This window comes from Rutilus rutilus, assembly GCF_951802725.1.
Source record: "Rutilus rutilus genome assembly, chromosome: 11".
Taxonomy (NCBI): Eukaryota; Metazoa; Chordata; class Actinopteri; order Cypriniformes; family Leuciscidae; genus Rutilus; species Rutilus rutilus.
In genome coordinates, this window is record NC_140216.1 from 41,305,279 (window position 1) to 41,449,457 (window position 144,179).

At 38.1% G+C, this 144,179-nt stretch overlaps 2 protein-coding genes and 2 long non-coding RNA genes across 4 annotated transcripts in view; 1 reads left to right on the forward strand and 3 right to left on the reverse strand.

Annotated features, from left to right (window-relative positions):
- The first annotated feature begins 7,705 nt into the window (after positions 1–7,705).
- On the forward strand, positions 7,706–10,440 carry LOC311300367. Its single transcript, XR_014629269.1, has 4 exons — positions 7,706–7,894; positions 7,987–8,079; positions 8,297–8,420; positions 10,030–10,440. It is a non-coding gene; the product is annotated as an uncharacterized lncRNA (long non-coding RNA).
- A 36,318-nt stretch (positions 10,441–46,758) lies between these two features.
- Positions 46,759–98,051, reverse strand: LOC311300373. The gene is made up of 4 exons (XR_014629276.1): positions 97,946–98,051; positions 86,423–86,487; positions 48,712–48,789; positions 46,759–48,306 (listed from the first exon to the last, which is right to left on the reverse strand). It is a non-coding gene; the product is annotated as an uncharacterized lncRNA (long non-coding RNA).
- A 5,679-nt stretch (positions 98,052–103,730) lies between these two features.
- Positions 103,731–110,896, reverse strand: LOC311299351 (G2/M phase-specific E3 ubiquitin-protein ligase-like). Its single transcript, XM_084422868.1, has 11 exons — positions 110,876–110,896; positions 110,725–110,793; positions 110,593–110,640; positions 110,080–110,205; positions 109,787–109,957; positions 108,341–108,867; positions 107,795–108,105; positions 106,892–107,070; positions 106,257–106,423; positions 104,831–105,045; positions 103,731–104,228 (listed from the first exon to the last, which is right to left on the reverse strand). Exons 4-11 carry the CDS (start codon positions 110,179–110,181, stop codon positions 103,984–103,986), a joined length of 1,917 nt encoding a protein of 638 aa, XP_084278994.1. The 5' UTR covers positions 110,182–110,205; positions 110,593–110,640; positions 110,725–110,793; positions 110,876–110,896; the 3' UTR covers positions 103,731–103,983.
- A 31,724-nt stretch (positions 110,897–142,620) lies between these two features.
- Positions 142,621–144,179, reverse strand: part of LOC311300308 (uncharacterized protein) — a 3,284-nt gene continuing 1,725 nt past the window's right edge. The window contains exons 3-4 of the mRNA XM_084424539.1: positions 144,051–144,121; positions 142,621–143,935 (exon numbers count right to left, since the gene is read on the reverse strand). Coding sequence (XP_084280665.1) covers positions 142,966–143,935; positions 144,051–144,121 — 1,041 coding nt within the window. The 3' untranslated portion in view covers positions 142,621–142,965. The remainder of the gene's footprint in view (positions 143,936–144,050; positions 144,122–144,179) is intronic.

Here is a 144,179-nt window from a genome sequence, read left to right on the forward strand (position 1 = left end):
CAAAATAACAATACCAGTAAAAATCTGTAAATAAATAATGATAATAAATACTGTAGGGAAGCACTGGCGAATTAGTTTTCTGGGTTTTGACGTCATAAACCGAGTTAAATGAACATGTAACGCCACATTTAATGATGAGAAACTTCACAGAGACACGGTTGAGTTGTAAATGCAGCAAACGTAAACATTTAAACATTCTCTTAATATTTCATCATAATATTACAAATAATTTGATGGCATGCTTGCTCACTGTTAATACTGTGAATGCATTAAGATTTTTATATATATATATATATATATATATATATATATATATATATATTGATGGATTCAATAGAAACAAAACATGCATTAGACTTGGTCATCTTTCAGTTTACAGCTGATCTTTATAAGTCACTTTAACAGTGAACAAACAGGAGTGCAATCCAGATGTTGTAAATGAAATACATATTGTAGACAGATGAAAGTGAATATGACAGATAGGCAGTGAAATGTTCTGGACTACTGTACAGTATTTTCCAGTAGGATCCTTTGGTCATGATCCGCTTGGGAGGAATTATGTTCTGTTTTCCTGATCAAACATTTGTGTTTCTTGATGACGGCAAATATAATCAGAGCCAGCAGAACGCCAGAAGCACCGGCAGTCCAACAGACACAGTCCAAAACCTCATATCTGGAAAGTGGGAAGAGAAAACAGTGTTTCAATTTTTTTTTTTTTTTTTTTTTTTATCTCACTGTTTAAAGATTATGCAAATCTCTCAATGTCTCCTGATTTACTTACTATGTTGTTCAGTGCCATTAGGTTTAGGATCATCATCTGTTCTCGGTGATTCTGTACCAGATTCTGTAGAGAATATCAGAGGTTACTCACACAGTTTCACATGTGCTGCACTGTAAAAAATTATCGTGATTTTAACGGTAAAAGACTGTAAAAATGCTACAGTGAAAAACTGTTAATTGGTTCTGTACTATATACGGTAAATAACTGTGATAGATCTAATTTAATGTAAAATTTACAGTTTTTGAAAGTGAAAAAGAACAACTCATTGTATAATTTACAGTGAAAAAACGTAAATTGACATTCCCACAATTCCCTGTGTGACACTTCACATTTGATCTATTTTTGTTAAAATAACTATGTTTCTTCATAGTTTTCTTAGTTTGTTCTAATCAGTTATGTACATTAGGGTTTTATGTTACATTTAATGTTGTTAAATGAATGTTTATTGCATTTTTTAAATTTCATGTGTGTTACCATGATGGTGTTTAATGCTTGTGTGAATGACACTGTGCAGCTTCTATTATATTAGTATTATAGTTCTTGTGGAAGGGCTGTTTGTGATGAGCTTTGATTGATCATGTGACTCTCATCACTGCTGTGATTGTTGGTTATCAGTGTATTACAATAGTACAAAACAGATATTAATACTTCAATAGGATGTTAAATTCACATTACTGTATATATATATATATGTATATGTATATATATATGTGCATATATGTATGTATGTATATATATATATGTATGTATATATACAGTGATATGCATAAGTTTAGACACCCATGCTAAAGTTGACTAAAAAGAGAAATAAAAAAACAACTTATGCATAGCACTGTATATGTGTGTATATGTATATGTGTATATGTATACACATATATAGACATATATACATATACACATATATATACATACACATATATATATACATACACATATATATACATACACATATATATATACATACACATATATATACATACATACATATATATACATACATACATATATATATATGTATACATGCAGTGTACTACTGAGCTAATTACTCAGCAGGTGTGCTGCATGCAGTTTTTTCCCCATCACATTGTGGCTAGCATTTAAACCTTTTGTTTGTTTAGTTAATTAGTTATCGGTCTAATTTAAGTGTGTGTAGATAGACCAGAAATGGGAAATGAACCAGAAGATTGTGAATAAATGCATTGTTATAACCACATGAATGTGTGCTGAGTATCTTTCTCATTCAGTGAACCCACCACAGTGGAAAATTGTCAACTAAGTATTGGCATAGCAGCCCCTCCAGTGGTTTATAGGTTTTGTTAAAATCAAGTCACCGAATTCAATGTTGCATTATAAATTTATACAATTTCAAAATAAGCATTTACATTACATCACACATTACATTTCATTACATTGTGCATGGTGATTGGATTTGCACACATTACATGCATTTCTGCATGTATACATTGAAATAAAACCTGTCTACCTTTTCTTTGATGACATCTAACATGTCACGGTCTCTGTAAATTCGTTGAATTAGTACGTCTTCCTCAGCTGAGACAACAAAGTCACACCAATTCATTCCTGTTATTAGCATCTGCCCTTGTACTTGCGAGTAGTAAGCATGTGATCTTTTGAGCTCCAGTTTGCCTGAATTCATTTTGAGATATGGGCAGTCAACATAGCTTTTGACATTCGGACATTTAATTTCAATCAAACCAAAATTACACTGCTCTGAAGGATCAAAAATTACCCCATCGGGAGATGCCCCCAACCAAGGGGCATCAGGGTGGATTACAAATCCACAAGGGTAGTGGTTGACCCTCTTCATCTGGCAGTACTCCCAGATGGCATCTGCCTCCATTTCAAGCCCCCTCTTCATAGCTGCAGTCTGACGGGTTCCCTGCAGTATCCGGACAGCCAGACTGTCTTCAGTACACTCTCTTACCTGACAGATCTCCCTGAAACGTGAGGCAGTCAGTCTTGGCCTCCTTAATATAACTGATGCCATTCACTGCACAAACTTTGTTCTCTAGTAGCACACTCAAATTTGTGTGCCATGTCCCAAGTGATGAATTTATGTAGCTGATGTGTAGTTATCTTCTAGTCATTGATTAGCATATTCTGTCTTTATCATCTATAAATCATGTTCCGGGGGCGGGGTTTATGTAAATTCTAGGGTGGTGATGTCACTAACCCGGGAGGAATGTGGTGTAGTCTCTACCAGCCGTTTGTTGTAGTCCTTAAAGCGATTTCTTTAAAAGTAAATCTCTCCCTTTGCTTTGAACTTTGAGCGTTGTAACTGTGCAGATGTTGTTTATGCTCAAACAGCAACATTACACACTAACTAAAGTTAGACAAGTCAAATCATAATCAACCACCCCTTTAAAAATAAAGAACTAATGCTGAAAAAAACTTTTTTCCCCCTGACTTTGACAGGAGCCACAACATCTAAAATCTCTAAACAAGAAGAGTTAAACTGATCGACCAACTCTTCTAAACCCATACAGAGAGAGTGTGACTCGATCAATGAAAAAAAAGGAGAGACATTAAAAACAGCTGAAAAACTACTAGCTGTGCATGGATTGAGTATGCGAGATGAAACCGAGGCAGAAACAATATTATCCGGCACACCACAAGGAAAGTTAGGATTTAAGATAACAGTCTTATGGTCAGAAAAAACAGTATCAACAATCTTTATGCTATCAACAGAGAAACCCCGAGATAATGCAAGGTCAAGCGTATGACCACGTTCATGAGTTGGACCCGAAACGCATTGTAAAAAATCAAATGACTCTAATAAATTTAAACATTCTTTGACCAGGGGCTTTGAAGGGCAGCACACATGGATATTAAAATCCCCCAAAATTAGAATATTGTCAAAAGAAGGGACAATACCAGATAAAAATTCAGAAAACTCCTGAATAAAATCCCCATGAAAGTTTGGGGGTCTATAAATCAAAACACATAACACAGATTTAAAAGAATTCAGCGTAATTAACTGAGATTCAAAAGTGCAAAAAGACGCAGAAGGTGAAAGTCTACACTTAAATTTGTCTTTAAAAACGACTGCAAGACCCCCGCCACGACCAACAGACCTCGGGGTACTAAAAAAACTACAACCAGGAGGAGAAAGTTCAGAGAGAGAAGACATTTCACCAGCATTAAGCCAAGTCTCAGTAATAAATAAAAAATCAATTTCATAAGAAAGAAAAAGATCGTTTAAAATAAAGGTCTTATTTGCCAGAGATCTCGCGTTAATCAACGCCATTGTTACCGGAGTGGGAGTGGTATCGGAGGAGGATTGCAGAGAGGAATCATAGAATGTTACCGGACTCCCGTCACGTAAAGAGCGAAGATTCCGATGATTAACTCCTCGATCTGCAGACTGTCGCCTTACGTGAACCATCCGTGAAGACCGAGGCATCAACGCCGAAGACGGAAAGACAGGCACAATGTATGAACATCTCAGGTTCACGACCACGGCCTCCGCCATCGAAGAAGCTGGTCCGATGACTGGAAACTTCCTGATCTTCTTCGATCTCACAAGGACTCCAGCACGCTTCCCACGCTTCCTTCGCCGTTTCCTCCACATGCACAGACATCCCGGCAGGTAACACATTTTCCTCAATGCGACTGGCACATAATGCGAGTGCAGATGCCAATCATCTCTGGGATCGCGAAATAAACAATCGGACACAGCCGATCGAATATTATAGCGTCATGCGATCATATACCAGAGGGGAGCAAACAGAGCGCGTGATAAAACAAACAAGAAACGTTACAAATAAAAGAGACAAGGACAGACTGTGGCAAGCCGGCAAACATCCTGGCGCCATCTTGATTCTTGAAAATCACTCACCTCATAAAAGAGTTGAAAAAATGAACCAATCTGTATCGAAAACAAATACTCTCTGATTATGTAATCCAAATGAAAGGTGCATTTCTCTCTATAGGCATGCACACGTTCACTATACTGTGGAGATGACGAGTCAGCAACGTCAACTTCATCTTTGCAGCCACCACTCACTACTTTATTAATAAACATTATTATTATTATTAAACAGTTAAAATGTCTCCTTGCTATTTTTTCCTGACACATTCAAGGCTACTTTTGCCAGTGCTTTGTGGCAAGCTTTATGCGTGCACTTGAGCGCAAAGCATATACTCCACCCCCAGTGAGTGGTCTATATGAGTCTTTGAGTCTGTAAAATATCAACAAACTGAAAAAATAAACCAAAGTTTTTTAGATTTCATAAAATTGGTATCGAAAAATTCAATTTTAGTCTAAATCAAATTTAGAGATGTTAAAATGGTGCTGATGTGATCATATTTCTACACTGTAACGGATTTCTGTAATTTGAACAGTATTTTACTGTAATATGTACAGTAAGATACTGTAAAATATGTATACAGTATGTTACTGTAAACAGCAAAGGATTATGGGAAAATATAGGGTCACTACTGTAATTCTTCACTACTGTAAATCAATTTACAGTAGTGAACTTGCCCGCGAAAAACTGACCAATGGCAAGAGGGATTTCTTTTCAAGTGTTTTTTGAGGGGTGAAGTGGCAGTTAATGCACGGACAAAAGATCATGTAACTCACCAAAAAGGTTAGTATATAATTTCTATTTTATGTAAAACAAACATTTTCAAATGTTTTTACTTATGTTAACAGCAAACTAACATGATGTATCGTTTTGTTTTCGTCTGAATGGTTTTAGTGCCTTTTTTTCCTGACTGTCGTCAGAATGGTTTTTTGGTTCCTTTATTACTGTCTTTTTTCCTGACTGTCGGCCGGGTCGCTGTCACGGTGATAATATTAACTGGTGAGTAAGTTAAGTTCACCTATATTAGCCGAAATATTCTTTAGTTAAAACTATAAAAAAATAATGGTTGTGTGTTCCTCTGCCTCTTTAACGCAAGTTAGCTCATCAGGCGGGCGGAGTCGTCGGTAACGTTAACCGAGCTAACAGCGAACTCAACGTGAAATACTGAGGTAAAGTGAGATAGACGAAACCCTTGTTAAAGTGTGGGTTTTAAACAATATTTTCACGTAGGCCTATATGATTTATTTTCAGGTTTGTGGTCTGGATAATGCCATCTGCAACGATGGAGTGTGTTGGAGCCTTTTCATTGTGATAACATCAACTGGTATGTAACGTTATGGTCAACTTCACCTAAATTAGCCGAAGTAAACTTATTAAACAGAGAAGCATAATACCTTTGGTATGTTCTGTCTCCTCTTTCACAACTTTTTGGCAGATGTACAACGTAAATACTGAGTAAAACTAAGTTAAAGGGATAACGTAGTAACGTTACACCTTAAACAGAAAATTATGTATGTCATCATTTACTCGCCCACAACGTGTTCTAAACCTGCATGAAGTTCTTTCGTCTGAACATAAAATAAGATATTTTGAATAATGTTGGTAAATAGTGGCTGGTCCGCATGGACTTCTATAATAGAAAAAATACTTTGGATGTCAATGGGGACCAGTAACTGTTTGGTTGCTCATGTTCTTTAAAATATCGGTAACACTTTAGAATACTGTATCTTACTTACTGCATAACTAATAAGTAATTATTGAAGAACTAATAGGTAATTATTCATTAACTACTTCTTCACTACTGTTAACTACTAAGGAAGATGTGTTAACTAATCAGTATGTAATATCTTTTTATGATTGTGTTAAGTAACAGTTAGTTAATCAATAAATAATGAATTCTGTCATAACTCTTGAAGAACTACTACTAATTATCTACTAATTAAGGTTCAAGAAAAATAACTAAGAAGTAACTACTAATGAACAGTCATACAAAACTAACCTCAGATTAGTTTTTATATTTTATATACAGTACTGTGTGTGTCTGTTTTCCTCAGCATAGAATGCCATTGAGTAAATTCATGTTTGAGGCAACGACTGAGGGAAACAGAAAATATAGGGAACTTATTAGTAATTCATAAATAATTATCAAATAATTCTGCTGGAATTACTTAGAACCTGGAACAGTATTCTAAAGTGAGAATATAGGGAACTCATTAGTAATTAATAAATAATTATCAAATAATTATCCAGGAATTAGGCTACTTATAACCTGAAACAGTATTCTAAAGTGAACATATAAGGAAATTAATTGGTAATTAACAAATAATTATTAGATAATTCTTCAGGAATTACTTGGAACCTGGAACAGTATTCTAAAGTGAGAATATAGGGAACTCATTAGTAATTAATACAGAATTACCACATACTTCTGACTCAAATCAAACTTACTGTAAAAAACACATTATTAACGGTATTATCTAAACCTTTGTAAAATAGATAAGTTATCATACATTATGATACATTTTGCTAATTAAATAAAAAGTTTGCTTATTTGCAGATCAATATATAGCCTAGTAAATGTCTGCACTTATCTTTCTTATTAGTGCTGAATAATGACTAAAACTGGCTAGAAAATAAAATAAAAAACATTGATCAGTGCTTTTTACTTTTCAAGTAATTACCTTTGTACTTTTAGGTAATTTTGAAAATGAATAGGCCAATAGTTTATCATTTTACTGGAGTAAACCACTGTGTATGACTGTTCATTAGTAGTTACTTCTTAGTTATTTTTCTTGCACATTAATTAATAGATAATTAATAATAGTTCTTCAAGAGTTATGACATAATTCATTAGTTATTGATTAACTAACTGAAACTTAACACAATCATACAATTCTATTACATACTAATTAGTTAACACATCTTCCTTAATAGTTAACAGTAGTGACTTAAGTGTTAATAAATAATTATCTATTAGTTCCTCAATAATTCCTTATTAGTTATGCAGTAAGTAAGATACAGTATTCTAAAGTGTTACCAAAATATCTTCTTTTGTATACAGCACATTAAATAATTTAATGGAAGTTATGAACAAGTTGAGGGTGAGTAAATGGTGACAGAATTTACAATTTTGAGTAAACTAACCCTTTATCCAACACCATTGTTAATTTCATCTTTTGTTTTATTTTCAAGTTTGTGGTCTGAATTATGTCATCTGAAATGTCGGAGGTGTATTTTGGAGTCTTTTTTGTGATTGCCTTCGTAATGGTGATAACATCTACAGGTGAGTAAGATGACATCAACTAAATTAGCTGAAGTATGCATTAGTTAAGCAGGCAAACATGTTCTTTTCTGTTCTTTATTTTGAATTTGCAGCGGCCATTCCCTCCGGACTGTACATCACTGCTGACGCTCTCCACTAATACACAGAACGGGTTGACGTTGGAAGAGGAGAAGGAGGAGGAAAGGGTTAGCAATATACCATTATCAATATAGCAAAGTTTTGCTTACTAATATTTTTTATGTTGTTTAATTGATTAAAAACTATATACACCATACAACATTATATCTTACCTCATCTTCACCCCACATGTTATTGCTGTTAGTAATAAGTTCTGTTATTGTATTTTAGTTTTTTTCTGTAAACTATAACACTAAAAGGCTGCTGTGACTTTGTCTGTTTCAGGAGAGTCTGTTCTCAAAGCAAAAACATGGATGCTGACAATGAAGGGCAGAATCATCATCCAGTTACAACTGCTAACAGACGACTCTTCAGCATTAGCTGTCTATTTTGTTGAATGCAGAATCAGGTAAACCAAAATATATATATATATATATATATATATATATATTTTTTACATTACATTACATTTACATACATGCATTTGGAAGTCACTTTTATCCAAAGCAACTTACATTGTATTAAGTTTAATTTAAATTATCCATTCCCTGGAAATCTAAGCTACAGGAATGTATTGAAAAAGAATGAAGCTTTAATGATTTTAATGTAATGTATTATGGGGTAATACCATCCCTGTAGGTTAGGGGTGGAAATTGGCAAAAATTTGATGATTCGATAGTATTGCGATATTTGGGCCACAATTCAATATTATTGCGCTTCCTAACATTGCGATACAGCAAGTATTGCAATTCGATTCTGCGATATATTGCGATTCATGTCCCCCATATTATTCAAAGACATTACAAAAAATAAGACTGCTTAACTCACTTCAAATGTCACATTAAATCTGTGAACATCTTCTACACATTTACTGGAGGCTAGTGCAAAAACTTTGTCCTTGAACATTCAGGACACAGGACCTTATTACAGAACGTAATTATATGAATGCGTCACCACCGCATTAGCACCAAAAACATGGAGATTTTATTTTAGAGAATAGTTACACAACCTATTCGATATACTATAATTCTATAATTAAATAAACTAATCGAATATCCAAAAATTGTGACTCATCCCTGCATGTAATACCTTGTTTTTTTCCCAAAATCTTCACTTATGTCTCGATTTTCGAAGGGGATTATAAACGTTTCTTCCTTGGTTCGCTTTTATTTAGGCCTATTACATTCACATTCTTTACTGTGGTAAAGTAGAAAAACGTTGTAGGACAGATAGCCTACATTTTTACTTGCACGTCAGATTCATTTCAACACAGTTTTTGCTTGTTATTAGACATGTACGGCGCGTCAAGTTTATTTGATTTTTAGTTTCGCTCTCTTTGGCAGCGCAATTTCAAACATAGCTTAAATGTCTTGCCCTTGTGGAAGATTAAATTCACTTTTCATACCTTTTACAACAAGTAGAAAACATGAAGATATCAGAAAATAGATCGATGGTCTCTTTCCTCCTTGTGTCATCCCTCTCAAAGCACAGAGCGGTATGGCTTCATGTGAAATCACGTGTCTTTGTGTGGAAGTATTAAACGAAAGTTTTTTTTTTATAGATTTATCTTTTCTATTATGTAAGTTTCTAATATTTACTGATATGTATTTGAATGCTTTACAGGCTTTGTGTTGCTTCTTTGACGGAATTGCTCAAATAAAGACTTTTTTGCTCGAATAAACTAAAAAAATGTATTTCAATTTTCATAATAACCCCCCAACCACTGCAGGTAGTTGGTCCATTACCACCGCAGTGGTAAAAAAAACTGCCACCGTCACAGCCTTATAACCTTTATTGGAATACTTTGCGCTACTGTATCAATATAATTGCGTGCGCAAAATATCGCGACACTGAACAGAATCGATTTTTCCCCCACCACTACTGTAGGTGGATTCAGAATCAGATGTAGTGCTTTTATTAACGCCAAAGTACATGCAGCATCAAGTTTGAGGGTTAGGGAAAATTCTGCCAACACCGGTCTGAAAAAATTATATATTTTTCCCTGCTTGTGTTTGCAGGTTCATTCTGAGAGTCAACCCTGATGGCACCAAACACCAAAGGCACAGATCAGATGGAAATCTGGAAAGGTCCAAAGAAAAGCATCAGCCTGAAACCCTCAGTGTTTCTCATCAGAGAGCTTGTCAACTTTGACTGGCAAAATTACTGAAATGTAACAACACAACACTGACTTTGACTGTATTTTATTGTTTTAAGGCCTGTTTTGCTTTTCAGTGTGTGTACGTTTTTGCCATGCTACAGATACAAATGGTCACCAGGAGATTAATTCTATGGACTTTGGAGATGTTGCCTTTTTTTTTTTTCAGCTAGTGGCTCCTAAAGGTCAAGATTTGTAATTTGTACTTCTAAAACAAAATGTTCAACGATTAAAAAGAATATTATAAGGACAAATGTTTGTGAGTTATTTAGATTTTTTGGGGGGTGGGGTAAACATAAATTAAAAAAAGAATTTAAATGAAAAAAAAAAAAAACCCTCAATACTAATACTGTAAATGAAAATACGGTAATAATACTGTAAATGCAATTACAGTAAATGGTACAGTATACTGTAAGTGAAAATACAGTAATAATACTGTAAAACATTTTACAGTAACTTACTGGCATCCAGCTGCCAGTAAGTTACTGTAAAATTTACAGCAACCTCTTTACAGTGTAGGATTTAGTAAGGGAGCTCCTAGAGCCTGCGTGACATCTATCCAACAAAGCATTATCATAATCTAGTATTGAGATCATGAACGAATTATTTCGTTTTTCACCATTAGACAGTATATGTCATAGTTTGGCAACATTTCTAGGTGAAAAAAAGACTGTTAACACTGACAATGGGATTATCAAAAGAAAGATTGCTATCAAACATAACACCCAAGTGCTTAACTTTAGAAGACAATGCAACCGTTTGGAAATACAGGTGAGTGCTGTCAGCAAAACAGTGAAAGCTTCCCAACGCAATCAGCTCTTCTGACTATTTGCAAACATTGCATGTCTCCTGTGTTTCTGTAGTTGGTGTGATTCTGGAGAGTCCTGTTCATCCTGTGACTGAAGGAGATAATCTGACTCTACGCTGTTTTTATCCATATATAAACCCACCAAAACTCAGAGCTGATTTCTATAAAGATGGATCACTCATCCAGAGGAAAACTACAGAGATGATCATCCCTACTGTCTCAAAGTCACATGAGGGTTTCTACTCCTGCAAACACCCGGAGAGAGGAGAGTCTCCCAAGAGCTGGATCTCAGTCAGAGGTGAGAGTCAATGAAACTGTGAGCTGATTTATTTCTTCATATGCCCTCGTTCAGATATAGTGCATGATAAAGTGTTTGTGTGTCTCTTTTTCAGGGTCTCATTCAGACTCTCAGATCTCTGTCCTCCACATACTCAGTTCTGCACTGGCAGCTTGTCCATATCTGATAGTGACAGTCGTGCTGATTTACAAATGCTGCAAAATGAGTGGAAAAACACCTGAGTGATTTATTAGAAATAATAATCAACATTAGGCTCCCCATATTTAATTGGCCAATTGAGACAGCTGTCTTTTGCTTGCTATCTAGAGGTATTGTGACAATACAAATCAATTCATTTGAATCTGTCCTTTAGCATACCTTTGTTGAGAAACCAATACAGTGAAAGATGAACAAACCTAGCTTAAGTAAAATATTTTGTGTGTATTTAACAGTTATATCTGTTGAAGAAGAAGAAACTTCTATCTGATTTTAAACCAAGAAAACTTCCATGCTTCCTGGAATCACTCAATATCTCATTCACAATCTTGGGCAGAGCGTGCTTACTGTAAAAAAAAAAACACACAAAAAAAAACACACTAAACCCGTTTTAGTGACAACATCATGTTTAACTTTTCATGTTTCTTCTTTAAAGGGGTGGTAATGCCCTTTTCACAAGATGTAAAATAAGTCTGTGATGTCCCCAGAGTGTGTGTGTGAAGTTTTAGCTCAAAATACCCAACAGATATTTTATATAGCATGTTAAAATTGTCCATTTTTGAGGGTGAGCAAAAACGCACCGTTTTGTCTGTTGCTTTAAATGCAAATGAGCTGCTGCTCCCGGCACAGGGGGCGGAGCTTCAACAGCTTGCACTCACACACACATGCACTGAAAATGTCTAAAACTTTTAGCCTTTTATGTTCAAACCGGATTCAGACAATGATGGAGAGACTCAAGAAGAAGTGACAACATGTAGAAGCAACAGGACATTTCTGAATGGTTAGTTGATGAATTTATGTAGCTGATGTGTAGTTATCTTCTAGTCATTGATTAGCATATTCTGTCTTGATAATCTATAAATCGTGTTTAGGGGGCGGGGTTTATGTAAATTTTAGGGTTGGTGATGTCACTAACCCGAGAGGAATGTGGTGTAGTCTCTACCAGCCGTTTGTTGTAGTCCTTAAAAAGCGATTTCTGTAAAAGCAAATATCTCCCTTTGCTCTGAACTTTGAGCGTTGTAACTGTGCAGATGTTGTTTATGCTCAAACAGCAACATTACACACTAACTAAAGTTAGAAAAGTCAAATCATAATCAACCACCCCTTTAAAAATAAAGAACTAATGCTGAAAAAAAATGTTTGAGAGCTGTTTGTTGTTAATTCTTGCAGTGTGTTACTTGTACAATCAGATCAAAATAACTATGACCTATGTCATCTGCATAAATTATTACAGTTAGCATATGCAGATAAAAATACTACTCTCACATTAATCAATTCCTGAACATGCATTTTTTTCTATCCAAAGCCAATGACTTCACATGTGATTGTTTTTTTGGTTCTGACTGGTGTGAAATGTTGCCTACTAGTGGTTTCTGAATGTAAATATGAATTTAATGTGTAATATGAGTAATGGCAATATTGATGCTTAGCAAGAACCAACCTCTAATTAAATTTCGAATGTGTTATGTGTTAAGTCTCGTTCTACATTAAAAATGAATAAAACAAAATCTGACCACTGGTGTATGTTTCTTTTCACACTGCATGAGGTTTATTTTGCATCAAAACACCATCAACTAGAAATTTGCCGGGTGTACTCAGTGAAATCAATGTATATGTAATAAGTGATTATAATCAAGGTATTAATCAATGTTTTTTCCTTCTAAATATCAAATAAGTTGAATGACTTCTCTGGAGATTTTACTTGGTTATAGAAGTTACTAGTGTGATCACTGAAATGTTCTTTTCATGTATTCTTTACTGTCAGTATTTGATATCTGAATGCATTAACAGTGCTTGCTTATTTAGCCCGGCTTCCAGGAATGAAATAGGGACTTGTTTTATGTTTTGGTCTTCAAAGTGTTAAGACATATATAGGGGTCATTGAAGCCAATAGTTTAAGGGACCATTTCTCAGTTAAAGCCTTACTTTCCCAACCCCAGGCTCATTGGAAATACGTTACTCTGCCTACATTATGATCAGTCATGTTAAAGCATAGAGTAAATTTACCGAATAAACAAAACACAAAAGAACATGACGTCCTCCATTGTGTCTGTCGCTCGTAATGCTGTTGATCAAACTACAGGTCTCAGATCAGGGCAGAGTCACTGAAACCACACGCTTCACTTCCTCTCATAACTAAAGCTTACACACATTCAACATCATTTACAGTGCTGTGTTTGTTACAGCTGTGCTTTATTACGCTTCAGTTTTATATGCATTGCCATAATTATACATAATATATATAAAATATATAATACCGGTGTATATATATATAATTGGATGTGGTCTATATGATCATGAATGTCTGAAACGATCATCTTCCCTCTCCTGTCAGTGACTGGACATCATTTACCACACATATATATTTTACACAGGCCATGAAACTGTGGATTATTTCATTAATAAAAGGCACAACCAATATCTAATCTATGGCAATTATTATTCTTAATATTTGTATTTATTTTGTTGTTATTTTTTATTTTATTTTTTTATTTGTTGTTTATTTGAATAGGGACAGATACAAAATAAACATAGATTATTACATAAAGAACAATTCGATGCATGTATCACAGTGTTTATAGCCATGGCTAATTCGCAACACCTGTCCCTAGAAGAGCTTTTAACAGTGAACAGATAACAGTTTAACAGATTATTATTTTTAATCAAATAATAATTAAAATGTAAACAAATGAATAAAGAAATATGACTATAATACTATTATACTGTAAACCCATTTATAATGCAAATCATTGTCCAGCAAGAGTTGCAGTCGCTGTATAATTTACAGCTTTCTTTTCGCAAAGAGAAAATAGTGCACAAAAACACTTAAATATATAAATATTAAATATAAATATACATACAGTACAGCATTTTTCACATTATAAAGTGGCAGTGTTACTTTGTGTCAAATTAAGTATAAAAATAGATATGAAATTTGATACAAAAGCATGTAGTTTATAGAGGAATGCTCTAGAACAGTCGATTTAATGCACTTTTGGTCATAATCCTGATAGTTTGGTAATGTTCTGGTGATCTGAGGGCTAAGATGATCATGTGTTGTAATGCTGTGTGTGTATGAAGACACCCATCGTTGACTTGTTCCAGTGGAGCAGAACAGGATTAGTCTGGCACTAGAAGTGTGTGTGTGTGTGTGTGTGTGTGTGTGTGTGTGTGTGTGTGTGTGTGTGTGTGTGTGTGTGTGTGTGTGTGTGTGTGTGTGTGTGAGAGTGTGTGTGAGTGTGTGTGTGTGCGTGCGTGCGTGCGTGCGTGTGTGTGTGTGTGTGTGTGTGTGTGTGTGTGTGAATGTGTGTTATCTCAGTTCCTCACGGTGGGAGAAGATGGAGAAGCAAAGACGCCAGCAGAACCAGGAGTGTGTGAGACACATTCACATCAGGATCTGGAACACACACACAACTCGCATCAAGTCCTGCTCATTCAACACTAACACTGACTGTGTTTACATGTGCACCAATAATTGGATTGTTCGCAGTGGGGTTCTCCGATCACATTAAGAATATATGCTGATGATAACCAGTCGTCGGCTGAGCCGCTCTACGTCAGCGCGGGGTTAACGCCTGGTAAGACTCAGATCATCTCATCAACGCTTGAAGAACTCGCTCACCCTAAACTGAGCAGTTCGTCAGTGTTTACTCGTCTCTACTGTGCTCTAATGTTTCTGTGAGATGTGAATATACAGTCAAACCTAAATATATTATACTCCTTTATTCACTATAGTTTAGAAAATGGTAATAAAATATGAGCAGAACTCAGTTGATATTTGACTGGTTTTGTCCGTCCTTCTGTTAGACTGTCTCACACATGAATTATGTTGAATATCTGTCAGCTGTTCAATTTAACTACACAATTAGATAATACCAGTTTAGCTCAACCAATCACCAAGCAATGCTTCATTGTGTTCAGTCTGTGTGTAAAAAGAGCATTAGCAATTAAAGAAAACACACTTCAGCAAAACATGATCAGCTCAAAGTGTCTGAATCATTTTTGGCCCCAAATGTTTATAAATTGTACGGGTAGTCACTGTTGTTGTGTAATCACATCAAAATAAACGAGAGCACACCGAGTAGCGAACAGGTCTCTTTACTTTTCATTCTCCATCAGCACAACAACCTCTTCCTCTTCACCTTCCTACTTTAATATCTAGAACAATATCCCCATCTAGTGGACATTTATCAATTAGCAACGTAATAAGAGAACACAATATCCCCTGACTTAATTTGTTTTCATCTGCAGTTACAATGAACATTGCTAAACAATATATTCAGTCGTTTTGTTTTCTTACCCAATTTCTTAACTTATATTAGAGAACACAGAACAATGTCTAACAATGTCTCTTGACAAAACACATATAGCATGAATAGTTACATGAACATCCTTTCAGTCCAAACCACAACTTTCCTGAACTAAACTTCTGGGGTTTTCTTTTCCTTCTTTTCCCATTACTTTCTTCTTTGCCTACTTTGGCAGATTAAGTTACATAGTCCTTCAACCATACTGGCTTCCTTCTACAACGTCCCTCCAATTGGTTGTTACCACTTCCCAGTGATGCAGCAGGAGTTGATTGAGTAAAGTCTGTGTGCAATGGTGCCAAATGAGATACTTCCCAAGTTCGTCCATCACCCAGTTCAAAACTATGCGTCCCCTTCCTTCTAGCAATCTAGCTCGGTAAGTTTGCAGAAAATCCACAACGAACGATGTCCAAGGGGCTCTGTCCCTTTCTGCAGTCAGAATAGCCTCCTTCAGTGCCTTATTCCAGCGCTCCACAGCTCCATTTCCTTCCGGGTGGTATATATAAGTACAGATGTGCTTTACATCTCTTTCTTGTAGAAATAGTTTGAACTCCGTTGACAGGAACTGAAGACCATTGTCAGTAACAATCTCCAGAGGATTCCCTTTTTGGCTGAACACTGACCTCAGAAAACAATTAATGGTAGATGCAGTCACACGAGATGCAAAAGCTACCTCTGGCCATTTTTAATGGTAGTCAATCAAAGTGATATCGAATCTACAACTAACAGGACCAATGCCGAAAGGACCCACCACGTCGATGCCCAGTTTCTACCACGGACCGACTGGATAGTCAACTGGGGTAACTGGTGCATGTGTGGCTCTAGCAGTTTCATCATTGAGTTGGCAGGTGACGCAGGTTGCAATTGTGGACTGTACCTGCGAATCCATCTTAGGCCACCAGTATAGCTCCCTAAGCCGTTGCTTGGTCCTCACAACACAGCTGACAGGAGTGCAGTGATAGCAGCAACAGTTTCGGGTTCAGAATCAAAGTCAGAATTAATTTCATTTGGCAATGGAAGACGCGAAAGGCAATCCGCTACCTGGTTGTCAACCCCCCGTCTGCACTGCATAGTATAGTTAAAGCAGAGCAGTCCGGCAGACCATCGTGCTGCTCTCAGTCCAGCTCGTCCCATACCTTTAGTAGTCAAAGGGTGGTTAGGGCTTGGTGATCGGATCTTAATGTGAAGTGTTTGCCCCACAGGTATGTTCTCCAACGCTCAATGACCCAGACACAAGCCAGGGCTTCTTTTTCAACAACAGAATATTTCCTTTCTGCCGATGTCAAGGTTCTGGATGCGAAAGCCACGGTCCTTTCTGACCAATGCAGAGCTCTGTGCAATCAGTTCTTTTACTTCCTGGAAACTTTTGTGTGCTTCATTAGTCCATGCAAAATTTAAATGTCCTCTAAGGACATCTCTCATAGGCTCCACAACAGCTGCGTAGTTAGGAATGAATTTAGCATACCAAGCGGTGAGGCCTAGAAATGATCTTAGTGTGGGCGCATCCGAAGGTGGTGGAGCATTACGTATTGCTTCCAAGTGGCTGTGATCTGGTATCAGTCCCTCTTTGGAGATGGTATGTCCCAGAAATGTGAGCTTCTCCTGGCGAAATGTACATTTCTTCTCATTTAGATGCAGACCTGCTTCTTGTAGTTTGTACAGCACTATTTTTAGGTGAGCATCATGGCTAGTAACAGAGTCACCAAACACAATTATGTCATCCAGATAACACTGGACGCCTGAAACACCCCTGAGAATAGTAGACATCAGTTTTTGAAATGCTGCTGGGGCTGATGCTAATCCATAGCAAACTCACTTGAAACGAAACAAACCATCATGCATCATAAAAGCAGTGAGGTCCCTACTGTCCTCATGTAGTGGTACCTGATGGTAAGCATTTGCCAGGTCGATTGTATAAAACATCACAGCACCTCTCAGCTGTGAAGAGTTCTTCAGTTTCACTAGTTCACACTTACAAATAAGTCAGATAGAATAAATGCGTATTTGGCGTGCTGTCCGAGGAGAGGGCTCCGGGCTCGGTATTCGGCCCGAACCCAGAGTACTCCCCCCGTATTCCTGGCTGTGAAAGAACAAGCCAAGGGTGAGGAGTCGGGGTGGTGGAGGGATGCTGAAACTGTCAAGGAAGTTAGGTGAGTTGACAGAGTGAATATATATATGCTTCCTCTCATGCTGATAGGGTAGACATGGTAATTGTTTGATGAGATGATTGATAGATTGATTATTTGAACGTGCTCCTCCCGAACTTTGTTTATAAAACATCATGTGTGGAAAGGGGTAGCTGTCCACAACGATTGCTTTGTTGGTTCCCTAAGATCCACACACATTCTGATGTCTCCAGATTTTTTTTATTTATTTATTTATTTAACCTTTATTTATCCAGGTAAACTGTTTGAGAACCACTTCTCATTTACAAACATGACCTGGCTTTTGAGTAACTACGATGGGCGAAACCCAAGGCGAAGCATCCACTCTTTCAATAATATCCGCTGCTAGTAGGCGGTTCAGCTCTGCAGTCACAGCATCCCTTACAGAGAAAGGTAGTCTGCGTAGCTTCTGTTGCACAGGAATGAAGTTTTCATGCATTTTCACTTTGTGTACACAGTTCTTTGCATAGCCGAAGGATGGCGTATCAGTATTGAACACTTGTTGCACTGACAGTTTGGGGGTGAGTACTTTATTTCCTGTTATGCACAAGATTAAGGAATATATTAAGTCCATGCCCATAAGTGCGTTTCCACTTTTCACAATATAGATTGTGGCAGGTACTGAATGTTCTCCATGTCGCGCAGACGTCTTAATACATCCCAGCACTGGAAGGTCATCTTTTGAATGTGACAAGACACACATCTGACTGTTCCAAGGGTAGTTCAGAGAAGTATTGCTTATATTTATACCATGGTCCGGGTGAATACTCGATTCTGATTGGCTGCAGGGTGTCCATTAAAAAGTGATAGAGGACACCTAGTAAAGGAGTTCTGGTGAAACTGACTGTTTACCGCTCGAAATTAATAAATAAATGCGCTGGCTACATCAGCTGTGAGTAACCATAGCAACAGGCAGCCTCTCCGTCGTCCATTAATACCTGACAATGGACACCTCGTCGGGCATTAACCCTTACATATATGCTCTGGAAGCAAGGATACGGATGATCCAGTATCAACAATTAGTTCTTGCGTCGTAGTTCCAGAAAATGTGCCCATTTCAATGTCACACACAATGTTGTTTGTAGCAGCAACTGTGTTAGTCATGTACAAAACAGTCAGTTCAGGGACTTCTCTGATGTCCTGTCTTTGTCCAGAGCGGCACACTTTTGCAAAATGTCCCATTTTACCACACAACTTACATGTCTTATTTAAAGCAGGGCACTGCTTGGGATTTGCCCAATGGCAGCTGGAATCACAGCGATAACATTTGTGTGCAGAATGGCTCTGGGTTTTACCTTGTGTGGTTCTACGCATGGTCGTTTCTTTTTTCTGACATATAGCCGTTGAACAGGTAAGTCGGCAGGTTTTGCAAATTCACTCGCATTAGCCATGGCATTTTCCACTTGAACGGCCACTTGTGCTGCTCTGTCTAACGTCAAATCCGCTTCACGTAGTAAGCATTCATGAATTCGACTGCTGTGCACTTTCTCCACAATTTGATCTCTTAGCATTTCATCTTCTTTGTCACCAAATGCACATAATGACACCGTATCACGAAGCGCAGCCACATACTGAAGTATATTTTCGTCATGCCTTTGCTCCCTTTGACGAAATTTATGTCACTCAGCATCAGCATCAGGCCAGTCATCTCCCTCAGCATGAATCGCCAACTAGTAGTTCTCAAACATGTGCGTCCATATCCCAAACAAAACTGCAGGCTCACCAGGACATTGTAAGTATGTAGGAGGAAGATGAACTGCCATCCTCGTCGCCAATTTGTTGTGTAATCACATCAAAATAAACGAGAGCACACCGAGTAGCGAACAGGTCTCTTTACTTTTCCTTCTCCATCAGCACAACTCTTCCTCTGCCCTTCCTACTTTCATATCTAGAACAATATCCCCATATAGTGGACATTTATCAATTAGCAACATAATAAGAGAACACAACTGTATGAAGAATTGCTGGGTATATGTCACAAGTTTACTTTATTCTGCTGTCCTCACTTACAGAAATGAACTAGTGTCCTGCACACACTAGTGAAGAAATATCAAAAATGATATCTGGTGTCTGAATCATTTTTGGTTTGACTGTAAATCGTCTGAATTCACATCAACGATATTCAACACACACTCTGGAATGAATCTGACTCCTCTACAGTTGTGGTGTAAAGGGGTTTGTGATTAGTCTAATGATACTGGTGTGATGAACACACTTCTCTGATGTCCTCAGGTGTGTTGGACAGGTGTGTTGGACACACGCGATAGCGTCCACCAGCCAACGGGATAATCTTTGCTTCGTGACCGGAAGCCCTTTGGTGCGACCACTGAAGCTCACAAAGAGTGTGTCTTTATTTCCCTCTACTGGTTATTATTATACTGCAGATTGAGCTTTTGGAAGATGTTAGTCTGGATTGCTGAGACTCACGGCTGATAACACAGTTCCTGAATTCAGAAGCTCAGACTAGTGTTCAACTCTTACACTTCTGCAGGATCTCTCTATGACAGTAATAGTAGGAGCAGAGGTGTCAAGTAACGAAGTATTTACTGTACTTAAGTAGAGTTTTTAGGTATCTTTACTTTACTTTACTATTTATTTTTTTGCCAACAATTTACTTCTACTCCTTACATTTAAACGTAATTATCTGTACTTTCTACTCCTTACATTTTAAAAACAAGCTCATTACTCTAGTTTCGGATTATTATTATTTTTTTTTTAAACGGAACGGGCGTCACGGTTCGGTGCATGAATATACACGGAGAATACACGGTATAAAAATAAATAAAACTCGCGTGCAAATTAATTAATCTAATGCGGATCTACTGTTAGATACGGGGGTTCTTTAGGGACACCTAATCTGTAGCTCCGAGAGAGAGAGAGAGAGAGATAGAGAGAGAGAGAGAGAGAGAGAGAGAGAGAGAGAGAGAGAGAGAGAGAGAGAGAGAGAGAGAGAGAGAGAGAGAGAGAGAGAGAGAGAGAGAGAGGCACGATCGAAAAGTCGCAGTGTTCACTTAAACTTGTGTGTGTGTGAGGCGCGGGCGCGATCGAACAGTGGAAACATAAGAACATAGGCTACTCCGTCATTACAGGGCATCATTCAAACTGCAAGTGGTTGTTACTGTTAATTAATTTTAAGGAAAACAAATATATTAATCTGAAATGTAGCAAATTAATTTTCAATTCATTCTGGTACAAAATTACATATCTCAAGGTCTTTTTGTCTTATTAATTTAATTAATAAACTATTTATATAAAACTATTGTCAGTGCACTACAAATAAACTGGTTCTATGCCTTTACTTTATTAATAAAACTTATTTAAAAAATACAAGGCTTAAGTAGCCTAATTTAATTTCCTTTGGTGCATCGAGTTTGTTGTCTTTGATAGCATTAAGTTTTTGTTTGATATGTTTCACCGTGTCTTGGGATCCATGTAGCACTAATCAGTTGTTAAATTAAGCTTCTATTTCTAACAGTTGTGTCAATGATACGAGGTCCAACGAGTCTAGTGTTAAGGTTTTTTTTTTTTTTTTTTTTTTTTTTTTCTTAGGGTTACTTATACTTTTTTACTTTAAGTATGTTTTAGAGCCTGTTCTTTTTCACTTTGACTTGAGTAAAGAGGTTGAGTTAATACTTCCACTTTTACCAGATTCTTTTTAAACACCAGTATCTATACTTCTACTTGAGTGACAGAAGTGTGTACTTTTGACACCACTGCGTAGGAGTAACATCATGCTAGTGTGAGCTTCTGAATTCAGCAAGTGTGTAGAACTGAGCTGGGCCGGGTTTCCCGATAACGATGTATCTTAGCTCTTAAGAGCGCTCTGTACGTGCAAGGTTACGAACGCTCGCCGTAATTCCACGCGCGTTTCCCATAAATGCACTTAACATGAACGCGTTCTACGTACTATACTTAAGCATCGCTGTCCATTCGCGAAGTGCTGAAATATAACCTTATATGGAATCGTATTCTGAACGTTTAACCTAAGTGGTGAACATTGGTTACCTTGAGTGTGCTCTTATTATGACTGTTGTCTAAGGGGGTATGAACCTAAGGGGTGTGGTTCATTCATTGTGGCTGTGCAGGTGTTGCAACTTAATAAATGACTGCATGCACCTGTGTGTGTGTGCACGCCAGTCAAACGAAACCCGATGGCTATGTGAGTTTATTCCTCCGTCATGTTTTAGCCGGCTTTCTACCCTTTATGTTACGATGGCAGCTTCAATCGTCATTTGTTGTGGATAAGAAATCAAGACAAGACTATATAAAGCACATATACAGGCGGAGGCACTGACAAAATGGCTGAATAAAAAACAAAACAAGAGAAGATACCTTTCAAAAAATTAATGTCCTTTAGAGGAGATAGAGCAAAACAAAGATTTTATTTTTAACAGATTTAAAGGACACGATACAAATAAGGAAAAACAAAACATCTGGGAGGACATTGCAAACTAATTGCAACCAGGGGTGTTCAAAGATCAGGGAAGGAGGTCCGCAAGAAATGCCCAATACATGGCTGGTTTTCATGCACGTCAGCAAGTCATTGACAGATTTTTTTTAATTCATCCCTATTTTGCCCAGTCTTTAAAGCATATTTCCCACATTACTTCTTTTATGATTATTTTGTTCATTCATTTAATTTTAGATGTGTATTTCTATTTCATTTATAAATTCATTTAAACAAAACACGAGTACAATAAAGTGTACAATAAAGTATAATCAAAACCTTATATTACACTCACGTTGCAGTGTAATCTGTTAAATCTGGATAAAAAGTGTAATCTGCTGGTTGTCCTGCAGGCGACCTCATAAATCTGTCTTCTTATGATGCACTTGGGGATTTACGATTACTCCAGAGCACTCGTAGATCTACGATGATTTTTAAGTGCAACTTAAGTTACGATGCTTTTGGGAAACAGACCGTAATATTAAGATCAGTCGTACGATCGTTTTTACGATCTACTTAGGCTTACGATGCTTTTGGGAAACACAGCCCTGGACGATATAGCGGATATATTTATACATCAACTAAATTAATAACTTTTTACAACTGAAATGAATCATCACTGAACTTACTTCAGCTGGGCTGTGACGCTATTTTCTTCTAGAAACAAACTCGGTTTCATTTTTTTCCTGTTATCTCTGTAAAGCTGCTTTAAAACAATCTGTATTGTAAAAAGCTCTATATTAAAGGAGTCATAACCTGCAATTTTCACTTTTCCACGAGAATCAATGTATGTTATGATCGACTAACGATTATACACTGGCCGGGAAGCCGATATTTAAAAGTGAAGCGTTTGTTTACCTCAGGGTAAATAAACCAGCGCGCGTGCACGCGCACTCAAATACGAGATTTTGATTTCAGCTCCCTCTTGACGTCATGAGGTAGTAGGATATACCATATATGGACACCGCAGCAGGAAGCCTGCCCTTCCCCTCTCCCCCTCATATTCAGTTCAGTCGAGAAAGATGGAGAAACCGAGTGCACACCGGACTTGCTCTGTGGTTGATTGCCATAAAAAACATGTAAATGTGTTTTATCTCCCAAAATCGGACGAAACTATCAGGGACCAGTGGATGAAATTCATTTTTAATGACGCTGTCCCAGCAACACTTTCAACTGGCGTATCGTTATATGTGTGCGCTTTATTGTATATTATATAACTATGACAACATATCATTGTATTGATTTTTTATAGAATAGATAACGATACATAGATAAAATAAAACAAACAGTCAAGTAATAATAAACATAAAGAAAAACAACACGTTACCTGTCTAAAGAAGAAAAATATTGAATGTCTAAATAACGTGAAACAAGGCAAAAACAGCACATGATAGTAAACGTCTCATCTCAATAACCACTGTAAGCTGATAAAATAAGTAGACTACATCTCCGTTAATGTAATCGACATTAAATAAAAGGTAAACCTATGTGGGAGAAAATGGCAACAAACGTTTTAGCTCGTTACCGATGTTAATGTATGTCTCAGTCAAAATGATTGTCTTTACCATTCAGAGACATCTTGATCTCCATCCAACAACTCTACATCTTCCCTTTCCAGCTCTGGTTCAGAGTCCGGCTCAAACATGTAGGGTTGAATCCCGTAGGTCGCGGCCGGGTCGGGTTCATTCACCACTTGCGCCATGATGTCAGTTTGTAATGATGCTGAAGTTACCTGCGTGTCAACCCCACTCCTTCCTTCAACCAATCAACGCGCCCCTCATTTGCATTATTAAAATGAGCGTCCACGACAGCCAAAACATCGCATTGATCTCGCGAGACAATAATGCCTTCAGAAATAAGGGTAAAAGTAGGTCTGTGTTTATTTTTTTTCCACTTTTCTTTTTTAGAAGGGCCTGAAAGACTATAATACAGCAGTAGGTATCCAATGTAATACTAGGTTATGACTCCTTTAATAAAGGTATCTTGACTTGATTTATGAGCCCAAACACAGTCCAATACAGTAAATGAATGAGGACTGATAATAAGACATGAAACTCCATCAAGCGTTGTTCTTCTTCTTCTGTTTAGATCCTCATACGGCTCCACGAGTAAACTATTCACACATCCTCTTCATATTTCATTGTATATTTTACAAAACAGAAAGAAAGATTATTTTCTGCAAAATATTAAAATATTTCTTTTCATACAAAAATACATGCCAACAAAAATGTTTCTTACAAGAGTGGTTTAATTTTGTTTTTTCACAACACATACTTGCAGATTCACAAAGAACAGTGCAGACGAATTAAACACACAAAAACACCATATACATATATATTTACATAGAAAACTGTACAAAATGTATACGCACACACACACACACACACACACTGTTTGTCTTACACAGTTTGACACAGACACTCATTCTCAGTCATCAGTTGACGGATTAAATAGAAACAATAATTGCCAGATTCTGATGTGGTTACTCTGGTACCAGTGCAGATATTTAAGGCTGCTTTACATTAATAGTAAGTGCAGATTCAGTGTCACACAGACTCCTGAGGTATGGAGGTATGGAAGTTTCAAGTTTTGAAAAATACAACAACAAACAGTAATATTGTTAAATATTATGACAATTGAATTTATAAATATATATTAGGGGTGTAGCAGTTCACAAAATTCACAGTTCGGTTCAATACGATACAGTGGTGACACGGTTCGGTACGTTTTCGATACAGCAAAAAGAAAGAAATGCAATTATTTTTATACATAAAAATAAACATAAAAATATGTCATAAAATAACCATAAACACTGTGGCACTTTTTTCACTTTACTTTTAATCACCAAAATATGTCTAAGTAATGAAATGAATATTGGCATCATGGCTCAATAAATGTAAATCATTTCTCACAAGCATTTTAAATGATTATTAATTATTAGATTATTTTTATTCAACAATCAATCCATTTATAGGAATTTATATAAAAAAAATTACATTTATAATTGTATTTATAATTTTCTCTCTGTAGATCCCAACACATTTACACATTTGAACACAATTTTAATAAAAAATTTCAAGAGTCATTCGTCACACTTACAACAATAAATAGGCCAAACCAGCCTGCTTTTATGGGGAAAAAATACTACCTTTTAATGGGAAGCTTGGCATTGCATAACGTTCACAAGTGGCCTATAATCGGGAGTATAACCCGATACTGTAACTCTAATTGAGTCCTCCAAATGTCCATCAGTAAGGTGTGTTCTGTGTTTGTTCTCAATAAAATTCATATCTGAAGATGCAGATTCACACAGGTAAGTTGAGCCAAAAAGACAGGCAACTTTCATCGCTGCTGTGGAAATGTTAATGTATTTCTCTAGGTCAGCGGTGCCCAACCTTTTTCCTATGAAGGGCCAAAAATCAAACTTGACTGTGGGCCGTGGGCCAAAAGTAAATTTTGCATCATAAATCAAACTGTATTATATTAAAGTTGCTATGGGTTTATTTATTTCATAATATTTAAAACAAATATAAAACAACTTTAAACTGATTAGGCAAGGCAAGGCAAGGCAAGGCAAGTTTATTTATATAGCACATTTCATACACAATGGCAATTCAAAGTGCTTTACATAGAAGAAATTAAAATAATAAAAGAAATAATTAAAACAGTTTAGAAAAATAAAATACAGTACAGTACAAACAGTCGGACGAACAGTGGCACAGTGCTCATTCAGTAATGCATAGCTAAACAGATGTGTTTTGAGTCTGGATTTGAAAGTGACTACAGTAGGAGCACATCTGATCTCCTCTGGAAGCTGTTCCAGCATAATAGCTAAAAGCAGACTCGCCATGCTTAGAGTGAACCCTTGGTATTTCTAGCTGATATGATCCTAATGATCTGAGTGATCTGTTGGGTTTATATTCAGTGAGCATATCTGCAATATATTGAGGTCCTAGGCCATTGAATGATTTATATACCAGTAATAATACTTTAAAATCAATCCTAAATCTAACTGGGAGCCAGTGTAAAGACCTGAGGACTGGTGTGATATGTTCATATTTTCTGGTTCTGCTCAGAATCCTGGCGGCAGCGTTCTGTATGAGCTGCAACTGTCTTATGGTCTTTTTGGGAAGGCCAGTGAGGAGTCCATTACAATAATCCACCCTGCTGGTGATGAAAGCATGAACAAGTTTCTCTAAGTCTTGTCTGGAAACAAAGCATCTAATTCTTGCAATATTTTTCAGATGATAGTATGCTGATTTAGTTATTGCTTTGACATGACTACTGAAACTAAGCTCTGACTCTAGTGTCACACCAAGATTCCTGACTTGATGTTTAGTTGTTTGACCCCTAGAGGGAAGGTATGCGTTCACCTTGAGAACTTCATCTTTGTTTCCAAACGCAATGACTTCAGTTTTGTCTTTGTTTAATTGAAGAAAGTTTTGACACATCCAACTATTTACTTCATCAATGCATTGGCACAGGGAGTCAATGGGACTGTAGTCGTTAGGCGATAGGGCTAAGTAGATCTGTGTGTCGTCTGCATAGCTGTGGTAAGAGATTTGGTTCTTTCTCATTATTTGGCTCATTAGGAGTGGTGCAAGAATTGAGCCTTGAGGGACTCCGCATGTCATGGATGTCCACTCAGACTTATGATCTCCTATACTCACATAATAACCTCTCCCATCTAAGTATGACCTGAACCATTTTAGGACTATCCCAGAAAGCCCCACCCAGTTTTCCAGCCTGTCAAGAAGTATGTTATGATCAACAGTGTCAAATGCAGCACTGAGGTCGAGTAGCACCAGCACTGATAATTTGCCTGAATCAGTATTTAGGCGAATATCGTTTATTATCTTTATGAGCGCTGTCTCTGTGCTGTGGTGCGGTCGGAAACCAGATTGAAAATGGTCAAAGGATCCATTCAAGCTCAAGAATTTGTTCAGCTGATTGAAGACAACTTTTTCAATGATCTTGCCTATGAAAGGAAGATTTGAGATCGGTCTATAGTTGCTTAATATGGTCTTATCCAGATTGCTCTTTTTCAGGAGGGGCTTGACAACTGCAGTTTTCAGGGAGTTTGGAAAACTCCCAGAGTGAAGTGAGGCATTTACCACTTCTAGAAGATCTGCTTCTAAACTGTTTAACACACTTTTGAAAAAAGATGTGGGAAGTGTGTCAAGAGGGCATGTTGATGTTTTAAGGTGCTGTACGGTTTCTTCCAAAATTGTGCCATCAATTTCTTTGAAGTCAGACATAGTAACTACTTTCTCAGGTGGTCTGATCTGACTGACCCCAGCGTAACTCAAGGATGTGCTGATCACCTTTCTGATATTATTGATTTTCTCAGAGAAGAAAGAAGCAAACTCACTGCACTTGCTGTCTGAGAGCATTTCACTGGGAATCTGGCTTGGGGGGTTTGTTAGTCTCTCTACAGTAGCAAAAAGAGTGCGTGTGTTGTTTAAATTACTGTTTATAATATTTTGAATATTTGATTAACTAATGTAGTTTTATTTGTAAAGTTTTGCATTTTAATGCACTTATTACAATAAAACCAACAATCCCCAAATGTTCAATGTACAATACAGTTCAATGCCAAATACACAAGCAATAATAAAACCATGTGGTTGAAATGTCAGTGACCTAATGAGAGATATGAAGGTGGTCCTTATTTTTCAGAAGTTTTTCAAGATTGGGCTGTAGCTGACTTACCAGGGCTCGAGACTAATGGCGTCCTATCGTCCTGGGGACGATAGAAAATGTGTTTAGGACGAACAGAAATATTCTCTAGGACGCCTACAGGACGAAAGACATTTTTGTATGTGTGTTCATTTATTACTAGCCTATTAGGGTAACTTACTTAGAAAATGTCAAAATTAACCGACCAAGCGCTGACTACAACGGAGCGCGTCTTCTCATGCTGTTACTAGTTACTATCACTGGCCGGCTACTCACCCAGAGACTTGTTTCGCGGTACATCTATCACATGGCTTATTTTCACAGACAAAAACGAGACGATAACTAAATAAAAACTAGTTTTGAATGACAAAAACCATGACGAAAATCTATTGACATTTTCGTCAACGAATAAAAACTAGACAAAAATGTTAGATAGTGACGATTTGGGAAGCGATCCAGTCAGAACTGATGTCCTGCGTTTGTGGTAGATGCGCACATTTGTACTGTAACGTGCTGATCTACAGCGGCACACGGGTTGACATGCGCTGCATGGCTCATAAAACGTTAAAACATGTAAACGTCTGGGAGAATGAGTAGAGCAGACAGATATAGATCTGAATAAGAGTGACGACGCAAAAAAAGAGCTGTATTCAGTACGGTTTTCTGTGCCCACACACCCGACCCGAAGCGTGCAACCATGCAGACACCTAGGTGTCTGCATGGTTGCACGCTTCGGGTCGGGTGTGTGCGCACAGAAAACCGTACTGAATACAGCTCTTTTTTGTCCTATACAGCGCGTGAGTACTGAATTGAGCTCTCTTTCGTGTCTGAATGGACAAATACACACAACATTATGTCGAAATGTCCGTTTTGGAGAGTATTCACGTAAACTATGATGGTTATGTCTTAAACAGTTTTGAGTGTATCGGATGTGCATCAGCGCACGTCCCTGGACATGATCCGATGTCTTAAAGTGACAGTGGGTAATAAACCTAATGCGGTCTGTGTATTGATCAAGCAACAAAAGAAAAAGAGAAAAGCATTCACTGCTCGTTAATAGCTTTAATAATAATTCATTATATTTAATTCATACAAATAAATATGTCTGCTGCTTGAAAGAATAAAGAATGATGATATTTTTTAGATATGTTGTCACCAGTATTTATTTGTTATTTTTTAATCCAACCAACTCCAAAACGTTTTGAGCTGTATGTATTTTTATCTTAATTTTCGTATATGTAAAAAAAAAAAAAAAAAAAAAAAATTCTGCATGAATACAAAAAAGCATACACTCCTGTTATTTTTTATTAAATCTGTTTTTTACCTGTTTACAGATAATTACTTTGAATGGAGCTAAATAAATATAATACTATATATCATAAACATTTTAATGGTGTTTTTGTTATGCGACTAACAACTAACAACTATAGATGATAATAACAAAGTACAGAAACAACATGTTTATTTTGGGACGGTTGACATTCACTTTAGGACGGTTCAAAACGTTTTTCAGGACGGTTCCAGGACGGAGGTGAAAAAAGTTAGTCTGGAGCCCTGTGACTTACAGACAAAGACAAGATATTATGTAGGTGAGAGTCAGTTATCTTGCTTCTGAGTTTACGCTTGTTCAAGTTCATCAGACTGAAAGTCTGCTCGCAGAGGTAGGTACTGCCAAACAGAGACAGCATCACTTGTGCCTGCTTACACATCTTTGGGGACCTGTTTGCTGGGACACATTTGTAGAAGTCTGTCAAGGGAAGGGATGTGAACTTGTGTTTCAGTTCTGAATCACACTGAAGCTCAATTAGTTCCATCTGAAGATCATCATGACTGCATCCACACTGATGGTGAAGGGTTGAGCAAACAACTCAAAGTCAGCAGTGTTGTGTCTGAAGTCCTCAAAGCGACTGTCAAACTCCTGGATAAGGTTGCTGAGAACAGCATCATACTCATGGACCTTCTCTTTCACCATGCCTACCTCTCCAAGACAGGGAAAATGGGCTAAATTTCCTGCATGTGGGATGAGAAACAGAAAGAACAGTGTGAGACTGGAACAGGCATGTAAAACAGAGGGAGAAAAAATTGAATAAATAACTGAAAAAAGAAGAAAATTATTATTTCATGACAATTTAAGAAACTAGCAAATTTTAAGCAAATTTTATCAGCTTGATGTACAACAAAAATACAAATGCTGACATGACTGAATATAAATGTAAACTCCACATATAATTCTAAATATAATTAATAATAATGTAATTATAATTGCACAAAATATCCTGAATATTCTAACTGTAAATGTTACTGTTACCTGTTGAGAGATGTCTTCTGAGCAGCAGTAGTTTTTGTTTGAAGGCTGTGACGTGATCAAAAAGCTGGGTGATAATCTGGTCCTTTCCCTGGAGCTGAACATTCAAAATATTGAGCATCTCTGTTACATCCACAAGGAAAGCCAGGTCAGAGAGCCATTTCTTATCAGTGGGCACTTGAATATTACCATCCTTGCTAGCAGATTCATCACACTGGATGGAGAACCATTTGCACGAACCCAAGTCTTTCTCCAGCTGCTCCGTTACGTTCGCTGACACAGCCGAGACTCGTCTCGCAATAGTGTTAGCCCCGAGTTGAACATAGGAGACTGAGGACATTATTTCATTTCCATTCTTGTGATCTTTAAACAGAGTGTTGGTTATCACAGTCATTGCTCCCTTGACAATTTCACCATCAGATAAAGGTTTTGTGTGTTTCGTCAAAAAATGAGCAACTCTAAATGAAGCTTCGGTTGCAGCCTGACTTTTTAGCGGGTCTTGTAAAAAATGATTGCTGCCTGCTTAATGTTGTTTTCATCTCACTAACTTTCTCTTTTCTAAGTGATGTACCTTTTGGATAACGGACACTGGAGGTCTTGTGGGTTGTGGTGAAATGTCTCTCCACATTGTGTCTCTGCAATGCTAGCTCCACAGATGAGGCATACAGCTTTATCTTTAACGTTAGTGAAGAGGAATTCTGTCTCCCACTCCTTGTTAAAATAATAAGTCTTTTACTTTTTTGCATGACCTGCATCATCAGCCATAATTAATCTTTTTTTCTTTTTTATAGTTCAATTCATCTTATGTATGCCGTCTGCCCGCGACCGCCTCAACTCACAAAAGTTACTTTTTTCTTTCTTTTTTTTGCACAACGTAACATATGTCAACGTACGTTGACTCGACGTGCAGATTCGAAATATTTTAAATTATTGAATGATTTTATTATGTTTTAATGTTATATGAAATGTTACCATTAGTTATTTTCTCATATTCTCATAAAAAAAAAAAAAAAAAAAAAAAATAAAGATTACAATTCAGGATACAAAACGTGCTCGGCGGGCGACTCAGAGACTTCATGCGGGCACCATGTTGGAGACCACTGGTCTAGATCCTGAACTGGAGAACTACAGCACTAGATTCATCATGATCCACAGATCCTCAGCAGACTTTAGGATTAACCAGATTAAATAAATACACGATTGATAGCAGATGATTTGTCTGATTTCTTCAAGCGGTTATTTACCATGTTTACTATGGTAATGGTTAGCACACAGTCTTTTGGCTCGTGCATAAATATTTCTGCCTTATACGGTGACCAGAATCCACATCGGATCACAGACAGAAGTTCTTCAAGCACTCGCTGCTGTCTCTGAGAGAGAGTCTTGAGGGAAATGCTGTTAAAGTGTTTAATGCTGATGTTTCTGGTACATGGACTCATCCGCCGCTGTCGTCTCCAGACTCAGAGAAACTCCTCTGGTCATGACCACTCCTCAAGCCGCTGTGGACTGAGATAATCGACGGGCCAGAAACCCAGTCCGCTGGCCCAGACGAGGCCCGATCAGGATCCAGAAGTGACAGTGGAAACACGGATATTGTCCTCAACACTTCTGGATCCCTGAACTCAGTGCTTTCATCCTTCGAGTAGTCTCTGTGGAGACATCTGTGTATCACGACACCAGTCAGAACTAGCAGAACCAGCAGAACCACAGTCAGTCCAACCATCAGCATCCAGTGATCTACAGGTGAAGGAAAAAGAGAGTTTTTTAAAAAATTTTATTTTATTCACGGTTTATAGGGGACCTATTATGCCCCTTTTCACAAGATGTCAAATAAGTCTCTGATGTCCCCAGAGTGTGTATGTAAAGTTTTAGCTCAAAATACTCAACAGATCATTTTTTACAGCATGTTTAAATTGTCACTTTTTGGGGCTCAAAAAAACACGCCGTTTTAGTGTGTGCCCTTTAAATGCAAATGAGCTGCTGCTGCCGGCACAGGGGGCGGAGCCTCACGAGCTCGTGCTCAGTCTCTCAGGACAATTTCATCTCACGGAATGATGATAATATCAGAAACTCTCAGTAACGGTGTTCATTTCGAGTCGGATAATAATGCCTACAGAGTCAGAGTGCTGTATAGAGATGGAACAGGTATAGTCTAGTTTAATCATGGTTATAACGTATTTGTCATCTGCTTGTATATATCCACTATTAATAGCCTACAAGTCTACTGTTTCGGACCAGGTCCGAATGATGATCAAAAATATACTGATGAGTTTAATAAAGTTTATTTTACATCACACAAAAGATGAAGCTTCACTTTTACTCCAGATAATCACCGTAAGAACTGAGTATACACAGTAACGTTATAAGAAGTGCTTAAGTACATAAACGAATTTCGGTAGAGTTGAGGAAGCATTTTCTTTGAAAACAAAATAATTCCACCTCGTCTTCAGCGGCTGCCTCAGATTTCGTGAGTAAATAGAGAGATCTATGTGGATTAATACATCCAGCCACACAACACCTACAACACTGGGAGACATTCTCGTCAGTGCAGCAATGGCGGATGTGTACAACTCGCTGTGAACTCGATCAGGGCGGGTCTATGTTAAAACAGCAGTGTCTGTCAACACTCGTGGGCGGGGCCTGTGCTTAGTGACGTCACTAAAACAGCATTCTGACAACAGGTCGTTGGGAGACACTGCTGATGATTTATGGGGATTAATAAAAAAGGAGTGAGTGGATTTTTATCACTATTGGGTGGTTGTGTACACACACTGCCAACACACATTTATGTCCAAACAGCAGCAAAAGTAAATTTTGCATAATAGGTCCCCTTTAAGAATTTTGATTAAGAATGCCTCATGTTTTACTCACTTCGATGTTCAGTGTCATCAGTTTTGTCTTCATCTGTGTCGATCAGATTTCCCTTCCAGTCTAGAACAGATTCAGTTCAGAATATTGAACGGTTAGTCGTGCAGTTTAGGATTAATTTACTGTTTAAACATAATATCTCTCCTCATCCACTGATCTTCTCTCACCTGTGACTGAGACTGTGATCAAGGTTTCTCCTTCATAATCCAGAACTCTGTATGTTCCAGTGTCAGTGACTGTAAACTCATTAATGATCAGAGTCTCGTCACTGACGGTCAGTCGATCACTGTTGACCCCGTGACCTCTCGTCCACACCTCTGTCCAGCCTTCACTAGAGTTTCTCTCCACTTTATCAGCATTGATCAACAGAACATCCAACTTCAGATCCTCTCCTTTCTGCACAGAGATCTCATCTGAGGAGGAACACAGACATTCATCATTAATCATTATTATAAAAGTGTCAATTAATCAAGGCATGAGCACTTTTCCCAGGCGAACAGAACGATTTGGCACCCCCATCCCAAACTATGAGCCCTCCAAGTGTGCCATCGACGGGAGCTTACAGACCTCCCAGCAAGAGTCTTAAACACCATCGGTGAGGCTAGAGCCCCGTCCATGAGACGCCTCTATGCCATTAAGTGGTCCGTCTTCTCCAGCTGGTGCTCAGCCAGGACCCAGCATTATGCGAAGTACCACTGGTACTTTCATTTCTACAAGAGCCCGCATCCAGCACCTCTTGTAGAAATGAAAGTACCAGTGGTACTTGTGGTACCGTACCCCATCCACCCCATCTCAAAGTCTACGTAGCAGCCATCGCAGCCTTCCATGCCCCGGTGGCCAGCCAGTCGTTAGGAAAAAGCGACATGATTGTTCACTTCCTGAGGGGAGTGAGGAGGCTCAACCTGCCATGGCCCCCTACCGTTCCCTCCTGGGACATATCAACAGTCCTCAGAGCCTCAAGGGCCTCCATTCGAACCGCTACAATCGGCCGAATTGAAGCCACTCTCGCTCAAGACTGCAATACTACTACCCTTAGCATCAGTTAAGCGAGTAGGGGACCAGGCGCTCTCTGCTAGCGGGTCCTGTCTGGAGTTTGGTCCAGGCGACTCTAAAGTCGTCCTCAAACCAAGACATGGCTACGTGGCCGAAGTGCTTTCAACTCAGTTCAAAGCACAAGTAATTTTGCTTTCTGCTCTTCCCACGACGCAAGACGAGCAACGATTACACCTGCTCCGCCCAGTTCAGACAGTCAGAAGTGCTCTTTGTGAGCTTCTGTGGTCGAACCAAAGGGCTTCCGGTCACGAACCAAAGCTTATCCTGTTGGCTTATGGACTCTATCGCTCTAGCCTACGATTCTATAGGCCTGCAATCCCCCACAGGCGTCAGAACTCACTCCACCAGAGGCATAGCCTTCTCCTGGGCCTGGTCCAGTGGAGGATCTATCGGCGATATATGTGTAGCGGCCGGCCGGACCTCGCCGTCCACCGTTGCCAGATTCTATAACTTTGAAGTCCCTGCGTTGCAGGCGAATATCCTTTCTGTATAGTTGGAGCGTCCAAGCCCTGGTCCAAGTGTCCCAGACTCGAGGCATAGAACATGTGGGTAATTGAGGGAGTGAATATAGGTGTGAAGACACTAGGGATTCTGGGAAGTGTAGTGCAGACGAACACTGAGTGGTGCAGACAATGACTGTGACAATTAATGGGTTGACCTTTGCCCTTGCCCCTTACATTGCCCTGACCTTGCCCTAGTGTTGACCTGCCCTAGTGGTGACCTTACCCTCTCGCTGACATTGTCACCTTTGACCTTGTATCCTCCGGGGTTGTAAATGACCTATGACCGTTGATTAATGGGGATTATTTATGACCTTGTGTGTATAAGGGATTCATTGATGACTATTTGAACTTTGGCCTAGTTATAAAGGCAGAGAATAAGGGTCTCCAGTGATGAAAATGGGGAATATTTATGACCTTGTGTGTATAAGGGTTACCATTGATTAATATATGGACTTTGATATATATCAGGATGTGTGTCACAGGCATCAGCATCACACTCCCTCCCACCCTCCACATTCCAGAGGGAACAGTGAGAAAGAGGTTTCCTAATAATGCTGCATATTGTAACGGTCACCAGCTGGAGTGCCCATGAGAGCCACCAGAGGGCACTCCTACGGTGGCCGAGCGGTGCAAAACAAATCACAATTACAAAAACGAAACAACAAATCCAAAAACAAAACAACAAATTATAAACACAATGGCAAGTCTAAAATCAAAATAACAATTCAGAAAATGCAACAATTCATACAAAACGGAAAAGGTAGTTATATTTTAGGAATGACATCGCTGAATGGACGAGACACCTGTCAATCAAGCGATACTGGAAGTACCGAGGATAGAAAATCGTACCTGTCAACGTGCCAAAGATAGTTCAGTCAAATGGAGTGATAGGTACACCTAATGAATCTATTACATGTCCTTTGTTCTGTCTCTTGTGGGTTGAGTTCTTGCAGCAGCCGCATAATGTCATCACATTTAACACGCAACTTCTGCAGAACTAACTAACCACATTGTGTTGTGTCTGTATGTCTAGAGCTCTACATCCTCCCTGACCTGTCCAGTGTGCCACAGGGAATTCCGGGCTCGGATTGGCCTCTTCAGCCATCTGCGCACTCATCAAAACTTAAAAAAATGACAAACGTGCCATGGTCATCATCAACTTTGATGGACGAACAAGAAGTCTCAGCCAATTTATACCTTGTACACTCATGAGACCACTCATTGTATTCATCAGACCACAGCCAACACAACTTGCTGTGAAGCCAGTGTTGGAAACTTTTTCCTTCATCGAAGCAAGACCAGGAGACTTTGGGATCGCGTTCAAACAGAAGTTATTCTTTATTGAGGACTTTGCGTTGCGTTGCTGCAGTCATCCAACAGTCTAATCTAATACAGCGTGCATTGTAGTTATATACATTCCAAGGAGGAGGGATTACATAGGGGGAGACGGAGGTGGAGACTCTGAATATGCAGGGAAGCATGCAAAATAAGTAGGAACACACCCTACTCTGAGAGCGCTACCAGTCCCAATTTAATCAACATAACTATTCAAATGCTGATACTGGCCAGGAACTCCATTCCAAGAGCCATCCCAGAGCCATTAAAGACAAAAGATGAAAGTCTCACCTACAGCCAATCCAAGTGTGATTATGTATTCACACCTGCCTTGTTTCGAACTCAAGTTCGTTTTCCTCCTTGGTGCAGGTCTTTTGGGCAGCTGTGAATACAGCAATCACACTTGGGTGCCAAACAAACCAGACACACACCAGACTCAACCCTGATGCACTTCCTGTCACTTCTGTCTGTACTTCTGAACCCATCTGTTCTTCATCTACATTCTATTTCTGCTGTTTTTGCTCTTCCGGCTCTGCACTGCTATTGGTGCTTAAATGCTTGCTGCACTGCTGTGCTTACAGGACTTGCTGTGCTTGCTGTACTTGTAGCTTGCTGTACTTGTTCTGCTTGTGGTGCCTTCAAGGGCATGGCCCTGGATTGCTGCTTGCAGCTATATTTATTATTATTATTATTATTATTATTTTATTTTATATAACAGACAGACATACAGACCAATATAGTGCAGTTACGAACAATCTAGTAATTCCATAATTCCAGAAGTGAAGTAAAAGTGTGTAAATGTATAGGTGTGTGTAGGTGTGTGTGTGTGAGTGTGTGTGTGAGTGTGTGTGTGTGTGTGTGTGTGTTTGTGTGTATGCATAAGCAAAGTAACCATTTATTATTTATTACCATCCTCTTTACCATCACCACCACCACTCCTCACTACCATCATACTGCCAACATTGTCAAACAAAAAATTAGTCTATTTTTATTTTTATTTCTGCATTTAAGACCGTCATGCCAACTATGCTGTTGGGCTACAGGTTGAACCGAAATGTAGGCCTGAAACCACAAAATATCCATGATGGAGAATGCGCAAATTATATAAATCTATAGCACCAGTGCACCCTAATTCTTGGAAAAAAATATGGTTTTAAACATTTGTTTATCAGCCAATGCTGGATAATGATAAACAGATTAAAAAGATTTATTGTCCCTCTTGTGGACAACAGTGGTATTTAAGGCTTCATCTTCAGTTTAAATGTTAGATATTATGTACTGTGAGCCCTCTGAGCATCAGAAATCCTTGAAACCTGGCACTTTTCTTCAAAATCAGTTGTACTCCATATCTATAACGTTTTGTGAAGTTTCTACTTTGTGCACACAACAATATATAGACATGTTACTCACAGTGGGCCATACCAGAAATACATACTATACTGTGAATACAATACAAAATACAATACAATATACAATATACAATACAAGTACTTGAACCAAGTACAAGTACTTGTGCTTGAACCCCTAATAATAATAATAATGATAATAATAATGATGATGATGATGATGGCAATGGTGATAACAATGATGAGAGCAACGACAATAACAACAGCAATTACAACAATAATAAAAATAATAATAGTAATCATAACATTAACAGTAATGAAAATAATGACAATGATGAGAAAAATAACAAAAATGCATTAATATCCGTGGGTTGATTAAAAGTGGGAGGAGTCGGAGTTGAGAGGAGAGAATGGATTCATAGTTGTAAGAGGTCAGAAAGTGTTGGATGGCAGAGGTCGGTTTCAGATGCGTAATTATATATGGGAGATGTGTATTGTAATGAAGTCTGTAATAAGATTTTTCCAGTGGTTAATGTGTATGTTGTTACGAGTTTTCCAGTTCATGAGGATAGTTTTCTTGGCGATGGTTAGAGCTATGAGGAGCATTTTAGAGTTTATAGTTTTATCAGTAATTATTGTGAGGTCCCCCAGCAAGCAAAGAGAGGGCGGTAGTGGGATGCGGCAGCCGACTATAGTGGATAGTGACTGGGTGACCTCTTCCCAAAAGTGTTTGATTGGAGTGCAGTGCCAGGTTGCATGGATGTATGTATCTGTAGAATATTGGTTGCAATGTGTGCAAACTTCTGATGTGAGACCCATTTTAGCTAATCTTTTGCCCGTGTAATGTGTTCTATGAAGTGTTTTGTATTGTATTAATCACAGATTAGCATTTTTGGACATGAGATAGATGTTTTTACAGATTTGGGTCCAGAAGTTGGCATCAGGAGCTATTGAGAGATCGTTTTCCCATTTTATTGTTGGTAAGTATATGGTCTGAAGTTGATTTGAAATGATTTTGTATATTTTAGAGAGAAGTTTCTTTGGAGAGGAAATGTTAACCAAGTCTGATATTGCCGGTGGAAGTTCTAAATTTGTGGCTCTGATGTTTATTTTTGCCAGAACGGAAGATTTGAGTTGTGGGTATTTTAAAAATTCATTGCTCCCGATTGTGGAAATGTTGTTAATGTGTTAGATTTGAAAATATGGTTAATGTGGGTGATACCCCTTTCAGCCCATGTGCAAAAATTCAGTAATTTTTTATTGCTTATGAAGTCACGGTTGTTCCACAGTGGGGTGAGGTTAGATGGAGATAGTATAGAATTTGTGATTTGGTGAAATTTCCACCAGGCTGTCAGAGTGGAAGCTATAGTTACAGCATTAAAACATGTGTGTTGTTTGATTGATTTGGTGAGGAATGGTATGTCAGCTATATTTAATTCTTTGCATAGTGATTGTTCTATATCTAGCCATATAATATCGGATTGGGTGGGGTGGATCCATTTGTATATGTATTGCAGTTGGTTAGCCATTGAGTAATAATGAAAATTTGGTGCTTCTAGTCCTCCTTGAACCGTTTTTTTTGTAGTGTGATGAGTTTTATCCTTGGCGTTTTATTTTTCCAATAGAAGTGAGTGATAATGGAGTCTAGTGATTTGAACCAGGGATGAATGGGAGGATAAAAAAGTTACAATGAGAGAGGAGCAGGGGTATATTGTCTATACATCATTTCACAGTTTCTATAATTAGTAAAGCCAGGGAGTAGTGGCCTTGTCTCTGAACAATTGTCCATCAATATATAGTTTGTCTATATTTATTATTATTAAATATTATTATTATATTTATAGTTATTATTATTTTTATTACTAGTTATTACTTATTATTATTATTATTATTGTGTCAATTATTATTATTATTATTGACAGATTCATATATACATACACTACCGGTCAGAGGTTTTAGATCGGTAAGATTTTTAATGTTTTTTTTTTAAGTCTCTTCTGCTCATCAAGGCTGCATTTATTTGATTAAAAATACAAATAATAATAATAATAATAATAATAATAATAATAATAATAATATTGTGAAATATTATTACAATTTAAAACAGTTATTTTCTATGTAATTTACAGTAAAGTGTAATTTATTCCTGTGATAGCAAAGCTGAATGTTCAGCATCATTACTCCAGTCTTGGAGTCTATGATGATTTGATGCACACCAAACATTTATGATTATTATTAGTGTTGAAAACAGTTTTTTACATTTTTATTCCAGGATTCTTTGATGAATAGAAAGTTCAAAAGAACAGCATTGATCTGAAATCTAAAGCTTTTGTAACATTAAACACTACCGTTCAAAAGTTTGGGGTCAGTAAGAATTTTTTATTTATTTTTTGGGGGGAAAGAAATAAAATAAATCAATACTTTTATTCATCAAGGGTGAGTTAAATTGATCAAAAGTTACAGTAAAGACATTTTTAATGTTAAAAATATTCTATTTTAAATAAATGCTGTTCTTTTGAACTTTATATTCATAAAAAAATTCTGAGAAAAAAATTGTACACAACTGTTTTCAACATTAAAAATAATAATGAATGTTTTTTAAGGATAAAATCCTCATATTAGAGTGATTTCTGAAGGATCATGTGACACTGAAGACTGGAGTAATGATGCTGAAAATTCAGCTTTACTATCATAGGAAAATTAAGATAAATTAAGCTTAAGATATTAAGCTTTAGATTTCAGATAAATTATGTTCTTTTAAACTTTCTATTCATCAAAGAATCCTGGAATAAAAATGTAAAAAAAAACTGTTTTCAACACTAATAATAATCATAAATGTTTGGTGTGCATCAAATCATCATATTAGAATGATTTCTGAAGGATCATGTGACACTGAAGACTGGAGTAATGATGCTGAACATTCAGCTTTGCTATCACAGGAATAAATTACACTTTACTGTATATTACATAGAAAATAACTGTTTTAAATTGTAATAATATTTCACAATATTATTATTATTATTATTATTTGTATTTTTAATCAAATAAATGCAGCCTTGATGAGCAGAAGAGACTTTTAAAACCTTTGACCGGTAGTGTATGTATATATGAATCTGTCAATAATAATAATAATAATAATTGACACATTAATAATAATAAGTAATAACTAGTAATACAAATAATAATAACTATAAATATAATAATAATGTTTAATAATAATAAATATAGACAAACTATATATTTATATATATAAAATATACAAAATCATTTCAAATCAACTTCCATATACTTGAATGAATGAATGAATGAATGATTTTATTTGGTCACAAACCCACAAGTCATATCAACAAATAAACACAATTTACACAATTCACACAATGTACACAATGTATTTTGTGACCAAAAAGGCATAGGCTGAAGCCAAAGGCTTATTTTTTCCCTATCCTAGAGGAAAAAAAACCAAAACAAATTAAATAATAAAATTAAGTATACATTAAATAAATATTAAATAAACACTTCAACCACGTTATATCTCATGAACAAACAATCTTTAAACATTTTTTTAAATTGTACCAATTGTGACGATTCCTTAATAAACCTCGGTAGACTGTTCCACAATTTTACACCACATACAGAGACACAATAACTTTTCCGTTTAGTTCGTGCACAAGCAGGTCTGAATTCAGATTTCTGTCTTCAAACTGTACACATCTTTTTTTATATTAAACAGCTGTTGCACACATTGCAACCAAAATTCTACAGATACATACATCCATGCAACCTGGCACTGCACTCCAATCAAACACTTTTGGGAAGAGGTCACCCAGTCACTATCCACTATAGTCGGCTGCCGCATCCCACTACCGCCCTCTCTTTGCTTGCTGGGGGACCTCACAATAATTACTGATAAAACTATAAACTCTAAAATGCTCCTCATAGCTCTAACCATCGCCAAGAAAACTATCCTCATGAACTGGAAAACTCGTAACAACATACACATTAACCACTGGAAAAATCTTATTACAGACTTCATTACAATACACATCTCCCATATATAATTACGCATCTGAAACCGACCTCTGCCATCCAACACTTTCTGACCTCTTACAACTATGAATCCATTCTCTCCTCTCAACTCCGACTCCTCCCACTTTTAATCAACCCACGGATATTAATGCATTTTTGTTATTTTTGTCATTATTTTCATTACTGTTAATGTTATGATTACTATTATTATTTTTATTATTGTTGTAATTGCTGTTGTTATTGTCGTTGCTCTCATCATTGTTATCACCATTGCCATCATCATCATCATCATCATTATTATCATTATTATTATTAGGGGTTCAAGCACGAAGTGCTTGTATTGTATATTGTATTGTATTTTGTATTGTATTCACAGTATAGTATGTATTTCTGGTATGGCCCACTGTGAGTAACATGTCTATATATTGTTGTGTGCACAAAGTAGAAACTTCACAAAACGTTATAGATATGGAGTACAACTGATTTTGAAGAAAAGTGCCAGGTTTCAAGGATTTCTGATGCTCAGAGGGCTCACAGTACATAATATCTAACATTTAAACTGAAGATGAAGCCTTAAATACCACTGTTGTCCACAAGAGGGACAATAAATCTTTTTAATGTAATGTTTATCATTATCCAGCATTGGCTGATAAACAAATGTTTAAAACCATAATTTTTTTCAAAGAATTAGGGTGCACTGGTGCTATAGATTTATATAATTTGCGCATTCTCCATCATGGATATTTTGTGGTTTCAGGCCTACATTTCGGTTCAACCTGTAGCCCAACAGCATAGTTGGCATGACGGTCTTAAATGCAGAAATAAAAATAAAAATAAAAATTGACTAATACAATGTTGGCAGGTTTATGATAGTAGTGAGGAGTGGTGGTGATGATGGTAAAGAGGATGGTAATAAATAATAAATGGTTACTTTGCTTATGCATACACACAAACACACACACACACACACACACACACACACACACACACACACACACACACACACACACACACACACACACACACACACCTACACACACCTATACATTTACACACTTTTATTTCACTTCTGGAATTATGGAATTACTAGATTGTTCGTAACTGCACTATATTGGTCTGTATGTCTGTCTGTTAAATAAAATAAAATAATAATAATAATAATAATAATAATAATAAATAGCTGCAAGCAGCAATCCAGTGCCAAGCCCTTGAAGGCACCACAAGCAGAAAAAGTACAGCAAGCTACAAGTACAGCAAGCACAGCAAGTCCTGTAAGCACAGCAGTGCAGCAAGCATTTAAGCACCAATAGCAGTGCAGAGCCGGAAGAGCAAAAACAGCAGAAATAGAATGTAGATGAAGAACAGATGGGTTCAGAAGTACAGACAGAAGTGACAGGAAGTGCATCAGGGTTCAGTCTGGTGTGTGTCTGGTCTGTTTGGCACCCAAGTGTGATTGCTGTATTCACAGCTGCCTAAAAGACCTGCACCAAGGAGGAAAACGAACTTGAGTTCGCGTCAATCGAACCAAACAAGGCAGGTGTGAATACATAATCAGACTTGGATTGGCTGTAGGTGAGACTTTCACCTTTTGTCTTTAATGGCTCTGGGATGGCTCTTGGAACGGAGTTCCTGGCCAGTATCAGCATTTGAATAGTTATGTTGATTAAATTGGGACTGCGCTCTCAGAGTAGGGTGTGTTCCTACTTATTTTGCATGCTTTGTTCAGAGTCTCCACCTCCGTCTCCCCCTATGTAATCCCTCCTCCTTGGAATGTATATAACTACAATGCACGCTGTATTAGATTAGACTGTTGGATGACTGCAGCAACGCAACGCAAAGTCCTCAATAAAGAATAACTTCTGTTTGAACGCGATCCCGAAGTCTCCTGGTCTTGCTTCGATGAAGGAAAAAGTTTCCAGCACTGGCTTCACAGCAAGTTGTGTTGGCTGTGGTCTGATGAATACAATGAGTGGTCTCATGAGTGTACAAGGTATAAATAGGCTGAGACTTCTTGTTCGTCCATCAAAGTTGATGATGACCATGGCACGTTTGTCATTTTGTTGGGTTTTGATGAGTGCGCAGATGGCTGAAGAGGCCAATCCGAGCCCGGAATTCCCTGTGGCACACTGGACAGGTCAGGGAGGATGTAGAGCTCTAGACATACAGGTTCTGGGAAATGTAGTTTGTCACAATTACAAAAACAAAATAACAATTCAGAAAACACAACGACAATTCAGAAAAAACAACAACAATTCAGAAAACAAAATAACAATTCAGAAAACACAATGACAATTCAATCAGGGTATCTTCCGTCCATTTCATTTCCTATTTGAAATGAAATAAGCAGAAACGAGAAACGGCGCCTTTATTCGTTTTTTCCAAAAAAACGAAAAAAACGAGATTTCGACTTCATTTTTCGTTTTTTTTTGTTCACAGGCAAAAAACGAATAAATGACTTCAAAATTCGTTTTGCACATGTGGACGGTCATGAGACGCCCCTGTCAACCGATTGGTCAAGAAAATCTGAGCATGTGACGTCATCGGTAGTTCCCCAGGTTTATTCAACAAAAGAATAGTCCAATGGCTCTGCGTACCGCATATTAAACTGTTCAGGGCAGGTCCTGGGCTTACTTATGTGCAACCTAACGCGTTTCAGAGAAATGTTTATATATCAGAAATATTAAATATTAATCTGCACCCAGACCGGTTTTATTAGCTGTGCGGAGTTAAATCTGTCTGGTGCTGCGCTAGCCTAGACAGCAATGTTTCAGTCAAGTGTAGCATATATGCAGCAGTCATAACTCTTCTTTTAGACAATACGCTCAGTTTTGGACAAGGGGTGTATTATTGCAAATACTGTAATGCAAAACTGCTGATGGTGGTGGGTACCGTGATGATGGTAAATAAAATTGTACTGTAACTCTAGCCGCGAGAGTGAGACAGCGAGATGATTGACAGGACGATAGCGGAGGAAAAAGCGCAAGATTTTGTTAGTAAAGAAATATTTATTTGTTTAATATAAAAGTGAGTTTGTATTTGAAAGCAACAACAAAACGGTGAAATAACAGTGTGATCACAAAACTGAGCGTTTTGAGAAATAAAGAAATAATTTTTACCCCCATTGAATTTCTGTTTATAGTGCAATTATATATATATATATATATATATACATATATATATATATATATATATATATATATATATATATATACATACATGCATGCATACACACACACACACACACACACACACACACACACACACACACACACACACACAGTGCTTTAGAAATAGAGTTGAGTTTCTGACTTTTTTTGCATATTCAGTGTGTGTGTGTGTGTGTGTGTGTGTGTGTGTGTAGATCCGTATATATATATATATATATATATATATATATATATATATATATATATATATATATATATATGAGCTCAAATATATTGTTTCACAGCAGCTTCACAATAGTAACAAATTTAAAAAATCACCAGAAGCAGCTTGGCCAACAAGCCAATAGTCAATATTCAGTTAGTCACTTCAGTGATGATTCAGTTCAGTTCAATAACTGTAACATTAATCAAACATCCTGTATAATATATACAGTGTATTTGTGCACATACATACAGTACGTGTGACAAACTCCCATACACTTCCACTGCACACTGAACAAGCAAAAGACACAAGATAGTAGTGTTTTACATAATTCATTTCTGTGTGTACTTTGTTGTGTATGTGGGCTAATCATTTTATGTTTGTGTGTAGAGTTACTACGCAAAAACAACATTTTTGGAATAGTTAAGATAGTTTTGAATGTTGACAATACACATTAATATTTTGTAGTGTGGATCATTCATTGCAATATTTATCCTTTATTTAAGAATCTGTTATCTGCTTGATTTATGCTATGCGGCCCACTAACATGCTTTTAAAGCTATTGTCATCCAATTTTTTGGCTTTCAAACACCTTAAAATACACATTTGTAGGTCTAGGAAATCCAAATTTTCTCGGGGGAGCATGCCCCCGAACCCCCTAAGTTAGCCAACCCAGCCTGGTGTTTTTAAAACAAACGCCCCTGCCTGTAGCACTGTATAGCACCTGAAAATACACACAATGTTGTGTTCTGTACTACTGTCTTTGATTGTTTGTGATAACAATGAATCATTCTTTCGGATATGAAAATTATATTTAATTGACCTATCGGTAAGCCACGGCCTCCTTAGTTACTTTTGCTATCTCAGACAAACAATGGGGGACCTGTGCCCCAGTAGAGCTTTATGTCTAGCAACGCCTCTGGTGCAGATTAATATTTAATATTTCTGATATATAAACATTTCTCTGAAACGCGTTAGGTTGCACATAAGTAAGCCCAGGACCTGCCCTGAACAGTTTAATATGCGGTACGCAGAGCCATAGGACTATTATTTTGTTGAATAAACCTGGGGAACTACCGATGACGTCACATTCACATGCTCAGATTTTCTTGACCAATCGGCTGACAGGGGCGCCTCATGACCGTCCACATGTGCAAAACGAATTTTGAAGTCATTTATCCGTTTTTTGCCTGTGAACTAAAAAATGAAAAATCAAGCCGAAATCTCGTTTTTTTGTTTTTTTCGAAAAAACGAATAAAGGCGCCGTTTCTCGTTTCTGCTTATTTCATTTGAAATAGGAAATGAAATGGACGGAAGATACCCTGATTCTGATTCAATTCAGAAAACACAACGACAATTCATAAAAAAACAAAATGACAATTCAGAAAAAACAAAATAACAATTCAGAAAACACAACGACAATTCATAAAAAAAAAAAACGACAATTCAGAAAAATCAAAACAACAATTCAGAAAACACAATGACAATTCAGAAAACAAAATAACAATTAAGAAAACATGACAATTCATACAAAACGGAAAAGGTAGTGTATATTTTGAGAATTACATACTTATCACCGATTGGACGAGACACCTGTCAATCATGAAATTTGTGATCAACTTTGTTTTGCTATGCGAAAATTGAAGACATTGAACGTTACTTTGAAGAAGGACATTCATGTGCCGTGATTGTGGACATGCTTGCGACATACCACATAATATTTGCTATATTAATAGTGTGTCATGAGTTTAGGATGCCTGAGCACATGGTTCGCATGAGTGTTTCGCGATTAGCGCAATAGTCTGCTATTCATTATAAATGGTCATTATGTCGATGTTATTTGAGTGTAAAAGAGTACATGATTTCGTTTCAGTCTTATTTTGATTGTAAAAAGCATGAGTGTTACTACCAGCTGTAAATGCCACACGTCATTTTGGGGCTAGAGCATGAGAACTGTGTTAAATAGCTTGTTTATCATATTTTTCCTTCTAGTGTATGGAATGTTTAAAGCCACTTATGTCTACAACGAGTCATTACTGTAAAAAAGGTGATATACATGTTGAGAATGTATGTTTTGAGCTTTTGTTATATGCATATTCTCTTATGCTTCATTCTGAATAAATACACCAATAAAGTATCCATCACGGCAGCGCTCTCTTTTATTTCATTTTTCGACATACAACATTAAAAGCTGCCTGGACCAGGACGGTTGTTCGGCTACCAGACAATGTGGTTAGTTAGTTCTGCAGAAGTTGCGTGTTAAATGTGATGACATTATGCGGCTGCTGCAAGAACTCAACCCACAAGGGACAGAACAAAGGACACGTCGTAGATTCATTAGGCGTATCTATCACTCCATTTGACTGAACTATCTTTGGCACGTTGATGGGTACGATTTTCTATCCTCGGTACTTCCAGTATCGCTTGATTGACAGGTGTCATTCCTAAAATATACCTACCTTTTCCATTTTGTATGAATTGTTGTGTTTTCTGAATTGTTATTTTGATTTTAGACTTGCCATTGTGTTAATAATTTGTTGTTTTGTTTTTGGATTTGTTGTTTTGTTTTTGTAATTGTGATTTGTTCTGCACCTCTCGGCCACCGTAGGAGTGCCCTCTGGTGGCTCTCATGGGCACTCCAGCTGGTGACCGTTACAATATGCAGCATTATTAGGAAACCTCTTTCTCACTGTTCCCTCTGGAATGTGGAGGGTGGGAGGGAGTGTGATGCTGATGCCTGTGACACACATCCTGATATATATCAAAGTCCATATATTAATCAATGGTAACTCTTATACACACAAGGTCATAAATATTCCCCATTTTCATCACTGGAGACCCTTATTCTCTGCCTTCATAACCAGGCCAAAGTTCAAATAGTCATCAATAAATCCCTTATACGCACAAGGTCATAAATAATCAATGATCGTAGGTCATTTACAACACCGGAGGATACAAGGTCAAAGGTGACAATGTCAGCGAGAGGGTATAAGGTCACCACTAGGGCAAGGGCAAAGGTCAACCCATTAATCAATTAGAGAGGCCATCAATTATTTTTGACATATGGTGTATCATAATACTACTAGTGTTTCTGCTGTTTCTAGTCCTGCACAGGAAATCCTGAAACACATGATGATGGTTTGATCAGTTTTGACTTAACCATGAATATGAAGATGATACTCCAGGATTAGTCGCTCCACTTCTGTCTGATCATTATTGTAATAAACATGTATAAAGTATTTCCCAGCATCACTGTAGATCAGATCCTTGATGACGACGTCACATGATCCTCGACCACTGCAGTTTTTCTTCTCACACACAGGGATGATTTTAGACAGACTGATTAATCTGATCTCCACAATCTCTCTGTCCTCAGATCCACATGATAGAGTGACGTTTCCTCCCTTTATTCCTGACACAGCTTTAGTGGAGGATCCTGCAAATACACACAGCAATATTCACTCAATACACACTGGAAAAGAAATGTTCTGTCTATTTTCTGTAATCAGTACAATCTCAAATATTCTAGTGGAGTTATTTCAGTGAACTGGATTAAAAAATAAAATAAATGAAGGCAACAACAATATTATAAGTGGCACATTACACAGTTTTAAATGTTGATGACAGTATAAAGCTAGAGATGTGTTGTGCAGTTTTAGTAAAATACTGAACATCATTTATTTATCAATGAACCAGAAGAAACTGCATAAATAAACCAGTGATGTCAGTGTGTGTTACTGATGTAATATGATGGGAAATTTACACCATCAATCCACAAATACCTGCCAAATCACTGAGTGACACAACAGAAAAACAATTGATTAACATAAATGACACTGACCGCTAAAACTGATAAAGCACAGCAGAAAAAGGAGAAGAAGGAGATTCATCCTGATGAGAAAACAGACGAAGATTCATCCTGAGGAGAAAACAGAAGGTTTGTTATGTGACAGATACACACATTATACACTCACTTTCATTTTAGTTAAAGATTTTCATCCACATGTTTAAAAAAAAAATCACTAAAAAAACATTAAACTATAATCTTTTTAATCTTTGTTTCTCCCATCATAAAAAGCACAAAGGACATGTTTGTGTGAGTGTGACAGTGAGAGACTTTGACTTTTTAAAGCAATTTATTATTAACATTCTAGAAAACATAATTTATCACAACATTACCATCTAAAAAAGAGATCTTCTCCTTCTATAAAAATTAAACCTCTATTTACACACCATTTCTTCTCAAATGTTAGAATATTACAATTCATTTTATTAAATTCATATTCTAATCTTATCCTAGATTCAACTAAGGCCTTGAATAAATTAACCATATTGACTTTTTGTCCTTCCATTTCAATTTTATAAGCCTTCCAAATGGCTAATTTTGCTTGACCAACCAAAAAATTTGAAAAAGTACAGATTTCCCACTTATCACGAGAATACTTACACCCAAAAATAAACACTGTTTTTGAAAAAATTATCCCTAAACTACTCAAAATTCTATCCAAAACATTAAAAAGCAGAGTTAATTTACAACATTCGCAAAAAACATGAAAAACTGTGTCAAGTTCATTACACAAAGTACAAAAAGAAGAATCTGAATATTCACATTTAAACAGAAAAACTTTTGTTGGTAATGCACAATGTAAAATGCGCCACTGTAAATCACCAGACCTTTTTGGTAGGGGTTTTTTATACAATAACCGCCATGAAGGTGATTTATGCTCTGTCACTGAAAGATGAGATCTCCATTTTGTATCTCTCCTCTCTCTTAACTGTCCAGCAAAGAAAGACTTTACACAAACATTATATACGTTTTGCTTGTTCATTATAGAAAAAGGAAGGCTCTGTAAACCTTTAAAAGAGAGCAACAAGTTCACGTCATTATCATTCCCATGTTGGTCTACCTGCGATGTTATATACACTTCTGGAAAAAGAACTTCTGAATCATTATTACCAGACATAAAATTAGTTATATATTCCCACAAGGATGTAGGAAAAGATGCTTTCAAATTCTTTAATATATTTCCAACAATTCTCTCTGATCTACTCCCAATATTTGTAGTAAAATGTTGTACTGAAACCCACTCTCTATTTGTCAAATCAATCAAATCTCCAACTCTAGTTACACCGGCTAAACCAAAGCTAGAAATATCAACGCTAGACATCATAAAAGTATGGGAAAACCAGGGATTGTGAAAAAGTAGTTCATTAAAGCCGAAATGTTCTTTTCTCTCCGGCTTAAAATAACTCCAAGCTTCAAACACAGATCCATAAAACTTGATCTTAAACATGTCCTTTACAACATTTTCTGACATCAGAAACATTTGTTTATCAAAACCCATCTTGTTTTTTCCCCGTAGAATGGCAAGACCAAAACTGATCCACGGTACAGAGTCCAAAGAGAAAAGCAGTTTCTGGGCAGTTTGTAACCTCATGGCTTTCACCTTAGAGGCTAGATGAATCAGTCCTTGACTGCCCTCGATAACAGGAAGACAAAGAACCCCTGGAGGAAGCCAATAATGGCCCCCCCAAAAAAAGTCAACAAAGGCTTTTTGAAGTTGCGATAAAAGCTCTTTCGGGGGGTCTAACACTGTTAGACGATGCCACAGCATCGAGGCGGCTAGATTGTTCACTACTAACACTCTGCCTCTGTAAGATAGCTGGGCTTGAATCCATTTCCATCTCTGGAGCTTGCCTGTCACTTTTTCTAGAAGTCCTTCCCAATTCTTTTTCATAAACTGTTCAGTCCCAAAGAACAGTCCAAGTATCTTTATGCCTTCTTGATTCCAAAGGCACTGACGTGGAAGCTGCGGTAAATTCTGATTTGACCAATGACCTAATAATAAAGTGTCTGTTTTTTCCCAATTGACACGTGCTGAAGAAGCACTCTCATAAATGTTGAGGCATGAGATTAGATGTTTAACATCATTTTCAGATCTAATGATCACTGTGATGTCGTCAGCATAAGCTGTTAGTTTCACTGATGAAGTATTTGAGAGGCAAGATGATGGAACCAACAATCTTTGCAGCTTCTCTCTCAACATCCTCAACATTGGTTAAATGGAAATTGTGTACAAGAGGCCAGATAAACTACAGCCTTGTCTCACTCCTCTATGTACAGAAAAAGGTCTCGTCAGACTTCCATTAATTTTCAGCATACTATAAACATCTGTATACAAAAGTCTTATCCATGAAGTAAACTGTTTTCCAAAGCCAAAGCCTTCAAGTATTTTGAACAGATATTCATGGTCAACTTTATCGAAGGCTTTTTCCTGGTCCAGACAAACAAGGCCAAGATCAACCTTATGCAGTTCGGTTAAATACAACATGTCCCGCACAAGAAAAAGATTGTCAAATATAGACCGCTTTGGTACACAATAGGACTGATCTTCGTGAATAATAGATGCTAAAAATTCCTTGAGACGATTTGTCAGAGCTTTAGATAAGATTTTATAATCAGTTCCCAAAAGAGAAACTGGTCGCCAGTTCTTTAATAGGCCAAGATCTCCTTTCTTGGGTAAAAGAGTGATTACAGCTCTTCTACAACTCAGGGGTAAGATCTTTGTATCAAAACTTTCACAAAACACATCATACAGATCCTGTCCAATGAGGGACCAGAAGGCCTTGTAGAAATCAGAAGTCAAACCATCCAACCCTGGTGATTTTCCTGAAGATTGCTGTTGAACGGCCTCAGTTAACTCGTGAAATGACAATGCTTTGTCTAACTCAGCTTTATCTTCTTTCTTAAGGTGTGGAAGTCCATTTAAAAGCTGATTAGTTGTTTCTAGGTCACAAGGTTGTGCTCTATATAAATCTTCATAAAAAAGTAAAGTTTGTGAAATTATTTCTTTTTTTTCCATTATCTCTTTTCCATTTGGCAATTTAAGATGGTTTATATTTTTCTTTTCTCTGATATTCTTCTCCAATGAAAAAAAGTAAGTCGTAGAAGAATCTATACTGTTTAAATGAAGATGTTTTCCCCGTATGGATGCACAACGAGTTCTTTCTTCATACAAATTCTTTAAAATCAGATTATACTCTTTAAGCATTTTGGCAGTTTCTGTCTCTTCACCATCAGTGATGGAGCTGCTTAGCTTGAGAATTTGCTCTTCCAAGAACTGGACCTTTTCTTTCATTTCCATCAAACGACTTCTTGAATATTGCAGACAAAAGAGCTGGATCTGTACTTTTCCAATATCCCACCACTGGCCTAAAGTTTTATACTTTAACTTTCTCTCTCTCCACTCTCTCCAAAAAAGAGTAAAAAATTGTACAAAAGACTTATCTTGCAATAATCTATTGTTAAACCGCCAGATGTTACGGTGGGAAATGCCCTGTGTTATAGTCATAGATACTGCAATATAATGATGATCAGAAAAAGAAGTTGGCAAAATTTTACTATTAAGAAATCTTCCTCTATTGTTCTTTTGAACGTAAAATCTATCAAGTCTTGCGCCAGAGACTGTGTTAGAATTAATTTTCAACCATGTATATTGTTTGTCTCTAGGGAAGGCTTCTCTCCAAACGTCAACAAGATTATGAAACTGAACAACGGTTTTGAGAGTTTCAGACGATTTGTGATTAGGTTCAACATGATTCCGATCCATAGTGTAATCAAGAGTACAATTAAAATCACCAGCTAAAATTATTATTCTATTTTCTGGAATTTTTGAAATAACACTTTTTAATTTTTTTAAAAAAGGAACTCTTTCTACACCATCATTCGGAGCATAAATATTAATAAGAGAAAAAAATAACTCATATAACTTAAATTCTATAATTTGCATTCTGCCAGGTATTATTTCTTCAGCTCTACTATCTTGTATTTGTATATCTGAAGAAATAAGAACTGCTACACCGGCACTAACATTCGAACCATGGCTAAGGAAAGATTTACCTTTCCACTCACTTTGCCATTGCACCTGATTATTCAAATCTGTGTGGGTTTCTTGCAGACAAACGATACCCGATTTTTTCCAATTAAAAAAATCAAACAAAGCACACCTCTTTTCAGCACCACGACACCCATTAACATTCAAAGATCCAAAATGTAAGGATACCATGATGCTGACTATTAATAAAGAGACCAAAGGCGTCTGAACACAGGTTATAAATTCTTTTCTCTCCATCAAAAATGAAAAGAAACTTTCAGACCTTCTTTACATTACGATTTACCGTGTTTTTACCTTTGTTATTATTTTCTTAAGGCGATAACGCTTCTGTCTGCTTAGTTCTTCAAATGTTGCTTTGTTCATTGCCATTTTACACGACACCAAAAAACGCTTCAAATCAGGGAAAAATGTCTCAATTTGTGGTTTGCGAGCTCCTTTAGTACCATCTAGAAAATCATTGATTTGTTTTACTGTATACAATCTAGAGCCCAAAGACTCTGATCTTTCAGCATCATCTACATCAGAAAGACTATCTATGCTCTCAAGGTCATTATCTGAATCATTTTCAGAAATAGCATATCCTGAACTCACAAAGGACATCTGAGTATAGCTTTCTTCTTCAGCTACCTCTCTTTCACCTTCTGCTCTATCATCTTCTATAACTGTCTGCTCTTTTTCTGATTGTTTGTCTTCTTCATTTATTGTCAGTGTAGATTTTTCTCTACTACTTGCCAGATTTACAATCTCTTCAGCCATATCATGATTTTCTACAACTCTTAAGCCTCCATTAGTGTTTTCCTTTGCTATTTCAACAACAGGAACGGGGATTAGAACATTATTTTGTTCAACTTGTTGCTCAATTGTTTGCGAATTAGACGACTTATCGATTTGTTTATTTGGACATGTTTGTCTAACATGCCCGTGTTCCCCGCACGAGAAACACCGCATGTGATCTGAGCTAATAAAGATAATCTTTGCCTTCGTGTGTAAATTTCACAGCTAAATTGAGCGGATCTTGTTGCTCGTTCAATATCATGTACGTAAAGCGTCTAAAAGACATAACGTGCTTGATATTCGGATTCTTTAGACCCAGCGGGATCATTTTTATAGGTGCTGTTAACCTGCCATATCTTTCGAGAACGCCTTGGATACTTTCGTTCTTAATGAACGGCGGAACGTTCGATAGTACAATTTTCTTTGACGGACTCGATAACGGCATTACTGGCACGAACGTGTCATTAATCGTAATCCCGATTTCAACCAAACTATCAACCAACTGAACATCAGCAAGAAAAACAACAACAGCTTTGTTCATCCTTGAAGCTGACTTAATGTTTAACCCACCAACCTGTTCGCTGACTGCAACCACCACATCTTCCACAGATATTGAATCATCAGGTGTGCATTTCAATCCATGCTTAAGAGTCAAGCGTGAGAAATCTCCGCTTGACCCCATTATGTTGTCCGACCTCAGTCGGCACTCAACCAAAGTTTGTTAACTAAATTAAATCCTTTAACGAAATCTTACAAAAAAGAAAGAAACGAAAAAGATTAAAATAAACAAACTCTCAAAAGCGTGCTCCCGAACTCTTTTTCCACTTCCTACTACCCACAATCCCCAGAGAGAGAGAGAGAGAGAGAGAGAGAGAGAGAGAGAGAGAGTGTGTGTGTGTGTGTGTGTGTGTGTGTGTGTGTCTTAAAAAGGCCATTACTAGTTAGAATAATATGCCTTCTGACTTAAAGATTTTTCTTTTGCCGAGATTGATCGACACACAGCATCCAACACAGCAGCCAATCAGCGTTTGCGTATATATATATATATATATATATATATATATATATATATATATATATATATATATATATAATAACTGGAACGCACACCGGACATTCTGAACTGGATGTCTTTATATCTTTTTGCCCTGTGCTTCTGCACAATCTCGCGAGAGTACAGAGATCTTGCCCGAGGGCTACGGTGTCCCTTTTGGGAAATACAGTCAGGATGTTACATATAGGATATTACCTTTATGCTTAGTTGTTTATGTATATTTCATCTGTGTTTGGTGCATCATTTCAATTGTTAAAGTCTGTGGTTGAGGTATTCAGAAGTTGTAAACAACTTAATGCGCGTGCGTGTAACTATGGGGGACCAAACTTGCAGAAATTAAAAATGAATAAATACATAAATAAATATGCAAAGAAATGTAAAAAAAACTAAAATAAATGACTATTTATACTTTTATTTCCCTATTTATGTATAATTATATATTTTTCCACATTTATTTTTTCATTTATTTATTTATGCATTTATTTATTTCCACTTTCATTTATTTTCACATTTATTTATGTATATATGTATTTATGTCTACATTTATTTATTTATTTATTTATTTATTTATTTATTTATACATTTATTTATTCATTCATTGCTCTGTATGCTAATGAGGGGGGCGTGTTTTAGAAATCGAGCTCATGCTGCGTTCACACCAAACGCGAATATGCGTCTGGTGCGAGTGATTTCAATGGTAAGTCATTGGTAAGACGCGTTTACGCGCATCTGGAGGTCTTGCGGCGCGAATGAGGCGTTTAGCTCGGCGCGGTAGACACGAATTCGCCTCATTCGCGCGTCTAGTTTGCATGAATGACGCGAATTGAGCGTTTGGTGCGTTACGTGCGTTAAGCGCGAATTGTGCTTTTTGTGCATTCACGCGTTTGACGCGAATTCGCGTCTGCCGCCCAAGTTGAAAAATCTGAACTTCTGCGTCAATTCACGCTGTGTTAACCAATCAGGAGCCTACTTGCTGCTGTCACATGGTGAAGTGACAGTTTATAATGTTATTTTTTGTTACTTTCGCCTCAATAAATTATTTTGTAATATGACTAAAATGCACAACAAAGCAAATCTTTCACATAAAAACTCGATTTCAATATATGAGATACTCATTCTGTATTGAATGCTATTTATTCCATATATATTCTAGATTATATGAAACATTATTAATCTAATGTAAAGACAACAAACACAATTTAGTGTATAAAAAACAAAAATCACAGGACAGGTTTCACTTTTGGAGGCTGGCTCCATTTATTATCAAAACAAAAATAAATCACAGATTAGGTGCGGTCGAGGGTGAACCTCGCGCCGGGCTGTACAGCGCGGGCTCGTCATGCAGAGACCACTCGAGGCCTAGGCCTTATACGGCCTACGCTGTCCTCGTCAGCGTCCTCACCGTCAGGTCCACCAAACCTACCTCCTGGAGCAAATTGTGAAACTCCTGAAACCCTCCGGAGGGTCTGGTGGACCCGAGTACAGCGACGATGTCCCCTAAGCAGCTGTTTCTGCTCTCCAGAGCATATACGAGACTCTCTCGATTAATGCTAATGCTAATGCTAGATAAACATCTAAAAAAAGATGGCCGCCAACGGGTTTCGAAACTTTCGCCCCTGACTGAATTTTGCTTCAAACTTTTGTTTTTACGCGTGTCGATTTCGCTCTTGACGCGCGAATGAGCATAAAGTGGTCACGCGTATAACTAGACGCATCAGGCGCGAATTTAGAAGCATATTCGTGTTTGGTGTGAACGCAGCACTAGAGTGGCAGTGCTGAAGCTTTGAGGCCACAGTGACACCTTGTGGTGTGACCAAACAATACGCAAGAGGTTTGTGGAGGTGACTTTCGGCTATTCAATTGGCGGCCCGCCAATCATCTCCATCCGGCCCGACGGCACCAACCTACCTCCTCCTCTTTTCCTGGCGGTGCGGCTAATTTAGTTTGATACTCGCTCCGATTGACCTGAGAAACGTTTTACGTGCGAATATTTCAGCAATTATTATATGTGTCCCGAATTTATGTCGACTGAACCAGCGATAGGCAACTAATCATTCGTGAATGAATCATTCTTTTGGTTCGATTCTTTCTAAACGCAGTTGCATAACGGTCTAAAACTAATCAGATTCATTCGGACCGCTCTGTCACTGAATCATCTGAAGCGGTTTCTCGGTCAGTACAGTACATGGGCGGATCTACAGGGGGGCAAGGGGGGCAGGTGCCCCCACTCTAGAGCCTTGCCCCCCCAGCTGCCCCCCTAACTTTGATGATCCAAAAACTGTACTTGTAAAAACAACCTGCCACTATGTCCACAAGCTTCTCAAAACAGTGAACTAAACAATACATTTAAGTGAACAATTTAATTTTTAATTTTAAATGTATCATTAGCCCCTCCCCCCCTGCCCCTCAAGTACTTAGCTATGTCCCCGATTCAAACGTGCAGAGCGGCGTTCGCTCAGTCTGACTCAGCTCACACACAGCGAGTCTGCTGCCGTGCGGTGGCCGTGCAACCCAACTGGAGAGACTAAAGCTGCCCCAAAGCCTCTGAAGGTGAAGTGAGTTTCCCCAGGTGTAGTTTAAACACACGTTTAACTTAAAGTTACATTTGTAATGAATGTATTGTATGCTAAAGAGGATTCAGCATCAGCAAAAATAGCGAGTCTATTACGTTAGCCAAAATCAGCGGTCAAATCGCTCCCTCGTGATTTGTAAGAGCACTCTTCCCTTTGATTAGCCTAATTTTGATTTTAGTAAAGACAAGAACAGCTTAATAAAAAATAAAAAATATTGTTTGTATCCATAACGTTTACTGATGGTCGCCGTTACGCCGACGTACATTACGTTACAACAATAGGCTACAGTGCCAGTTAGGAGATCGATCATTTGATTAGCTAAGCTGTCCTATTAAATCCAATTCCTCTCAGATATCACAGCAATGAAACCAGGTTACAACTGGGGAAATAACAAATACAATAGGATTAAGTATGGGCGTTAATAGTTGGGAGAAAATATGATGCGTAATAATGATTAGATCTGCATTTGGTCTTAAAGAGGCAGCAGTCTAATAATCCTGCTGACGATTGCTCCATTAATGTGAATCAAACAACAAAAGGCAAAGAGAAAATCAGTCGCAGCTCTTGAATGATATAAGCTTTAATCTATCTATGATAAACTATGCAGTGTTATTTTAAATCTGACTTTATTAGATGTCTTTTTAGCCCATATTACTCCTGAACAGTAATGTCAGTAGACATTACTGAAATGAAAGCACTGGGTATATAATTTGTATATTTGTTTAATTGTATACTTTTTTTCTTTGACCATGTGTTTGTACTTTGTTTTTGGTGTCCTGTCTTCTGAATATTAAACACAAAAGCCTGCACCCTTCTGCATAACATAGCCTACATGTTTTATTTGTTTTGTTAAAGCATTGCTTTTTCTTTTGCTATAGATATTTATTTATTTTACATTTCAAAATATAAAGCAATATTAATTGTGTTCTAAATGATTATTTTTCCTTTTTTTAATATAACAAAAAGAACCGATAAGAATACCATTAATGTACCGGATCGATAAGGAGTATTGAGTAGTAATAACGAATGATACCCATCCCTATTGGCAGCAACAAATTAAAAGTTATGGCCAATTTAACTGTGATTAAATTCAGTATATATACATCTGCCATATGTTGCCACCCCTCAAAAAGTCCTGCCCCCCTCTCGCCACCCCATAAATATTTTTCTAGATCCGCCTCTGAGTACAGTAACAACAAATAGCGATGTTTTCAGTTGTTTCACTAGTTGTTTCAACACGGCCCAGCACAGAGTTGCGTTTACTCCCGGTCCCAGACACTAACAATAACATAAGGTATGATCCAGTGAAAACTTTGTGACTTGTGTGAACTTTGATGAGGCCGAGAACAATAGCACTGTTAAACATGCGGTTCAATAACGATGTTCAATAAAAACAAGAATCCAACTCTTATGCGCCTGAGCTTGTTTCACATATAACTGTTGATTGTTAGATATAATAGTTAGATGATTTATCTAACAATTGAAATTTACGATATGTAAAATATTTTTATTTTTATATGTTAAATATTCATTCTGCCGATGAGGCCAAAACTGCTTACACCACATGTTTTCATAAAAAGAAGAGCAATTATTAAGTTATAAAACACAACGTCTGTTTTCTGGATCGGGCCTAAAAGACGGATGCCTAAAACTCTGGTGTGGACAGAGTAAAAAATTAATCACATTAAAATACCACTTATCAACTGTAATTCATTAGCTTAACTGTTGTTTAGCAACACACACAAAATAACTGTGTATCTATGACTGTGCTGCGAAATGCGCCTCTTTAAGTGTAATAGTTAGACGAGTTTGAAGTGTAATAGTTTATAGGTAACAGAAAAACAGCAATACTCATCTTTCACATCAATGTTTCGTAGACATAGCAGAAAGATGTTCTAAAAGAAATATAATTTTAGTCTTAAACACTCTCATACTAGAAGGACTGTCATTTAATTATCTTTATGCAATATTTGTACATGTTTTTCATAAATTCCTACATGAACATGTTTGACCACGCTCTGAGACTATATACTTTTTGCAAACTGTACAAAACGAAAAGAAACAAGATGTAAACGGCGTAATCGACTAGTATGTAAAATGCCAATTACAAACATTCAAAAGCCAAAACTGATCACAAGTGGCTTTTCTGTATTTGTTTTAAATGGCTCATGCTGTAATTACTTTTTAGCAAGTTGACCTAGAATTAAATTTTTGTGCAATTTTATCTGCAGGTTTTACTGGAGTGTGGAACTTTGTTTAACAGCCTCAAGCTTTGATGAATACGCATCTCAGTGTCATCAGTGAAACAGTGTCATCTAGAAACTTTTGTGTATTTATTATAAACAGCGCTTTATAACCCTCTTTTCTTAGTGATTTGGTCTTTTGAATCTTACACAGATGTTTTGGACACGTGTGGTGATTCCTGTATAAAGATTATGTTTTAAAGTTAGTCCATAGGCTTTACAAGAGTGTGGACCTTTGCATCACTATGGTGTGGCAAAATATGTTGCCGTGTAAAATTACACACACAGATTTAAGCACAACTATTTACACACATAAGTAGGAGAATATCTAACTGTATATTGTAGATTGTGAACATTCCATTATCCATTTATTTGGGGTCAGAGAACATCCTTAGCTCATACATATCTTTCATTTTGTGCTAGATGTTGAAGTGTTAGTTAAAATATAAAGGTATTAGTTAATAACAAACAAACAAAAACTTTAAATCAACATGAAGCCATAATATTAATAAATAAAATATGGTTTAATTACAGTTTGAGAAAATTACTTCCATAATATTTTCTTTTAGTAAAGCTATGCCTGGATCAGCCGACACAAAGTTTTGTGTTGTGAGACCTCGGAAAGATTACACCAATATTAGATTTCTTGAACATTGCATGGTTGCACTATGCCTGAAACTTAGTAATCAACATGCATTTATGTAGGACTGTCAACAAATCATCTGTTATCATGGTTTAGTTGTATTTTAAAAAAACTGCTTTTTCTTAAAAACGTTGTGTCAGACGTATTTGGTAGCATGATTACCTTGTTTAATCGCGTATTAAGTCCATATTTATCAGGTTGATATTTATTAACAAAAAGAACAAGTTAATGGCCTTGTGTCAGGGTATGAAGATATGTTTGGTTTTTAACACTTTATTCTAACTTTAAAGATAGATTATCCTTTGGAAAGTGTAATACAGTATTTGATTTTGGGTGAAAATCTGGAAAACTACCTTACACATGTAGTGTTTTCGCCAACTGACCTATGAAGGCCTCTCATGTGTAGATTCACTCGGTTGAAAAATGGTATTTTGTAATTTAAACATCTGAAATTAAAGGTACAGTAGTTTTTTTAAATGTATTTTATTAGCTAAAATCATTGTCTTTATTCATAAATATGTCTTCATTGGTGTAAAATGACCTCTGCCAATGATCTGACTTATGCTCATAAGCGAAGATTTTCTTATCTTTATTTACATGGGACGGGTAAGTCCATGGAGGCTTCCATGTCGTTCCGCCATCTTGAAAAACTATGATAGCAGAGAGGGACAAAAAGCACTAGCTACCTCAACACGTGTCATCAACGCGTTTTCGTTCAGAGCCGGCTGACTGAAACCAGCTGAAGTGGACAAGGAGATCAGTGAGAGGAGCTTGTCACTGCCCCGGCACATTTGAAAGGTTGCACTGCACGGTACAATATAATGCTGGATCATAGTTATGCAGAGCCGCAGGAGAAGGAATCCTCGTAGCCAAAAAGCAAAATTTTAATTTAAAAGGAAACGTGACCGGTGAATTCAAAACGAGGGTAAATATCGGGATAGCTTTTCCCAGGTGGAAAGAGCTAATGATGGAGAAAGACTTTGAAAGGGGGATGCTGAAGTTGCCTGCTTTCTTCTCGACAGGTAAGTCAAAGTTACGGTCTAAATTACAATTTTTTTTTTTTTTCATTGCTTGGTTGTGTAAATCATTACATAGGCAGCATAGCAGTAGAACATGTATAGTTAAACTTGATGAAGTGCTATTGGAAGACATGTTGTCATAGCTTCTTGGCCCATAACGGCTACCGCAGTTGCAACACGCATTTGAAAAAGCGAGGCGCTAGAGAGAACTATTTGTTTAAATGCAAAATACAATTTCACCGCTAGATGGGAGAAATTCCTACACAGTGTACCTTTAAGGACTAACTTGTAGGGTCTTTAACAAAAAAAGCCTCCAAAATCGAGGAGGTCAAAGGGGATGATTCCTGCTATAATATCATCAGCTCTCCCCAAAGTCTATTCATGCGGCCACCAGACAGACAGCCTGTCGCATCAACAAATGCGAACATTTTGAACTTCTACATATATTTTGAGTAGATAACCGATAGTATATTCTCAGTAAAGGGTTTCACCCTGTGTGTTTCCACACTGATTAAGGATAGTTCGGGAGATACAAGAAAAGTAAACATGAACTTATACATCTTATAAGTGCAATAGATCATATGTAGAGTCCTCGGATTTCTTAAAAACAACACAACAACAAAACATCGTGACAAACTTTGACAACATGTTTCATGTTGTATGGACAAAAATACTGTTTGAAATATTTTTCTATAAATAAGATCTAAGACGCCTAAGCATACTTTTTGCTTTATTGTTTATTTTTTATCATTTATAAGTTTTTGAACAGACGCTGTTTAGTAAAAATAATACCTTAGGTTAAATTTAAGCAAATCATTTACATCATACATAAGTCTTCTAAGAAGATAAATTGAAGATATGATTTTAATAAAACTTTAAAGATTTGATTTAAACAGTCTTTTCATTTTAAAATATCTAATGTAAACTTTTAAGGTTATGCTTTTAAATGAATTTCGTATAAACTCTGGATGTAGTGCTCTGGAACGCAGACTAGCTTTGCTGTGCCATTATCCCCCGAGGCTCATCTGGTCTGTAACTCCTCTCGTCTCTGTAAGGGTCTGAAGCTTCATTTCACACTGTAGTTTATCCCTGAAGGATCTGGGGCTGCTTTGTTTATGACAACTTAAACTATTTGCTTTTTGAATTGTTTTTTATCATTGCATAAACAACTACTTTACCACTCTGGAAATGTAAGGTGTTTTTATTTATATATTTATTTAGCTAAAACTTTATTTACATTTTTTAAATAAATTTTAGTAGCATATGCTATTATTCTTTGGTTATATATTTTATTAATAATAATTTAATTTAAAATAGAGATTAGTTCATTTTTTTAGAACTGTGTGTGCGCGCGCAAAACAGCTTAGAAATTATATTAAATTATTTATTTATTTATTTCATTTTTTTAAATGTACAAATGTAGTTTTCTGTGATGGTCGTGTTTAGGTGTACGGGATAGAATATGCAGTTACGGTACAAAAATCATCATGGCTATAGAAAGCCCCCACAATAAAAATTGAAACCCCGCATGGACATAAAAATACTGATTGAATCTTTTCATATAAATGAGATTTAAGATGACTAAGTACAGTTTTTCAACAATCTAAAGTTTTAAAAAGACATTGTTTAATAACAATTATAATTTAGGTCACCGTTAAACAAAATCATTACAGTAATCTTCTAAAAGATAAATAGAAGATATGATTTTAATAAAACTTAAAAGATTTTATTTAAACAGTCTTTTAATTTGAAAATATCTAATGTAAACTTTTAAGGTTATGCTTTTTAAATGAATTTAGTATAAAACTTTGGGTGTAGTGTGCTCTGGAACGCAGACTTTAATGTGACAAGAACAGAATGTTTTATGTAAGATGATTGTGCTGACAAACTGCCTGGGAGCTCCTCAGTGGTGAAACTCCTCCTCCTTCAATCAGTGGAGAACCAGGTGGAACAAATCTGAGGCAGTCTGAGCGTGCCAGTACCTGGCTCTGTTGTTGTCTTTAGACCACAGTGAAAGGAGCATTTATAGCACCACTAGACCAAGGAAACTTCATCTTTGTCATCAAGGTGACTGTGCAAAACCAAGCCCTCCACAAAACAGTGAAGGACAGCCGGTAAGCGCCATATTGGCCATGTTTGGCTAGACTGACTTAAGCAGTGCAGTGCAAATGATACTCTGGAAAACACAGACTCTTAACCCTTGTTGACTTTGTTAGGACTTTTAGATTTGTAACTTCAAATGTTGTTTGGTTTTATCAAACAAGTGGGGTAAAAAGGAAAAGTAAGAAAAGCCAAATTTCATTGTTTGATAAGAATGTGTTTGAAATGGTTAAAAGAAATTAAAACTTTGTAGAAATCTTAATAAACCAAGTTCTTAATTTAGTTAAAAATGTATATTCTAAAGATCTTTGGCTAAAAATATAATGAGATCTATTAATTAACCTAAATATTAAACCAATTGAAGGTAAAAAAGTTATTTGGCTAAAGATACTTGGTTAAAAGATAAGAAAATATACATTTTGGAAATTAAAATACCAACTGATTTGTTTTGGTAAAGCATATCTAGTTGTGTGGCTACAATGATACCTTAGAATAATTCTTTATTATGAAAATACTGCTTAAAACTACTGATTAGAATAAAAATGGAAACCTTGTAATAGCAGTAATGTGTTTATCTGAGGTGAATGTGAATAATTTTGTTTATTTAATTTGGCTGTCAACTCAAATAATAATCTTGTATTTGTCATCTCTCTTTTGAGGTTTTTCACCTGTTTTCTGCCAATCAAAGAATGGTAAATAAAAGACAAACAACTGATCCCATGGCTATTTATTGAGTGAAATCCAGTTAAAATCTTCATGGGGAGGGACTGTCCTTTTCAAGTGGGGAATTGCACAAAAAATAGATCACAACTTGACAGTGAAAAACCGTCACTGAAGACTGGAGAAGGACCAGAAAAGTGACCACACGTGTCCATCGAGACAAATAAAGACTGTTCCCGCCCTGCTGCCGTGATTGAAATGGCTGATTCATTACTGTTGGAGCAGCTAAAGACCGCAAGGACATCAGCGAAGCGTCAGTTTTCCCGTCTGGCCAATAATGTGCTACGAATGCATACAATGATGTCAGAAGAGGAGCTCAGAGACATTTTTAAGAAGCTCACTGCAGAAGCTGGCAAAGTCCTGGAAGCCAACGATGATGTAGAGGGTCAATGTATTGAAGAAAACTCTGATGCAGAGGGGTTGAGCGAGCAGCAAAAGTCTGACTTGGTCAAAACAGTCAATGAGTGTGAGAAAAAACTGCAAGAGCTAAAGGACCTCATACAGAAGACATTGTGGGCCAATTTTGGGGAATATGAACTGACACAAGCAATTACAACAGCAGAGTCGCAAGCAGAAAACGTGGGAGCTGTGGACCCAAGTAAAAACCCAGATGCATATCTCTTCATGATTGGACAACTGGAGAAACTCGTGAAGGCTGCGAAGGAGGTGCATAAACATTGGAAGTGCTGGGCCCCCCCCAGCAGAGCAACAACAGTTCCAGAGTCGTATCAAAGGCCTTGAAACCATCCTGCCAAAACTCACAATAAGACAAGCAGACTTTACAGGGGCACATGTCAGAGAAGGAACCAGCAGATTGAGTACTACTTCAACCAGTTGTGTGGCCACACCAACGATTAAATTAAAGCCAGCTGCCCTCCCAAAGTTTTCTGGCATCCGCCGAGAGTTTCACCGGTGGAAAAAAGATTGGGAAGCACTCCAGATGCAGGGAGAACCTACTGGATCCAAAGAGGTTAAAAAGTTCCAACTTCTCGACAGTGTGGATGAGAAGACAATACGAGACCTCCGCCTTACAACTTACACAACTGCTGAGGAGGTTTTCCGGGTCTTGGAGAACCGCTTTGGAAATAAGACAACTATAGCCCTTGAGATAGTAGAAGAGCTCCAAAGACTCCAAGCAGTTAAAGGTAACCAGCCCAGGAGGATTGTGGAGCTCATTCAATCTGTAGAAAAAGCCCTGGTTGATCTGAACGAGCTTGGCAAGACCGGTGCTATAAAGAACCCTCTTGTAACAAAAACAATAGAGAGTAAACTTCCTGATGGCCTGAAGAAGGAATGGCTTCTTTATGTAGCTGGCAAAGGTGATGAAGCTGAAGAAGACAAGCGATTTGACTACCTCCTCAAGTTTCTTCAAGGTCAAGAAGCCATCTATGAGAAGCTGGACCAACTGAGAGAAGAGGAACCAAAACCAAAATCTGAACCTCGTCAAGCTCGAACCAGAACCTCCACCCAATTAAGCAACCAGGCTCAAGGATGTGTGGTCTGCGGAGATGGCAAGCATAAGAAAAGGCTATATTTCTGCCAAAAGTTTCGCACGCTCAAGCTGTTAGAGAAAAGAGATGCTGTCAGGAAGCTGGGAGCCTGCAAAAAATGCCTGGAGATTCACAATGAAGGTGACTACTGTAAATCAGAGTTTCTGTGCAGGAGGCCAGATTGCATAGAACAGCGTGCTGCAGAACACCACTATTACCTTTGCCTGAGAGCTGATACGTCCAAAGGGAATGTCGTCCAGAGGTCCAACAACAACAGCAAAGTGGGAGGTGACACAAGAGAGCGTTACACCCAAGCCCAAGAAGAGTTTATTAAAAGCCTCTCATCTGAACTTGCAGAGAAGTGTCGCAATGCCTTTTGCAACACTATAGCCAGAACCTCTCTTGTGTCCAACCAACCCAGCCTTCTAGCAGAGAATGGAATAGTGGAGTGGCCAGTCATCATGATGCTCTTAGAGGTCACGGCCAATGCAGGACAAAAAGTTGGGACTTTGATCGACCTGGCATCGGATACAAACTATATAACTCCTGATGCAGCTGATCGCTTGAACCTTAGAAGTGAAGCCATAACCCTTGTTGTCCACGGTGTGGGAGGAATGAAAGTTCAAGTTACCACAAAACGGTACCTCCTAAAGATCCGGGTCCGCACAGAGCAAGGCAACTTCAGATCCCACCAACTCCTCTGCTATGGTTTGGACAGCATTGCAGATATCCACAAACATGTGACAGCCAAAAGACTCCAAAAGTTCTTTCCAGATGTCCCCAAAAATGAACTTGTGAGACCAAGACAGATACAGCTTTTGATAAGCCATAAGGAAGGGCGACTGGTCCCACAGAAAATACGCACCGTTGGGGACCTTGTACTATGGGATGGGCCATTGGGAAAGACAATTGCAGGGACACACCCTGGTCTGTTTGAAGAGGCTACAGTTACAGCACACCAGTCCAGAGCGCACTTCGCCAGGTCTATGAGAACAGCAGCATTGATGTATGAAGAATATATCTGCACCAAACCTACCACCAAGTCTTCTTATTCTGCTATTACCACTCGGGATTTTATTGAGTGGTGGAGATGGGATAGCATTGGCACCCCCTGCACCCCAAAATGTGGAGGATGTCGCTGCGGCAGTTGTCAACCTGGTGGCAAAGAAATGACTCTGGCTGAATAAAGGGAGCTGGAAGTTGTAAAGGGTGGCCTGACTTATGTTGGTGCTGATGACCACAGTGATAGTCCACACTGGCATGCAAGATATCCATGGCTCATGGACCCATCTACATTGCCAAACAACAGAAAAGCAGTGGAGGCAACCTTCCTTAGAACAGAGAGACAGCTCGCCAAAGAACCACAGTGGAAAAAAGCCTATAGTGCTCAAGTCCACGAAATGGTTGACCGCCGGGCTGCAAAAAAGCTGACCAAAGGGATCTAACCAACTGGAGTGGACCTGTCTGGTATATTAGTCATCTTATCGCACCCAACCCCCACTCTGTTACAACTCCGGTAAGACTTGTCTGGAACAGCAGTCAGAAGTACAAAGGCCAAAGTCTCAATGACCTTCTGATGAAAGGCCCTGATGTTCTCAACTCGATCCGAGCTGTCCTCCTCAAGTTCCGCCAAGGCTCCTTCGCCGCTCTAGGAGACGTCAGAAAAATGTACAATTCTGTGTGGCTCGAGGAGAGGGAAGTCCATCTACACCGGTTCTTGTGGCGTGATTCAGAGGGCGATGAGCTAGAACAATACGCCATAACCAGAGTGAATATCGGGGACAAGCCAGCAGGTTGCATAGCACAACTTGCCATGAGGGAGACAGCTAACCTGCCTCAATTCAGCCACCTCACAGATGAATGCCAAGTATTACATGAGCAAAGCTACGTCGATGACATCTTGACATCCCACAACTGCCGTGAAAGACTCGAAGTCATCACAAAGAATGTGGAGCTGATTCTAAAAGCAGGAGGGTTTGCACTGAAGCCTTGGGTCTTCTCAGGCCAAGGTAAAGGAGAAAGAGAAAAGGCATCACCAAATATTGTTGTCCTGCCGAACCAGCTTAAGGAGGAAGACAACAAGGCGCTCGGTCTCGGCTACATTGTGGATGAAGACATGTTGCATGTCATGGTGCATGTCATCAAGACATGTTGCATGTCATCCATGTGCAACTGGATTTTGGACTTCTTGACCAACAGACCCCAGAATGTTCGATCAGGCTCCAACTGCTCCACATCCATCACACTCAACACTGGTGTACCACAGGGCTGTGTGCTAAGCCCGTTCCTCTACTCCCTCTTCACCTCCGACTGCAAGCCTGTGTACGGATCTAATTCCATCGTCAAGTTTGCGGACGACACTACAGTGATTGGTCTCATCAGCAACAACGATGAGACTGCCTATAGGGAGGAGATCAAGCACCTGGCCTCATGGTGCACCGAAAATAACCAGCTCCTCAACACCACCAAAACGAAGGAGCTCATCGTGGACTTCAGGAAAGTGTCAAGAGGCACACACGACACCATCCACATCAATGGAATGGCTGTTGAGCGTGTCTCCAGTTTCAAGTTCCTGAAGACAGACCCCAGAATGTTCGATCAGGCTCCAACTGCTCCACATCCATCACACTCAACACTGGTGTACCACAGGGCTGTGTGCTAAGCCCGTTCCTCTACTCCCTCTTCACCTCCGACTGCAAGCCTGTGTACGGATCTAATTCCATCGTCAAGTTTGCGGACGACACTACAGTGATTGGTCTCATCAGCAACAACGATGAGACTGCCTATAGGGAGGAGATCAAGCACCTGGCCTCATGGTGCACCGAAAATAACCAGCTCCTCAACACCACCAAAACGAAGGAGCTCATCGTGGACTTCAGGAAAGTGTCAAGAGGCACACACGACACCATCCACATCAATGGAATGGCTGTTGAGCGTGTCTCCAGTTTCAAGTTCCTGGGGACCCACATCTCGGCGGACATGACCTGGACAACCAACACCTCCAGCCTGGTCAAGAAGGCTCACCAGCGCCTCTTCTTCCTGAGGACACTGAGGAAGAATCAGCTTTCCTCCACTATCCTGGTGAACTTCTATCGCTGTGCAATAGAAAGCATCCTGACCAACTGTGCTACAGTGTGGTATGGGAGCTGTTCTGTTGCAGAGCGCAAGGCACTGCAGCGGGTGGTGAAAACCGCCCAGCGCATCACTGGGACTCCACTACCTGCCATCGAGCACATCCAGAGGAAACGCTGTCTGCATCGAGCTCGCAGCATCCTTAAGGACTCCTCTCACCCAGCCCACAGACTGTTTTCTCTCCTGCCCTCCGGCAGGCGTTTCAGGTGCCTCCGGACCAGGACCAGCAGACTAAAGAACAGTTTTTTCCCCAGAGCTGTCTCTTTATTAAACTCTAACCCTCATTGATCCCACTCCCCTTATATACTGATTGACTCTCCTCTCCCTCCTCACACCTGCCTCCATTTTGTTATTTGCAATACTATAATGTTCATTTGCACTGCTGACTGTTATTACAGTAACAACTGTTTACATATGCATCTTGCACTACTACCTTGACTGGAATATGCTCATTTGCACTGCCGACTGTTTATTTACAGTACCGACTGTTACATATACATTGCAATATCGTACCTTAACTGTAATATGCAATTACTTTCCACTGCACTCACTCGGATAGCTTCTGTCCAAACTTTATTTGCACTACTTTAAATCCATTGTTATACTGCTCATTAGCCTAACTTATACATATATCTATTTGTAAAATTCTGTTTATAGTAATATCCATCTGTATATTATGCTCACATTCTGTTTATAGTAACAGCCATCTGTATATATATCCATAGTACATATCTATCTGTAAAATTATGTTTATAGTAACAGCCATCTGTATATTATATTCAGTACATATCTATCTGTAAACATTCTGTTTATAGTAATAGCCATCTGTATATTATTATATTCAGTACATATCTAGCTGTAAATTCTGTTCACAGTAATAGTTATCTGTATATTATATTCATAGGACAATCTATCTGTAAATTTTTGTTTATAATAGTATTCAACTCTATATTTATTCAGTACATATCCATGTTCTGCACTTATGAACCACTGTATATCCTGCACTTGCTGCTATTGCACTTCTGGTTAGACCTAAACTGCATTTCGTTGCCTTGTACCTGTACTTGTGTAATGACAATAAAGTTGAATCTAATCTAATCTAATCTAATGGTGAGGGTCAACTTCTCCAGGCGGAAGAAAAAGATGAGACTTGGGCAAGACTTGCTGCTAGAAGAAGTACGACCACAGACACCAGACCCGCTGACAAGACGTGAACTGCTGAGTCAAGTTGCTGGTTTGTACGACCCAGTTGGCCTGACAACGCCATCAAAGCAAAAAGGGGCTATCTTGGTCCGAAGGGCATTTCAAGAGGCAAAACCAAAATGCAGCATGGTCAAGGACACATGGGACCTTCCGCTGTCGGATGAGCTCCGCAAAGATGCAATTGGAATTTTTGAGGAGTACGTCCAGCTAAGCAAAGTAAGGTTCCCAAGAGCCCTTACTCCACCAAAGGCAACAACTGAACCAGTCGCTGTCACTTTTTCAGATGGCAGTGAAATGTCCTATGGTGCTGTCCTCTACCTGCGGTGGAACTGCAACAAACAATTAACAATTCGACTAGTGGAGTCAAAAGCAAAGCTGACACCTCTAGACCAGAAGGGGGATGCGGTCAAAGCAGAACTTTGCGGTGCAGTCTTTGCAAGCCGCCTGAAAAAGTACTTTGAACAGCATACCCAGATCCAGATAAAAAGGTGGTACCATTTGTTAGACAGTCAGACTGTTCTTGGAGCTATCCAGCGTGAAAGCTATGGATTTCAGACTTTCTTCGCTAATAGAATTGGAGAGATCCAAGAGAGCACACGGCTACAGGACTGGTGGTGGATCCCTGGACCACTCAACATAGCCGACATTATCACTCGTGGAGCTGGGCCAAAGGACCTTGATGCCCATTCAGAGTGGCAGCAAGGGTTTTTACATCTTCCAGAGAGCGAGTGGCCAATTATGTCGTCAAAAGATGTGTCTGTGACAGCTCGAGAAAGCATTAACAATATGCAAAAGAAGTCATTCGTGGCAGCACTCACCAGAGCCCAAGCGAAAAGAAGTCTTCCAAGTCTTGTGGGACGACTTCCTGCTGGTGCAGCTGTCCTAAACTTGGTGGATGAGAGGCGCTTTAGTAGCCTAAAGTGTCTAATCAAGACTGTTGCTTTTATCTGGAGAGCCGCCAAAAAGTTTACATCTGCAATAAAGTCCATCGAGACCCCAAAGTGGGAGGCGATTCCCACAAAAGGAGTTATCACTGCTACGGAACGTCAAGAGGCAATAAGAGACATCTATCTTGCTGCTCAAGAGGGGGTGACGTTCCCAGTTACCACTATGGACCGCTTGGTTGTGTACAGAGAGCCAGAATCTGGGTTACTGGTCTGCGGTGGGAGAATCCATGGCTTCAGGGAGGATGGCGCTGCAGTTCCCCTTCTGCCTTTCAATGCATGGGTCTCTACTTTATTGGCACGGGAGGCGCACGATGAGGGTCATGAAGGTGTGGCTGCAACCCTGCTGAAAATGAGGAGGAAAGCCTGGGTCATCCAAGGGAGAAAAATTGCCCAAAAAGTAGTGGAGAACTGCCTTTTCTGCAAAAAGTCAAGAGCAAGAAGGTGCAAACAGGTAATGGCTGACTTACCTCCTGAAAGAGCCACACCTGCAGCCCCGTTCGAGTTCACTACAGTCGACCTCTTCGGACCGTACCTTGTCAAAGATGACATCAAGAAACGGGTCTCAATGAAAGTGTGGGGTGTCGTCTTCAGCTGTATGGCCAGCAGGGCAATTCATGCAGACCTGGTCAACACAATGTCGACAGAGAGCTTCTTGATGGCTTACCAACGCTTTACTGCAATTAGAGGGCACCCAAGAAAGATCTGGTCCGACCCGGGGACAAACTTCATCGGCGCCAAACCTGTCCTAAGAGAGCTGTACCAGTTCCTGGATTCTCAGAATAGAACTTCAATAGAAGAGATGTCAGCTCAAAAAGGTACCAAATGGGAGTGGACAATTCACCCTGCTGACTCACCTCACAGCAATGGGGCTGCTGAAGCCGCTGTCCGCATTCTCAAGAAGGCACTGCAGAGCCTGGGCAACAACACTGGCCTCAGCTACAGCGAGTTTCAGACAACACTACAACTTGCTGCAAACCTTGCCAACGAATGCCCAATAGATGCCAGGGTGCAGAGCCATGAAGAAAGCGTGCAGTATGTGTCACCCAACACACTTCTCCTGGGCCGAGCCTCTCCAAGCGGTGAGATCAGAACATTTGACTTTGCGAACTACCCTTACAAGAGACTCAGAGAGATGCAGAACCAGGTCAACAAGTTCTGGAGGTCTTGGAGCCAGCTTGCCGGCCCAAATTTATTTCTGAGAAGTAAATGGCACACTTTGCATCGCAACGTTGCTGTCGAAGATATTGTCTGGTTGTGCGACCAAAATGCAGTGAGGGGCCAATTTAAGCTAGGACGGGTGGTGAGCGTCAATCCAGATGCTAAGGGCATTGTTTGAGACGTGAACGTCAAAGTGGTCCAAAGCTCCTGCCTTCCTGTCACAAAACTCGCACTAAACCGGCCATCGGCCAAAGTCCTGAAAGACGCTACCCAAACCACGGTCCAAACCAGGTGGAACAAATCTGAGGCAGTCTGAGCGTGCCAGTACCTGGCTCTGTTGTTGTCTTTAGACCACAGTGAAAGGAGCATTTATAGCACCACTAGACCAAGGAAACTTCATCTTTGTCATCAAGGTGACTGTGCAAAACCAAGCCCTCCACAAAACAGTGAAGGATAGCCGGTAAGCGCCATATTGGCCATGTTTGGCTAGACTGACTTAAGCAGTGCAGTGCAAATGATACTCTGGAAAACACAGACTCTTAACCCTTGTTGACTTTGTTAGGACTTTTAGATTTGTAACTTCAAATGTTGTTTGGTTTTATCAAACAAGTGGGGTAAAAAGGAAAAGTAAGAAAAGCCAAATTTCATTGTTTGATAAGAATGTGTTTGAAATGGTTAAAAGAAATTAAAACTTTGTAGAAATCTTAATAAACCAAGTTCTTAATTTAGTTAAAAATGTATATTCTAAAGATCTTTGGCTAAAAATATAATGAGATCTATTAATTAACCTAAATATTAAACCAATTGAAGGTAAAAAAGTTATTTGGCTAAAGATACTTGGTTAAAAGATAAGAAAATATACATTTTGGAAATTAAAATACCAACTGATTTGTTTTGGTAAAGCATATCTAGTTGTGTGGCTACAATGATACCTTAGAATAATTCTTTATTATGAAAATACTGCTTAAAACTACTGATTAGAATAAAAATGGAAACCTTGTAATAGCAGTAATGTGTTTATCTGAGGTGAATGTGAATAATTTTGTTTATTTAATTTGGCTGTCAACTCAAATAATAATCTTGTATTTGTCATCTCTCTTTTGAGGTTTTTCACCTGTTTACTGCCAATCAAAGAATGGTAAATAAAAGACAAACAACTGATCCCATGGCTATTTATTGAGTGAAATCCAGTTAAAATCTTCATGTGGAGGGACTGTCCTTTTCAAGTGGGGAATTGCACAAAAAATAGATCACAACTTGACAATGATTTTATTTGTATTCTTTTGTTTATCTAAAACTGAAACAATTGGATCAATAAGATATTTATATTATATATTTTATAAAATTTTAAAGAACAGTATGTTTTCAACTTTAGTTTAATTAGCAAGATATTATTTTACAGAACTGAATGTTTTTCAAACTATTGCTATTGTGAAAAATGCAACATTATTAGGGAACCTCTTTCTCACTTTCACTGTGCTCTGGAATGTGAATGGGGGTATCATGTTTCAGATGTCAGAGCTCAAATGCAAAAGGTGGGAGACACTCTGGGATCGTTTGTATTACAACTTTAATCTCATTCATAGGGGATGCTTCTTCAACTCTCTAAACATGTCAGATGATTTTATTTTTATTCTTTTGTTTATCTTAACTAAAATACTTGGTTCGGTTTATTTTATAAGTATTTCATTATATACTTTTAAAAGAACAGAATGGTTTATGTAAGATGATTTTATTTATTCAGCTAAAACAATTGGATCAATAAGATAGTTATATTATATATTTTATATACTTTTAAAGAACTGAATGTTTTTCAACTTTTGTGTGAAATATATAACATTTTATAAAATCTCTGTTTCTCACTTTCACCATGCTCTGGAATGCGAACACCGTCTTCAAACAACAAAACTAACTGTCAAAACTACATGATCCAGGGCTGGCACAGCTACAAGGTCAAACTAACTGTCGAAAACACATGATCGACGGCTACCAAGGGCAAAGGTTAATCCCTGACCCCATACCGGAAGGTCAACCTATCAATCAAAAAGACCATCAATCATTTTGACATAATGTCCGTCCTATCACTACTTGCATACTGTTGGGTACCACATTTCAAAGTAAATGCCATACTTGTTTAGGGTTACTTTAACTTATTTATTGAAACTGTTATGTTTCAATAAATAGGCTAAACCCCCAAACCAACCCACCGGCCCAGCTCAACTTTTCGATTTAATAATCCGGCCCTCGAATGAAGCTAATTGAATAGCTCTGCTTTACAGGTCACGCAGGAAATAAATGACTTAGAGATGGGCAATATGGCCAAATTCTTATATCACGGTTTATGTCCTTTAATATCACCCTACCTATAGGTTTACTATACATAGGCCTACTCTTTATTCCGGACATGGCCGTAAAACATCAGCTGGTCGGGATTTCTCAAATGTCTGGGCACACATGAACAGAATCTTTAAGTTCTTTAAGTTCTATCTTAAAAATCATGAAACAACAAAGAAGTGTCTTCATTGAAAGACTTCATTAGCACATCCACTTCATCTGACACCTCCTACTCAAGCTCTCCGTCTCTGCAAGATTCGGAAGGGAATGATTCCTGTCATTTGATCTCGGATGTTTTAAACGCAAAGGGTGATGACTCAAATATTGATTTGATTCAGTTAATAGAAGTTAAACTAACTCAACCCCTGGGGCCCGTTCTTCGTACGTCGCTAACTCACTTAGCTGGATTTGATTGTTGGGGATTTGGCATGATCTTGGATTGTTTGGTTCTTCGACGCTCATCCTGGACTTGCTGTCATAGCAACAGGTGCGCAATCTTAAACCTGCTCGGGAGCAGGCTTATTTCATGTTATCAGGATTAGACTGCGGCTTCATAAGCGGAGTTGATACGGGAAGTCCAGCGCAGCGCGATAGTGCACTTTCTTTCTGAGATAGGCTATATATTTTTTCTCGTGATTCGTGAGATTGTCGTTTACATTATTAATTTGTTGGAAACGCACATTTATTTTCGACTTGTCGGAGTCGGGCTTTAACTAGGCTACAGCACAAACTGTTTGCATTGCCCTAAGATTATTTGCGAGTGGCTTTCCTTTACACTATTGGAGATGCGAAGAACTTGATGGAAAGTGCTGTCTGTCGTGTTATTCGGAGTTTACCTGGCGCTTTTAGGTTTAAGAAACAGTTTTAGGTTGTTTTTTTGTGGAATTTCCAAGCCACTTAAGACCCAATGTTGTAAAGCATTTTTTTTAAAGCATTTTTTTTTTTTTTTTTTTTTTAGGCTATCATAATTTTTTATGAAGATCATGCAATCATGACCATGGTCCATGCCGATTACAGTATATGTCACTCAGGCTTCACTAACGTGATTGGTAGACTATAGGCTATACTATAGACTGCCATCAAGGCCTCAATAAGGGGAGTGAACAGAAAGAGGGTTCACAATGTAAATGTGCAGCCCAGTTACTATTGTGATTCTTAATATTCCAGATTAGTAATATTATATATATATATAAAAAAGAAGGCAATTGACTAAAATCTTCCATATCACAAATGTGAAAGCAAAATGGCCAGGGTCTGTGCATGACTTAAGCATTTTCAGAGATTCACATTTATGCACATTATTTGAAAGTGGTAAGGAAAGTTCCACAATTAAATATCAAGCTCACTGTATTACATACACTTATGCTGATCCTAACAGAACTGCATTTTTTCATAGGTGATTATGACATGTTCCTGCCTGCAGACAGGTGTTTTATGACCCCATTGACCCAAACCAGTTACAATGCAGCTCTTGCCAGGACAAGGGCACACAATGAAATGAACTTTGGCTAAAGGGAAGATTTCAGTGTCTGAAAAGTCTGAGGGTTGCACACCTGACAGGGCCTGTGACATTGTTGCATGTGCCATATTACACAACATTGCCAAAAAAACACACTTTTCATTAAATGTTTAATAAAATACAAATATGCTTAGTTCCTTGAGTTTTATTTAAATTGTTCTTTGTAAAGAAAAGCCAGTGGTCAAGTGCCTGCAACAAGAGATATTAGAGACATGCCTCATGCAACAAATAAAAAGGAAAAGTTGGCTATACGCTGCCCACCTGGTAGGCCTATGTCTCCTCTTTCTGTGCAAACTCTTCTGTAGGCCTTTCTGTAGATGTGGAATCCTGCAACTTATATTGCAGCCATAAAGCATACAAGTATAAATTAAGTAAAGTTATTTATGCACTTGCAGGTAGGCTAGTTCCTTTATATGACAGTTATCTGAGAGGGTTTATTCACTGTCCAGTGCAATGGAAACAAATGGACATTATAAAGTCTTATACTTTATTTATTTTGGAAAGTTAGAAAATGTCCACTTACTGCACATATTTCAGCCACCACTTTCTTGGGAACAGATACAAGTGTTAATATTTTTACATTAACATAAGTTTATCAGTTTTCACTTTCACAAGTCAAAGCAATTCATCACTCAAGATTTAACAGTTGAAATGACTTATGCCTTAATTTAATGCAGCAAAAATTATTTTACAGTGTAGGCTACTAATATCTTTTCTTTTCTCAGCCTTTTTCTTGGTTGCTTTTATAATCAGACAACCATTTATTTAACAGTGCCTTTTATAAAAGAGACTATATAACAAAAAATACCATTATGTAGAATATTTTTGTACTTCACTTTTATTTGTTCCCATGTTCTAGTGTGGTGACTCTGACATTACAATGAACAAAGTAATTATGCAATTATTAAAATACAAAAATATAGGCTAATAAGTGATAAAAACATCTAACATGGCCACTTCTAACGGATTTAAATTGTCTGCTACTTTTTGCCAGCCCTCTCTCCTGGCTTTTGCAGACTTTGAGGTGTTCCCTGGTGTTTTAATTAAACATTAAAATTCCGAATAAACTTTGACTATTAGTTCTTGCTCTGCTAAGGAGAAAAACTGAGCGCGCTCTTTGGCCACGCCCACGCTGAGCAGCCAATAGCAGCGTTGCTGATCAATGTTTCTACTATCGATACATATCCCCTTTTAACCAGCGCATGAACGCGCAATTATCTCAGATGACTCAAACCAGCTATACTAATCATATCCGGCAAGTGTGTTCGAAGAACCGAGTTAGCCAGATCATGATTAGCACAATGATATCATCTTGGATGTCTCATTTGATCTCGGATGTTTTAAGCAACGTACGAAGAACGGGCCCCTGGTCCTAGCCTAACTCTACCCACTGGCAATATTTGAAAAACGCTGGACGAAAGAGCCCAGCGGAGACGGGGGATGAACTGAGGGCAAAAAAAATGGTGTTATCGTTTACAATTACAGTCTTATATTCAGTCATTTTAGAGATTTTAAAATGTTTATAAATAATATTAGTGACACGAATATTCTCACAAAGCAAAACATGTGAATGTTCACGGTGCATTTTATGCAAACAACTCTAATCATAGTTGTAACTATATTTACAGTAGGCATAATTGTCATTGTGTATGTGTATGCAGCTTGAGTCAAATACAATCTTCTGTTCGTGAACAGTTGTATTTCATTCATTAAGCGGCCACGTGCAACTAGCCTATATGAAAATTCAACTGCAGTAGCCACCATTCAACCTGAAGAGGGCAGCACTCAGAAGTTTTTACACCATATTGTAGAGTTAAAACCAGGGGCGGTTTCTTCGTTAGGGCGATTGGGCGACGCACCACCAAAGTGTTGTTCTGCCTCTGGATATAGTCCAATCAGAGTCAAGTCTCGTTCTGTGTGGAGTACCGCCTCTTTTTGGGCGATTTCACTCTGGCCGAGAATCGCCCAGAGTGTTCCCATAAACTTACATACAAAGATTTCTTTTTTCGAACTGCAGGCACTGCAATGCATTCTCTATGGGTTCCGGGACGGCTCGCACTAACGTGCTTTCGTCATCATACGTAAACTTCACTTGTGCAGCGATTGGTGGAAACAAATATACCTCTATTATTAATCTTTAAGCTGAAGTGACATCCAAAAAATTCCTCAGTACATAACTTACATTTCACAGACATATTCTCCATCTGTAAAATTTAGAAAGTCAAGCAAATATTTCCATTTTGCTGTCAGTAGTGATTAGCCTGGACCATGTGTCAAAAATGATTGATTGCTTTGACCTTTGACCTTTTGACAGGTTGACCTTCCGGTATGGGGTCAGGGATTAACCTTTGCCCTTCCTCCCCATCGATCATGAGGTTTGACAGTTAGTTTTGACCTATTGACCTTCCCTATGATATGTCATAGTTTTGACAGGTAGTTTTGACATTTTTAACATTTTTAGCCCTCGATCATGTAGTTTTGACAGGTGTTTGAAGCCGGTGTCAGGTTCGAGTTATATGGGTGTGTGTCTGGTTATATCACGCCCGCCGACAGGGGGGGACAAACGGGTGTGTTGTGACCCTGGTGCTCAGAAAAGAGAAAAGGGGAAGAAGAAAATAGAGGCCTGGGAGATTTTCTAAACAAATATTTAATAAAGGTGTTGACGGTGAAGCTGTAACTAGTAAAGTCAACGTAGAGCAAGGTAAAAAACAGCGCAGCCAATGTTCACGAGCCTTGTCAGCGGTTTTCCTGCATTGACATTGCCCCCTCACGTCTTCAAACAACACGTCGAGCGCTGTCTTGCTCTCTCTCCAGGGGCCCGTTCTTCGTACGTCGCTAACTCAGTTAGCTGGATTTGATTGTTGGCGATTTGGCATGATCTTGGATTGTTTGGTTCTTCGAAGCTCATCCTGGACTTGCTGTCATAGCAACAGGTGCGCAATCTTAAACCTGCTCGGAAGCAGCTTATTTCATGTTAACAGGATTAGACTGCGGCTTTATAAGTGGAGCTGATACGGGAAGTCCAGCGCAGCGCGATAGTGCACTTTCTGAGAGATATATTTTTTTCTCATGACTCGTGAGATTGTCGTTTACATTATTAATTTGTTGGAAACGCACATTTATTTTCGGCTTTAACTACAGCACAAACTGTTTGCATTGCCCTAAAATTATTTGCGAGTGGCTCTTTCCTTTACACTATTGGAGATGCGGAGAACTTGATGGAAAGTGCTGTCTGTCGTGTCATTCGGAGTTTATCTGGCGCTTTTAGGTTTAAAAAACAGTTTTAGTTTTTTTTGTGGCATGTCCAAGCCACTTAAAGGTGGGGTAGGTAGGAATGGTCAAAAAAACTTCTTTTTCAAATTTGTTTAAACTTTATGTATATATATCAATACATAATTAAAATGTAAGTACTCTGAAAAAGAAAGTATAAAAATCGAGTGTATGTAGACCTCTCACGACTGTTTTAAAGACAGCTCATTATTTCCATTCACTCCACCCTCTCCCTTCTGGGCTCCTTCCAAAGCCACGCCCCCAAAACACATGAACGCGCGACTCCGACCGCTGAGCTGAAGACGCATTATTTACCTGAGACAAGCGGAGAGGAAGGAGCGCAGTGCATGCAGTGACATGTCAGAATCACATGTAATAAAATACCTAACTTTATCATTATGAATATAAACAAATAAGATGTATTTTAGTACTCACTATTTATCGATATTGGTAAAGTTTAAAATATATATTTTTTTGATTTGCTAACGAGCTAGTTATAACTATAAGGCAAAGCTAAAAACAGGTTGCATTGATACACGTTTTTTAAAATGTCTTGATTACAGATAAACAGAGTAACATACACTCAAACAACACCTCACAACTGCATTGCAGACACAAAATAATAACACACACAACACAGTGTGTACGACACACACAGATACAAGATAAAGACATCAGTAAACATAGGTAGAGAATATAAAAACAAAACAAAGGCGGAAAAAAAAAAACGTGCAGGTAAAGTTCCCGGTGAACATGGTAAAAGTGTTTAGACAGAGGGTAAATCTAGTTCTAAAAAAGTTCCTGGATGCGGATTAATGTTAGGCCTACCAGCTGTTAAACATGTATTTTGTTATGTAAAGTTCAATTTTGCACAATTCAACTAACAGAGCTAGGCCTATTGATTATTTATCATCTCTACTATGGCTCACTAAGTAATGTTATGTTAGCTATATTAGGCAGCTATGTGTGCTAGTGATACATGCTTCATGAAAACATAAACAAAGCAATTCATCATTACTCAAGATTTAACAGTTGAAATCAGGGCCGTGCACAGGGGGTGGCCCGGTGGCTAGAGCCACTGCCCTTCTGCCCTCATCAGCTGAGGTGCCCCTCTCGCCACCCTCCAGAAAATTCCCATAAAAACGTTCTGTTATCACTCCGCTAAAGATCCACTGATTCCGCTAATCCGCTCCGTGTTTTCCTGCTCGCTCCGCAGCGTCACTCGTAGTCGTAGACAAGCATGTGCCCGCTCTCCGACGACAGTTTCAGAATAGAATGTTGTCCCATTCACAGGTCGATTACAAATTACAATCCACATTACAGACAGTAGTCGATCCACAAAATTAGTATTTTGGTAATATGTTTTGTATTTCTGTCGCAAAATGTTTTGCTCCTGTTCTTCAAATAGTGCTAACAACTCGTGCAACATCCATGTTCTTGGAAGAAAAGCAAATGTGTTTCGTGCCGTTAGCCCCCTTGTAACCTACTATACTAAGGTACTATTCATTTAGATTAGAACACATTTAGATAATATATAGTATATTACCTTTTTATTATGTATAATGTTAATATGGTCTCATTAAAATATCTAGATATATACTAGTATATCAACTAAGGCAACTGATTATAATGGGAAATATATTTACAGGAGTTAAAGTGGGAAAAACTGTCTGCCAAATATTCTATACATAATGATTTACCCTCTGGCTTTCTAGAACTTTGATTACATTTTTGCAAGAATAGGCTTTGTCTTTGCTCTTTCTCACTCTGTTCTTCTAATTTTGTGAAGGCATTGTTTTTTGTTTTTTTTTTGTCTACAAAATCTGCCGACAACAGAAAATGTTATTTATTTATTTATTTGTGATTTATTTATTAGTGTTATTTAGATTAGATCAGGTTAAATAATTTGATTGAACAAGAATTCTAATTTTCACTACTCCGAGTGTATGATTGCAGAACAATATATGTTTGAAAATTGATGGAGCAACAGATTTTGTGTGAAAATAAATCAGAAAGGTGGTTTGTTCAAAAATCGTATTAATGTATGAGGTGGCAAGGAGGTACACACGGGGTAAAACCAGCAAGGTAAAGACACAGTATTGATAAAAATACTTAAGCTAAATTAATATGCTTTTAATAATGTCTAAGTCGATACTTGTTCAAACCAATCATTTTAGCAAAGTTTATAACATTTTTGGAGTTATTTTGATAAATTAAATAATAAATGTTTGTTCAATAAATATAGGCTATCTGCCATAATTTTAATTTTTTATGATAATTTTAAAAATACAAAAACAAGATTCTTGAGATATTTGTATTTAAATTGCTACATAAGTCTAAAACATTAAAAATAAAAATAAAATAGTAGATTAAATTAGCACAGAATCAACTTTGATCAAGTCAATGATCAGCCAAATTTCCAAGTCCATCATCAAAAGCGTTTATGAAAAAAAGTGCTGAGCAGAATTTGTGCCATCGAGTGGTAAAATATAGCCTGGGTTTCCCCATACTGCCTTGCTCGCAGCGCGATTCTATTCACGCTGCTATGGCAGTCTGGACACCATGGGACAATTTTTCCCCTGAAAAAGGGAACCAATCACAGAACGGGGAGGGAGCAGCAAGATGATGACGACACCGAAGCAGTTTGTTTATATCAGACTCGACGTTACCTTCTACCCTCATGTTTATCTTGCACAAACGGTAATATTCGCTAAACGCCATCGTGTACAAATAAATCTTTGACCCATCGTCTTTTTCCTCGTCGAATTTCTCTCACTCTACATACGTCATCTGGTATAATTGAAGCGATTGGCTATGAGCTACATACAGGCGCATTTGATAGACATTCATAGCGCCCAATAAACGGCTCTGGGCATTCGTAAACCACGCCTCAAATACGCGAAAATGCGCACGTAGTTCCCAGACCAAGTCTCAATGAGACTTGGTCTGACGTTAGCCAGGCTAGGTAAAATAGAGAATTAAGTCAAATGCGCATTTCTTCCCCGGTGTGACTTTATAACTGTTGTAACCTGTATATCATTTCAATATATACTTTAACTGTATAATATTAAATTAAATGTCTATACTACTTCCATAGGATGAGGTAGCTCAGAGAGTGAGAGCCCACTGAGCATCAGACAGTTAAACTGGCATTGACATTGAATTATTTAATTGGAGGAGTAATTATAACAACATAAATTGATTTTGCACTAAATCCTAATTGAAATCTTATTGCCCATATAAAAGAGTTGTTTTTAATTTTCTATATTAAGATGATACTGCCTCATTCAAACTCCTTATAGTGCCCCCTTTTTTGGTTTAAGCCACTGCCCCTCAAAATGTCTGTGCACGGCCCTGGTTGAAATGACTATACGGCCTTAATTTAATGCAGCAAAAATTATTTTACAGTGTAGGCTATAAGATCTTTTCTATTTCTCAGCCTTTTTCTTGGTTGCTTTTATAAACAGAACACCATTTATTTAACAGTGCCTTTTATAAAAGAGACTATAATATAACTAAAAATTACCATTATGTAGAATATTTTTGTACTTCACTTTTATTTGTTCCCATGTTCTAGTGTGGTGACTCTGACATTACAATGAACAAAGTAATTATGCAATTATTAAAATACAATAATATAGGCTAATAAGTGATAAAAACATCTAACATGGCCACTTCTAACGGATTTAAATTGTCTGCTACTCTTCTGCTAGCTGGGGTGGTGTGGCGCAATGGATAAGACACATGCCTTTGGTGTGAGAGACCCGGGTTCGAATCCACTGTGAGACACCAATGTGTCCCTGAGCAAGACACTTAACCCCTAGTTGCTCCAGAGGCGTGCGACCTCTGACATATATAGCAATTGTAAGTCGCTTTGGATAAAAGCGTCAGCTAAATGAATAAATGTAAATGTAAATGTGCTAGCCCTCTCTCCTGGCTTTTGCAGACTTTGAGGTGTTCCCTGGCGTTTTGATTAAACATTAAAATTCCGAATAAACTTCGACTATTAGTTTTTGCTCTGCTGAGAAGAAAAACTGAGCGCGCTCTTTGGCCACGCTGAGCAGCCAATAGCAGCGTTGCTGATCAATGTTTCTACTATCGATACATATCCCCTTTTAAACCAGCGCATGAACGCGCAATTATCTCAGATAACTCAATCCAGCTATCATAAACAACAGGTGTGTTCGAAGAACCGAGTTAGCCGGATCATGATTCGCACGATGATATCATCTTGGATGTGTCATTTGATCTTGGATGTTTTAAGCAACGTACGAAGAACGGGCCCCAGGGCCCAGGCAAGACTTATCTCGTCCGGGGCCAGGCAAGACTATCATACTGGTTATATGGTGTGTCACACGCAAGCATCGCGCTCCTTCCCACCCTCCACATTCCTGAACGTGTCCGGACTGTACTGTGAAACTGTGAAGTGTATCTCACACAAACGTTGAAAAAACATTCTGTTCTTTTAAAATAATATAAATGATTATAAAACAAATAGCTTACTAAAAAATCCACTGAACCAAGCATTTCAGTTTAAAGTTGAAGAGACTCTGAGTCAGAGACGCTGGTGTGAGAGAGAACCACTCTGATTTATGTTTAACTCTCTTAAGAGCTTCCACACACACACACACACACACACACACACACGTTTTTTTTTTTTGTGACTCCACTTTAAACTGAAATGCTTGGTTCAGTGGATTTTTTAGTAAGCTATTTGTTTTATAATCATTTATATTCTTTTAAAAGAACAGAATGTTTTTTCAACGTTTGTGTGAGATACACTTCACAGTTTCACAGTACAGTCCGGACACGTTCAGGAATGTGGAGGGTGGGAAGGAGCGCGATGCTTGCGTGTGACACACCATATAACCAGTATGATAGTCTTGCCTGGCCCCCGGACGAGATAAGTCTTGCCTGGGCCCTGGGGCCTGTTCTTTGTACGTTGCTTAAAACATCCGAGATCAAATGAGACATCCAAGATGATATCATCGTGCTAATCATGATCGGCTAATTGGGTTCTTCGCACACCTGCTGGAACGTGATAATATTCTACCTGCAAGTGCATAAATAACTTTACTTAATCTATACTTGTATGCTTTATGGCTGCAATATAAGTTGCAGGATTCCACATCTACAGAAAGGCCTACAGAAGAGTCTGCACAGACAGAGGACACATAGGCCTACAGGTGGGCAGTGGATAGCCAACTTTTCCTTTTTATTTGTTGCATGAGGCATGTGTCTAATATCTCTTGTTGCAGGCACTTGACCACTGGCTTTTCTTTACAAAGAACAATTGAAATAAAACTCAAGGAACTAAGCATATTTGTCTTTTATTAAACATTTAATGAAAAGTGTGTTTGTTTGGTTTTTTTTTTGTTTTTTTGGCAGTGTTGTGTAATATGGCACATGCAGCAATGTCACAGGCCCTGTCAGGTGTGCAACCCTCAGACTTTTCAGACACTGAAATCTTCCCTTTAGCCAAAGTTCATTTCATTGTGTGCCCCTGTCCTGGCTAGAGCTGCATTGTAACTGGTTTGGGTCAGGGAATGGGCTCATAAAACACCTGTCTGCAGACAGGAACATGTCATAATCACCTATGAAAAAATGCAGTTCTGTTAGGATCAGCATAAGTGTATGTAATACAGTGAGCTTGATATTTAATTGTGGAACTTTTCTTACCACTTTCAAATAATGTGCATAAATGTGAATCTCTGAAGATTCTTAAGTCATGCACAGATCCTGGACATTTTGCTTTCACATCTGTGATATGGAAGATTTTAGTCAACTGCCTTTTTATTTGATTTGATATAATAATACTAATCTGGAATATTAAGAATCACAATAGTAACTGGGCTGCACATTTACATTGTGAACCCCCTTTCTGTTCACATAATCCCCTTCATTGAGGCCTTGATGGCAGTCTATGGCCTATAGTCTATATGGTACCAATCACGTTAGTGAAGCCTGAGTGACATATACTGTAACATGGTCATGATTGTATGATCTTCATAAAAAATTATGATAGCCTAAAAAAAAAAACTGCTTTACAACATTGGGTCTTAAGTGGCTTGGACATGCCACAAAAAAACCTAAAACTGTTTTTTAAACCTAAAAGCGCCAGGTAAACTCCGAATGACACGACAGACAGCACTTTCCATCAAGTTCTCCGCATCTCCAATAGTGTAAAGGAAAGAGCCACTCGCAAATAATCTTAGGGCAATGCAAACTGTTTGTGCTGTAGTTAAAGCCGAAAATAAATGTGCGTTTCCAACAAATTAATAATGTAAACGACAATCTCACGAGTCATGAGAAAAAAATATATCTCTCAGAAAGTGCACTATCGCGCTGCGCTGGACTTCCCGTATCAGCTCCACTTATAAAGCCGCAGTCTAATCCTGTTAACATGAAATAAGCTGCTCCCGAGCAGGTTTAAGATTGCGCACCTGTTGCTATGACAGCAAGTCCAGGATGAGCTTCGAAGAACCAAACAATCCAAGATCATGCCAAATCGCCAACAATCAAATCCAGCTAACTGAGTCAGCGACGTACGAAGAACGGGCCCCTGGAGAGAGAGCAAGACAGCGCTCGACGTGTTGTTTGAAGACGTGAGGGGGCAATGTCAATGCAGGAAAACCGCTGACAAGGCTCGTGAACATTGGCTGCGCTGTTTTTTACCTTGCTCTACGTTGACTTTACTAGTTCCAGCTTCACCGTCACCACCTTTATTAAATATTTGTTTAGAAAATCTCCCAGGCCTCTATTTTCTTCTTCCCTTCTTCTCTTTTCTGAGCACCGGACTTGTGCTGACCGGACATTTTGAGCGTACTGAACTTCAAATCAAATGACATCAAATTTTGATCATTGGCCAAACCATTTTTGTGTTTTTTTACCACTATTTCAAGGACAATTAGGAAGAAAACAAATAAAAAGCTTTTATGTAACTCAAATATTACATATTTTTTCCACAAATAGGCCTATTTTAAAATGTTGAAAACAATTATTCCATAATTTAATGAGGGCCCAGGTTAGGTTTCTTAAAATGTCTTGGAGATGTTGCCTCAGTTCTTCTGGATTTACTCTGTCAGTTTTTTCAGTTTCTTCATATAATCACAGATGGACTCGACGATGGTGAGATCAGATCAGACTAAATTAATGTTTGGAAATGTAAACTGTTATTTCCTACTGAAACACTACAGAAAAATATATAAATAACTGTCTTAAAACCATTTCTTTGGGGTGAAAATACTAACGTGCCTAAGACTTTTGCACAGTATTATACAGTATATATATAGACATAAAATGTCTCTCTCTCTCTCTCTCTCTCTCTCTATATATATATATATATATATATATATATTATAGGAGCCATCAATATTAACTGTGGCACATTTTAAATTTTCAAATGTGAATGATAAAAGAACAAAGCTGTAGCAGATGTGTCAGTGCATTAACCTTTTATGAACAAAAATGATACTCGCCTTTTTGATGTAGGCCTACAAAACACAGCAGCAGCAGAAGCAGAAGCAGATCCAGCAATATATACCTGATGAGAGACCAGAAGAGTTGGTTAACGTGACAGACACATGTCAAATAGGTTATACAGCGATAAAACACTTTCCTGAGTGGTATAATATTACTAAACATTTAACATGTTGATCTAACGTAAAACAATCTCCAGCAAGAAACATCAAACAATAAGCTGCATCTTTGCTTTACGAACAAAACGCTTAAGGAATTCAGTAACAATGTAATATTACTTATATTAATAACCCCATTAATAAACATCATCGTCAAAATCATAATCACAATAACAATAAAAATAGGCTAACAGATCATTCGGAACTGTTTCAGTAAAGGTGCGGTAAAGTAGGTTTTATGTTGGACATTCGTTAGACATTCGCCAAGCAAATTAAGGGACTGTCTCAAAACTGCACACACACACACACACACACACACACACACACACACACACACACACACACACACACACACACACACACACACACACACACACACACACACACACACAAATAAACATTCCATTGTGCGAAAACACGCAAAGCATACTAATAAAATGTAAAGATGTGAATTAAGTGGAAAACCAAATTTTTGTCAAATAGGCCCAGATAGTTTTAAGCTGTGAATGGGATATTCACTACGAATGGTTACATGGTTATTACATTGTACTCCAAAATTTCATTTTACCTGGTAGAAACAGGTGATATCACACCACCTGGAATTTGTTCACTAACCCTTGGAACACATCATACACAACTTGGATTTGAAAAATGTAATTTTGTCTATTTTTAATGAATTTTTTAAATACGCAAATCTATATAACTTCCTGATGATGTCACACCACCTGGGATTTATTCACCAACCCTTGGAACATTTTTACAGGTTTTCTAAAGTTTTCTATTTTTTATTTTTCTAATTGATATTAAAAGAGGAATTTGACAAATCTGTGAAATTAGTCCATTATTAATTTGGTTGATTTCACAAGTAATGACCATTCACATTAAGAAATACATGTTTTGTCATATTTTCATAGAGGAAAAAGAAATTAAGTGCACACAGTTAGCTCATGACATCCCTTTATTGAATAAAACATACAGAACTTAAACAATGAAGAGTTTGATTTCATTTTCGTCTATTTCTTTAAATATTAAAGGTTGTATCAGTGATTTCAGGCCCAAACATAAAGGATCACATTCATCTAATCTTTCCTAACGATCCGCTAGCTGCCCACCCCATAATGCCGTCAAAAAAACGTGTCTCTGTAGGCAGCCTAGGCTCTGAGATGTGCACACAAAACAAATGGTTTAGCCAAACACTCAAAACCAAAACAAATAGTGTTCCAACCAATCACAGACAGGGGGAGGGTGTTGTGAGGTTTAGAGCCAGCTTCTTCTTCAGCTCCGACTTTGCGTACAGCCGTGCACGAGCACAAAACCTCACAACACCCTCCCCCTGTCACCCCTGTCCACCCTCCCCAGTGATTGGTTGGAACACTATTTAGTTTAATCTGGTGGAACCCTGACACCATGAGACACTGATATTGAAGCTGATATTGTTTTTTCAAATGTTTTACAATTGATATAGATATTTATGTGTGATTTCATAACTATTATGGCTTATTACTAGGCCTATAACCAAAGTGGATTGAAAAATAAATATTTTTAAACAATTTAAAATTTACAATAACATATATTTGGAAACTATTTATAAAAGTAAAACTTTAAAAGCAATACGAACCATGCAACTGTTTAGGATAATTATGTATGTAATGTATTGGGGAAAAAATCCATTGCCACTATACATTGTTTTGATGTTTTCTAAAAAAGAGAAGAAAAAGTATTTTATACATCAAACAAACAAATAAAATAAATGAATATATAAATAGAAGGACATCTAGATGTGACGATTAGATGTGACGTGATCTATCATTTTGATATCACAATGTTTATGTATAATGCTTCATTTTCTTTCTCTAAAGTAATGACTAAAATTTTGGGAATTTTTTTGATAAAAAAAAAAAAAAAAAAATATATATATATATATATATATATATATATATATATATATATATATATATATATATATATATATATATAACAACAAAAAGTGTTAATGACAGGCAGCAATTAAAAAATTGTGTCAGGAAAAACTTTTCCAGATATTTGGTTGGATAGTGTGTGCCAGATTTCTGAGTAGTGTCTTCATTTACTATATTTTCAGCTATGAATTTTTTTTTATCACCTCTGTTCCTCCAGCAGCTTCCCACAAGTCTTTCCTCAATGCTCCCTTGCCTCTTTTAGATCTTGTTCATCATTGATATCATCAATCTTTTTATGGACAACTTTGTTTTTTGTAATGGTAAGACTTATGTAGGCCTTTATATATTTCTAAGTAGCAGTAACTTCCAATCACAGAAAATTAGCAAATGTGTGTGGCTGGTTTGTGTGTATGCATCACAGCTGGCCATTGCTGTGATTTCAACAAATTAATAAGAAAATTGAGAACTATGTTAAAGCAATGAGAATGTTATAATGTCTGTGTATACACACACACACACACACACACACACACACACACACACACACACACACACATATAATACGTGCTATGATCTGTTCAATAGCTTGAGAACCCTAGTTTATTACCTATAAAAAATTGTTATTAGATTCTTAGATATTATTAACTGATTTTTCTACATTTTGTAACTTCCCTTTTACCTCATCAGCAACACCAATGCGTGTATCAACAATGTCTGTCTTGTCCTTTGTCACTGTGCTCACTTTTTTGATTTGTGTTTTAGTTTGTGACCATCGCATAATTTTGGTGTTGGGAGCTGTGCAAAAGTGTTTTTCAGAGGCAAAGTAAGTACAGAATGAATGTTTATTTTGGAAAATTGTATAGTTTTTAATTGTAATATTTTATTTTTAACATTTCAGGAAAATATTCTTGTGGAATGACCTTTTGCATTTTTTATGGTACTGCTTTCATTTGTTGTATTTGTCATAAAAAAATATACAATGTGAACTTTTATTATTATTATTGATTTTTTTCACATTCATATACCTTTTATTTATTTATTTATTTTTGCTTTTAATGCTTTAACAAACACAAAACAAGGTAACATAAGTTGCCTGACACACAACAAAGATAAACACAAAAGTGTACATAAAATAACAACAAAGCATTGTACTATGAACAAAAAAGTGCAGCAGGACCAGCAGAGAACAAGGAAAAAACAAAAGACAAATAGAACCTCTGGAGGCACTATATCATACCAAAACTCAAAATACCACAAATAGAGGCATTTATACTGTCCAAATATGGTGTCCAAGTGCAAATAAAAGTATCAGTTGTAGAGTGAATAAAACATGTTAGAATTTCCAAAGGAATAGTCTCTCTAATGACTGAATGCCATCCCTTTATAGAGGGAGGTTTATCGCTGATCCATGACAATAGTAAATTCTACCTGGCAGCAAAAGTTAACAGGCTAAAAAGACGTCTTTTATGCTTATTAGAGATAAGCTTACATGGGAAACCCAGAAGAAGAGACAAAGGGTCAGGATCCAAGGCCAAACCTAAGATGTTATTCAATTGAGCTACAATTCTGGACCAGTAGGTCTGGATCACATGATAATCCCATACACCGTGAATATAATCTCCTACGACAGATTTACATTTGGGGCAGTGTGGTGAGTGAGCTGGATTGTATTTGTGTCTGAAGAGGCGTAATATGTATTCTGTGGAGGATCCTAAGTTGAATGTCTCTTGCTTTATTACAAACTGAAAGCCTATTGGCTAGAGACCAAACGATCTTCCATTCATTCTCCGAGATATCCACCCCAAGCTCTCTTTCCCAAGTTAATCTGAGGTGCGAGGTATTAACTGTACCATAAGAGCACAGGGCTCTGTAGAAGAAGGAGATCAACTTTTGTGTAGGAGGGTTTAAAAGTATCCTCTCAATTAACTTTTATTATTTGGTTTGTTTACATGTATTTTAATCTGTTCATGAACTGTTTTAAATATATATATTTTTAATACGAATGTTGTTAATATGTATAAATTAATGTTTTTAAATTAAACCTTGAAAAAAATATATTTTTTAATATGAATGTTGTAAATATGTATAAATTAATGTGTATAAATTAAACCTTGTGAAAGGTAAATTATTTCTCATTTTTTCTGAAAAAGCTTTTTGACCAATGTCTTTAGTTTAGAAATTGGTGTGGTATGTCATGAATATTTGTAATGATTCCTGTCTGGTGTTTCCCTTGTCTTGTGTGGACTTTAGTTATTTCCTGTTCTGTGTCATGTTTTGTAGTCCTTTGTAGTTTTTCTAGTTTATTAGTATCCCCAGGTGTTTCTGATTAACCACGCCCTCTTGTTATCTTGTTTAGCTTGTTAGTCTCTGTATTTAAACCATGTGTTTTGTTACAAAGTTTGTGGGTTCATGATGTTGTTAGATGTTGGTTGTGCCGTTCTGTTTCCTATGTCTGAGATTTTGAGTCTGTCTAGTCTTTAGTTTATTTAATAAAAGTACTACTACTGCTGCATTTGGATCCTGCTTCCTTCTATGTTCCAGCCTGCCATGTTACAGATGAACCCACCACTAACATGGATCCAGCAGCAATGACCTCCAGGAATCCAGTAGCACGGATTATGTGTCTCCGTCAGGGAGACCGGCCCATTGAGGAGTATGTACAGGATTTTATCAATCTGGCAAATGTTACTCCTATTGACCCCCTGTGCCTCATGATATTTTTTAGAGGGGGATTATCAGAGCCACTTTGGTCAACCATGCCACTGCACCCTCCCCATGGCACTTTAGGATTTTAGATTGGCTTGGCCCTGCAAATGAGTGATTCGGGATATGCTGTGGGGATCACGGAAGAGAAACGTGGTACTCCCACATTAGCCCTCATTTCGCAGACTTATCACGTCACGTCTGCCAATCCAGAGACTGTTCACGTCACGTCTGCCGATCCAGAGACTGTTCACGTCACGTCTGCCGATCCAGAGACTGTTCACGTCACGTCTGCCGATCCAGAGACTGTTCACGTCACGTCTGCCGATCCAGAGACTGTTCAGGTCACGCACGCCGAGCCAGTGTCTCCGAACAAGATGGCCGCAGTCGAGCCAGTGTCTCTGGACAAGATGGCCGCCGCCGCCGAACCAGTGTCTCAGGACAAGATGGTCTCCGCCAAGCCAGTGTCTTCGGACAAGATGGCTGTTCCTGAGCCGGAGTCTGTTCCTGAACCAGTGTCTGTTCCTAAGCCAGAGTCTGTTCCTGAACCGGTGTTTGTTCCTGAGCCGGTTTCTGTTCCTGAGCCAGTGTCTGTTCCTGCCCATGATCCCATGGAAAGCCCCAAGGAAATTTTGGGGGGGGGCAATAAGGCCCTGCCATGGTTGCCCGAAGGGTCTTCACCGCCCTGGCCGCCCGAAGGGTCGTCTCCGCCCTGGCCGCCTGCGCTGCCTGCTCCGCCGTGGCCGCCCGAAGGGTCCTCTCCTCCCTGGCCGCCCGAAGGGTCTTCTCCGCCGTGGCCGCCCGAAGGGTCCTCTCCTCTCTGGCCGCCCGAAGGGTCTTCTCCGCCGTGGCCGCCCGAAGGGTCCTCTCCTCCCTGGCCGCCCGAAGGGTCGTCTCCGCCCTGGCCGCCCGAAGGGTCGTCTCCGCCCTGGCCGCCTGCGCTGCCTGCTCCGCCGTGGCCGCCCGAAGGGTCCTCTCCTCCCTGGCCGCCCGAAGGGTCTTCTCCGCCGTGGCCGCCCGAAGGGTCCTCTCCTCCCTGGCCGCCCGAAGGGTCTTCTCCGCCGTGGCCGCCCGAAGGGTCTTCTCCGCCGTGGCCGCCTGAAGGGTTTCCTCCGCCCTGGCCGCCTGAAGGGTCGTCTCCTCCGCCCTGGCCGCCTGAAGGGTCGTCTGCTCCGCCCTGGCCGTCTGAAGGGTCGTCTCCGCCCTGGCCGTCTGAAGGGTCGTCTCCGCCCTGGCCGTCTGAAGGGTCGTCTCCGCCCTGGCCGTCTGAAGGGTCGTCTCCGCCCTGGCCGTCTGAAGGGTCGTCTCTGCCCTGGCCGTCTGAAGGGTCGTCTCCGCCCTGGCCGTCTGAAGGGTCGTCTCCGCCCTGGCCGTCTGAAGGGTCGTCTCCGCCCTGGCCGTCTGAAGGGTCGTCTCCGCCCTGGCCGTCTGAAGGGTCGTCTCCGCCCTGGCCGCCTGAAGGGTCGTCTCTGCCCTGGCCGTCTGAAGGGTCGTCTCCGCCCTGGCCGTCTGAAGGGTCGTCTCCGCCCTGGCCGTCTGAAGGGTCGTCTCCGCCCTGGCCGTCTGAAGGGTCGTCTCCGCCCTGGCCGTCTGAAGGGTCGTCTCTGCCCTGGCCGTCTGAAGGGTCGTCTCTGCCCTGGCCGTCTGAAGGGTCGTCTCCGCCCTGGCCGCCTGAAGGGTCGTCTCCGCCCTGGCCGTCTGAAGGGTCGTCTCTGCCCTGGCCGTCTGAAGGGTCGTCTCCGCCCTGGCCGCCTGAAGGGTCGTCTCCGCCCTGGCCGTCTGAAGGGTCTCCTCCGCTCTGGCCGCCTGAAGGGTCGTCTCCTCCGCCCTGGCCGCCTGAAGGTTCATCTTCTCCGCCCTGGCTGCCTGAAGGGTCGTCTGCTCCGCCCTGGCCACCTGAAGGGTCGTCTGCTCCGCCCTGGTCGTCTGCTCCGCCCTGGCCGCCTGAAGGGTTGTCTGCTCCGCCCTGGCCGCCTGAAGGGTTGTCTGCTCCGCCCTGGCCGCCTGAAGGGTCGTCTCCGCCCTGGCTGCCTGAAGGGTCGTCTCCACCCTGGCCGCCTGCACAGCCTGCTCCGCCCTGGCCTCTCGTCCTGTCGCAGTCTCCAGGCCCTCTTCCGTTCCACGGGCCTGGCCCTCCATCCCACCCCCAGATCCGCCTCCGACCCACCACCCTCCTGGACTATTGTTTTCTGAGGAGCGTCTGGAATCCGCTCCTTAAGTGGGGGGCTATGTAATGATTCCTGTCTGGTGTTTCCCTTGTCTTGTGTGGACTTTAGTTATTTCCTGTTCTGTGTCATGTTTTGTAGTCCTTTGTAGTTTTTCTAGTTTATTAGTATCCCCAGGTGTTTCTGATTAACCACGCCCTCTTGTTATCTTGTTTAGCTTGTTAGTCTCTGTATTTAAACCATGTGTTTTGTTACAAAGTTTGTGGGTTCATGATGTTGTTAGATGTTGGTTGTGCCGTTCTGTTTCCTATGTCTGAGATTTTGAGTCTGTCTAGTCTTTAGTTTATTTAATAAAAGTACTACTACTGCTGCATTTGGATCCTGCTTCCTTCTATGTTCCACACTGCAAAAAATGCTTTCTTAGTTAGTATTTTTGTTTTGTTTCCAGTCCAAATATCTAAAAATTCTTAAATCAAGAAGCATTTACTAGAGAAGTAAAATGACATAAGAAATTCTATTTTGTTTTAAGGTAAAAAGTAAGTACTTTAAGTAATTTTTGCTTAAAACAAGCAAAATTATCTGCCAATGGGGTAAGCAAAAAAATCTTGGGTTTTTTTTCGAATTCAGATTTTTTTCTTGTTTTCCATTCTTATTCAGATTTTTTTGCTTACCCCATTGGCAGATAATTTTGCTTGTTTTAAGCAAAAATTACTTAAAGTACTTACTTTTTACCTTAAAACAAAATAGAATTTCTTATGCCATTTTATTTGTCTAATAAATGCTTCTTGATTTAAGAATTTTTAGATATTTGGACTGGAAACAAAACAAAAATTCTAAGCAAGAAAAGCATTTTTTGCAGTGCAGCCTGCCATGTTACAATATTGAAATGTAAAAAAACTGAATCAACAATATATTTGTTGTTAAACTATAGCATGAAATAACCCTGCTTAAAACTGCTTTTTCATGTAAACAACCCACATAATAATTCCATTCTAATAGTTTACAAATAGAACATACCATACATTTAGTATTTTGGAGGCAAAAACCATCACAGATGGTTGATGATGGCAAGAATTAAACACAAAAAAACAACAGATAAGAGCAACAACAAAACATAATCCAAAGACAAAACAATAACATAAGGTTATATAATGTTAGTAGTTAAATAAATAAAATATATTCCTGTAATGCCTACAAAATGACATCACGGCTGCGGAAATGTTTTCGAGGCTGCCGCCACAGCTCGGGTTCGGTGCGTCTACCCTCCCGATCTCAACACAATTAGGCGTTCTAATGTATTCTTGTGATGAAATATGTTAATGAAGCGTGCACCTATATACAGCAGCAGCAGGAGCAAAAACGAGTGTATCCAGCTTGTTTTTGTGATACCTGAGATAAACCTAGTGCAGACTAATATTTAGTACCAAAACTATGAGTCACCTTCAGCTAATTGTACATCGGTCTGCATCAGTTCAGCATCTTGTTAGAGAACCAGTACAAATCCCTTAGTTTAAACGTGCTCATATGAATCGGAAATGCTGAATGTGTGTTTTAAAGAGCAATCTTGATTATGACCTCCAGTCAAAGGATTAAAGTTGGAAAACTTAAAGTGAACTATCGTCCATTTTTAAAACATATAGTAGCCAATCAGATGACTTGAACAAAAGATAGTGGCCAATAGTGAGGGAAAGAGGCTAAATATCACCTGATGGAAGTGCATTTATTGTAAATTGGCCTTAATGAAATGACATACTACTGTTATCTACCACCCCATGTAAGTGCCAAATTGTATAGTAGTTTAATAACAGCTGTAGAAATGTTCAATATTTACAAATAACATCAGACCATACTGGTAAATAATGTGGGTGGAGTATTACAAATATTTAAAAGTAGGCCTAATATACGTCAAAGAAGATGGCATCGAATGACTTGCAAATGTTAATGGTTTTGCAAAGTCTTCTTGACATAAAAATGACATATCTCAGCAAGCACAACATAACTTTTATGACCAGGAAGTTATATAGATTTGCGTATTTCAAAAATTCATTAAAAATAGACGAAATTACATTTTCTAAATCAAAGTTGTGTATGATGTGTTCCAAGGGTTGGTGAATACGTTCCATTTGGTGTGACATCATCAGGTCACATGACCACGAAGCTATATAGATTTTTTTTTTTTTTAATTCATAAGAAATGTAACAAAAACATCTAAGTTATTTTATTATATGCTGCATGTGTGTATACATTGTAGGTCATTTGAGGTATTTACATAAAACAACCACAAAGTTAAATAGATAACTTTCAGTTTAATTACATATGTATAACAGATATATAAATCATATACAAGTTAAAAATTGGCTTAATCTATTTTTAATCCATTTAGTAACATCAACTACATATGTAAAAGGATCACGTTTTTAGTGTTTTTGTGGAATAATGCACATACTTAACCAACTTTGTTGCCGATTTGGCACTTTTGAGACACTCCCTAACTTGAAGTGCCCAAGTGGGGATCGTTGTGAGGACTTTTTCACTTCCAATTCTTAAAACAATTACATCATCGAATAATATTAAAATTCACTTTTGACATTATGCTTTACAATGTGACCTAGATGAGATACAGCATCATCCACGACTATTAAGCCATTACATATCAATTATAGTCCAGTCATTTTAAGCCAAAATGGGGGTCAACCTTAAACAAATTGCAACGGAAGCAAACTCAACTGATTTTGTACAGGAAAAATGTCCTTATTGAGTAAGGAAAAAAAATCCCTGAAGAATCCCTAAAATATAAAAAAAAAAATATAGCCTATTCATACGCCTATTCATTATTTTTCTTACGTGAATAGGGTACAAATTTTAACCTTTAGATATCACCATGAAAATGACTGAGTTGATTACTTACATCAAGACAATGATGACATTATTTTATCAGTCTTTTACTGAAACCATCATATCATTCTCCCTGGTGGCTTGGTTCGGTTGTGTCTCAGTCAAGCACAAGAATCGCCTAAACCAAATTGTTAAATGGTCGAGTAGGCTGACAGGGGAGCTCCAGTTGCACCCCACAACTCTGTATACAAACCAACTACAGAGGCTAGCTATGGCCATCAATAAAGATAGTCTGCAACCTTTGAGTAGGGAATTCCAGTATATCCCCTCTGGACGGAGGCTAAAAGTTCCTGGTTGCAGAACCACAAGATTTAAAAGTTTTGTAGCAGTAGCAAGCACTCTGTTAAACAAACTGTAAAATTATTTGCACAAAATGCACAAGCACTTTGGTCATGTACTGTTCTCTGTTCCTTGTTTTTATTTAATTTTTATTTCCTGTTTTTATATGTTTTAATGTTTTGTGTGTTGCATGATATGTCTTGCCTCTTAGACTGTGAAACTAGTTTACCTACGGGTACCAATAAAGTAACCAAACCAAACCAAAAAACAAACAAAAAATGTATTACAAGTTTTTTGAAATTGTTTGTTAACATGGACAAATGTTGCATAATCTAATTACAGATGTGCTAATTTGCATAAATACCACAACAGGTCTAAACATTGGGTATAGCCAGGTGAAAATGTCTTGTTGAATCTTGTTGGTATATAACTGTAAAATACTTCATGTTAAGGTCTGAATGGAACCCGTTTAGGCTACCCATGAGCATTAATACATAGAGGCAGGAAGAAGTACTTTAGACCAGCCTTTATTAATTTTAAGAGATGGGGTTTGGGGCTGGGTCTGTGGGACTGTTTCTGAGGGATCAGTCTGAGGGAAGAATAGGAGACAATGGTAAGGAGAATGCAGAAGACAAAAGGTAGGCAAAATAAAAAGTGAGTCCCCAGAAACAGTCCCACGGACCCAGCGCCAAACCCCATCTCTGCAATAATAGTTAATAAAGGCTGGTTTCTAAAGTACTTCTTCCTGCCTCTATGTATTAATGCTCATGGGTAGCCTAAATGGGTTCCATTCAGACCTTAACATGAAGTATTTTACAGTTATATACCAACAAGATTCAACAAGACATTTTCCCCGGGCTAGACCCAGTGTTTAGACCTGTTGTGGTATTTATGCAAATTAGCACATAATTATGCACCGTTTGTCCATGTTAAAAAACATTTTCAAAAAACTTGTAACACATTTATTGTTTGTCTTGATGTAAGTAATCAACTCAGTAAATTTCATGGTGATATCTAAACGTTAAATTTTTTACCCTATTCACGTAAGAAAAAGAATGAATAGGCGTATGAACAGGATAAATTTGGGTCTTTTTCGAAACTTTCCCCTAATGGGATTCTTCTGGGCTTTTTTTTTTCCTTACTCAGGACATATTGAGGATACAAAATCATTTGAGTTTGCTTCTGTTGCAATTTGTTCAACCTTTTTTCATAAAATGATTGGACTATTAATGCTGCAGAAAAGATCGAATGTCTAACGAATGTCCAACAGAAAACCTACTTAACCGCACCTTCCGTAAACCCTAAACTCAGCACGGCTAGTTTTCCAGAAACAGAAATACGACTTGGTATAATAACACAAAAACACACAAGCTGAATTTATATTTTAAAACATGAAAACTTACATGATGTTCTGAATGGATCTTATGTTTAGACGTCCATACTTTTTAAACAAATAAACAGCATAGCTAGCGAACACGAAAGCAAACTAAACCGAAAGTTGGGTTGTACAGGGTTGTACAGGTAGACTATGAAGTCACGTTGTTGGCCAACTGGCAGCCTATGGCAAGCCCTTTTAAAATTTAAAAGCTAAGTTTGACTATCCGGAATTAACATTGTAGATATCAACAATGTCTTTCTGACTAGTCGTAATTACATTTTGGATAGTTGGAATTGTCATTCTAGATATCTGTAACGTAATTGTGACTAGTCGAAACGACAGATAGAGATATCTGTAATGTAATTGTGACTAGTCGAAACGACAGATAGAGATATCTGTAATGTAATTGTGACTAGGCAAAACTGAATTACAGATATATGCAATGACGTCATTGAAAACGACATTCAACTTGTCACACATCTTAAATGACAATTGCAGATATCTGTAATTCAGTTTTGACTAGGCAGAATGAAAGTTAAAGATATCTCAAACATCATTATGACTAGTGCAAGTTATTGTGCATGACGTTGCTCTATTTTAGATATCCAGAAAGAAGTAATTTCCCCTCCCCGCCATAATCAAAGAAGAAGTGGGATAATTTCCTTATTTCTATGAATGGACGAAGAAAGGAGCAGTCATGGCGTTGGCTGTAATCGCCAGAAAATGTTTTTTATATACAAATAAAAAAAAATGTATATACAATATTTTATATACAAAAAAAATAGAAAATGTTGCAATGCTATGTTTATGATCATGCTTAAAATTACGTAGGTTATTGTTGACGTAAGATTTATACGTGAAAGCGATTCACACTAATTCACTTTAATAAAGATGCTGACATGCATGCTATTCTTGCCATGAAAGTGCAACAACATTAACTTCCTTAGATGGATGAGAAAAAAAGTTCTTAGTTCAGATTAGTTCTTATTTTTATTTTTATTTTTTTCAGTTTGAAACAGTATAACAGCATTAAAAAGACGATTAAAAACTCCTTCGCCCTCTGGTTGCTCCGACTGCTAATCAGTGCTAATTAAAGTTAACAGTTAACAGGTGCTATGTGATTTGATGATTTGAACAACACGCTCTGCTCCCGCCTAAAGTGTGATGCGGGCCTAATTTGCATACAGATATCTGCAACGTCATTTGGCCTAGTCAAAACTCTAATTCAAGATATCTGTAATTACATTTTGACTAGGCAGAATGAAAGTTACAGATATCTAAAATTTCAGATATCTCTAATCAAAATTAATTTCAAGATATCTATAACTTGATAATAGATATCTACAATTAAATTATGACTATCCCGTACTCCAGTTTGAGATATCTACAACGCCATTTTGACTAGTCAAAACTCCAGTTACAGATATCTACAATTAAATTATGATTATCCCTAACTCCAGTTTGAGATATCTACAACGTAATTTCGCTATGGCAAGCCATTTTAACATTTAAAAGCTAATTTTGACTATCCGGAATTAACATTGTAGATATCAACAATGTCTTTCTGACTAGTCGTAATTACATTTTGGATAGTTGGAATTGTCATTCAAGATATCTGTAACGTAATTGTGACTAGTCGAAACGACAGATAGAGATATCTGTAATTCAGTTTTGACTAGGCAAAACTGAATTACAGATATCTGCAATGACGTCATTGAAAACGACATTAAACTCGTCACACATCTTAAATGACAATTGCAGATATCTGTAATTCAGTTTCGCCTAGGCAGAATTAAAGTTAAAGATATCTCAAACGTCATTATGACTAGTGCAAATTATTGTGCATGACGTTGCTCTATTTTAGATATCCATAAATACGTAATTTCCCCTCCCCGCCCTAATCAAAGAAGAAGTGAGGTTCATTTCCTTATTTCTGTGAATAGAAGAAGAAAGCAGTCATGGCGTTGGCTGTAATCGAAAAAACCACCAGAAAATGGCATGAAATTCAACGAGCCCTCACACAGGGGATTTGTGGAGAGAGAGAACGTCGTTCTATTGAACAGTGTGAAAGAAATCTCGGAAGAATTGAGCATTTGCTATCACCAGACACAAACAATGAACTCAAAAGCAGTTTGGCTCAACTAAAAACTCGAGTAGACGCAGATTTCCATGCTGGGGAAGACAGACGTTTCTCTGTCAGGCGCATTAGTTCAGGTGAGTCTGTTTATCACTGCATTATCATTGCATTAATGTTAAAGGGGAAATCCGGCCGTTTAAACATTTAGCGGGGTCTCCAACACGTCGCTCGCGAGCTACCAGTAGCTCGTTGCCTGATTTGAGGTAGCTCGCCAAGGGGCCGTTCACATATCGCGTCTTTTGCGCGCTCAAGTTCATTCAAATGTAGGCGCGCGACAAGCGCGCTCATTTTTTCCAGGCGCAACTTTTCAGAATGCCACAAACCATATGACAAGAACCAACCAATCATTACAGGTGTTTTTCTCTTATTTGTTAATAAATCTTGTAGCAAAGCTACAGCAAGCATTTTTCGGTGGTGGAAATCTTTGTCCGTTGTGGAGAGCAGCGCATGTTTGCATAGTAACGACAGACGCCACAGGCAAATCGGACCGAATCTTACTATTAATAATAAAAAATAAGCTAATCATGTGCATTGTAAATATCATTCATTTATCTTTTTTTGACTCATTCTTTTTATAAAAAATGATTTAAAGGCTGAAATATGTGAGGTTTATCTTTTTATAAAACCTTTTTTGTCACAACTTAATTTTAACTTGATGCATAGTAACGTTGCAATTAAACCCTGTTCTTTTTGTAGGGAGAAGAGGCCGACCAGCCATTGATGTTACCAGAGAACACATTGAATTTCTGCTGAAGCAAGGCCATACAATTTCAAAAACTGCTGAAATACTGGGATGCTCCTCATCATTTCTGTACAAGAAATCAAAGTTGCTGGGTATACCTGTTAGAAGTATGCTGTCTGCAATAGATGATGGTGAACTAGAACAACGTGTGAGGCAACTTCAGAGCCAATACCCTAATTCTGGAAATGAGGTAATTGGAGGTCTTTATTTTTAGGCTGTATTTAATTAACATTTGTGTGCCATTGTTTTGTGAATATCATGTCAATTTAGATCTTTTCACAAATCTGTTGCAGATGATAAGAGCCCTGTTGCGCGCACAGGGTGTGCTTGTTACACGGTCCAGGGTGCGTGAGATGTTGACACGGGTCAATCCTACTGCTGCTGCAAGGAGATGGAGCCAGACAGTTGCAAGACGTGTTTATCATGTACCTTACCCCAATAGTTTGTGGCACATTGATGGGAACATGCGTCTCATAAGGTTATTATTACCTTTTTAATATTTTGAAAAGAACTTCAGCAAATTAAAAAAATGGAGTTTACAGCTATATTGTTTGCAGTCTACTGTCAATAGTATCTTCATTTTCAAGTAATATTTGTTTTTCAACCTTTCTAGATGGGGCTTTGTGATTCATGGTGCAATTGATGGATACTCCCGTCTGATTACTTACCTCAACTGCAGCACAGACAATCGTGCCACAACAGTGCTTTCTCAGTTTTTGAAAGCAACATGCCTCTATGCCTTACCATCAAGAGTCAGATCTGACCATGGTGGTGAAAATGTCCTTGTGGCTTTATTCATGCATCTAGTTCAAGGACTTGAACACAGAGGTTTCATAACCGGACAATCAGTTCACAATCAGAGAATTGAACGCCTTTGGCGTGATGTATTTTTGCATGTGTTGCAGCAGTTTTACCTTATGTTCTACTCCTTAGAGGATTCAGAGGTTCTAAACCCAGATGATGATGTCCACAGACTTTCACTGCATATTGTTTATCTTCCTGAGATTCAAAAAAGACTGGAGCAGTTTAGACAGGCCTGGAACCTCCATCCGTTGCGAACAGAAAATAATCGCACACCAACTCAACTCTGGACAGAGGGCATGCTCAAAAACATTGCAACAGACAGCACAGCTGTCAACAATGTGTTTGGGGAAAATCCCTACAGCGACCAAAACATTGATGCCATCCTAGCGCAGTATGGAATTCAAACACTGCCTACACTTGATGAGGAAGAGTTCCCAGCTGTTAATGTAGAGCCACCTCAACTCATCCTCACTCAGCAACAACAGACATCTGTACACAATGCAATCCAACACCTTTCTGATCTAAAGATAAAATATCAGGCTTGCTGTACTGCAATTATCAGTATTTTGCAAACTCAGGTATAGTCCAATTCCAAGCCCAGAGACAAAAGTTTATTGGCTGCATATATTATCCAGGACTGACTGTAAGACATTTTTAGTTTAAAGAGCTTTAAGTTATATTTTCTGTTCAAATAAGGCGGTATGGTCGGTGCAGCTGCAGCTGATGCATGGAGCTAATGTCAGGTGTGCTAGATTTGTGGGTGCCAGTCCAAACATTGGCAGTAGCTAACAGCACTGTTGGTGCTGTGTTATGTTTCGTCTTTCTTTTTTTTTGTAGTATTGTTGGCTGACAATATTTGTATTGTTCCTTTCTACTGTTGTTCCTTTTTTGTAGAAAAAAAAAACAGAAAATCATCTAATTAGTATGAATGAGATTTAAATGTTGAACTCTTAATGTATGAAAAATGTGAAACATCTTAAGGTTTAAATTGAATATGAATCAATAGACAAGACTTGAAAATGCATGAAAAAGAAATTCAATTAATCCTTGGAAAAATGGAGAAGGATCTAACTATTTTGAATGGGATTGACAAAATGAATAAAAAAAGATGAATAAACTGGTAATGTATGAAAAAAGATTGAATGTTTAATGGCTTGAATGAAAATTTTAGATCAACAGGTTTAACTGCCAAAAAATCCTTAAAGGGATAGTTCACCCAAAAATGAAAATTCTGTCATCATTTACTCACCCTCAAGTTGTTCCAAACCTGTATGAGTTTCTTTGTTCTACTGAACACAAAGGAAGATGTTTGGAAGAATGTTTGTAACCAAACAGATCTTGGTCCCCATTGACTTCCATAGTATACTATGGAATACAGAAAATATATAATTGACTACAGAATACATTGACTTCCATAGTATACTATGGAAATCAATGGGGACCGAGATCAGTTGATTACAAACATTCTTCCAAATATCTTCCTTTGTGTTCAGCAGAACAAAGAAACTCATACAGGTTTGGAACAACTTGAGGGTGAGTAAATGACAGAATTTTCATTTTTGGGTGAACTATCCCTTTAACATCAATCCATTAGTCACATTACTGGGGAATCCATCCAACCAAAGGATAGAACGTTTGTGGAGGGATGTATATTTACACGTGCTACAATCATTCTACAGCATATTCTACAGTCTTGAAGATTCTGAACTGCTTGATCCTAGCAACAACCTTCACATGGCATTGAGTCTTTGCCCACAGCTGAAAATTAAGAAATCCCAGCTGTAACTTTTGAACACTCAAATTAACCTTACTCCTCAGCAAATGGAAACGGTTTCCAATGGTATTGACCATATTACAGATTTGAAGATTAAGTTTCAGGTTTGTTGTGCAGAAATTGATAATGTTTTGGTAAACTAGTGTTGCAGATTAGAGTGTTATAAATGTTATTTTGTAATATTTTAATATGTAAAAGTTCAAGAATGCTCTGTTGAAAAATTAATAGATACTTAGATGCTAACATTGAAAAAAAAAAATATTTTCGATGAAAAGCTGGTGAACAAGTGAGAGAACCTGAACAGTTAATGAGCAATGTAACAGTTTTCCACAATAAACACGAACATGCATAATGCAGAACAATGCATTTTATTTTGCAAAGATGCACATCTCAAACATATTTGACTTCAAGGTGCTTCTTAATGGAAATTTAAATTTATAAAAGCTGTACTCAGTTGTGACTGTACCTAAAATTACTTAAGTGTAAAAAGGTAGGCTAATATTAAAGCTTGAAGCATGAGACTTCTGTAAGTCAAATCATTGACAACATTTTTATTTTATTGCTGAACTATTCCTTAAAAAGAGGAAAAAATAACATTTTAACATTTCATGCAACACCAAAATATGGGCTCTGCATGATCCCCTCTGTCATGTAGGTCTTGAACAGTTCATATTCTGTGTGTATCGGCAGTCGTAGTATAATGAGGCAAGTATTGGCTTCTGGAAAGATTTTCCTGTCTTGATGGAGGAACTCTATTTCCGGGCGGTGGGGGAAACCCAGAGGTGGCACTGTGGAGGCTCCAGTGGCAAACTCCATTATCATTTCAAGAGTGACTCCATCAGTCTCTCCCTCTGTAAAATATATGTACAGAAAAATCACAAACCTCAAAAGACTAACCTAAAATGTGTGGTACATGCAGTTCTTTGACAGCGATATTTTGTTCTAAACAGAATTAGCCAGCCTGTCTAATTATGACTACATCTAGCTGCAGGGTTTCTATATATTGTCTGATTACAAAAAAAAAAAAAAAAAAAAACACAATCCTAAGTATTTGTTCTGCATAATGGTTAGATTTACCAAAAATCTGATAATTTTTCACTTCAAACACTTGTTTTCTTTAAATCCAAGTCACTGTTTTTATTAATCACTGTTTATAGAGGAACAATAGCATAAAACAAATACAAATGACACATTACAAGAGAATTAAAAGCTACATTAAGTAGCGTTAGCATTCTAGCTATTAATTTAAATGCTCCTTTAAATGTGTCCTGCTCATAATGAAACAGTCTGAATATAAATATTTACTGTAATTGTAATGATTCAGGACAAGGCACAAATACAATTTGGAAAATGGATTTAAGTATTCACTCATTATACTGTAGAAATTTTAAACATGTTGAATTTATTTTTTTTACATGGCATACCTTTAACATTACATAAAAACATGTCATACCTTCAACATCGATCAACCAGTCCCTCCAGTAGCATATGGTCTGGTTTTCCTTTGCCCTTCTGTTGCTGCCTTGTGGGGAAAAGTTCACATAAAAAAGACTGCAGAGGTCCTTTGCTTGAAGGGGCCTCTGCTCATTGACGAACATGTCATTAAAAAGTGCAGGATATTTCTGCATCTCTTCCAGCAAACCGAGAGTTTGCAACCCTTCTGAAAACCTGCATAACAAACAAAGCAGTCAATGGAAGTTTCAAGCTGATGATTAGTTATGTTGTCAAAAAGTAAAGGCTTAATTTACTAACTAAAGTCCTGGGGCCTCATGTACAAAGACTTGCGTGGAATTCATACTAAAACATTGTGTACGGACAAAGCTGTAAATGTGCGTACGCACAAAAAAAATCAGATGTATGAATCTCTGCGTACGAAGGATCCCACACATATTCTCTTTGTACATCCCAGTTAACGTAAAATTGAGCGCACATGCACGAGCACAACGCCCCACCCAGTCTCCTCCCTTAATTAGGGCAATTTAAATATGGTAATGAGTCCACTTTGGCAAAAGAAAGCAGTAAGAAAATGGCTAAAGCAAGCGGCAAGATTCGAAACTTTACAGAAAGTGTGTAGGTGCTACTATCGGAGGTAGAAACGAGAAAAAATATTTTATTTGGAACTTTGTCCTCTGGAATTAATAAAAAAAGGAAAAAATATGAGCGGGAGAGTTTGGCTGATGCCGTCAATGCTGAATTATTATATAAATTATTATTATTATAATAAATATTTATTATTATTATAAATATATATTATTATTATTATAAATATATTATTATAAATATATTATTATAAATATATTATTATAAATATATTAATATATATATATATATATATATATATATATATATATATATATATATATATATATAAAAAATTGTATTAATATTATATTAGAAATTTATTTTAGTTTATTTATAGACTAAGGGTTGTATCAATTTGCATATGCTTTTATATGTTCTTTCTTAATTGCATAATTGATAGAATATTCCCATAAGGCTCGTGTGACAATATATGTAAATTATTTTATAAATTGCAAATGAATCAATGCTTCCCTCGGTTGGTGGTGCGATAGACTTGTAGAACAATTCGTTGTGTAATGTTTGCAACTTCACTTCATTGCCTGTAAGAGTCGCCAACGGACAAAAACAATGAGAAATGTACGTACACTAGACATGAAATTGGCGTGGAGGAACGCACATTCTCGCGTTAATTTCACTGTTAGTACATACGACCGTGAGTGTGAAAGCTGGCGTACGCAAAGTTTTTGTGCGTACGCAAGATTGATACATGAGGCCCCTGGGGTGTGGAAACCCATGAGGGTGAATAATTAACAACAGAATTTCAATATTTGGGCAGACTAACCCTTTAAATCACTTACTGGTCCAAGGCAGCCCGCAGTCTCCCATTCACAAAGAACTCTGCAGCTGACTGGACAAGAGAGTTCCTTTCTGTCAAGTGTGATCTCAAGGCACCAATGATACTTAAGCTGTCTGCTGCTTCTGCAATGGCACAATTTGCCTCCTGAACAGTTGTTGCTTCCTGTATCTAAAACAGTTGCGAAAAAAAGAATGAAACTGTTAAGCAAAGAGAAACGTTCAGCCTGATGGTGGAAAAGCAGCTCTAGATGCCCTGTGTTCTGTATGACACTGATGCCTGCTCAAGCAGAGCTGAGCAACATGTACCCATTAACTGTTTTTATATGTACTTTGAAAGCTGTAGCTCACAATTATGGTAAGGGGCATTATATTTCTGACACACACTTGAGGGTATTTTGTCAATCACAATGCACTGGGTCAGCTGACCAATCAGAGCAGATGGAAGGAGGGGCTTTGTAGAAAACGCCACATTTGAGAGAGGCTGGGCATAGTAGAGGAGCTAAAATAATGCACTGCATATGAAAAATAATGTTTTTTTTAAACATTGAAGCATGTCAACATATTTTCCAAATACACATGATCTTTAATAATAGCATCATTTTTAATGAATTATTGAAATTCTCAAACATCTCTGTACCTTGATTAGTTGCTCCCTCAATGTATGATCTCCAACCTCATCCATTGAGGCAGAGGATGTTGGCATGCCACAGATCTGCTGAAAAAGTCTTTCAGAGAAGAAATGTGGGCCAACTCCTCCATGGACGACACACATAGCAATCATCTTCCCCACTGATGCATACAACCCATTCTCCAAAGCTAAAGTAAAACAGAAATTGCACAATTGGGAGCAAAAAGTCAGAATTGTTAGATAAAAAGTCAGTTACCTTTTTTATTTTGCGGCAGCTTCAACAAAAACATCTTTGCATATGAAACAGTTACATACACGTGTAACTACTGAATACTTTTACAAATTTTTATTATAACAGCTGTATAGATTAACAGTGTGAGTTGTAGATTATAGGATTATATTTAGATCTACCCTCATCACCTGAAAGGTTGCAGGAACGAGCACTGAGCATTAATCAAGTGAATCCAGTGATCTCATCTTTGCAACATGATTTCTGCGTTCTCACAAAATCATTTTATCATAACTAATAGCGCAAACAAGGTGTAAATAGCATGAGACTACAGTGTAGCACTGTCATTATAACGGACATTTTACGAGTCTGGAATCAATAGAACCCTTGAATAAAACCCTTTACTGGACTACCAAGTTAGATATTTCTGAAACAAGCAGAATGTTTTAATAGTACAATGTGAAACTTAGGAAATTTGATTTGTCAGTTTATGAACCCTCAAAAATACAAACACAAAAGATAAAAAAGACTATTCGACTGTTAAGGTGGAATCCAAAAGCATCATCTGACCAGTAGTGGCGGGAGAGAAAAAAAAAAGCATTTTTTCCATGAATACCAAATAGCTGAATAGCATTAAAACATAACCTGACACAAAAGCTTTCTTTTATAACAGGAGTACTGACCTTGTGTGTCTAGAGCCAAACTCCGGTCTTTCTCATGGCCCTGAAAGACATTTGATTGATGGATGGCCCGCATCAACAACCGCAAGTATTCTCTAGTAGGGCCGCCTTCATCTATTGCCCCTTCCCCATTTTCCTCAGCATCAACAAACACTACATCTAATTTTGCTTGTGGGTTGAATCGTCGCCGCTTGATAGCTTGCAGGCTGCACTGTAGTATGTTTTCTCTGAACACATTTATTTGGTTTGCTGTTGGGCAGATGTTTCCATTGATTTTGCTTTGCAGTTTTTTTAGAATGGTCTGTAGGTCAACCCTGCAAGAGACAAAGATTGGATTGTTTTTAGTCAAATGCTGAACATTATGGTATATTTTAGAATATTGCTAGTTGCATAAAGCCCCGCTCACACATGCAGGGACTTCCAGTCACAAAGCAACCTCATCCCATTATTTTTAAATGAAGAGATGATGGCTTTGTGTGTGAGTGTTTGTTAATTTGCGAATGCATAAAAAGTATTTAACTAAGTAAATAAGCATATATAGGAACATACTCATCTAGGGCCACGGACCTCCCTTGATCTATTGGGGATAGATCTACAATGTCTGATTGCTGGGGAGATGGAAAACTAAGTGGTGTCTCTTCATCAATATCAATGACAATTGGCTCTGTAGGTTGGTCTTCAAAATTAAAATTTATGAATGGAGTCTGGGCTGTGAACAAAGCCGCAGAGGCCAGAGCGACTGGAGACTGGGCAGGGGATAGAGCGACTGGAGACTGGGCAGGGGATAGAGCGACTGGAGACTGGGCAGGGGATAGAGCCACTGGAGACTGGGCAGGGGATAGAGCCACTGTTGACTGGGCAGGGGATAGAGCCACTGGAGACTGGGCAGGGGATAGAGCCACTGTTGACTGGGCAGGGGATAGAGCCACTGGAGACTGGGCAGGGGATAGAGCCACTGGAGACTGGGCAGGGGATAGAGCCACTGGAGACTGGGCAGGGGATAGAGCCACTGGAGACTGAACAAAGGGCGAATCCACTGGAGGCTGGGCAACATTTACAGGGTCACAGTGTTTTTCCTGAAATGAAACACACAGACATTAAATGTAGACTGTAATCGCAGACTGAACACAACTGTACTGACTATACATTTGGGCATGATGAGCTATAATCTGTCATGTACTGGATTTTATTTGGTAAATGTGTTTCCATCTTAGTTTATGTGCATGTTTTCATGCAAAATGCACAGAAATAGGTGGATGGACACATAGCGAGGTTTCAAACATGCAAGACCGATGGAGAGGGGGTTTGAGTCACTTATAATAAAAATTTCAACTGATAAAAATGTTTATTTAATGTTATTCATGTTAGATTTCATCTTAACTAACAATGTGAACTTTTATTACACATGAATTCTAGAAGAGTTTTTAGAGTCTTTACAGGCTTTCCTGTAGCTCAAACAGTAGAGCGTTGGCACTAGCAATGCCAAGGTCATGGCTTCGATTCCAAGGGAAAGCAAGAACTGACAAAATGTAAAATGTGTACCTTGAATGCAATGTAAGTCGCTTTGGATAAAAGCATCTGCCAAATGCATAAATGTAAATGTCTTTACATGCAAGGCTCATAAATATTTTCTCTCAGGCTAGTAGCAAATTAAATGAAATTGTGGAGGATATTAACTGTGAAAAGATGATTGACAGGCCAGTTTATGGTGTCCGTTTTATGACTGGATAGTATGTCCCAAAAGCTTGCCTAGTCTTCTCACACACTCAAAAGTATGTACTTTTTCTTCACAAAAAGAGCACATACTTTTAGGGCATGGTATAAGTAGGTAAACTGGGACGCAGGGATTCTTAACAAGCCTTAAGAAAACTTAACAGGGACAATCAGGCCAAAAAATGATAACTGATCAATAAAAGGTAATGCATATGGCCAAATCAAAATCATTATGAAAAAAAAATAAAAAATTGTTCAAGTGATACTGTCGTAGTAACTTACCAGATAATCAAAAGGGGATGTCCAAAGGACATACAATGTAGAGAACGGTTTGATTCCATGATCTGAAATTGACCCAGTAGAAGTGCTTTCTATAGCATTTGAAGTAGTAGCTTCCTGGATTCTGAACACCTCACTGGCCATTTCATCTGTTCCAATAAAATCAAACAAGACCTAAAAACAAAGAGCCCATGATGGCAAATATTAATAAATAAAGATATCCAGAAATGAGGAAAAATAACTAAATAAAACATCTATGTAAAAAACACCTTAATCCTTCACAATGAACGTCTTACTTGAATTGGATCAGACATGATGAACTTCCTCTTATTCACATCTCCATTTGGATATTTGGCTTTCAGATATTTTCCATCAAGAGGTTCAACACGGGCTGTCATTCGCTGGCGTCTTTCCTCAATGGCCTAAAAAAAAAAAAAAAGAAAAAAAAAAAAAGGATATATATATATATATATATATATATATATAAACATATATATAAACATAAACAAGTAATAAAACCTCGGTGAGTGTTTTAGCGCAATTTTCTGACCTCATGGGATCACAACACTAAGAGATAGTAAATATTTTCCTGGATTTTTTTTTTTTTTTTTTTTTTTTGGGTTCCCAAGATTAGACCTTCCTTAATGCCGAAAACCCGAAGTCTCTAGGTGGTCTGGTTGAGGAGTAGATAGAAGTGCAAGATTGGTGCGCACAGACAGAACAGAAATCATGAGTTAACAATCACAATTTTGTCCGGTGGAAAATTGCGCTAAAAATTAAACAATAAAATATTTAGTGGCAGCACTAACCTTTTTGCGCTTTTCTTCCAGAACCTCATAGCTGTGCCTCCTTCTGTCCTGAAATACCATATATGTAATACACATTTTTTGTTTTAAACAAAAATTTAACCTTGGCAAGCAAACTGTGAATAGTCAAATTACCTTTTCTATATCTGCCAACAAAGAAGCATTATATTCTTCATCTTGCTGGGAACGTACAGCTCGCCACTCCTGAAGGAAATAAAGTACAACTATGAGTCACAAATCAGTCATATTTACAACCATTGACAACATCAAAAATAACTTCACTCACACGGAGATTTACAGATTCTGTAGTCTCAGAGCTGAAGGAGATTTCATCAAGTGCTGTAGTGCTGGATGGTTGTTGTGAGTTCTGGGGAATGGCTGCGGATGGTGTCATTACCTAAGAGAAGACAAAAAATATATAATGACAAAGAATTTGTTAGTCACTGCACAGTAAAGAAGTTACTTGAACTGTCACCTAACATTAAATGTGCACTGTGCAAAAACATATTTATATTAAGGTTAATGAAAGGCCAATTCAACTGAATTGAAACTGAAAATATCCATCTGTAGAAAAAACTTATCCTAGGGAATGTAACTGCTCAGACATCACACAGAATAAATAGATACATCTTAATACTGTACATTTAAAAAAAAAAATAACAAAAGGGTTTTTATTTGTATTTGTCACTCATCACTAAAAAGTGTATAGTGGACATAAAATCATTAGATGTGCAATCATTTTAATATGGACCTGATCTGAAACCACTTCTGAAGTCTCATCTACTGCTGGAGCTGCGAGTGGTGGGAATGAATTCTGGGACATGGCAGAGGGTGGTGATGTTACCTGAGCAGAGGGTAACTTCAGTTATAGGCATAGACATTACAGAGAACACATTTATATGATAGTATGATATAAATCCCTGTGTATAATTCCGTACCTGCAAAACATTGGCTCGTGGCACGATGTAAAGCCTGCTTTTGCCAACAACAGCTTTTAGTTCCTTCACAGAACTAACTTGCAATTTCTGGATCTTGCGTCCTTTGCCTGTCCTTGCCAATTCAAAGCCTACCAAATTTAAACTGATACGAGGGTAGCTTTGGCAAACAAAGTTGTTTAATTCAGATAAACTCCAGTTTAACACAATCTTTGAGTTTGTGCATCCGGCCTCCGTTGACTCATGCACAGGTTTTCCTAAAAATGGAAAAGTAAACATCAGTATAATCAGTTCCTAGTGGCAAAGTAACATTCATTAGTTGCTGCAAGATCTTTCAGGACTCCTAGCATTCAGGACTCATTTTCAGACATAATCGTAGTGTTGCCAAACCCCAAAAGTACACCTGTATGACAGTTAACCTAAGATCATTTGTGTTTCTACAAAGTTTACAGCTTTGAATCTAAACAAACCCATACACTCCTAAGAAAATTGCAGAAGAAAGAGCCTGGTCTCACTCACAAGGCCATCACACATTTGACCATATGTGAAAGAACATTAACATACAATATATGGTGTAGCTTGCCTTAGCGTCTGAATGCACCACCCAGATCCTCACACTAACCATAACCACCACTGACTAACTTCAGATAGCTAATGCAAAAGGATTCATTGGGAGGTATTTCTGGACACTTTCAAAGTGATGCCTTGACATGAGAAAGTGTTGCATAGGTGTAACTATTAAAATGGCTACATGGAAACTGTTTTGGAAATGCATCAAAGAGTAAACTGCTCTACAATATTTCTTTAAAACAAATGTTAAATGTATTAACAGTCAAATGTTTCCCAATATAGAGACATTACAAAAAATCGGACCATACAGGCTCAAGCTAACAAAATTCAAAGCAGCTCATTCCATAGCCTTCTTTGCAAGAAGGTTAGATAAGGTTAGACAAGTAAATAACACTCAATTCTTATCTGCTTCAATCTCACATTTACCTAATCCATGTTTAGCCAGTTTCTCAAGTTCTATTGTGGGGGGCAGAAAACCATTATCTGGCCCTGGGAGGAGGAAAAGTTTTGCTTGCCAAATAGGGTTTTCCCTGCGGCCACCAGATCCTCCTGTAATTTGTAAAACACAAATACATAAGTGTCAGCAGTAATTCTTGGCTAAAATGTGTGTGTGTGTGTGGGGGGGGGGGGGGGGGGGGGGATTCATGCTTAAAATTACTGTAAGCTATTGTTAACATAAGATTTATGAGAGAGATTCACTCTAATACACTTTAATAAAGATGCTGGCATGCATGTTATTCTTGCAATGGAAGTGCAATAACACTTAACTTCCTTAGAACAGAAAAAAAGAATTCTCTGAATTCCCCTAAATTAGATTCTGCCAAAAAGATCTTTAGCTTAAAGAGAACTTACAATATATGGCAGAACGCTGTTATCTAAAGCTGAAGGAATTTCACACTTTGTTTATCCTTCTATATCCCTTTATGTTGATTCGGTCGCCTGTAAATTTATTGACACTTAATTTTAAATTTATATGGAAAAATAAAGGGCAACACACCAGCAGGAAATATAGAACTCAACCGTACTCAAAGGAAGGTTTGCATGTTTTAGACTTTTTACCTTGAACCAGGTTTTTAAAAAACTGGTTGGAAAAAAATGTTTAAAGGGGAATTCAGTCTGGTTTTGGATTCCTAATTTGATTTTTAAAAGATGTGGAAATTTAAAATTTTTGCTTTCTTGTGACTTTAAATGTACGAGACTACCTATGAAACTTTCCATGTTATGTCATGGAAGCTGATCTTTAAACACAATTTTTCTCCTCATATCATATGGAACAACCAATATTATCAGCCTGTAAATCATTTTTCTTCCCTTATTGGTTTAATAAGGGCATTGTTTTTTTGTTTCAGACTTAGTAAACAATAGTGGAGACTTTATTCTTAAGATATTATTGAACTATATGGTTTAAATGTATCAAAACAGAACTACATTAAGCTCACGAAGACTAAATTGTGGTTTTAAATTTCAGCTTCCATCTTGCATTTCATCAGTTGTGTAATATTTCTGTCAGTAAGGTTCTTTTTCACTCGGATGTCTCTGAAAATAAAAAGCTAGATATATAAAGTTTTTGTATGATGGTATCATATTCACAAAGCAAGACAGGCCTACCATAAATTCAAATACCTAACTGCAAAGTATTTTCTTATGATTTACAATTATTGTCATCAATTCAAAAAAAAAAAAAAACAACAACCCTCCAATAAAAAAAGCTTTACGTTTTATAAATGTAACTTTTAGTTTTTCCTTTTCTCTGTATCCCCACATGTTCATGGTTCTGCATTTCATTTGTACTGATTTATAATTACGCAAAAAAAAAAAAAAAAAGTGAGCTAGGTCTTGTGCTAACAAACTCGTCTTTGTACACGAACAATGTTCTCAATGCTTGAGTTCATAGGGACCCTTATAATACTAAAAGCAAAGTGTCATGTTGTCGTGCCTTCTTGAGATTTAAGAAATAGCTATTTTTCATGTATATTTGCAGTAGTTCTAGCTGCTAGTGCACCTAGCAAACCCATTCAAAAAGCCATTAGTTAGACCTTAAAAGTGAAGTTTTTATTGTCAATATAAATTTTAAACGAAGTAGCAGGCTACATTTGACTCGAGTACATTCACAAATAGACCCTATAATGCATTTTGGCAACTGTTTTGCTTTAAGTTATTAAACAACTACCCCGAACCTCTGATAGCACATTAGCAATTCTGATGTTAAAAAATAAAAAATTACCTCGACCTCGATGAACTCGCCGGCGAAATAATCGTCTTGTTGTGGAAAGTAAGGAATCATCATTTCTCGCTGCCAGCTCCTGTCTTGCACGGGCTGCAGCATTAAAAAGACGATTAAAAATTCCTTCGCCCTCTGGCTGCTCCAACATGGTGCTAATCAGTGCTAATTAAGTTAACAGTTAACAGGTGCGATTTGAATGATTAAAAAAACAACGCTCCCGCCTAAAGTGTGATGCGGGCCTAATTTGCATACAGATATCTGCAACGTCATTTCGCCTAGTCAAAACTCTAATTTAAGATATCTGTAATTACATTTTGACTAGGCAGAATGAAAGTTACAGATATCTCAAATTTCAGATATCTCTAATCAAAATTTATTTCAAGATATCTATAACTTGATAATAGATATCTACAATTAAATTGTGACTATCCCTAACTCCAGTTTGAGATATCTACAACGTAATTTCGCCTAGTCATAACTCCAGTTACAGATATCTACAACGTCATTTCGCCTAGTCAAAACTTAATTTAAGATATCTGAAAAGGAACATGTAGATATCTTGAATTAAGGTGAATTAAAGATATCTTGAACTGGAGTTATGACTAGTCAGAATCAAATTGAAGATATCTCAAACTAGAATTACAGATATCTACAATTCAATTGCAGATATCCGCAATTCACATAGTGGATATCTGCAACTTAATTGTAGATATCTGTAATTATAAACCCCATACAAATGAATGGCAAAAGTGACGTCATTTGTCCTAGGAAGAATGTCTTTGTGGATATCTGAAATGACAATTATGGATAGGAAGAATGTAGTTGCGGATATCTGAAATGTTCTTTTTGACTAGGCAAAACTGAATTACGGATATCTGCAACACATATCCAGTCTAGCTTTTAAATGTTAAAATGGCTTGCCATATTTCGCCTAGTCAAAATTTAAGATATCTGAAAAGGAACATGTAGATATCTTGAATTGAGGTGAATTAAAGATATCTTGAACTGGAGTTATGACTAGTCAGAATCAAATTGAAGATATCTCAAACTAGAATTACAGATATCTACAATTCAGTTTCAGATATCCGTAATTCACATAGTGGATATCTGCAACTGAATTGTAGATATCTATAATGATAAATTCCATACAAATGAATTACAAAAGTGACGTCATTTGTCCTAGGAAGAATGTCTTTGTGGATATCTGAAATGACAATTATGGATAGGAAGAATGTAGTTGCGGATATCTAAATTGTTCTTTTTGACTATGCAAAACTGATTTACAGATATCTGCAACACATATCCAGTCTAGCTGTTAAATGTTAAATTGGCTTGCCATAGGCAGCCAGCACCATATAGCCTATCCAGTTGTTAAAGAGATACTTCACCTCTGGAAAGATGAATGTGTATTTCAATTGGGTCATTTATGTAGTAGAAATGTGACATTATTTGTGAATTTGGAGCCTTCTAGAATGAGAATTATTTTTGGCTCGTGTGGATGAAAGACAACAACTCCCAGAATGCACTTGCTTCGCTGCCCTACGAGGCCACTCCCAAGCCACGCCTACCGGTTACAGAGGGTAGCGAGCTAGTTGACTCAAAACTGAAAAGACGCTGTTTTATCGTGAGTCTCCGTGACGAGTCTTTCGAGATCGCCCAAAATGTCCGGGATTCGTGTTTTGCGTTCTACAGTCGCTATTCATTAGTGATGGTGAAATGAAGCTTTGTGAAGCACTGGGGCTTTCCCTCTCGACTCTATTGTAAAATGGTTCATTACTCAAAGCTTGTCAACACGTTGCACACTAACGACATCTTGTGGTGAAAAGGTGGAAAAGCTGCTTTTCTGTCCCAGAAGACCTTTTTTTGTTTTTTTCATTTAATAAATCACTCAGTGCTCTGTAAACCACAAAGCAATACAATTAATCCTCATAATTCATGTGTTAGTGTTGATGTAGTTCTTTTACAATGTATGAACAAACAACTGTATGAATTAATTTATGAAAAAATAAATAAATGGGACTAATTCACTTGTACAGAAACAGTTCTTATGAATCTGCTTTGATCTACAAATGCAGCCTTATTCACATAAACTTCAGCCTCAGTCCTAATCCTACGAGTTCATAGGCAAAGCTCATGTAGGCATATATAATCAAAATAAAAGAAAATTATTGTGAAATGGTGAAGTGCTTGTGAACTGGGTAGTGAAAGTGCTTGTGAACTGGGGAGCTGACATTTTGTTTTGTGGGTAATTTAATAAATTAAAGTTTTTTATTAAGGAACAGGACACAGTGTGAGGGCTAAAGGCCATTGCACACTGAGTCTGAAATTCGCATCCGAAATTTTCGCACGTTAAAAAATAAATACGACCACAAGTTATGTCAATCACGCTTGCACATTGCCTCCGAAACTTTCGTCCGTCAAAAAAATTTTTGGATCAGGTTCGATTTTCTGCGTTTTTCGCATCCGTAGTAAGCATTTTGAATGGTGTTTTAACAATTTTGAGCCACAGAATCACGAATTTTTTTGAATATGAAAAAACGCATGCAAATATTTCGGACTCAGTGTGCAAGGACTTTTAGTCCATTTCTTTTTTTATTTACTATACCGAAGGGCATAACACTCATGGTAACCATGGTAACCCCTACTACTCAGCTTTCTCCACAGAGCAATGTTGTGTTCCAGTCTAAAATTGTCATGCCCTTCACTCGCTAACTTCCCTCCGTCTCGTTCACTCGGATATGTCATTTCTTACGTTGCAGGAGTGCCCTCTACTGGCGGAAACTGCGGCGGGCTGAACTGGAACCAGGGGGCAAATGTTTTATAAAATATTGAAGCTTCCCCGGGCGCCGCCATTGATTAGCAGACCATCACCTGCTGTTAGCATTCCATTGACTCCCATTCATTTTGGCGTCACTTTGACAGCGAATAACTTTACATCTGAGGTGTTTAAAGACTCCATTTGTCCATTATTTATTTCTAAAGAAACACGAAAATGTATAAAAGGCTCCATTACCTTGTATCTTACGTTATGGCCCCGTAGAAGCAGTTTTTGTAAAAATAGGCTAACGATTGCGTCATAACCAGGGGGGCAGGGTTTCATATTATTAGGCTTGTTTGAGATGAGCAAAATCTGCGCAGAATCGATCACCGGTGATCAGCGCGAGATGCATGCCGGTTAGAAATGTGTCCGAGTGCGGTCCGCCTTGCTCTGATGTCATGCTGACGTATGTCAAAAATCTCTCGCGAGCGCAAGGCGCACGTGTCGGATTCTGCAGTCGAGCGCAGTTGCTCTCCACTGACTGCGCTGATCAAAAGCATGATGGGAAACGACTTGCTGACGACACAGCTTAATGTTCATTGTCTTAAACAACCGTGATGTATTGTTCTCTTTTAAAATGTTTGATTTTAAAACTCTGATCTCATGTTTTATGTGTATACATTATGTGTGAATATTCCCAAACTATCTGACAGTGCGATCTCCATGGGTTATGCAATGTAATTTTTATAAAAAATAATAATAAAAAAAACACATAGCCTATGTCTGAGAAAAAATTATTGATAAACATGTATTTGGAATGGAATTAAATAAGTAGGCTACTTTGAGTGTCTTGTTCATTATATTTCTTTTCATATAAAAGCAACAGAACTTAAATTACATCCAGTTTATTAGCAACACTGTGCACGAGCGTGAATCCCGCGATATTCATCTTTGATCTCACAGGTGTCTGATCCACTGCGAGAAGAGAGAACTGTCCGTCTTGCCTGCACTTTTTTCACTCCTCCCCTCACTACAGCCACCTACTGTCGCATACATTTCAGGCGAGGCAAGGCGCATCTCAAACAAGCCTATTTTGAAGCTTCCCCGGGCGCCGCCATTGATTAGCAGACCATCTCCTGCTGTTAGCATCCCATTGACTCCCATTCATTTTGGCGTCACTTTGACAGCGGATAACTTTACATCTGAGGTGTTTAAAGACTCCATTTGTCCATTATTTATTTCTAAAGAAACACAAAAATGTAAAAAAAGGCTCCATTACCTTGTATCTTACGTTATGGCCCAGTAGAAGCAGTTTTTGTAAAAATAGGCTAACGATTGCGTCATAACCACGCGACTCTCTGTCGCACCGTAGAGAGATTACCGTATGGACAGGAGGAGAAGCTCGCAGGGAATCGGGGGGACGTGGAGGCAAAATGACAATATAATTAATCAGAATACTTAGCAAAAGTTGCTCCTGCTCCTAGCTCATGGACAGCTCCTACTCACACTCTCCATCTCTGCAAGTTTCTGAAGGGAATGATTCAGATTTCTCTTGGCACAGCTACTAGAAGACAGACGGGTTGCTCACGTCACATCTACGTCGTCAAGCTCAGTTTGAGTCTGCGCAGTACGCTCAGCCATCTGGAAGAGAGAGCTTCTAATTGACTTCACTTTTCTCCGTTGAAACCTATGGGGTCGCTGTGTCCATTTATTTTACTGTCTATGACTGGAACGTCCTGAGCCCTTGATCACTGGGAATCAGCTGTGGAGTTGATTTATTATTTAATTCTTTTTTTTCCCTTTAAGAATTTGTTTAATGCAGCATCCAAATGTATATAGGTGTGTTTGAGTTGTTTTAAATGAAAAAAATATATAATTAATATATCATAGAGTTCACTCTAAAAAATTATTTTGTGGCTTAGTAAATATTACAGTAATATTTAACTTTATTAACTTAAAAAAATCTCTGAAAATCGTTTACTTGATTGTTTGAGTTAAACATACCAAAATAACTGACTAAAAATCCAACAGTTAATTTTATCTAAAATTGACAGTTATATTTAAGTTTTTTTCACTAAAAGAATTTAGTATTTGACTAACCAAGTTTTTATTTATAATACACTTAAAGGAGAACTCCGGTCAATTTTAACATTGAGCTCATTTTTTTGTAAATTTGGAGTGCTGTCAATACAGCGAACAACAACAAAAATGTTATCCTCTTTTTAAAATTTGCACCCTGTTGACTTCAATGGGGCAGGTCTTAAACCTGCTTTTAGCCTCTTAACATCCTTGATGTGTCATTACAAGTGCACAGCCAATGTGAGTGATTCCTTCAGCGTGATCACGGGTGAATCTGACTGCAGTAGATGTGAAAGATATGAATAAAAATGATGTTATTTCAGCCAGCGCACATACTTGTATTTACATCCTGTTTTCGGTCGAAGTCCACAGTAGTTGATTGTCGAGTTCACGCGCATAGGTTTAGTTATGATCACGCGCGTGAACTCGACAATCGATTACTATGGACTTTGACCGAAAACAGGATGTAAATACAGGTATTTGCGCTGGCTGAAATAACATAATTTTTATCCATATCTTTCACATCTACTGCAGTCAGATTCACTCGTGTTCACTCTGAAGGAATCACTCCAAATTGACAAAAAAATTAGCTCAATGTTAAAATTGACCGGAGTTCTCCTTTAATATATTTGTGAAATGTCTATCAAAATATTTGAGAATGGAGAATTAAACTGATCTGTTTCAAGAAACAAAAATATAACTTAATTCAAATCAATATTAATATATTTAAAACTGTTAAGAAATTGAGTACGTTTACTCAATTAAAAAAGTGCACCCCTCCCCCACCCTCTGACGTGACACAACTCAACGATTGAGTGAGTGCGCGCTGAATGGACCACTTGCACTGAACTCCGTGACGCACTTCCGTTTGGAAACAATACATATCACTTATTTCCGGTTATGTTTACTTTCAACGTACTGGGAGGCGGCCAAGATGGCGGCGAGGTTGGAGGTGTTTCTGAAGTGGCATGGGGAAAGTTTTAGGTTGGATGATATTACAACCAACATAGTGTACATATTTTATATGAATGAACAAATACATGAGATTGGTGATTAATCTCTCACTTTGAAGCGAATTTATGGGCAGAAGAAAACATAAACAAGCTCCAGTTGCTACCGTGTCAGTGCCTGCACTAGAGTCAAAGATGGATCATGTTCAAAGTGCATGTAACGTTACCCTGGAAGCTACCTTTTCATCAGAGAACAAAAACAAATCAAAGATGGAAGAGACAACGAACAAATGGTTCGAATCTCAACCTAAACTTTGTGATCTCCTTGCTACTCCTCATCCTGACACCCCCATTAAGCCAAGTTTGAAAAAGTCAAAGCGCGAGCACAGTGAGCGTTATGACACGTCCGCTGAAATTTTGGCGGCTACTCGCGAGTTTCGCGATGAGATGTTCCAAAAAATGTCAACAATTGACAAGACAGCCGCCGTTACTGCAAAGCAGATTGAAAGTTTGTCTTCGACCGTACATCAGCTTGTTACTGAGGTGACTAGTCACAAGGAGGCGTTGAAAGTCGTGTCTGCTGAGATCCAGGATCTTAAACAGGTGAGCACAACTTTGAAAGAAGAGGTTGGAGATTGCAAGCGGTACATTTGGAGGTGGACGCTGACGGGGTGCAGGAAAAAGATGGAGAGGATAAACGGTGTGTTGCAATCAATATCCTTGGCAAGGTGGTACCTGGAATCAGTGAGAGGATGGAGGATGCAGTGGATATCGCCCATCGTCTCGACAGGGTGGCAAGAGAAAAACTTTGGCCCTTGGTCAAGAAAGCCTGAGATGAAGGGAAAAAGGCTTCTTTCCGCGGATCGTTTGCTCTAATTGACGGGAAGAGATTTGATTTCGCCAATGTGACGTAGTATGCATTGCATTCTTCCATTCTTTCTGGGTTGAGGTGGAGTTCAGCTATTGTATTTTAGCTGATTATCCTGGTAAATTAATGCCTCATATTTGGTCAAAGACTGATTTATTAATGTTCCAATCTCCAATATTCATTTCTAAACTTGACTCTTGTTAAGTCTTGTTTTGATTTTCGTTAGCACTGATTAATATATTTGCACAATTTGCCAGTTCAATTGGCTTTTTCTTTTTCCAAAAAATAATTTTTATTTTTGTATTTTTTTGTGGGGAGTCATATTTAAGAAGTGATTATCTAGGTTCAAGATAAGTCATTTTGTTTGTTCTATGACCTCAGTGGGTTGTATATCATTCCTTCCTTTAAAGTAAAGTTTCCGTACAGTTTATTCAGTCGTTGGTACATACTTTATTCTTTCTTTTTGTCTTTTTCTACTTGTTATGGATTTCAAGTTTAGTTCAATTTCTGTTATGTCCTTAAATGTAAGAGGCATGCGTGATATGGTAAAGAGGAAAGCTATTTTTTTATTTTGTAAAAGCTGCGAAACTGATTACATTTTTCTTCAGGAAACACATGGATGTTGGATGTTAAATTCTGGAAGAATCAATGGGGAAATTTTATTTATTGTAGCCATGGTTCTAATCACTCAGCACAAATTTAAGGGACAAATTCTGGAGGTAATAACTTCAAGTGAAGGTAGATGGATTATTATGATGTTAAAGCAAGACAACTCAACATTTATTATTTGCAATTTGTATGGCTGTAACTCCCTCTCTGCTAACAAAATATTATTTTCTCAAATTACTTGTAAATTGACAGAATTGCTGGATAAATACCCGGGCTCCTTTCTAATTTTAGGCGGTGATTTTAATGAATGTTTAGATAACACACTGGACAGATTTCCTCCTAGAAGCAATTAAGGTCTTAATATTAATCATAATTCTAATAATATTTTATCAATATGTTCTTCTCTCTCCCTCACAGATCCTTGGCGTGTTTTTCATCCTGACACACAGGACTTTACTTGGTTAAATAGTAAAATGTCTTTAAAATCTAGAATTGATTTCTTTTTAGTTTCATCATCAGCCCTGCAATTTGTTAAAAGTGTATCTCATTCATTTGCCCCCCTTTCTGATCACAAACAAATAATTTTAAAATTAGTCTGTAATGATGACAGTCGGAAGTGACGTGGTTATTGGAAATTTAATAACTGTCTTTTAAATGATAATATCTTCAATGACAATATAAAAAAATTAATTAACTATATGTTTTCTGATCAAATTCATAATCAGTACAGAGCCAATTGGGAATTTTTTTAATACAGTGCTAGACAAATAGCTATAAAAAGAAGTAAAGATTTAAAAACATCAAAAAATAAATAAAAAATAACTGAACAGATGGAAAGAATAAATTCTTTATTGATAGGTAATCTATCTCAGGAAGAGGAGTTAGAATTAAGGCAATTACATCTACAAATGAATCAAGCATATCTAGATATTGCCAAAGGTGCCTTTGTCAGGTCCAGGGCTTCCTCTTCATATTAACGGTGTCAACTGTATAGATCCTAATTTGATATCTAATTTTGTCACAGCCTTCTACAACAACATTTACACATCCGTGTTTGACAAACACAATTGCGACAATTTTATAAAGAAAGTTTCATGTTCCAGTTATTGATACTGACTTTAAAGCCTTCTGTGATTCTGATTTGACTATTGAGGAAATTCGAATAGCGCTTCACTCAATGAAGAAAGGAAAATCTCCAGGCAGTGATGGATTAACTGTTGAGTTTTATATTCATATTTGGGAGTTAATTAAACAACCATTGATTGGAATGTATTGATTCAAAAGAAATGACAGCATCAATGAAACAAGGCATTATCTCCCTTGTTCCCAAACCGGACAAGAACACTCTTAATAGATAATAATAATAATAATAATTATAGATAATTATTATAACTTAGATAATTGGCGTCCAATTACGTTATCGATTATAACATTTTAGCCTTGGTTTTTGCTAATAGATTAAAGGTCAAGCTTAATCAGTTTGTTGCAGAGACACAATCAGGTTTTATAAAAGATAGGCATATCAGTAACAACATAAGACTTATTTTAGATCTTTTGGACTATACAGATTTTATACGTGATTCTTTTCCTAGACTTTTATAAAGCTTTTGACTCCCTTGAGCATGAATTTCTTTTGCAGACTCTCAAGTTATTTGGTTTTGGTGACTTTTTTGTTAATATTATTGAAATGTTTTATAACGATATTAGCAGCTCTGTCTTAATTAGCTTTAATACTTCTGAAAGATTTTTCATTACCTGCGGTGTTAGACAGGGCTGTACAGTTTCCCCCTTTTTGTTTATTTTAGTTACAGAACTTTTATCTTTAAGTACTCTCCATGAACAAAGCTTGGAAGGTCTATCCATCTTTGATAGAGAAATTAAAATCTCCCAGTTGGCTGATGACACAACTCTCTTTTTAAAAGATAAGAGTCAATTAACCAAGGCTATAAATGTAATTGAGCAGTTTTCATGTGCTTCTGGATTGAAACTGAATATGTCCAAATGTGAGATAATGACGCTCTATAAAAGTGACGATTCTTCAATCGATGTTATCTCTGTAAAAGAGACCGTAAGGTATCTTGGTATTTATTTAACAAAAAATGTAACAGCTCGACAACAGCTAAATTTTTCTGGACGGGTCAAGAAAACCAAAAACATCTTTAATCTTTGGCTCCAAAGAGACCTTTCCCTTTATGGGAGGGTTCTTTTGTCCAAAGCAGAAGGATTATCGCGTTTTGTATATCCTTCTCTTTCTCTTTTTGTCAATGACTCTACTGCTGAAGGAATTAACAACATTTTTCTAGACTTCATATGGAAAAACAAACCTCACAAGCTCAAAAAAACAGTCCTTTCAAATTGTCGGAAAAAAGGTGGACATGAAGTGTTAGATTTTAGTGATTAGTGACCTTTCGGATAAATTGGATCAAAAAATGCTTAACAAATCTTAATTCTATATGTTTTTTTATCCCGAATCATATCTTTACCAAAATTGGTGGCACTTCCCTTTATATTGAAACTTGCCTAACAGATTGCCAGTTGCACTTTCTAAATTTCATCAGCAGGCCCTTCTTGCTTGGAAGTTATGCTACCCCCACAATTTTTCACCTCATAAAACCTTTCTATGGAACAACTCTAATATAAGGATTAGGAATAAATCTGTTTTTCTCTCTACATGGTTTAACTGGAATATAATTGGAATTCTCTCAATTTTTGACAAATCTGGTAATTTTTTATCTTATGAAGAATTTATGTCTGTTCATAATTTCCCTTTACCATTTAAAGAATATAATGCAGTGCTTAAGGCAATTCCTTCTCTAAGTCAACTTGTTAAATGTCATCTAACCTTTAATAAGAGTGTCACCAAAGAACCTGATTTGATCTTAGATGGTATAAATATACTACGAAATGTAATAATAAGCATATTCAACACATTTTTCAGAGTAAAAAATATAATGTTGCTAAAGGCACATTTATTGGGCCTCTTTTATTGAACTTACAGACTGGAAGGAAGCCTGGTTGTTACCTCATAAGTATTGTATTTGAAATAAGACTAAAGAAGTTCATTTTAAGATTTTACATAAAATATACCCAGTGAATGATACTGTTGCAAAATATATGGATGTTGACAGTTCTTGCTCATTTTGTGGGAATAAGGATGAAACACTGATCCATTTATTTTTCCTATGTGAAAAAACTCAAAACGTCTGGAATAGGTTGTATCTTCATATTGGCAAGCACCTTGATTCTTCCAAATCCTTTCAATTAAAGGATATAATCTGTTACTATAAAGAAGATAAAGCTAGTACTTCAATTAATTACATTATACATTTTTTTATTTTGTTTGGAAAAAAATGTATTCACAAGCAAAGATTCTCTAAATCGCAGCCTACTTTTCTGCATTTCTTAATTGAAATTGATACATTTCTGAAGTCTCTAAGGTTGATTAAAAACAAGAAAAGTGACAGATTCTTGAAATATTATGATGATATTTTTGAAAATACCCACTATGCATAATGTTTCCTCTATGTATGTCTTTTATTTATTTATTTATTTATTTTTATATATGTGAAGCTTTACATATACTTGATATAGGCTAATTTAATTCCTGTAGAAGTTCTATTTATTCTGTCCTTTATATCTGCTTGTAATCTGATACATATTCAATACAATAAAATAAAAATAAATAAATAAAATAAAATAAAAAACCACACGTGGAGACGACTGGAAAAAAAAAAGACTTTCAATGTACTGTGGTCAATGAGTTGAACAAACACCACCTAAAATGAGTGTCTGCGATAAGATTTAAAAATTTGGACATTTTTATTGACAGAAGAAGGGATTTTCTGATGTTTACTGTGTGCAGAATTTTCCAAACTCATCGGAACTCAGTCACTGTAACAATGTTGGCTAGTAGAAGCTGATTTAGCCGGTTGATAACAGACCCACTACAGAGCGTCCAGTGAGAGACTTTTACCAGATATGATAAGGTATTGGGGAATAACCCATTTATTGTCACCATAACTCAGTACACTGAATACATTTGACTTTGCATGTGTGTGTGGTTTTCTATAAATAAAGATATAAGAAAAATAGATAAGTACAAATAACAATAACAAATAATAGTAGTCACAATAAACATCTCCACAATGAATATTAAATTACAATGATTAATACAGTACAATAGGAACAAATTTGCCATTATATGGAAACCTGCACTGCTAGAAATGATTAATACTGAGCGGTTGTCTGGCACATGAGTGCGCATGCGCCCAAAGAGTGCTCTGGAAGTGAGCGATATGTATATTAAATAGACCATATAATGACTAAAAGGCACATAGATTATGTCTTCTAAATATAACAATGAAATATGTGAGGAAAGTGTAAATATACACACAGGCATCTTTACGAGTTAGTTCGTATTGTCACTCGCATACATTAACTTTTACACATGCTTTTCTAGACACTGAAAAAGACTCTTTACAGTGAGACATTTCAGATGATACCAAACATGAACAGTGTTGTACGATCCCAGGATTTTATAAATGGGGGGGCACAGGGGGGGCCAAGAACCAGTCGTTTTTTTTTTTCTTTTTTTTCAATACCTTTTGGTGGCCTTCTACTCTTCTCAGTGAGCAAGAATGTGAGTCCCTTCTTATTGTTACTGTAAATGTTTTCATGCAGTCATGGTGTTGTTTTCCTTGTGTTTTCCTCTCAGGGTTGTGTTTGCAGTGGGAAATCAGGATGTGACTGTCAAGGACAAAAGGTAACAGAACCTGTAAACATACATACAATCATATCCACACAACAGATGACAATGTAATATTATGTCACAAAACATATTGCTAAGTGATTGCCATTATTTTTATAGTGTGTTCAAAACATCAGCAGAGCTAGTGAGAAATTATCTGGAGTTCATCAAGTTTAACATCCAAGGATGTTCATATTTATACTGAATGTAAATGCTGCCCCCTTCTGGTTTCTTATTTACTCTCCTTATTGGTGCTGAAGCTTCTGTATTTGCCAGTTAAAGGGATAGTTCACCCAAAAATGAAAATTCTGTCATTACTTTATCACCATTAAGTTGTTCCAAACCTGAATGAGTTTCTTTCTTCTGTTGAACACAAAATAAAATATTTTGAAGATTGTTTATAGCTAGACAGTTGACGGCACACTGACTTGCAAATTAGGAAAAAATACTATGGGGGGGGGGGGGTTGGGTTGGCAATCAGAAAATTCAGCTGAAAATAAATACTGGTTTAGAAAATATTAAGCACGATTTCCAAAATTTTGTGCAATGCCACGTGCTCTAAGATGTTATTACATTTTTGTATTTTGCATGGATTAGACAGCACAGTTCTGTTCCAATAAATAAAAAAATCACACAGACATTATTTAGTAGGGAAGCACCAGTATCAGGTATCGGGCCGATACTGAGCTCATGTACTCATACTCATAAAAATGCCACATCAACAACCGATACCAGGCAGCGTGTGTACAGTGTTTGTGTCCAGACAAAGAAACACTGACAACAGAAATTATAATGGGGATAAAAAAGAAGGCTCTCTATGAGGTAAATATGTCTTATTAGTGAAATATTAAACAGAATATAGTAACGCCTACATAGGGTGCGAGCTGATAAGAGAAAAAACGCGCAGTGGATGAGCACGCAAGCGGCCTAGACGCGCGAGCTGGTCGAGCGCATTAGACGTCAGTGGAAAGTTTGTAGTTCAGTCGGATGTCAATGGCAAAGAAAGTAAACCGAGGCATGTATCTTATTATTAATGTTAACTGACCAGAGAGAGAGAGAGAGAGAGAGAGAGAGAGAGAGAGAGAGAGAGCACTTCTGTTGAATGCTCTTGATTGCTGATCGTTCACTCAGCACGTTATTTGGATTAAAACTAAATCGTATATGTAAGTAAAACATGAACTGTTACCTTATTTATGTTTAACGAGTGGTTGCCTACATTATTACAGGACATTTGCAGGTCAAGAAGTTACATGAACTTCAAACATCCAAAGCGCACGCCCCGAAAACCATCACCTCAGACACTGAAGTCTTTCACGTCTTGCGCTTGTACGGATAAATTCACTTTTCACTCTTGGCGAGTATCCTAGTAAACAAAGTCTGTAATATCTCAAGTGAACGTAGACAGAATAATGCAAATGGGGTCCGTGCGTTCGGTCTTAAAGGGGCAGCAGTTTAATTAATCTGTGTTTTAATGTTAATCAAACAAAGGACAAATAAATTACTCACTGCTCTTGACTAAATAGGCTACCTTTTTCAACTTTACAAAAAGACCCATCTATATTTAATTTATACAGTAATGAATATGCAGTGCATTAAATATATATTTGATGAACAAATTATGTTTAAAATTAATAAACAACTAATATGATTGATATTCTTTTGGTTTCTCTACCATTACATTTAAAAATTACAAATGCATGAATTAAAAAATTAATTGAAAATTAAAAATACAGGTATCGGTATCGGCAAGTACCAAAAATGAAAGTATCGGTATCGGATTCAGTCTGGAAAAAGTGGTATCGGTGCATCCCTATTATTTAGTAATTTAACATTATTTTATTTACTTTACTTTTTACATTACTTTATTTTCAACACAAAAGTGTTCTGCTCTGCTCTGCCTCAGAACAGCTGTATTCTGTGGTTTTTGTGCTGGCTGCCGAATAGTGTGATAAACTCCTCCATGTCCAGGGACTTGGCTCTCCGTGACTCTACACTGAGCTCTCCCAGGCCGCTCATCAGACATGAACATACCGTAAACACAGACGACCGTAATCCCAGCCACCAGAACCAGCAGAGCTCCACACACACACACAATAACCCAGATCTCTACAGCTGGAAGGAGGAAGGAGGGAAGAGAACAGCTTTTCTTCTTAAATGTTTTTATTTTTATTGTATTAAACTCACTGCTTAAAGATTGTGTAAATCTCTCAATGCCTCCTGTTTTACTTACTATGGTGTTCATCAGTTTTGTCATCATCTGTATCCAGTGTTTCCGTTGAGTCAGTACCAGATTCTGTAGAGGAGAATCAGCATCAATTTTCTGTTCAAATCCTGATTTAAAAAATAAGCTCAAAGGGGTGGAAAATTTCCGGTAAATTTCCAGAAAGTTTCCGGTAAATTTCCATGGGAAGTTAAGCTGGGGAATTTTGGAAATATTCATTACCACGGCAACCGCTTGCCACTCTAAAAGTAACTGTACACATAAGAGATGGATAGATACATTATTTAAGGTTATTTTCTATTCGTTAGAATATTGATATATGAACTTGTTGTCAAGTAAAAGCCCCGTTGCGAGCAAGAGCAAAGGCTTTCTAAACTTTCAGTGTGCTGCACTGCTCTAGTTGACTTCTGCGCCTTCCCCCCCGAAAATATCACATTAATTTCTTTTGTGGATCCTCTTGGTCTTTCTTCATGTTTCTTTGACAAATATCAGTGTCTCAGTATCACGCACGCTGCACGCGAGTTAACCACGCCTACTTATTTACATGTCGCGGTATACACGGAATAAAAAAATCTGTTACGGTTGACATTTTCTTCCGCGGTAACGATATATACTGTCATACCGCCCAGCCCTACTTATGTGGTAAATAGTTATGCTAGCTTATTTAGCATCTAACTTATCAGCTTGCTATCTACTAGATGAATACATCTGTATGTGATATTTGCAATTTAAACATTTAATAAATATATTTCCCCATAATATCATCAAAACTTACTTCACTTTGTTTAGTCCACAGGCTCAAATGTGTGCCTTCAATAGTCTTGTGCTTTGGGCTTCTGTGCATGTGATGGAGGCGTGCACAGTGCCAGTAGGGGGTGTGGTCTCAATAGCCATGCAGTAAGCAGTGTGCTATGTGTGTGTGATTGAGGAATGACATGGATATTCAAGTGTATTTGAATGGCATCTGTTTGTTTTAGTCAAGATTATGCTAAAATATACTTTCCTCAACTATATTTAAGTTCCCTATGAAGAGCCAACCTTCAAATTGGAAAATTCCCAGTTTATTCCCATAAATTCCTGTTAATTCCCTTAAATTCCCATTAATTCCCATGGAAAGTTTCCATCTTTGAAAATTTCCAGAATTTTGCAACCCTACTCCTCATCCACTGATCTTCTCTCACCTGTGACTGAGACTGAGACTGTGATCAAGGTTTCTCCTTCATAATCCAGAACTCTGTATGTTCCAGTGTCAGTGACTGTAAACTCTTTAATGATCAGAGTCATGTTACTGTCGACCAGTGGATCAGGCTGGTCCCTGCGATCTTGCCTCCACACCTCTGTCCAGCCTGAGCTTCTTCTGTTCTGATACTCCACTTTACCAGCGATGGTCAACAGAACATCCAACTCCAGATCCTCTCCTTCCTCCACAGAGATCTCATCTGAGGAGGAACACAGACATTACTGATTATTATAATGTGTCAATCAGTCAAGGCCATAATAACCAATTTAGAATTAAAGGAACGAAATGTAATAGTTTAAAAACCAGCCACTGAAAATCCTACAATGGAATCATCTAATCTGGATATTGGATAATTGTTCATTTGTTACATTTAATGTTTTTGCTGATCACAGGCCAAACACAATAGTTATTTTATTAAACTGTTAACATTTTCAGGAAATCGTGAAAGCACACGCTGATGGTTTGATCAGTTTTGACTTTACCATGAATATGAAGATGATATTCCCTGATCTGTTGCTCCAGCTCTGTCTGATTATTACTGTAATAGACTATTAAAGTGTATTTCCCAGCATCACTGAATCTCAGATCCTCGATGATGATGTCACACGATCCTTCTTTAAACACTCGTTTATCTGCACTCTTACATTCCTCTTTCAGACAAGCAAAGATGTTTCCTGACCGTTTGTTAAATACAGCAAGAGAAATGTCTCTGTCTGTGTCCTCAGATTCACACGACAGGGTGATGCTTTCTCCTGTTTTCCCCGTCACAGATATATGATTGTTTCCTTCAGCTGGGGATCCTGCAAACACAGACAGAATCAAATTAATTCAATACAAAGAATCAATACTGAAAAATACTCTCCACAATCAATTGTATAGAGAAGTAGTCATGGTGTGTGATGATGTAATATAGCCTACTGAATTTATGAACAAAAATGATACTGACCACTATATATGATAAAGCAAAACAGCAGCAGATTCAACCCTCTGAACCTGAAGAGAAACAGAAGAGCTGGTTTATGGCACAAATTCAGGCTAATGAATCACAAACACATTTATATACAGAGATAAAACGCTTTCCTGAGCGGTAAAATATTACTAAACATTGACTGATTTAGTCTGAACATTTAACAAATGTCGATCTTACATGATAAAAATGACAAATAAGAAACATCAAACTATAATCTGAATCTTTATGTAATAGATCTCAAAGAAACAACAGGCTTTAGAAATTTGGTGATAATCTAATAATGGTATTAATAACCCCAATAATAAAAACCATCATCATAATTGTTCTGTCTGCATCAATATGCTATAATAATAACATAAACTACATAAACATACACGGGTGGAACCGGAGACATGACTGCACTGTTTTGACTGCTTTAGCAACAGCAACACCGCGGGGCTGCCCTCTAGCGGCGTGTCTTGAGATCACGGGTGTGGCCAATCAGTGCCAGAGTTTAATTGCCAAAAATAAAAAAAAAATCTCGCTAATTTTATTTAAATATAGCCAAAATAGCTCCTTGTCGCGAAACATAAAAAAATCCCATTGGCAACACTGCGCGACACACAGGCTGCAGTAACGCGTCGTGACCACCAGATGGACATGTCATGATTTCTATTCTTTGCTGAAGTAAATCAGGAACTGATTTAATTTAGCTTAATTCTCGCAATAACTAGGCATATCATCATAATGCAGTCAATCAGGAAACATGTGAAACCATATTTTGTTGTTCTGAACGCATGAAGGACATCATTGAACATAGTTATGAAAGAGTTTTAGCATTGGTAATGATCAGGTTTCCTGCCAGAAAATGCACAAACATGTATTATTATTATTTCTTAGTTTTAATGCTGTTGATTTGATCAGAACTCTCAACAACACATTTAACTTTGAAGACATTTTATTTAATCAAGGTTTATGTGCTATTATGACATTTAAATTGTATCCTAAACTCAGCTTTGTTATGAATGAGATGACAGAGGCAGATCCAACTGCAACAATTTATTAAATAAGACTCAGTCAAAGATTAGATTCAGCATCAACAGATTCAGGATTAAACAAAGGCATGTCGAGAACCAGGCTGGAGATCATGGGCAGGCTGCAGGCAAACGGAATCCAGAAACAGGCAGAGGGTCACTAGGCAGGCTGCAGACAATCAGAGAGATCCAGGCAAGGCAAGAATCAAGACACAGGTAGACAAGGAAAACCAGGAACGCTCAGACATGCACACAACAGTGAGACAATACTGCGCAAAGAGACACCAGGTTAACAAGCCAGATATAGGTTAACTGATCAGAGTTAAATCAGAACAGGTGATAGTCAATCAGCAGTCAACAATGCATACTAGGAAGCAAGTACGTGAGTCCATCAACATACAAAAGGGGGCGCTGAAACTTAAGTGAGGATAATCCAGAAGGACTGGCTACCGTCACATAGCCCCCACTCAAAGGAGCGGCTTCCAGACGCTCCAAACAAACCCCTGCCTCCCAGGGAGGGTCAGGCAATTCAGGAAGCCAGGGAGGATCAGGCAGTTCGAAGATCCCCAACAAAGCCGGACGAACACAGAGACAAGAGCTGCGTCTGAAACCGCTCACTCGTTCACTCATTCACTAATCCCTACATAGTGAATGGCAGTTGAGTGCACTACACCAGCAAAGAGCGAACGAAAATGAGTAAGCGAATTCGGACGCTGACATAATTATCACGCGCCAGAGAGCTCGGACAATTTCGTCATAAACATTACCTACCCATCTTTAATATTTCCTTTTTTGGCTGTATGAATTGTATGTAACAATTGTATGTATGTATTTTTCACGTTTATTGCGTTATTTGATAAAAAAAGATAATAAAAACACTTGCTTATCATATTTATTTACTTTTTACATTTATATGTGAAAATAAAAGAGAACAAAACACTACACAGCACATTTGTTTATTCAAATATAGATATAACGGTATATATATAAATAAATAAACAGGCATCTGGTCTTATAAATTATTGTTTTCTATCTCGCGTGCGCCGTTGCCATGGTGACATTTTTGTTTATTTTTCATTCGCGCTCTATCGCCTTATCATGTTGGATTGTGGGAAATAGTGTCTCAGCAAGTGTACATCGGATGTACACTCGAATTCAGAGAGGATTGTGGGTAAAAGTAGTGAACGAATGTAGGGAATGATGTCGTTCACTCAGAATTCGGACACCACTACAAAATGGCCGACACCCTAAATAGTGCACTATATAGTGGATAGGGAGCGATTTCAGACACAGCTAAGGTGACACCGCAGGTCCGGAGGACCAAGGTGGAGCGGAAAGCACATAGAATCGAGGTGAAGCCGAAAGATCGAAGGGCCAAGGTGGAGTCTGAGGCACAGGGGACAGAGGCGAAGGCGGGAAATCCACAGGCCAGGGCGATGCTGAGGACTGGACACCCTGAGGCGAATGCACAGCGACACAGACGGGCAGCTGAGGATGAGCAGAGGGGTGGACAGGGCTCAGCAGCGGCAGAACAGAAGAGCAAAATAAGCCCAATAGAGGAGGCGAGAGAGGAAGGGTGGGTGGATGCGCCAAAAGCTCACCCTTGGCAGTGCAGGATCCAGTCGACTCGGCAGGGCTTGACCCAGTCGACTCGGCAGGGCTTGACCCAGTCGACTCGGCAGGGCTTGACCCAGTCGACTCGGCAGGGCTTGACCCAGTCGACTCGGCAGGGCTTGACCCAGTCGACTCGGCAGGGCTTGACCCAGTCGACTCGGCAGGGCTTGACCCAGTCGACTCGGCAGGGCTTGACCCAGTCGACTCGGCAGGGCTTGACCCAGTCGACTCGGCAGGGCTTGACCCAGTCGACTCGGCAGCGCTTGACCCAGTCGACCCGGCAGGGCTTGACCCAGTCGACCCGGCAGGGCTTGACCCAGTCGACCCGGCAGGGCTTGACCCAGTCGACCCGGCAGGGCTTGACCCAGTCGACCCGGCAGGGCTTGACCCAGTCGACCCGGCAGGGCTTGACCCAGTCGACCCGGCAGGGCTTGACCCAGTCGACCCGGCAGGGCTTGACCCAGTCGACCCGGCAGGGCTTGACCCAGTCGACCCGGCAGGGCTTGACCCAGTCGACCCGGCAGGGCTTGACCCAGTCGACTCGGCAGGGCTTGACCCAGTAGACTCGGCAGGGCTTGACCCAGTAGACTCGGCAGGGCTTGACCCAGTAGACTCGGCAGGGCTTGACCCAGTAGACTCGGCAGGGCTTGACCCAGTAGACTCGGCAGGGCTTGACCCAGTAGACTCGGCAGGGCTTGACCCAGTAGACTCGGCAGGGCTTGACCCAGTAGACTCGGCAGGGCTTGACTCAGTAGACTCGGCAGGGCTTGACTCAGTAGACTCGGCAGGAACGGCCTCGTTGCGCTCAGACTCCGGTTCGGCAGGCGAAACCTCTGCGATCTCAGATTTGGCAGGCATAATTTCCACAGTCTTCGATTCAGCAGGCGCTATATGGGGCGCGAGCTCGGCAAGACTCACGTGGACAGCAGGCACAACAGCTCCGGCGCGGAGAGCGGATTCGAAGGATCTGGCACGAGGCACGATATTTCTGGTTGATCGCACTGATATCAGCTGAGAGTCTATTATGCTGGATATCATCATAGGAAGTCTAGTGACTAATCGGGTAGCAGGGCTTACGTGAAGCGCAGGCTCAACAGGACCGGCGTGAAGAACGGATTCAAAAGACCCGGCGCAAAACACGGTCCGGACAGTGCCAACGCGAAGAGCTGGCTGCACGGGCATGACGAAACGTGAAGGCTTGACTGGTCTGATGCGATGCGCTTGTCTCTCCGCTTCCTCACCCTCCTGAACGTCATCGAACATAGCTTGAAAGTGCTGCATAAATACCTCAAATGAGGGGAAGGCGGATCCATCCGTTTTCCAGACCGTGACGAGCCAATCCAATGCGCAGCCAGAGAGCAGAGAACAAACAAAGGCGATCTTATTGGCATCAGTAGGATAAAGCGAATGCTGCTGGGTGAGATACAGAGAGCATCTGGAAACAAAGTCTTTGAATTTACCAGGATCTCCAGTGAACTTTTCGGGAAATGCGAAGTGAGGGCTCGTACTTTCGATAGTCAGAGGCTCGGCAGCATGTGCTGGTGCAGGAGATGCTGACGCTGAAGATGAAGCCACAACAGACTTTTGCAAAGATTGAACAGCCTTGAACAGTTCCTCCGTTACTGAGGTCAGGCGAGACAGCTGGAGCTGATGCGTGGCAAGCAGGGAAGCTCGAGCGGTGACTGCAGCATACAGAGTAGACATAGTTGCTGGATCTTCGTTTTGGCGCAGTATTCTGTTATGAATGAGATGACAGAGGCAGATCCAACTGCAACAATTTATTAAATAAGACTCAGTCAAAGATTAGATTCAGCATCAACAGATTCAGGATTAAACAAAGGCATGTCGAGAACCAGGCTGGAGATCATGGGCAGGCTGCAGGCAAACGGAATCCAGAAACAGGCAGAGGGTCACTAGGCAGGCTGCAGACAATCAGAGAGATCCAGGCAAGGCAAGGCAAGAATCAAGACACAGGTAGACAAGGAAAACCAGGAACGCTCAGACATGCACACAACAGTGAGACAATACTGCGCAAAGAAACACCAGGTTAACAAGCCAGATATAGGTTAACTGATCAGAGTTAAATCAGAACAGGTGATAGTCAATCAGCAGTCAACAATGCATACTAGGAAGCAAGTACGTGAGTCCATCAACATACAAAAGGGGGCGCTGAAACTTAAGTGAGGATAATCCAGAAGGACTGGCTACCGTCACAAGCTTATATTATGTACTGCGGTTCAGAATGATGTTTTCTCCAATCTGAACTCTTAACCGATCAGAAGATCCTCGTACTGACAAATCTGGAGAGACATTGATAAAACCCCATCCTTTTTAACTTGATAGCTATTTGAGGTTGATATGTTAATTTCATGAATGTTTGAAATAGAATATATATACCTGTATGTGATTTGCACAATCCAAAAAGAAAACACACAGAAGAAGAAAATGACTTTCTCCATTGTGTCTGTCGTTCGTAAAGGTGTCCATCAAACTAAGGTTTTAGTCCCCATAGATCTGAACACACTTAATTAAGGTATATTATATCTAACCAGAGGTCACGGCCATTACAATAGAAATTAAATGACAAACTTAACTTCTTCTAATGGTAACTTTGCATAATCATGATGTGGTTTCCCACATACACTTAGTTAGAATAATACAATAATTAGAGGTTGATGCTCACCCTATATAGATTGATCTAACAACACTCCCATAAAACCCATTATTATCCTCTACAGCCTCACACTGACTACGTTTACATGCAGCCAATAACCCGTTCAAAACCGGGATATTAGCAATAACCCGGTCGCGCACGGCCATGTAAACACCGGCAAAAACCCGGATATGCTCATATCCCGGTTTTTAAAAACCCGGATATTACCCCTGGGGTACCCCTTTTCTAACCCGAATATTTGGTCATGTAAACGCGTATCGGCATATCCCCATCAAAAGGAACATTGATTTGTGTTCTGCGCATGTTCTATTCGCAAGGAATCTTGGTCTTTTGAGTAAAGACGGCGCATGCAAAAACCCGCGTGCAGTATACCGGAAGTAAACAAGAAGTAGAGGTTAACATGGCGAGACGCAGCACAGCAACACACTTTTGGAGCGAGAAGGAAAGCGCAAACAAAGGCGATCGCTATCTGCCCCGAACTACTCATTATCCGCGTGTTGCTGCTGTTGTTGTTGTCTTTGGATACAGGAAGAAGAATTGGAAATGACGCATATTGCGTCTTAAGGTTGTCCGTACGTCCTGACGCTAACCGTGCGTCGCCGTTTACATCGGGATATTCCCAACTGATTACAAATTCCATGTATACAGGAGTAACTCTCTCTGCTCACGCATGTAAACGGGTTATTCCGAATGTTTCAGAAACCCAAATAGTGACCTTAACCCGACCATAACCCGGATATTGGCTGCATGTAAACGTAGTCACTGTTGAACAAGTCCTGTTCCTTAATACAAATCTTTCATTTCTTAAATTACCCACAAAATAAAATGTTCACAACACAAGCACTTCACCATTCCACAATCATTTTATTTTATTTTGATTATATATGCCTACATGAGCTTTGCCTGAACTCATAGGATTAGGACTGAGGCTGAAATTTATGTGAATAAGGCTGCATTTGTTAATCAAAGCAGATTAAAATCATAAACTCATTTTGTTTGTTCATACATTGTATAATAACTACATCAACACTAACACATGAATTATGAGGATTAATTTGATTGCTTTGTGGTTTACAGAGCACACAGTGATTTATTACATGAAGAAAAATGGATGTGTCTTCTGGGACAGAAAAGCAGCTTTTCCATCTTTTGACCACAAGATGCCGTTATAGTGTGAAACGTGTTGACGAGCTTCGAGTAATGAACCATTGTGCGATACAGTCGAGCGGGAAAGCCCATTTCACCATCACTACCAAGAGCTTCTCCGCCTGTCTGTCTCTATATAAGCTCTCAGGGCCCGAACCTGTGAACAGCAGAAAGTGAAATTACATTTTTTTGTATATTTTGGTATTAAATTTGTACCCAGAAGTGACTAAACCCTGACAAAATCTCCAAAAACCTCTCTTTAGGGACGTCCTCATGTGTAAATCTGGTATTAAAAAAGTTCTTAAAGGTTTTTTGTGTGTATGAAAGCTTTGAAAAGCTTCGTTTCTCCCATCACTACAGGACACTGCTAAATAAAACTAACATGTATTTCATACAACTGCAAAAACTGTGTGTGTATGTGTGTGTATATACTATATGAAATGCATGTTAGTTATACACTACCAGTCAAAAGTTTTGGATCGGTAAGATTTTTAATGTTTTTAAAGAAGTCTCTTCTGCTCACCAAAGTTGCATGTATTTGATTTCGCAATATTACTGTTTTTGTATTTTTAAAAACAAAAACAGTAATATTGTGAAACATTATTCTAATGTAAATCAGCTGTTGTCTATGTGAATATATAGTGAATATAATGTGTAATTTATTCCAGTGATTAAAAGCTGAATTTTCAGCATCATTACTCCAGTCTTCAGTGTCACAAGTTTGTACACAACTGTTTTCAACATTGATAATAACAATGAATGTTTCTTGAGCATCAAATCATCATATTTTACTGATTTCTGAAGGATCATGTGACACTGAACACTGGAGTAATGATGCTGAACATTCAGTTTTGATCACAGGAATAAATTACCTACAGTTTAAAATATATTAAAATAGAAAATAGTTATTTTAAATTGTCATAATATTTAACGATGTGTTTTGTATTTTTAACCAAATAAATGCAGCCTTTGTGAGCAGGACTTCTTTTAAAAACATTAAAAATCTTACTGATCCAAAACTTTTGGCTGGTAGAGTATGCACGTATGTAAACGTATTAGGCCTAATGCTGTGTTTCTGCTACTCCCCAGAAAAAAATGCTATCACATGTAAGTCATTTACGTGTTAACGTAATAATCAATGTACATTATGCGTCAATATTTACCGATAATTGCTGCAAATATAGCAAATATAGCTGCTGCTGTCTGCCTTGGCAACGCGGGTGAACTCTACATGAACCACGTGACCGCGTCATGTGGAGATAAAGTGAGCGAGTGGATGAGGTGAATATTTACAATCCATTGTAGGAAACAAAACTTTGGTTTTATAAATTCATATTTAATAAATATGAAATAATTTATTAAAAAGCAACATGTTTTAGAAGTTATTTTCCCTGCTACCAACTCATCGGACAAATAATGCTAAAACATTTTACAATTATATTAATAACTTAATATAAAAATATTAAATATTAAATATTAAATAGCTTAGGAAGAAAGCTTTTGTTTTAAAGATTACACTTGATTAAGCAAACTGTACTTTTTATGTAATTTATGTTATAAATGGAGCCTTATTGTAAAGTGTAACCTAAACAATCCTGTTGATGTAAGAAAAGAAAGAAAAAGACTAACACTCATGAATATATAAAACAGTTATTTTATTAATATCTGCGAAGAGAAAATAAGAAAATGCATAAATTAAAACTATAAAACTAATTTAGAAAAGTTATTCAATTTAATAAGATGAAGATTGGTCCAATTAGACGAGTGGGGGAGGAGCCAGGACACAGATGACGCAAGTCACGCAACACTCCTCGCGAGAGAGAGAAGCTGTGCGATCCTAAACAGAGGAGAAGAAATAATAGAATTAGACCGAATAAACTAACAGTTGTATAAGAGAAACAACAGAGAGACTTTTAAATAAAAGTGTGGATTGGATTTCATCAGTCAACGATTACGGGTGAATGTGTGCTTGATTACACGAATACTAACGTTACAGAGAAAACACAGGCCTAAAGTTGGGAGTTTTGCTGAAAACTTCATAATTGAAAAATTGAGTTCTCTTGGTAAGTGAAATTATTAAATTCTCTATTACTGAGGTTTTTGTTGTTATTGTTGTTGTTGTATAAATGTTTGATAAATGGTGTTCAAATGCTGATGTTATATGCAGTGGTATGTAAAAGACGCATAAGAGTTAATCTGTTTTATAATGGTAAGAATATTGCGTGAATGTGTTGAATAACTAATGTTTCAGAGTTAAAAGTTACTTTGAGCAGTTAACAGTTGTTATTTTAATAGTTTTCGTCGTGTATTCGAGCTGAGAGTTAATGGCGGATCATGACGCAGATGACGAGGCCTAAAGCGCGCCATTTGAGAAACGGCTCTTCGGAAATCTGTGTAAATTCACTGTGCTAAAGTTAGATGAGCATGAAGTCCAAAATGTTGAATGTTGTTTATATGCAGACTAACTGCTGTAATAATGTATATTTTTGAAAGAATGTCTAATAGGCTCTATGCAGCGGGGATTGTGACGTGTTTCCGACTACACTCTCTACTAGGCTAACAGTTTCCAGTTCCGTATTTACGTCTGACGGTTAGCGCGATACTTACCAGCGACAAACATTTCTGGTTGTTCTTATCTAGTTTTTGGCAGCTTAACCATGGAGAAAAAGGTTTTCCGATACCAAAAGCTAATGCGACCTAGATCTGAACATTGTTGTGTGCCGTTGTGCGTTGTGTCGGCAAGATACAACTCGACTGTGAGTTTCCATTCATTTCCAGTGGAAGAGGATCTCAGAAAAAAGTGGATCGCGCAGATCAGGAGAGATGACTTCCTAGTCAACAAAAACACAAAGGTGTGTAGCGTTCATTTCAGACATGATGACTTTATGGAAGGGGCTCGTCTGAAACGTCTGAAAAAAGGTGTTTTCCCTACACTGTTTGAGTGGAACCGTCAGGAGCAGCCGCCGAGGTTGAGTGTTTGGGAACGTCGAGAGAGACCGCTGACCCCTGATCCTGACTCGGACGTAGACCAAGAAGATATGGACTTTGATGTGGAGAGGACTGGACATGATTATTGTTCAATTCCCGAAGCTGCAGCTGTGGACATGGTTCTACATGAAAACGCGGAGTTAAAAAGGGAGATAGAAGATGTACGGAAGCAGTTGGAGCAAACAAAGATCACACACCGCTTTGGTCTCAGGAGATTTGCTGGGTCCGATGAGGACATACGCTTTTATACAAGGTAAGATTATATTGCCTGTGGTAAGCATTTGTAATAGCGTTGCCACTGTCCTGAAAACACTTGTCCACGTTTCTGATAAATATGATTGGAGTTATATACGCTAGTTACACGTAGCCTAGGCAGCCTAAAAGTAGGCTACACTGACCAAAATAATAACAACAACAACGTAGACTAACATAATTATAAGTATGAACACCAGCTGGTTAAACGATTAATCGTGATTAATCACATCAAAAAAAAGTTTGTGTGTACATACACATGCATGTATATATTTAAGAAATAATTAATTAAATATACTGTGTGTATATATGAAGAGTTCAGATGCAAAAGCCTCTAAGTGCCATCTGAAATTTTCTTCTCGAATGATAATTTTTTACAAAGCTCGTATATTTAAGTTCAATAATTTCACTTAAATGTCAATGCAAATTACCTATTAATTGTCATTTAAGTGAAATTAGTTAACTTAAATATGCAAGCTTTATAAAAAATTATCATTCTAGAAGTAAATTTCAGATGGCACTTATAGGCTTTTGCATCTGAACTCTTCATATATATATATATATATATATATATATATATATATATATAAATATATATATATATATATATAAATATATATAAATATATATAAAATTTGAATTATATATAAATATTTAATATATAAATAACACATTTTTCTTAAAAATATACATACGTGTGTGTGTTTTTATATATACTAAATAATTATACACAGTACACACACATATATTATGTGTACAGTGTACACAAACATTTATTTTGGATGCGATTAATCGTTTCACAGCCCTAAACAGCAACCAGAGTTAGTTTAATCATACATACCAAATTCCATAATTGTCATGACTCAATATTTCAAGATTGTAGTTCAGCATTCCTATTTTCTAAAGTTTAAACTTACTACAAAGCTATGTATAAGTATTTTATGCCATGTGAGAACCAATGCACGTTTCTTTCTTGACAGATTTGCAACATACAACCACCTGATGGCCTTCTGGGAACTGATTGAACCGGCAACTCACAGGATGATTCGTGTCACCAATTCCAAAGTCTTCAAGGAGCCTGGAAACACTCGGGCACTTCCTGCAATAGATGAGTTCTTCCTGTTCTTGATGCATCTTGCTTTGGGCCTCAAGCAAAGGGACCTTGGTCATCGGTTTCAAGTACATCAGACCACTGTAAGCCGCATCATAACAACCTGGGCCAACTTCCTGTATTTTGTCCTGGGGTCAGTGTGCATTTGGATGCCAAAAGAGAAAGTACGAGCCCATCTGCCAGAAGAATTCCATCAATTTCGAGACACACAGGTTATCCTGGATTGTACAGAGATCCGCTGCCAAACACCTTCCTCTTTGCTACTACAAAGTGAGGTCTTTTCAAATTACAAGTCTCACTGCACCTTCAAAGCCTTAGTAGGAATGGCACCTCATGGTGCAATAACATTTGTTTCTGCACTGTATGCAGGGTCTATTAGTGACCGGGAGCTGTTCAAACAGTCAGGGATCATTAACCTTCTTACCCCTGACATGGCCATCATGGTGGATAAGGGCTTCTTAATTGATAGCCTAGTGCCATGTAAAATCCACCGGCCTGTTTTCCTGACCAATGGAAAACAAATGTCAGCTGATGAAGTGACACACACTCAGTCTGTGGCTAGGCTCAGGGTACATGTTGAACGTCTTATCCGTCGTGTTAAAGAGCATAAGTTGTTTGACACCGTCATCCCCTTGTCCATTTCTGGTAGCATAAACCAACTGTTCACAGTGGCATGTTTGCTTGTGAACTACCAATGTGGACCACTTGTCAAGGCATGGAGCCATTGAGTCTAAACTCTCATCCTTGGTGATATGCTAAGGTTTGTATAAATATTGTACATATACTTTTGTAAATACTATGGATTTCACACTGTTCTGTATTCATACCTCTGATCAACAGACAAAACTAAGACAGTGTTTCCTTATACATATTTTATTATAATTTCATAATACAGAACACAAAAATAACCATAAGAATCGAGAGATGTATAGGTATATACATGTGTAATGTTATATAATAGATATATTGATATATTAGATATTTTGTTTAAAAATAATTATATATATATATAATGCTGTACAAAGATAATGTATATATACTGTAATATAATAGATAGGTATATTATATTGTGTATAGTGTATAAATATAGTGTGTGTATGTATGTAAATATTGTTTAGTGTAAATAACTATGAATAATACAATAAATATAATGCTGTATAAAGATGTATATATACATGTGTATTGTAATATAATAAATATAGATTGTTATATGTATTGTATAAATATATGTACATGAGTGTATATATGTAAATCATTTTAATAAGAATAATACAATAAATATAGAATACCATAAATATAATACTGTACAATAATTTCAGAGTAATTGAATGGACCACCAGTGGTATGTGGCCACACTCACACTTAACACAGTCATTAAATGAAGCAACATCTGAAATCTGAAATGACTTAAACACGCAAACACTTCAGTAGGTAGTGGTAAAAAAAAAAAAGATCTCCTCGGTCTCTAATGGTACGCATTACATCTACATTTTTGTGTATGCGTTCAACAAGCATGTCCTCCTGCGCACATACCACGAAATCGCACCACTCCAAACCTGTTAGGAGGATCTGACCTTGTACTTGCCAATAGTACTTGTGCTGCCTCCTAAGCTGCAGAGAGCCACCAGACATTTTCAGGTAGGGACAGTCAACGTAACTCTTGATGTTGGGGCACTTAATTTCCAGCAGGCCGAATGGTGGGTTTTCAGAAGGATCAAACACGACTCCATCGGGAGAGCACCCCAGCCATGGAGCATCAGGGTGTATAATGAACCCGCAGGGTGAATAGTTGACATTTTTTAAACTGCAGTACTCTGTCACGGCAACTGGCTCCATATCGATTCCTCTCCTCATGTCCTTCGTCATGACAGTCCCCCTCAGAATTCTGTGTGCCAGATTTTCAGCTGATGTATGACAGCGAACATGGCATGCCTCGTGAAAGCGTGTAGATGTAACTCGCATCTTTCTCAGTCGATGCCATTCCTGGCATGAGCTCTGCTCCCGTGTTGCAACTTCAATCCTGTGGGCCATGTGGAATGACACCTGTAGCGATTTTATATATACATGTTCCTCCTCTGATAACACATGGGCGCATGTGGTTGGCTCAAGCCTATAGCCTTGGATGGGAAGGGAAGGTTGGGCAGGGGCATCTGGGATGTTGATGATTTCCCGCATTTCTGGTGGTTTTTGCTGAAATGACAGCACACTCCCGGCCTGGACAGCCCCAAAAGCTGACTGAACTAATGGGACTTCCGCTGACATGCCCATGGTGGTCACCAGAGGTGCAAGCAAAGGGAGAAAGTCCCTATATACTTCTGCCACTCTCAATGTGGCAAGATCTGGCATTTCCCCATCCAGTGCTTTGTAGAGAGAACTTCTGAAAATGTTGAAGTGAAAAGATGTAAAAAAATAAATAAAAAACCTGCAGCATATTAACTGCATACATATTAACCACATCAACACATCTTAAACTAAAGGTAATATAGTCTCACCTCACACAAACAGAGGTAGAATTTTGGGGTTTGCGGACCTCCATGTCTCCCACCGGACCTGGCCTAACACCCTGACAGCAATGACACATTTTGACATGGCATCACAATAGTTACATGGTACAATTCACA

Coding starts and splice junctions, on each gene's coding strand:
- LOC311299351 (XM_084422868.1), bottom strand. CDS start 110,181: ATGACAGCCCGTGTTGAACCTCTTGATGGAAAATATCTGAAAGCCAAA. Junction 108,106..108,340: donor AGGTCCGTGGCCCTAGATGA/GTATGTTCCTAT, acceptor TGTCTCTTGCAG/GGTTGACCTACAGACCATTC. Junction 105,046..106,256: donor CTGCGGGCTGCCTTGGACCA/GTAAGTGATTTA, acceptor TTTGTTATGCAG/GTTTTCAGAAGGGTTGCAAA.